This window comes from Spinacia oleracea, chromosome 6 (assembly GCF_020520425.1).
Source record: "Spinacia oleracea cultivar Varoflay chromosome 6, BTI_SOV_V1, whole genome shotgun sequence".
NCBI classification, from domain to species: domain Eukaryota; kingdom Viridiplantae; phylum Streptophyta; class Magnoliopsida; order Caryophyllales; family Amaranthaceae; genus Spinacia; species Spinacia oleracea.
Window position 1 is genome coordinate 96573240 of NC_079492.1, and position 144179 is coordinate 96717418.

A 144179-nucleotide genomic window follows, 5' to 3' on the forward strand; every position below is an offset into this window, starting at 1 on the left:
TGTTATTTCACAATAGAGAGATATGTGTGTGATACACATAGGACCAATTAAGTTTTATGTACTCCCACTAAACTTCTTATATATCTATAAGAATCATGTACATTTTATGAAACTAAAATACTTATTAGTTTCACTAAAATACATTTCTAATTCCCAATTGCTTGCTTAAATCTGTACTTAGATTTTATAAACTAGCTTTTCTTTTCAAGCATTTATTTGGATCCACAAATCCTATGACATACCATGTACATAGTTTATTCCAACATTTGATTGAGGAATACGTTTTGTCATCCAATTGCTATATGTACCAATATGCAATCATTGCTTGAATATAGACTTGAGCATTACGATTATGCATGAGGTTTCAACACAATCCATGTCATGAATTTGCTTGTAACCTTTAGCAACTAATCTAGCTTTGTGTGTGAACACAATTTCATGTTTGATGGTTTTTATCCTTGAAACAAACTTGCAACCAATAGGTGTGAAACTATTCTTGCAAATCAACAAAATTTTAATTTTGTCATCAAAACATTGAGTATGTTTTATGGCCTCTAACCATTAAACATTTGAATCTATATATGGCCTCTAACCATTTTAGGGAATTTGGGTTTCGTCATAGCTTTCTTACAGGTCACAAACTCATTAATTTACATGATAATAGTTTGACTGCAAGTTGTAGGTTTCTTCACTATCTAATAGAAGAATATCATAGTTTCATTGACCAGAACTCTATGTTTCTTTACTATCTAATAGAAGAATCTCATAGTTCCAGTGACTTGAACTCTATGCCTACTTGGGTATAGAACATCAAACAATAGAATATCAACAGGCACTTTGAGAGTCCTTTGAATATTCTATTCTCCTTGAAGCACTTGTAAAGTCTTCTAAGAGATGTCTATTCTTTAAAGCCACTTGTAAAGTCCTTACAGAATAAGTTCGGATTTTCTGAAGCACTTCGAAAAGCCTCCGGAATGTCCGTTTATGTTTGTTGTTCGCCTCGAAGACTTTCGAGGTCTATTTTCTCCCACTTGTCATTTTGGAAACGAATCTCCAAAAAGACATTATTTCGAGCAAACAAACATTATGTTCTCAAAAATTCATGGTAGAAACAATACCCTTGTGTTTCATTTGAATAAATCATAATGAAGCATATATCTATACTTGAGCCTTAGTTTGTCGAATGACAAACACTAAGCTCCCACTGAGTTTTGCAACTCTCTAGATATATTTTATGAAAAGTTATTCTGAAATTACTTTTCAATAGCTTTGACGAATTTGGTTTAGTTTGGTGGTAGTTGAGCATTTTGTTTTAGAAATTATAGGAAAAGTCTTTATGATCCATCATTGATCGAATCAAGTACTAATTGACTTCGGTTATTCCAACTAAGATATGCCATATCTTATGGACCTAGATTGTGAAATTACAACACACAATCATTGATGATCATATTTGGTCTCAAGTAATCATCAACATGATCTAACCTAGATCTTTATGATTTCTTGCCAAGTGGATTTTATACTTCTGAATCTTTGAACTAGCCAAACAGATTCAACTTATATCACATTTGAGTAAATAAACCTATATTCACTCAAATCCATGTGAAATAATAAAGTCATAAAATCTTTCTTTAGCTTTGAACTCTATTGTCTAGGCGTTCTAACAATAGTTCATATCTTTTGTTACTTTCAACAAGTAAGACTAGTTGTCTTAAAATGATCTAGAAATCAATCAACTTTCAAATGTCCATCAAAATAGAGCTTATGAATGTTAACTTGTTGATATGGTCTAAGCAACAATGCCAAAGATTAGTGGAACTCAAATCAAGGGGTTGATTTGAACCTAGTAAAGTTCTTTAAAGAGTTGTTTGTTTTAATCAAGCATATTGACTCAACCTATAATTGACCATTTCATTCAAATAAACAAACAAACATTGTTTTTGTTTTTCTTGAATGTGAGTCTTTCTGTGTTTGAAAACAGAAATTTAGGTATGCTGATTATGGAACAAAATAGCCATTAAGTTCCAGCCTTTGAAAGGACTTATAACAAACTTAGATGACCCTACAATTAATGTAGCAATGCCATGCTTCATTTCCCACTTGTAGGTCATTAGTGTATCCTAGCTTCCATTGTTTGAGTTATTACCGAAGTAAGAACCTCAAGCGGTATATGATACCAAGGAAGTTTGATTGCTAGGTCACTTCTCTTTAAACATAAACTTATAGGTAGAAACGGAATCGTAATTCCTTTCATTTGTTCCTCGTTTTCTATTTCTTGTACCCTTTCTTATAGTCTTAAGAATTGAATTCTTTAGTGTTGACTTTTATACTTTGTTAGACATGTCCAATGTCACCCCAACAAGGTTCTTTACCATTTAATTTATGTTGAACATTCTGTTTCAACTAGATGATCTTACCAGAAGCTTCTAAAGTTCTCTAAGCATCGATCTATTCGAATGTCTAGGGACTAGACTCATTCGAGAATTAAATGGACAAAGATATTAGGTTGTTAACCATTGGTAAAGCTGAGCGTTTTAAGCTTAATGCTTTATGATCTCAAAACTACATTGTATTTTGAATTCACAAGCACCAATTGGTTTGCCATTCGACTTTGATGTTCGAAAACAACCATAAAAGTCGCTATAAGAAACGTACATTTTAAATTGCTCACTTTCTCTCATTTCCGTGAATCGTTCTTGGATTCACTACCAATCGAGGAAATTTACTGTTACCTTTCTAAAAGGATTTACTGCAGTGCAAGATATTTAATTATAAACAATAATTAAAACATACATTGAAGCATGCAAAGTCTAAACATTTATCATGAATAATAACTTGAAAATGAAAGCAATCATGCAATTTAAACAAGTCATTAGCATTTTATTCGAATTATGTGTTCCGGCAGGTGTGAATAAAATGATTCCAAGATCCTAAAATCATTGAAGAACTAAGCACAGTTTGTCGACTTAATCCTAAAACATCTTAGGTAAGCAAAAGCCTTTTGCTAATAGTCTAGAAACTATTCTTGGTTGATAGGTACGTCTAAGAACTTATTAGGTAAACCTATCGATTTTGCCACGACATAAAAGGACTCCTTACTTATATCGTCGAGTTTCACCAAAACTAACATGTACTCACAATTATTTGTGTACCTTGCCCCTTTAGGACCAATAAGTAACACCTCGCTGAGCGAAAACTATTACTAGATTGATGTAAAGGATATCCAAGCAAGTGTATATTTTGGCATGGCACCTTTTAACTCAATTTTTAAGTTTGGAACTTAAGGCTCTTGCTATGTTGGTTAGATTTTAAGTGAACTAAAATCCTTAATCATGCAACATAATCAAGCTTTTGATCTCATGCATTTTAAGACATATTTAAAAGCAATAAATAACTTAAAACATGCATAAGATAAATGTGATCTAGTATGGCCCGACTTCATCTTGAAACTTTAACTTCAAAGTCCGTCTTGAAAATCTCCGTGGGAGGCACCATTTTCTTCAAATAGAATAAGCTATAATTAAAACTAATTACAACTATTTGATGGTACGCAGACCATATTTGAATTGAAAAACGACTTTGGTACTTTAGACCAATTACATTCAAATTAATGGTACGCAGACCATATTTTCTATCCTATTTGGGCCATACTAGTCACTTCATAACCTGCAAAACAGTACATATACAATATATACCATTCACCCATTCATTATCATGAATGGCCCACATAGCTGGTTAGTAAAACACATTATGCATCACGTAAACATTTGCAGCAATTAATCAAGGGCACCAATAATCTACCAATTATTCAGTCCTTATTAATTCTAATCAAGTTGTTTTAACCTTAAGGATTTGTAGACCTAATCAAGAGTTTATGACTAAAAGGGCTCCCACTTAAACCAATAAATTCATATGCTTTACTAATTTTAAACATAAAAATGTATTTCTAGTCTAACCGGAAACATACAAATTTAATTAAAATTTAAAGCTCATATAAATTTATAATTGAATCCAAAAAGTTTAATTTAATTTCAGTCGTATTTAAATTAATTCATGATTTTAATTTTAGTAAAATAATTAGAATAAATAAAATTTATTATAATTACAATATTCAAAATTAAAATCCAAGAAAATAATTTAAATTATTAATTTTAAAATTAATTAAAATTACGTAAACTGAAAATTTCAAATTAAAATTTCAAAACGATCTAATCGCAACGCAAACACCTCACGCATCACACGCCCATGGGCCACACGCACACAGCCATCGCTGGCCATGTGCGCGCAGCCCATGCGCTGCGTCGCATAGCTGCTGCTTCTACCCTTCGCAAGCCATCGCGCGAGCTGGTGCTCGCTGCGCACGCGCCAGCGCTCGATGCACGCGAGCCATCGCTCGCTGCGTTCGCTCGCTAGCGCTCGCTGCACGCGGGCCAGCGCTCGCTTCGTGCACTCGCCAGCGCATGCTGAGCGCGCTCGCTAGCGCTCGCTTGGTGCGAGCCAGCGCTCGCTGCGCGCGGCATCGACGCTGGGCGCAGCACTCGTGGCACGCGAGCTTGAGCTCGCTGCGCGCTCGCTGCGCGCGCTTGCGCGAGGCAGTGCGCGTTGTGGCGCAGCCCGCTTGCTGCCCACACGCGACTGCCGTGCCTTGCCTTCGCCCATGCCCATTCGTCCATTGCTCATAGCCCACGACACAAGGCAGGGCTGCTGCCTTGTGCTCGTGCACCATGCCCTTGCTCATTGCATTCGTGCCGCATGGGCGACGAGCTCCCTTGCTCGTCGTCACATGCCCGCACTATACAACACCCCTTAAGGGTAACACGTAGCGTCCATTGCTTTGTGCGTGCAAGTTATATGAACGAATCGCATAAAATTTAAAAAATTTATATTTAAAATTAAATGACAAATTAATAAATTAATATTAATTTCATAATTTTAGGGCGAAAAATCGAAAATTTATTATTCAATTGATTTCCGATTAACATGGATTCAAGCCTAGGTCATAAAAATTTAAAATTTATCATAAATTTACAATTTTTATGGTGGTTTTTAATCATAGGTATCTAATTAAATTATAATTAATTATGAAAATCAAATTAATTCTAAATTATTCTAATTTTCAACAAATTAATCATAATTACAAATTAGATTGCATAATTAACAAGGCTAGGCATTCAAACTTGTTAAACATATACAGTAGGTCAATCAAAAATTCAAGATTTATCAACAAGAATCGCAAATATTTAATTTAACATCTTAAATTTACGAAATTTTGCATTCGAAAAACTAAAACCTCCGAAAAGTCATAGTTAGGCTTCGAATTTGAGAATTCTGGGTTCGGCAGAAAAATACTTTTTTGTCAAAATTTTAGAATGCCTTTTACATGCGGAATTGACACAAAAATCACTCGATTTGGATGAGTAACGAAGAAACTGCCGAAAAACTGCGTACGTATCATTAAATAAACGCAATTTGCAATTAATTAACAATTACGAAAACTAATCACCCCTTTTAATTCTTGCAAATTTGTAATATTTAACCATGTTCATGCAATTTAGATTATGAAAATAATAAGAGGCTCGTGATACCACTGTTAGGTTATGATACATATGACAATTCATAAATCATGCGGAAAAACCATTTAGCCAGGAATACATATTATTTACACATAATCATATAGCATAATTTAGATGCATACTCTTTGTTGCGTGCCTTCCCTAGCTGCGCCCGAACCGAACAAGAACAAGTCTTTAGGACTCCAAGTGTCGTCCCTCCGTAGATAGTCCACAGCACGTCCGGATCCGCCTTAAGATTGGCCAACTAGAATCGCCCTTAAGGTACTAATAATTTCGGCACTTTTAGGCAAGGTATGTGAATGAATTTTTCTCTCAAAAACTCACTTTGAATACTTGAATAATCTATGTAAATATGTGACCCTAGGCACCTATTTATAGAGTTATGGAAAAGGTTTTGGAATCCTATTAGGATACTAATTTATTTAATTATAATCCTACTAGGACTTTAATTAAATAATCATTATCTAATAGTTTTAGGATTTAATCATATTTCGAATCCCGATTGCTTTAGGATTCCCGCACAAGCATTGCATGAGCACCGTACACCCGCGCAAGCCTTGCGGCCCACGCTAGGCGCACAGCGCTCGACCCACTGATGTGCTCTCGCGCGCGCGCCCCAGGCCTTGGCTGGGCCTGGCCTTGCGCTGGGCCTGGTCGAGGCTTGGCATGCGATGGTGCGTGTTGGCTCGCTGGGCGATGGCCTGGCTTCGTGCTGGGCCTTCGTCTAGCGGGCCTCGTCCGATGCTAATTCGTACGATACGCTTCCGATTAAATTCCCGATTCCGGAATTCATTTCCGATACGAACAATATTTAATATTTCCGATTCCGGAATCAATTTCCGTTTCGAACAAATATTTAATATTTCCGTTTCCGGAATTATTTTCCGATTCCGATAATATTTCCGATTCTGACAATATTTCCGTTTCCGGCAATATTTCCGATTCCGGAAATATTTCCATTTCCGATAATATTTTCCGATACTTACCATGTTTCCGTTTCCGGCAACATCTACGACTTGGATAATATTTATATTTCCGATACGATCCATATTTCCGTTTCCGGCAATATCATCGTTTCCGGAGTATTCATTTCTTGCCTGTGACGATCTCAGCTCCCACTGAAACCAAGATCCGTCGATTCCGAATATCCATAGATGGAGTATTTAATGCCATTAAATACTTGATCCGTTTACGTACTATTTGTGTGACCCTACGGGTTCAGTCAAGAGTAAGTTGTGGATTAATATCATTAATTCCACTTGAACTGAAGCGGCCTCTAGCTAGGCATTCAGCTCACTTGATCTCACTGAATTATTAACTTGTTAATTAATACTGAACCGCATATATTAGACTTATCATTGAATGCATACTTGGACCAAGGGCATTATTTCCTTCAGATCCATGCTGACCCTTGCTCGGATGTTCCGCTGAAACGGATCCCCGAGGAAGTAAGGGAGGCGATGGCTCGGTTTGCTAGGGCTCCGGTTTTGGGAGAGAATCCTCTGGCTCATGTGGGATCTTTAGTGGGTCCCGAAGCTGCTCGGGAGAATCTTCTTCGGGCCAATCCGGCTATGATGGCCCAGTACTACCTGAATGAGGTAAGTGTTGGATTGCTCTTTGATTTGTGCCTTTGGCTTATGTTTTTCCTACTCTTTCTCATCTTTCTTTCGCTCCCAGGCTGTTTTTTGGTCCTCGTTCGCTTCCGAGTGTAGCTCGGTTGAGGAGAGACAATTGAGGAGATATCAGGAGGCTTATGCTCGTGATTTTCCTATCTTGGACCAGAAGGCTGGGCAGCTCCTCTCCGAGCTTGTGGAAGTCAAGCAGTTGTACCTTAAGTACAGTCGCGAGGCTAGAGCTACCGCTGAGCAGATCAAGGCCGAGGTTGGTAAGCTTACCTTCTGAGTCGAAGAGGATGCTGAAAAAATAGCTTCCTTCGACAAGGAGAAGAAGGATATGGCCGCCAAGTTTGCGAGCGAACTTGAAGAAAAAGACAGACTTCTCAAGGAGATGACGTCTAAATTTGAGGCGGCTGGCAAGGAGAGTAAGGATGCGGAGGTGAGGCTTCAGCAGTTCGTCAAGAATCGGGAGATGATTCAGAACCAAGCTGACAAGGTGTCTGTTCTTAAGCTGACGATCCGAGAGAAGGATGAGACCATTCGGAAGTTGGAGCAAGAGCGAGCTGACCTCTATACTGCTGATCAGTGTAGAGAGCAGTATTGGAATGGTATCCTGGGTGCTCGGCGCATGTTTGCGAAGCACATGCCTCATTTCCCTTGGAATGAGAAAGTTGCTCTCTGGATGCGGGCCCAGGATCACTTGGTGGAATGCCAGGCTGACCGAGACGAAGCTGAAGCCGAACGCCAAGCTGCTCTTGCAGTGGCTCTGGCCTAGAAGGCGGATTCCGAAGGTGACACTACTGCCGGGGGTTATTCGAAGGGTGCTCCCCTAGGGGCTGCTCCTGAGACTCCCAAGAGTTAGGGATTCGGGCAGTCGTCTTCTTCAGAGTCGGTCGGTTCCAGTTGAGGACTTCCGAATGTGTGCTTGCCTTTCCCCCTTTTGCCTCGGCGCTGCGTTGTACTTGTTTCTTTTTGCTTTTTAGTACTTCGGTAGGCCGGTATTATCTGTTGATGGCTGCCGATTTTAACTGTTTCATTTTCTTTTCAATTTTTGAGGGTCCTCGGGTGTGTCCCGAGTTGGTTTGATGTATTTGTACTTCCCCCGAATATTGAATAAAAAATGAATGTTCGTTACTTGGCTGTCTCTTTTCAAATTTTTTTGTGCTTTCCGAAGTTTTAAGTTTGCCTTTGAACTTGTAACTCTTCGAGCTTTTCTTTGTGGACTTGCTGAGGGATCCTTTGACCTGTAGATCTACTAAGAGACTCTTCAGTTTTGCGAGTTCTTCAAATCCGTAGATCTGCTAAAAGACTCTTTAATTTTGCGAGTTCTTCAAATCCGTAGATCTGCTAAGAGACTCTTTAATTTTGCGAGTTCTTCAAATCCGTAGATCTGCTAAGAGACTTTTTAATCTTGCGAGTTCTTCAAATCCGTAGATCTGCTAAGAGACTCTTTAATTTTGCGAGTTCTTCAAATCCGTAGATCTGCTAAGAGACTCTTTAATTTTGCGAGTTCTTCAAATCCGTAGATCTGCTAAGAGACTCTTTAATCTTGCGAGTTCTTCAAATCCGTAGATCTGCTAAGAGACTCTTTATTTTCCAGACTCTTCAAATCCGTCGATCTGCTCACAGGTCTGAATTGTTCTTCCGATCTCTTGTGGTTCGGAAACCTGGGCAAGAGATCGCTAGTCTGCCTCTTAGTTATGACTTTGGCGATCCGTGGATCTGAGCCGAAGTTTTATAACTTGATTCGAGTGACTGTTTGTTGCGAACAAGGTTTATCTGGGTATCGCGAATCCGAGGATTCTGGACGATTCCCCGAAGTGTATGATTTGGTCATTTCTTGCATTTTATCAAGGAATGGGCAAAGTCAACCTACTTTTAGTCTCTGATTGATCAGATCTGAGGCTGCATGTATATATAAAAGGACAATGAATTTGAAATATAGAGATAGGTTTAATGAAACACATGGCGCCAAACGGCTTTCCTCTTCTCATTAAACAACTTACTTGGTTTACAGACAGAGATCATACAAAATACTTCTTGAGAACATCGGTATTCCAATGGTTCTTCAAGATTGTTCCATCTAACTGTTTCAGAATAAACGTGCCTGGCCTTTTTTCGGAATGGATGATGTATGGTCCTTCCCAGGTGGCTGAGAGTTTGCCATGGATCCGTCCTTTCTGAACCGAGGCGGCGTTTCTGAGTACTAGATCGCCGACTTTTAGGGGTCTGGCGTTGACTCTTCGATTGTAATGCTTGTTGACCCTCTGCAAATAAGCTGCGTTGAGTGTCCTTGCATCGTTCCGAACTTCATCTAGTAGGTCGAGAGCTTCAGACAGAAGTTGGTTGTTGCTTTCTCCTTGGAGTCCATCATACCTGTTGTACGCCTGGATCCTCAAGCTTTCTGTTCCGATTTCCACAGAGATGACAGCCTCGGATCCGTATACAAGGTGGAACGGTGTTTGCCCAGTAGCTTCTTTCTCGGTGGTCCGAAGGGACCATAACGTTCCGGGTAGCTCTTCCAGCCACTTATTTTTGTCATCCTCGACTCTTTTCTTGAGCGCGTTGAGGATGAGTTTGTTTGCAGCTTCCGCTTGCCCGTTGCTTTGTGGGTGGCAAACTGCCGAGTAAGCTAGGTGTATGCCGAACTGTTTGCACCATTTTTGCAGCGAGGTGTTGTCGAACTGTTTCCCGTGGTCGAAGACCATCAGTCTTGGTATGCCGAACCTTGTGATGATGTTCTACCATATGAACTTGCGGACCTGAGGTTCGGTGATGGAGGAGACAGCTTCGGCTTCGATCCATTTGCTAAAATAGTCTACTCCTACAATCAACCACTTTTTCTGGTTCGTAGCTGAGGGGAAGGGACCAATGATGTCTAACCCCCACTGTGCGAATGGTAAGGGATATAGTGTTGATTGCAAGGTTTGAGCTGGTTGATGGATAGCTGGTGCGAACTTTTGGCATTTCTCGCATTTTCTTGCCATCTGCTTTGCCTCGGAAACCATAGTGGGCCACCAGTATCCAGCCCGAAGGGCTTTGTGTGCCAATGTCCTGCCTCCGATGTGGTTTCCGCATATTCCGAGGTGGATTTCTCTTAGGATATAGTCAGCGTCTGCTGGACCCACACATTTTAGCAGTGGAGCGGAGAATGATTTCCTCATGAGCTCTCCTTCGGCGTCGATGATGAACCACTTGTTGAATCTTTTCAGCTTTCTCGCCTATAGCTTATCTTCGGGAAGTTCTCCCCTTTCTTTGTATGCAATTACTGCGTCCATCCAGCTGGGTTCGGTACGTAAACTGCATACTGTGGGGAGTGGCAAGTCAATGCTTCTCTCTTTGTGAACTTCCACGTGGATCGACCTGTTTAGGTCGATGAGTGTTGAGCTTGCGAGCTTTGACAGTGCGTCTGCTTGCGTGTTTTGTCCTCGGGGGATGAGAATGACTTCAAAGGATCTTAACTTTGACGTTAAGGATTTAATTTTCGCTAAGTAAGCTGTCATGCTGGGCCACTTGGCCTCATACTCCCCTCGGATCTGGTTGGCTACAAGCTGGGAATCAGTTTTGAGGCAAACATGCTTGGCCTCCAGGGATAAGCAAAGCTCTATCCCTGCGATTGCGGCCTCATATTCGGCCTCGTTGTTAGTTTCTTTGAATCCGAACTTCAATGCATACTCTATGCTTTTCCCCGTTGGGGGGATTAATACAACTCCTGCTCCTGAGCCGTTTACTGTGGAAGATCCGTCAGTGAAGACCTCCCAAGTGCTTTTCGTATCATCCAGCATTTCTTGGTATGAGCACTCGGCCAAGAAGTCTGCCAACGCCTGTGCCTTGATGGCGGTCCTCGGCTGATATTTGATGCCGAACTCTGATAGTTCGAAGGCCCAGGCGGCCAATCTTCCTGACCTCTCTATTTTGTCGAGTACTTTCTCGAGTGGTTGGTCGGTCAGTACTGTGATCTGATGGGAGTCGAAGTATGGCCTCAGTTTTCGTGCAGCTACCACCACTGCATAGGCAACTTTCTCGATGAGCGGGTACCGAGTTTCGGCGCCTGTGAGTGTTCGGCTGGTGAAGTAGATTGGCTGTTGCTTCTTCTCTTCTTCCCGAAGAAGCACTGCGCTGACGGCTCCAGGGCTGACTGCGACATATAGATACAGGGTTTCCCCCTCCTTTGGTCTGGCCAGTGTCGGCAGTTGAGCTAGGTGGGCCCTGAGTTGCTGAAAAGCCTCTTTTTGCTCCTGCTCCCATATCAGCTCGGGGTCCACCTTCCTCGGGACCCCCTTTTTTTTGACTGGTTCTGCTTCTCCCCCGGGGAGGCTCTTTGGTTTTAGTGCTTTGAAGAAAGGGGCTCCCTTGTCCGAGGCTTTTGATATGAACCTTGTTAGTGCGGCTAACCTGCCGGTTAGCCTCTGCACGTCTCTCTTGGTCCTCGGCTCGAGTAGATCCAACGCTGCTTGGACTTTGTCCGGGTTCGCATCGATTCCTCTTTCGCTCACCATGAATCCGAGGAACTTCCCTGACTTCACCCCGAAGACACATTTTTTTGGGTTCAGCTTCATGTTGTATTTCCTCAGATTTCCGAAGGTCTCTGCCAAGTCTTTGACATGGTCTTCCTCCTTAATGCTTTTTACGATGGAGTCATCCACATAGACCTCGACGTTCCTCCCTTTCTGGTCGGTGAAGACGTGATCAACTAGCCTCTGGTAGGTAGCGCCGACATTTTTCAAGCCGAAGGGCATCATTTTGTAGTTGAACACTCCTGCGCTCGTGATGAATGTTGTCTTCGCCCTGTCGTCGGGGTGCATGAACACTTGATGGTAACCTGAAAAGGCATCCGTGAAGCTGAGCAGTGCATGGCCGCTGGTGGAGTCAACCAATTGATCTATCCTCGGCAGGGGATAGCAGTCTTTGGGGCAGGCTCGGTTCAGATCTGTGAAATCCACGCACATTCGCCAAGAGCCGTTTGCTTTCTTGACCATCACCACGTTGGCCAACCATTTTGGGTACATGCATGGCTCGATGAATTCGGCTTCCTGCAACTTTTTTACCTCTTCGGCGATGGCTTTGTTTTTCTCCGAGGAGTAATTCCTCTTCTTTTGTTTGATTGGCCGAGCTTCAGCGTTGACGTCCAGCTTGTGACAAATCAGCTTCGGATTTATCCCTGGCATATCTGCTGCTGACCATGCGAAAATGTCTTTGTGATCTCTGAGCAGTTGGATCAAATCGATTCGGAGCCCCGAGCTTAGGCTCTTGCCTATTCGGACGCTCCTGTCTGAACCCTCCTCGAGGAAGATATCCTCCATTTCTTGATCTTGCTCGAGAGATAGGGTTTCGGGACGGGTATCGACCTCTGCGGGAGATAAGCTGCTCGTGCCTGCCTTTCTCCTTTTTGCCTCGTTCTCCTCTCCTGGAGCATCTTTCTCCGCCTCTGAACCGTCTCCTAATTTGGGCTTTCGGACGGCGGTGTGGCAGGTTCTTCTTGCAACCTCTTGATCACCTCTAATTCGTTCGGCGAATCCTGCGTCCGAGACGTATATCATCAGCTGATGGTATGTGGAGGGGACTGCTTGCATCTTGTGAATCATGGTTCTTCCCATGATTACGTTGTATACGGAGTCGCATTCCATCACCAAAAATTCGTCCCGAAAGGGTTTTTGCTGCTTGGCCTTCGCCCACTGTGACTGGTAGTGTGATCTTTCCTCGAGGGATAGCTGCGGATCCGTTGAATCCGATCAGGGGGTAACTGACTTTCGTCAATGCTTCCTCTGACTCCTCGAGGATCAGTTGCTCGAAGCAGTTTCTGAAGATGATGTTGACGGCACTTCCTCCGTCGACCAACACTCGGTGTACGTTGTGGTTATTGAGGTCCATGGAAATGACTAAAGGATCGTCATGTTTGTACTGGACTCCGAAGCAATCATCGGCAGTGAAGGTCATGTTCGGGGGGCGTGGTTGGTTGTCTCCCACTGCGCTGAAGTTGACTCGATGGGTGAGAGCTCTTAGGTGTTTCTTGCTGGCCTGGCCAGACTTCTGTCCCCCGAACATCACTAGGATATCATTCTTCTTGTGCCCTGTTGCTTCGTAGACCCTTTTCTGGGGTTGCTCGTGTTGTTTGCCACTTGCGGCTTTTTCTTTTTCCTCCCTTCGGTCTAGCAAGTATTGCTTCAGATAACCTCGGCGAACGAGGTCCTCAATGTTGTCTTTCAGCGAATTGCATTCTTCGGTGTGGTGACCGAAGTCATCATGAAACTCGCACCATTTGTTCTTGTTTCTCCGAGCTGGGTTGGACTTGAGCTTCCCAGGTAGTTTCCACTTTTCATCATTTCTGTTGAGGCTAAAGATTTCCTTTCGGGGCAGAATTAGTGGAGCGTAGTTAGCGTACTTGGGTTGAAGTTCACCCCTTCTCCCGTCTTTCTTCGGGCTCATTTCTCTAACTCCTACTTTCTCCTTCCCTTTCCTTGAGCTGCCCTCGGGCTTGCTCTGGACATTTTTCGTGTCTCTCGGATCCGACGATCCTTTCAACCTTGCAGCAGCTTTGTTGAACTCTTCGGTTCTGATGAATGCATCAGCCATTTGGAGCACGTCGGCTATTTTGGAGGGGTTTTTCATCGAGAGCTTGTCACGGAATTTCCCTTCCTGGAGCGCGTGCTTCAAGGCGAAGATGGCCACATCTGGCTGCAAGTTTGGTATGTTTGTTGATTCCTTCATGAATCTGGCCATGAATTCTCTTAGACTTTCGTCTCTTTCTTGTTGGATTAAGGTCAGTTCTGCTGTGGTTCGCTCGGGGCGATTGTTGCTCACGAACTGTGTGCAGAATCTCTTTTTCAGCTTCTTCCAGCTTTTGATCGATCCCTTCGGCAGCGATCTAAACCACTCTCCCGCCACTCCGGTTATCGTGGTTGGGAAATATTTACACCAACATGCTTCGGAGTAGGGGCTCAAGAACATTTGATGTTCGTAGGAGATGACATGATCCCTCGGATCTGCGATTCCGCTATATGTCAGGTGTGCTGGCAGCCTCACCTTCGGAATTTCTTCCATGATCAGCTCGTCCGAGAAAGGGGATGACGTGGGAGTCATGATTCTTTTCCCGAGTCTAGCCCTGATGCCTTCGTTCGCCGAGGTTCTGTGATTAGAACGTTCGGGCGTACGATGGGGGCTAGGGGTTCGATCATGCCTCCTGTTTCTTCTTCTTTCTCGGCTACTGACCTCGGGTCGTTCGTCAGATCTGCTTGATTCGCCTACCCCAAGTCTCGTATGGATCGAAGGTCTTAACCTTGAGTGGACCGAGGGCCTCAACCTGCTGAGCACCGAGCTTCGAATCCGAGTGTTATGAGTAGTCGATTCGCTTTGGAGAGCTGTTGGAGTAGGCGATGGTCTTGCAAACCAGTCTGGTTGTTGTTGTGCCCTTTTTTGGGTGTCCCACGTGCTTTCCATCCATCTCGACGTCAGGTGTGTTCCTGTCAAGGGAGGGAGCTCTCGTTCGGGTCTTGACACCTCTACACTGGGCGGTTCGTTCAGCCTTCGCCTGGTCTTCCTCTCCTCTCTGCGGTCTTTTGCAAATCCTTGCTGCTTCTCATTGAAGAGGAAGTTTTGCATGATGGTCATGGCCGCAGCGAGCTCTTCCCTAGTTGGAATCGGAGGTCCTGCGTTTGTGGCGGTCGTAGCTCTGCTTGGCTGTGACCTCGCCACCGATTGAGCGTGCTCCTCTTCGTCAGATTCCGAATCTGACCGCACTATCATATCGACATCATTGTTGTTGACAACATCATTAACCATTTTGCAGAAAGAGGTGGTTAATATCTTTCAAAGGCTTTGAAGTGTTCTTCCCCACAGACGGCGCCAAATTGTTCCGATGTTGTAAAGATGGAAACAATGGGCTTCTAATGAAGGCCCTTTCGTGTGTGTTGAAGATCTTGCTTGATTGAATGAGTTGAGTCCGAATTCACCTGCACAAGAGCAAAGTCACTAGCCTCGGGTGTGTTTCCGAGGAAAGCCCCTCCGATGCCTAAGTAAGAACGATGCTTGGATTCTAGAGAGAAGTTCTCTAGAAGAGTAGTCTTAAGGCGATAAATTGGACGTACCTTGAGGTGTGAGCCTTGGTGGCCTATTTATAGTGTTTGCATAATAAATGCCCATAGGTCATTTATTGCTATTGGGCCTTGGGCCTTAATGGATGGCTGACTAGCCATTGGTAGGTTTGATGCCGTTGTTTAGAGCCATTGGGCTTTGGACTTAGTGGCCCAATTGAGAATCAATTGGGAGCCCAAACATCCAATTTACAAGATATTCTTATGATTAGGCCTTACGGATGCATGCATCATGTTACAGCAGTGGGGCTGTCAAAACTAACCCGAACCGTTGAACCTGTTGGGTTAATCCGAATTGTTAAGAACCTGAACCGTTAATAACTCGTTAGTTGGAACCCGAAAACTAACCGAACCGATAACATTCAACCCGAACCCGAACCGACTCGAAAATATTGAACCGATTAAGACCCGATACCCGATAACAAACCGCCATGCGTCAACCCGAACAGTTTCTACCCGAACCGAGTGGACCCGAAAATCGTTAATGACCCGATCGATTTATTTCAACCCGAACCGTTTCAACTCGGGAAAAACCCGTTCACAGCCCGAACCTTTTACAACCCGAACCGTTTAGAACTCGAACCGTTTACAACCCGTTTAATTCAAACCGTTTATAACCCGCAATATCAAATATGATACTAACATGAGTGTTTCTAGGTTTGACTTTGCAGGTGCTCCATTAAAAAAAGCATCAGGGTTATTCACCCGACCCCTTTCTGATTACTTACAGCAAATGGCTTATTAGCTTATTAGAGTAATAAAATGTAGAATGTTATATTCCTTAATTCTTGACAATGTTATAAAAGTATAAAACTCATTAATTTTTATTGTTTTATTGACTCGTATTCAACTGACTAATCGTCTAATCGATCATTAAACTAAATTGATCTAAATATATAATTACACAATTAAATCGTTATAGATTTAAATTCTTACATAGTTATAATTATTTGGACTTTTAATTTAAACTAATCATGATCATCAATTCATCAGTTATTAGCTTATTAAAATGTAGAATGTTAATATTCCTTAATTCTTGAACATGTTACAAAAGTATTAAACTCATGAATTTGTATTATTTTATTAGCCTTGAACTCTTTTATTGACTCGTATTCAACTGACTAATCGTCTAATCGATCATTAAACTAAATTGATCTAATTCAATACCTTATACGCTTATAACCTAAAAACTAATCGAAAAGCTATGTTGTTTTAATTGAATCGACTTAATTCATTAACAATTGAACTTGTTTGTCTCGTTTCGTTGTTGAACATGTTAGTCTCGTTGCCGTTTAAACTAATATGAATACATGACAAACCTGTATTTACAACCTTTACAAATTCATTACGTATTAATTCATCATTATCGATTATTAATCACTATGTTATTAGTTTTTAGTTCATCAATACATGTGGGGGAGGGCATAGATGATTTTGATTCCATTTGAATAATATGATTGGTAAATAAGCTAAAAGAATACTATATCAAAACATTACCGTTATAATCCTAAATGGTTCGGAAGGAAGGATCCTAGGTGCTTGACTGCTTGTACTTTGTTTAGTATATTTATAAATTATGAATTTCAAATGTTACATCTCTTTAATTTTTGGCATTAATGTGATACTACTAATTACCTTCAACGCTTAGTACTTTTAAATTTCCAATGTGATTCAAATCTTCATTTAAAAATAAAAACATAAAAATATTGACGATTAAGTTAGATTATTTGGTTTTCACATGGTACTGGTTTTTTCTTTTGATATGAGATGTTGGTAATCAAGGATAGAATATTTGGCACAAAATATTTTAGATTGAAAGGTATTTTAAAGATCGCGGAACATTAGGAATATCGGGATGTTTCTTACTCCATATTATATAAAATTAGCTCGATTGTACTATGTGCTTTATTTACTTTCACAAGGGGTCTACCTTCTTATTCACCAATACATTTTGAGTGAGCAAATTTCATATTGGTTGTAATTCGGTATTTTCCAAAGTATTATTTTCACTTTTCTTTTTGAATTTTCTTTAGCAGGTTACCACTAATCATAACCTCAACCATAATTAATGAAGTAAATTTAATAAAAAAAAATTAGATTATATTTGAACGAAATTTATTCAAACAAAAGAAAAGATTGTGAAGTTAAAAATATGAACAAAAACCTTTATTCCATATACATATTATCCTATCCAAACCCTTCTTTTGAATGGACATTAAGGAAAATTTTCAACCCTACTTAACTTAGTTTCATACTCTTAGCTAGCATTTTTATTAGCCGTATATTGCAATTAAACACTTTAAAATAATATTTTTTGTTAAAGAGCACAAAATATAATTTATAGAAGACTACATAATTTATTGAGATGTATATTAGGAAGTGAGGGAGAAACTTAATTTTATACCAAATTTAGGTGTAGTAACCTTTAGGAGACAATTTTTCTACAGCATAGCACTTTATTCTTTGTTTATATTTCTATACTCCCATTCACTAATAAACTTGATATAATAAAGAATTCCTAAAAGTTAAAAAATAATAATTGTATGACATGCTCTTACCAAAGCTGACAAAATGTGTCTATGATAAACAATTCGTTTACAAAATAGTAGAATCTTTGGAGAATCGGAGATTCAAGTTAAACTTTGGAGAATCAATTTTCAAGGAACTTCATGCTGCTGCATTTGAGAAGCTACTCAACAATATTGGATGGATTGCACAAAAGATCTCAATTGATGTATTCATCAGGGGAGAAATACGCGTTGCACTCTTTTTCCCTTATCCAAGGTTTTGTCCCACTGGGTTTTCCTGGTAAGGTTTTTAATGAGGCAATATTTCAAGCGTATTATGTACTCTTTTTCAAGCGTATTATTGAAATTGCTATGTACCAAAATTACAATGCATACTCAAGAAGAATATAAGCTATCTCTCCATAAGTTTTGTTAAATTGTCTTGCCATTACAAATGAGACACCAGTTTGTGTCATTATATCACATCACAATATGTCCAAATTATAGTATTTTATAATTTCAGTGATCACTTTGGGAAGATAACCAGTAGTATCGAATGAAATATTTTATATGATATTATATAGGCATGATGTGATAATCCAGGCCATCCGGGTTTAAGAACACCCGTTATGAGAATTTGAAAATTCTTATCAAATAAAATTTTATGTGCTGACACTCCCTCATATGTTGTATATATTCAAAGGCAGAACAAAATGATGAGGTTGAGTTGTATTTCAATCAAATATTTATAATGAAGATTGAGAAAATAAATACAAGAGATATTAATTACTTTGAAAACTTGTATAATGATATGATAGGTGACTTGAAGTTTACCATGATAGTAAGTGACCCGAAGTTCACCATAATCATAGTAGGTGACTTGAAGATCACCAAGAAGTTTACAAGTGTTTTGTAATTGATTTAAGTATCATAAATCGCTTGATTGGGGCAATCATACGTCAGCACAAAATGAGAAGATATGAAAAAAATAAAAAATACAACTGCACAGTGTATCTACTCCCCATGATCAATGTTAATCTCCAGAAGAGAACGAAAGTATGAAACAATTATCAAAATACACATTGAAAATTGTATTATTAGTTGGTGATAGATTTTACGCCCCAAAATATATTGAAAATATTTTCTCAACTTAGGGGGAGACGAGCTAGAATAAGTTGGCAAAATTGAAAGATAATATATCGATCCCCATATGAGTGTGTGTAAATGCCAACTGTATGTTCTCAAAGTATGTTTGGACATAAATATATATGACTTGATTATGTTAAATTGTTACATGTTCAGATGCATAAATGTGTATAATGGTCATAGTGCTCGATGTTACTATAATGATCTTGCCAATATTTATTTAAATCTTTGCACCTGAAGTGTAGATTATATATACGGTTCCAACATAATGATGAGATATAGATTTATTTATATGAAAAGGGCAAGATAATGCATTTGATGATATTTTTGAAAATAAAGAAAACACTATTAATTATATAGTGTATGGAATACCCTTGAAGTGGTATAGATATCTGAAAAATAATAGATGGCCCGTGAGAAAAGGTGAATGGTACAATTGAATAAGTATTCAGATACCATTGATAAATAGCATGAAAAGTATATGTTGAAGAATTTTGATGATACCGGTAGATGATGGAACCGAAATATAATGCATATGCGAGAAATAATGGATTTTAAATAGGGGATCGTAAATCTATGTCTGTTTCAATGTAGACATAACTATAATGATCAAATGAGCTCATGGACCTGAAGTCCAACAAGTTATGGATTTGATATATCCACACTGTACAGTGTTTTGCATTTGAGTCTTACATTCATATACATGTGTAGTGAATAGGTAAATGCATCATTCATCATACATTGTTTTATATTTTATCAAGTATGATGTAGAATTATTAAGTTATAATTTCATATTACATGCTTCAAAACTATTATGATGTCGTATATAAATATGCATCCAAAGAATGGTATGACAGATTTGCAACTTTATGAATATTATAAGAGGAGTTTCTTACTTCAATGGGCGAATAGTTGCGAAAGAAGTATATATATAATGTTGATTTAATAGCATGTTATGAATCATGCAAATAAGAAAAGTTCTTGAAGAACTTATACATGATGTTCTTAAACATCTAGATCTGTGAGTTTTGCATATGAATATCACAACATTGATGAGATATTGTCAAAACTTTAAAAGAGTGTTTTTGAATTGACAATTCAACCTGAAGTTTGAGTACGTAAGAGTTATGAAATACGCATACTCAATTATTCGAAGAAGAATTCTTGTACAAATATGAATCATTTTAAAATATAAGATAAAAGTATGTCTCATGATGAATTTTATTTTATGGTACAGAAGAACCATAATATAAATAACATTATTAGCTATATTATATCTCCAAGTTGGACGATGATATTGTTATTTATCTTGAATTTTCATGACCAAGGAAAGTTTGATCATTATTGATTGAAAACTACCATGTATGACCTCCAGAAGAAGGTATATATGTCCAATATGTATGGATAAGTTTCATACAAGAAAATGTATCTATCTAAGGTGAAGCTAAAGTATTATGCATCGAGAAACTCGAAAACAAACGTATCGAATGAGATAGAGAAAAACAAATGATCTTACAGGTACTATTTTCAAAGCATTGGTGATAAAGATATTCACTTTATCTGTTCAAGCGGAGAATTGGAGATTCAAGTTAAACTTTGGAGAATCAATTTTCAAGGAACTTCATGCTGCTGCATTTGAGAAGCTACTCAACAATATTGAATGGATTGCACAAAAGATCTCAATTGATGTATTCATCAGGGGGAGAAATACGCGTTGCACTCTTTTTCCCTTATCCAAGGTTTTGTCCCACTGGGTTTTCCTGGTAAGGTTTTTAATGAGGCAATATTTCAAGCGTATTATGTACTCTTTTTCCATCACTAGGTTTTTATCCCACGGGGTTTTCCTAGTAAGGTTTTAACGAGGCATAATCTTCAATAATGGACATCCAAGGGGGAGTGTTATGAATATTATGTGGATGCCCAATATACCCTTAGTATATTTCCAGAATATTCTAGATCTTAGGGTTTATTGTTCCCCAAACAAACCCTATTCTATTGTATGTATATATACCCCATTGTTCATGGAATAAAACACACAGTTGTTCTCTCCCAATTTCTCCCTCTCTTTCTCTATATTTAACAAATATTCTTTTTAATTTTGGAAGGGAAAATATTATCATAAATCAAATATAGAATATAATTATTCTGTTTAATTAGGGCACGATAAAAGAGCGAGAAAATTTTATTTGTGAGAGCGACACGTGTCAATTTTACTTTTAGGAGCTTATCTTTTAGTATAGTTATAGATAGATAGATAATCCCTCCGTCTCATAATTATAGTCCCGTTTGACTAAAAATATTTTAAGAAAAATGGAATATAGAACATGACAAAGTGGAATAAAGTACAAATGATGATTGAATTGTATGGAAAAGTAGAATAAAGTACACGTGAAAGAAAATATAATACATAGAAAAGTGAAATATAGGAAATGGGTGGGGTTTTCAATTCATTTTTAATTAACATAGTACATGGAAAAGTGGAGACCTTAGTAGCCAAAATTAGAAACAGAACTATAAATTTGAGATGCGCGATTTAAAAAACATGACTATAATTTTGGGACGGAGGGAGTATATTATTTAAGGCATGGGATAGCGTGTGATGAGATAAGCTGACTGCTGACCTGACACTTGCCATACGGAGGGATTGATTCAAAGAAAACGTAACAGTTCCAACTTTGTAAGCAGTGGCGGTACCAGGAAATTTGTGTTAAGGGGTTCGAAATTAAAACATAAGTCATCTTTTTTGTCCAGAGCGTACATTAGCATATTTTATTGATTTTTTAGGTGCAAATAACACGTTTTATACATACTGTAGTACATAAGATAAATAATTAAAGTTTTTTTTTTAAAGATAATGAATAAAAACAAAATACAGTTTCTTTTAGAACATTGTTAATTTTCAAATTTAGAAAGACATTTAGTAATAGGAATGTACAAAAACAATTATTTATTAAGAGTATTAAACTATTGCTACTAAGAAAGAAAAGGAAAAAAATTCATGTCGCTGGGAGTCGAACCCACGACCACACACACTAAAATGAATGGGGAAGATTATTTCCGCTCCAACCAATGCTCCAGCTTTTCCTTATTGTCATTTTTGAGCGCTTAATTGTACATAGAGTTGAAATTTCGTAATTTCAGAATCTTGCGAATTTCTTTTTTGTTTTTGCCAGTACGGGTTCAGTTGAACCCGCTGAACCCGTACTGGCGCCGCCACTGTTTGTAAGGGGACTAAGGGTGACGTGGAACTCGTATCCGTTGATCCTTTTAGACTCTCGCGCAACTTCGTTCATGTCACCCATCTTTCCTACTTTTCCTAAATTTCAAAACACATGTGTATTCTATTCGTATCCAATCCGATTTAGCCTTTATTTCTTCACCCGGCCGTTCTGATTTATTTATTTTCTTTTTTGTTCTGATGCGATTGCTTTTTGTTTTTTCTGGTTTCCCATCGACCACCGTGACCATTCCATCCATGATCCATCACGAGCCGACCCCTTGTGGGTTAACTCCTATTTCACTCGTTTATCTAACTTGATGTTCATTTTAAGTAGAGTTGACAGTTTCGATCGTGTCACCACAACACGACTGAAAGATACAACACGACACGAGTACTCGACAATAACATGGAGTTATAAAGAGAAATACAAATTTGATATGATAAGAAACCAACCAACGGCCCATTAAGATTAATCTATCATACGAAGTATTAGACTATTATCATACATTTTCTATAATTTTGATAAATTTTATCGACAACATAAAATTAACATTGGACCAAACACGAACACCAACAGGATCCAACACGACATAGTTGTTACCTCTACCGCTCTACTCCTTGTAAGTTGTATCCCATATTTGTTTGTTTTTTTTTCCATCTAAAACACAACTTTATCCTAACTTACAAATATCCATAAATCCCACTCCAGACGAATTGCGTGGCACTGATTCATTTTAATTTTATGGTCATCCTTATCGTAAAATTAATTTTACATTAAAAGATTCTTTAAAGTTTTGACACAATAATTCATTTCTAAGGTGCTTAAATACTCCCATTTTCTCAATCGTTTATAGCAAAAACATATTTGAAGTAATTAAAAAAAAAAATGACATCATCCATTTCATCTTCTTCCTCATCAATTGAACACACACTTTTACGACCTCAGAAGTTTGGTGATCAGCTCATCAATGGCGTATCATCTGTATCTGTGAAGAAGAGTTGTTTGGTCTCCATACGGTGTCGTTTTAATCTCCCCTATAGAAATTCTGGTTATAGGTAGATGTTTTTCATTGGTGTTAACCAAGCTAGCATTTTACTTTTTTTTAATCAATTGATTCTTAGTTTTTTGCTGTACAATACTACTACCTCTGTTTCGTTACATACGATCTGTTTGTTGCAATTCTATAAGAATTCCAATTGTTTTAGGAAAATTTTGTAATATTAATCCAACCTTTGGCCGGTTTTCTTTTATTAATCCCATCTACGACATATTTTTTAATAATCCCACCTTTACTACCCAACGACTTTTATTGGGCTTAAGTGACCGATAACCGGTGAAAAAATCATCGAGATGGTGATGATTTGATGATGATGACTGAATATATCGAGGGAGAGTACTTCCACGTAGGGACATATTATCGCCTACAATAGGTTTATGACGTTTTAGGCCCAATAAAAGTCGTTGGGTGGTATAGGTGGGATTATTAAAAAATATGTCGTAGGTGGGCTTTATAAAAGAAAATCGGCCAAAGGTTGGATTAATATTACCAAATTTTCCATTGTTTTATGGGTATATCTAATTTGGTTAAGAATTTAATAATGAATATTAATATTAATGTAAGGTTAACTGATAGTAGTAGGTCAAGAAGGGCTGGGGTGAGTAGCAATGCAGAGGTAGTGAGTACAGGAACACCAATATCTGTACCGGTTCGTGTAGCTCATGAACTTGTTCTAGCGGGCCACAACTACTTGGATGTCCGGTAATTATTTTTTCTCTTTGAAAAAATTATAACATGGAAGTAGCTTATCAGTTATCACATTGCATACAGAGTAATTCGGTTTGATGTGTATTAAATTTTGATTATTTGTGTTTTTGCAGGACTCCGGAAGAGTTCACTGCTGGGCGTGCACCCGGGGCTGTAAACATCCCTTACATGTTACGACTTGGTTCAGGTTTGGTTCGCTTAACTTACTACTCCCTCCTCCCTCCGTCCCTTAATATTCGACATTTTTGACTTTTTGTACTAAGGGATACACTTGTCTTTTTCGGCCTGTTATTTTTAATAACTTATCAACCCCACCCTCTAATTAAATAATCTATCTACACCCCACCCCCACCCCTTACCCCCTTAAAATAACATGATCCCCACTTATTTTAATTATTAAAATATCTATCCAACCGCAATTGTTTTATTACTTTATTTCATTCAATTTTTCTTCTTAATACACATACCCGACCAAATGTATCTCTTAAATAAATACGGAGGGAGTACTTAATAATAATATTAAGTATTTCTATTTCAGTATTAAGTAATAGTCCGTATTATATATTAACTGTTATTATTATCACATATGCTTGCTGACTAATTGCAGGGATGACAAAGAACCCCAATTTCCTACAACAAGTGTCATCACTATTTGACAAAGAGGATGAAATCCTTGTTGTAAGTTTCATCCATAAACCTCGCCTTTTTTTTTATTATTGATAAATGATAACATTCTTTTTTGTTTAGGGCTGCCAAAGTGGAAAGAGATCACTTATGGCTGCTAATGACCTTCAATCCGCGGTAACTATTAAAAATCGTTTTAGATATACATGAATTATCTTTCTGAATCATCTTTATTAATCAAGTTGTTCAATTTACAGGGTTACACGGGCATTGTCGACATCGCTGGTGGTTATTCTGCTTGGACCCAAAGTGAACTCACAACCGAAGTTTAATACCAATCATTATGATTATTAACTAATTAATACCACTAAATGTAGTGCACATCGCATGTAAACTACTGTATTAAGTTGTACATTTTCAAACATCTTTCTGTAAGCCTTGAGCTAACAACATAATTCTAATGTCCATACCAATATAGCCTTCAGCTCTACTTTTTTCGCGCTTGACATTTATTTCACATCAATGTCTTCTCTCATTTTGGCTAACCAATTAAGAAATAAGTTTGGCTGATACACTTTGAAATTGGTGTAAAACTAGACTACTTTTGTATGGTGTCTTAAAATTACGATTTGTAGTTGTGTCTCTGCGTAAGCTCTTTTGTATTACACAAGTGTTAGGGGCCGTTTGGTTCACACAGGGTAAAGGAAATGAAATTAAAAAAGGGTATGGAATAGAATGGAAAGCAAATCCCTTAGATTTTAAGAGTTGTTTGTTTAAACATATCCAAACAAACCCCTAAAAATCCCACCACCAATGTCTCCGCGACTCCCTGGCTCTCCCTGACCCGCGACTCCTTGTCTCTCCCCACCCGCGACTCACTCTCGCCCGGAAAGATCTAAAGCCCTACCCGCCGGCAACCCAATTTCACCAGCAACTGCCGGCAACTCGATTTCCACCGCCCGGGAGTTTGCTAGAATATAGAATAAAGATATACACACAAGAACTTGATGTTGAGTAATTTTTTTATATTCAAATAACACTCCGATCTCGCCAGCAACCTTCAAATCTCGTCAACAACTCGTCGGCAACTGAGTTGTGAACTTGCCAGCTACTCGCCAGACACCGTCGGCCTCAAGGTTGGGTCGACAGTTAGGGGGGCGTCGACACCAATCCGTTGCCCAGGACGCTGGCTCAAATGGTGGGGGGTTGGTCTATGGTGGATGTGGTGGTGTGTTGATGGTGGATCAGAGAAATGGAATGTCAATACCTGGCCTAGGGGGGATCAATATAGAGGGTTTTGAGGGAATCAAGGGATAAAGGGAAACAACAACAAAGGGAATTAATCCTTCTAATTTCGTTTTCCTTTCCTGAATACCTCCAACCAAACTGCCCTTAGAATATAAGAGGATTAATGAGGTATCTTTTAAGATTGTTCCGTCAGTAGGAGAGAATTTCACTTTTGTTATGGTTCAACACAACCATACACAAAATAATATAAATTGTGCCTAAAATGTACTATTTGCAAACAAAGTTCAGCAAACAAAGCTCCCCAACTAGTTTCATGCACGCCAAAGACGACAATTGCAGAACGGGCATACCCTGGTGGATGTGGCACATAAATTTTTTCGCTGATGGTCATCGTAAAACTGACATCCTTTTACCTTCTTTGGCCTATAACAGCAGCGAGTGAACAACTAACAAATACTAGAGCTAATCATCATCGCGAGTTGACGAGCTTTAGTACCTCTCATTCAATTGTAGACTTATTTAAGGCTCCCATTTCTTTTCAGACAATTTTTCAACATTCTATACAACTTTTACTTAACCACAGGAATACAGTTTTTATCTAATATGTCAAATTTTGATTCTTATAAAAACTGGTGACACAAGATATGTAAGGTTCCTATAGGCCTACTTTTGATATTTATAGATATTTACAGTTACATAAGCACAGTAATTAACTAATTATGAGACGAAACTGTACATAAGGAAAACACTAAACACTAAACCCAAAACCCTAGACACTAAACACGGTTCTTCCTGTTAGCACACATGCCACATTTCAGACAGATCCAATGCAGTTATCTGCTGATTGCACAAAAATCTGAATGCACTTTTTTCCAATCAATTTCTCCTTCAATTTTCAATTAAGGCAGTTCGGGGATTGGTGTCTCGTGCCAATCTTTTGGCTGTGGTGTTTGAATCCCAGAATTGCAAATTTTCACAAGTCTGTCCCTCCACATTGCTGCACATCATTTTTCAGGCAAAATAAGTGGATTGAAAGTTAATAGCAAAAACTCGTAGAGATATGCTGTTAAATTGATAACCTACTGCATACCTGCGTCTTTGTACCTTTCTTCTTGTACTGCTAACTTCATATTTTGTACAAGATTAAATTCTTCAACCAGCAAATCTGGACCGTCAATGGGGCTGCATATAAAAGTCAACTATTGGTACAGAAACTTTCAGAATTGAAAACGGAATAAACACAAACTATCAGGGCCCCACTGAATCAAAAAGCTCTGTAAACAGCAAGGTTAATACCTGTCCAATAAAACATCATAAATAGGTTTTGTATCACGAACTCTGCCTGTCCCATAACTAATTCTGATAGCATCTGTAAGGACAATTTGCTTATTTACATAAATTGGAGCCTGTGTAACATTATTTCATGATCAAAACAATAGTTAGAGTAGTACCAGAAACAGCAGTTTAAAAGCAGATGAAAGTCAAGGGAAACAACAACGAATTGAAACATGAATGAATCTACATCAAACAGAGGATAACAGGGTTTCAACTTCATAAATTTTGAGTAAACATGAGAGAGCCCATTTCAAAAAGATCTAAAGATCTCCTTCTCCTGCCTAACAATTTTTTCTTTTTAATGAAAAATCCCCGCATAAAGCAAATATTCAGATTAATTAAATTAGTATACATGTCCCATTACCCTTCCCCAAGGCCCCCACATCTCCCAAGTCCGTTAAATGAAAGGGCCCTTCAAACTTTCTAAGGGCACCAATTTTGTAGCACAAAAGCAGAGTAGCAACTAATACTTAAGAACTGAAATAGTTAACAAATCACTAAGTTTGAAAGTTTGGCCATAAATCAACCTCCTAAAACGATATTCCAGAAACAGCCTTGTCGGTTTTTTCCCGATTCTCCAATGGAAAACCTTTTTCTATGATACAAATTACAGTATAAGAAAAACTGATCCCACATACAATCATATCTTGACCAATTCTGCCGAAGAATGTAAAATATGTACCTTACATCTTTGCGCTACGTTGATAGCATCTGATGGTCGTGCATCGATACTAAAAGTTTCCCTCTCTCCTACCTGACATAAACTAGAATCTCCTTAGATAACACAACAAAAACAGTAATTGTGCAGTAACTGGACAGCCAAATTTGGAAATTCAAAAATCTTACTTTGCCTAAATATACGCTGGCAAAATATGTGTTGACCACCCTTTCAGTAATTTTCACCATCCGTACCTAACATTTGAGATGGAACAAAATAATATGAGATGACAGTATGACACACTCAACGAAGAACTATGCCAGTCATACTTGGACATACTAAGCCCTTCTACGAGGGAAACAAGGCGGGGGGAGGAAAAAGAGGACTTACGTACACTGCAGAAAGACGTAAAACTAATATACACAGGAGGGATGGACATGCTAATTTACTCCCCATTTTGTTGCTCATAAACATTTCTATGTTTTACTCTAGAATAAGGCTAGATGGACAGCACATACTATGATGGCCAAGAACAGAGGCTGAAGAATACTGGATGTCTTTTAAAGAACTAAAGAGTCTTTGTCAATGAAGTAATTTTTTTTTTAAATAAAAAAGTGATGAGTGGAATTGAACCATAGAAATAGACTCTTCAGCATCCACTAGAACTACAAAGGCGGATACATGTAAGTATGTAACATGGATGGTTTCCTAAAAAATATTTGGCGACAAATCTACGGTAATAGGAAAGACCAAACTTCACCAGGGTTATGTCTGTGGAACATGTCCCCAACGTTGGTGTCATCAGATGGAGGTCCAACAGTAACTGTTGTCAACCAAAACATATTGACTATGAAATGACCGGACAAACTAAGAATTGCAAAATCAAATCAATTTAGATGGATGAAAGATAAAACAATGATGAGATGAAGTTCAATACATAGGAAGCTAGACTCTAGGCTTATTTCTTATTTACTGTGTAGCTTGCTAACAATTCCTAAGGTCCAACAAGTAGTATCTCTGAATACCACTTAAGATAATAAACTGTGAAGGAGCCCCCAAAATTACATCACACCAGACCATGACAGCATACCGATTCCCCAAAGAAGGTTTCTGCTTATGGCAAGATGGAGCACAGGAGCAGGGTACATATTTATGCGGAATAAACCTTTCAAAGGCAGAAAAATGCATAAGAGGACCTGCTACTTGACAATAAATAAGACGTGAATGATAGTTTACTAGGATATTTAACTTAACCCATTGCAATTCAATGCTCGGTTTACTTTCCCATAAGTAACGACCCTTTTAGTCACGTTTAAAATGAAGAAGAATCTAACAAATGCTAATTTATATTGTTAATAACATTACGACCTCAAGATACTGCAGACGCGATAAGGAAAAAAGAGAAGGAAAAATCTATATCTATATTAAAACTCCAATGTATTCCATAGACATCTCTCCATGTGTCACGATGACTTGGCAAGTGATATGGAATAGTAGTGCCATGTCATACACACATGGCGTTTATTGTGTCCTCATTAAAAAGAAACGTTGTTATCCATCCTTGAACTCATGAAAAGTTTTAACTATCACTCCAATGACATAACTTATGATTCTAAAACAATTAAAAAGGAGAAAATTCATACTTATGAATACATAAACCTTTAATACCCAAAATTTATGTATTTGAATAATAATTTATGGTAACAAAAATTTTCTTAATTTTTATTCATTTACTAATCAAATCATTTATCTTTTCTAAAAATGTATTTAGATTAAACATAAAACCATGAAATTAACAGGGCAAAAAAATAGGAAAAAATAATGTTGCGCTTTCTTTTACTCCCTCTGTATTTATTTAAGGGATACACTTGTCTTTTCCGGCCGTATTTATTTAAGAGATACACTTGCCATTTTTAGTAACTTATCAACCCCACCATCTAATTAAATAATATATCTACACCCCACCCCCACCCCTCACTCCCTAAAATGACATGGTCCCCATTTGTTTTTCTTATTAAAATATCTACTCAACCCCAATTGTTTTAATACTTTATTTCATTCAATTCTTTTTCTTAATACGCGTGCCCGGCCAAGTGTATCTCTTAAAATCTCTTAAATAAATACGGAGGGAGTAACTAATCAAATGTGTTTTTTTCCTCCAAAATGTATTTCGGCTTTGTAACACAATAAACATTTGTAACTTAAAAAATTCTTACAAGTCATAAGCAAAGTGGGTACAAAAAATAAAATTTACACAAATCATGCAAAATTACTCAAAAAATTAGTTTAACGGTAATTGGTTAACCAATTTTAATATTTTATTCTTAAACTGGATATGTAATGAAATTTATATTATGGTCAAACTGCGTATATAAAGAAATTTATAAGTGAATTTGAAATGATTAAAAAAAACTCGAATTACATGCAACACTCCGGAGCATCGCCTGGGCCACAACTAGTTGATTCTAAAAATCCCACATTTTCCAGTCTTCTTAAAGTAGTCCTAACATTCAATTAACGGGTAATAATCCCACGAAAGTTTTCTTCTTGAATTGGTCCTTACCCTGTTACCTGTTTATTATTAAAAAAAATATTTAAAGTAGTTTCATTTTAGGTCATGTGTGTATGGCGTCGAGTTCGTTCTTATAGAGAAATTGGAGGATCACCACATATCACTCGGTTAATCGTTTACCAAATACTCCTCCCGTCCCAATTTAATAGTTGCAATAAGTTTTTCACGAAGTTTTATGCGATAAGTAGATGCTGGCTTATCTATTAATATATTTCAATAGAAAAAGTGGGTGTGATGAGAGATAGTGGAAAAACATTTTAACTAAATGAGAAAAGGAGTGGGACCCTAACTTTTGATAGTGGGAAGAGAGAAATAATAAAATAGTAGTGAGTCCATGCCATAGAAGGAAATATGACAATCAAATTGGAAATTCAAGGCTAGGACAAAAAAGGAAAGTGCGACGATTAAATTGGGACAGAGGGAGTATAATCTATTCATCAAGGACTTTTAGAACGATGGCAGGGTAATTCGAGGCTAGGGCATAATTTCATTGTCTCTCTTGTTCTTTATCTCGGAGTTGATGTATTTAATCCATCCAAAGAATGATTAAGGTTTTCCACCTTAGCTTTCTTTCCTTATCAAGAAAAAAATTATTCCCACCCAATTTCCAAACCCTTTCATCTCTCCTCCCCTTTCCCTTTAGACAACTTCTTCCACCATTCACAACAAACCACCACCACCGTGACTCCATCCACTACGGATCCAACTCTTCCATTCCTCCTTCATATGTCCTTATGCCATGAACTTACCACCCTATCATCCACCCACCTAAGCTTTGAGAAGCCATCCCCACCTTAACCAATTTTGTTTCTCCTCTCTTTTCCACCACAGCAGCCACCCAATTTTAAGAATAGCCATAAAGAAATTCACCGACCACCTTCATATTTGCCATCTTATCAATTATTCCTCCTCTTCTCCATCCACTTCTACTGTCTTCGATTCTCAGACTTTCACGGTATGCGTCACTTTAGATTAATTTCTTTTTTTATTATGTTTGCTATGTCTTAATTCAACCGGTTAATGCCTTAAATGACATTGTAATTTCTATTTCCGTAATTTACTATGGAAGTAATATAAGTTCTAATCTCTTTAAAAAATCATGATTTGATTTAATTGCATATTTGCATTAATTGAAGTTTGTGTTGGCTGAATAAATTATGACATCTTTGATCATTATTTACAAAAATTTATTTCACCAAATTGTGTCTTTAGTGAAACTACATTCACAAGTTGTGTCAACTGATCCATATAAATTCATCTATACAATTGGCTGAGTCATTCACTGAATCATATTTGTGGCTTTTTTATTTGGTGGAAACAAATTCATTAATGTATGTCACAGTAGTGGCAAATTGTCTAATTGATTGAGTGTGGACATTATTCAATAGGCTGAAGTTTGTGCGGATTATCATTGTTTCAATTTTTACAGATTAAATCGGTGCGTATGAATTATGATACCTTATGATGGCCTGAAAACCGGCTCAAGCGATCTCCAGAAGAGGTTTTAGTTAGTTTTGTGTGTCCTGTACGTAAATAGATGACAATACCATAGCATAGGGAGCGGATTTGGAGATGGAGATGGATTTGCAGATGACGGTTTGGGTTTGCAAGGGTGAGGTTGGGAATCAAGTGATGAAGTTCAATGTGACGTGGAAGGGTGGCGGATCATGGGAGGAAAGGGAGGTACGGCTGGTGGCAGCAGGGGTGAGAGGGTGGCGGAAGGTAGGTAACTTATTATTTAAAAAATTACCTGATATTCGAAGTTGTGGGTCACTAGGGACCATTTTAAGAAGACAGCCTTTAAAAGTAGGATTATTCCCAATGAATTGAAAAGTAGGACAAGGGCAGACAAAGGTGGAAGTTTCAGAATCAATTTTACTGAAAAAAAAAGGTTTAAAAGTGGCTGATGATTAAAGACTTTTAGACTTTTAGTATACGGTAATAAATTTAACAATGTACCTCATTTTCAAGTCCTACCACAAGATTTCTCACAAATTGGAACTGATTTGAGTAATCCTGTAGATAAATAGGGGAGAAAATATTAAGTAACAGGATCAAATAACCAACAAAACCATCTTCCTTAGGGGGGGGGGGAATTGAAACAAAATCAATTTAGATTTCAGAAATGGAATTACCCCATGTTCGTCCTCATTTAAGGAATCAATAAGTTTCTCAACAGCCAACTCTCCTGCATTACAATCAGGTTAATGCTAATTAAAAATTACATGTGAATGATGAAACAATCACGCCAAATAAACAGCATCAGAAAAATACAGTAAGACCCATACCTACAACAATGGGAAGCAAAAAATCCCCTTGACAAGATATCTTAAGGAAAATAGTGGGATGCCGAAAACGACGAAGAATGCTTAATCCTATGGATTTGACATTGTTTCCACGATCCTTCAATTGAGTAGAGAAAGGAGGAGACTGCGGAGCAAAGTTTCTCACGTCCTCTTGAAATCCTTGCTTTCGCAAATGGTGATGCTTCACAGTCTCTGCACCAGCCAAGTAGGAACATAAGACAACTAAAATGAATTATGTACAAAAACATCACTCTAACCAATCCATTAGCTAATGCGTGCAATGTATCCATTCAAACTCAGAGGTGCATACAGATTTAAGATTCAAAGATTCCAGTGAAAGTGTTTAAGGAGAAAGCACATCATCAAAAAAATAAACAATAACTAGATTTGTTCCTTTTCCTTATCTCTGCACATACTAACACAACTGATAACATCTTTTTCATAGACCACCATGTACAAACAAGCTTGAAACATCAGAGGAATGTACTGAAACAACTATACGAAGTATTTTGTTTTTTACTGCCCACAACTTTTAAACATTTGGTTCCCCCATAGGAAACAAAGCTACATTCCTGAGCCAAAATTATTCTCATTTTGATCATTCTAAAAGGCTCCCAACAACCCGTTTCCGTTGAACCAAAATTATTTATTCCCTGGCCTTTTCAATGAGACTCTTCTAGTGAACTTCCAAGAGCTAAGGCTGCGTACATCTCAAGCTCTCAACATCCCTGAACCGCCCTACAGGTAAAGATGTAGTATGCTTATTTGACAGGAACTATCCTTTTAAAGAGTAAGCTATATTCCCTTCGTCCAAAAATTATATTCACATCTTAGGATTCCGAGAAAATCTATCACATTTTTTGAAAACTGTTTATGAATGAATAAATAAGGATACCCCTACTTGAAAATGACTGCTGATAAGTCATAACAGCATGGCAATAACATGCCTTTATACAGGGAAATTTAGTATAGCATGCCAAAGACCTTAGTTACATATGACGGATTCGGATTGGAGGGAGTACTCTACACTCAAATTCAATCAATGTGAGCTATCACTGAGTACAATTCATCGGTGTAACAAATCCTACTATTTATGAACATCGCTAAATAACAATCTGGTAAGATTGCGACGCTCTGCAAGACTGCAAGTAACACTCAGTAACTTTAAGCATTTTGATCAAAAAATTCAAAATCAATCAATAAATAGTGTTCAATATGGGATTCACTTGTCTGAACAAATTAACCGATCCCAGCAATCACATTACTAAATTTAGTAATAAACTCAAGTTACTTGAATAGTAAGTGATTTCCCCTAATTATACATACAAAACATAAATTGCTCAACTAAAATCCAATACTAAAGAAATAAACGGAAATTAAATACCTGAAATTAAGAGGGAAGCTTCGACATATTCATCATCGGGTTGATGATGATGTGATTTGGGATGAAATTTACCATGAGAGTGATTTTTACAAGAAATAAAAGCGGATTTATTAAATTTTCTCGGGTTAGAAAGGGTTAAAAATTGTAATGAAAATCGACAAGAATCAGGGAAAACAAAGGAATGAGTAAGAATGTTTGATTGATCTGAAGAAGATGAAGGAGCAAACCCTAGAATTCCGAAACTACGAGCACAAAGCTGAGCTCTGAGCATCATTTGCAGAAAAAGGAGATTAATTTAGGAGAGAGAAAGAGAAGAGAGGAGGAGCAACTACTGTTAGCGTGAAGATTAAGATAATAATGATGATGATGAAGAAGAAGATAATGGGGAATTTTGCAAACTCATGAAACATGAATTGATAATTTTTTATACTTCCAAACTCAAGATATTAATCTCAGAATTGAGAACGTGTAGCTGTCCCTTTCTCCTTTCTCTACCTTGTACGCGCAAAGAGAAACATGACATGTAATTGGACGCCATAACGTTGTCGAATTGGATTTATCGATAAATATTTTACATTGAAGTTAAAGTTAACGTTAAATGCTTAAAAGTTATCCGTAATGTAAAAGTTATCTATTTTTTAATGATAAAGATCAATTTAATAAAAAAATATTTCTTCAAAATTACTAATAATGTAAAAAATTAATCATTTAATCCTTTAAAATGTTTATCTTTCAACTTTTTTTTTAATAATATAAAAGTTAGAGAAAACTGGATAAAAGTTAGAGAAAATTGGATAAAAGTTATGTTGGTGTACAATTGTTTACCTAATGTATACAAGACCTTTTGATCTATTAAATACATTCGAATTATTCTTGTGTAGACCTGGTCTATAATAATATTAGTGTGGAATACGTTTTTTAAGTTCTTCCTATTTGAAGTTTGGGGTAAAATTTAAGAAAATGAAATATTGTAATGATTGGGTGTAAGAGAAAGTAATAAAGAAATGAAGAAAAGTAATAAAGAAATGGAGGAGAGAAAAAATATTTTTAATAAAGTAATAAAAAATCATAAAAGTTAGGTTGAGTGAATGGGGAAATGTAAGGGGTGATGGGGAAATTGATGGTAGAATATGAAAAGATTCTTAGGTATTGTGTGTAATTAAGTTGAAATATAAGGGTATTTTAGACAAAAACATATCTAAAAATAGAAACAGGAAGAACTTTTAGGAACGCCAAAAAAAAAACAGGAAGAACTTTTAGGAATAGAGAGAGTAGTTTTCTCTAGCACATTTTTTACACTCATAAAGACTTTTATTGTTTATATACTCCCTCTGTATTTATTTAAGGGATACAATTGGGGTCATACTATTCGTCGCCCGCATTTATGCAAAACGTCCACCTCTATTTAAGTAAATGTCCCTCTCACCCAACCTAACCCTCACTCACCCCCACTTCCCCACCCACTTACCCCACTTTCTCTCACTAGACCCACCACAAAATTTCGGCAACCACTATTTTTGTCGTCTCCACCTTAGCCACCGCCATAATTGGTTGGGCCACTACCACCACCTCAATTCATATTATTGTCACTCCCTCCACTCAGTGAGCTCAACCACTAGCACCACCACTGTCGTCGTCACCACCACCACCACCGATGTCGTCATCATCGTGATTGTAGTGGAATTTAGGCTGAGAACGTAAATGGACGGCGACCTTCCTTCAACGCCTCTGTCGTCGGCGGCGGCGACAACATCGATCAACTTGGGAGGTGAAATAATTTTTTTTCCAGAAAACAAAGGAATAGGGCTGGGAATCCCATTCCTCCTAGGCAAAGAAGTAGTATTACCAACCCTATTCCATGTGTAAGAGGAAATGAAAAAGCAATCTAATTCAATGGAATGTGATTGTTTTTTCAATTCTTCCTAGACAAGGAATAGGGATGATAATCCCATTCCATAAATATAAAAATTTTTTTCGCTTATTTTCCTTAATTAGTTTTTAATTTAGTTTTGTTAAGTTGTTGACTATAAGTAAATTTATTTGTTTATTTGTTGACTATAACTAAATTTGTTTGTTCATTTGTTGACTATAACTAAGTTAATAATTAGATAAGTAAAAAATGTTCAGTTTTGTTCATTTGGATAAAATTTTTATTGATGATATAATTAATAAAAATAAGGTGGCATATTTTAAGAGATGGTGTGCAAGATGCTCTTACACACCTTGTGTATTTCTATCACCTTCCTCTTACGATTAGTATCTCCTTCCTCGTAAGCCTTGTTCCTTAGAGTTTAACTGATTGAGCTGAATTGAACTGAGCTAGATTGAACTGAAATTAACTAAACTGAACTAAACTGAACTAAACTAAACTAAACTTATCTTAAAATAATAAATAATAAATTGACCTTTATTGCACACAGTTAGAGTAGGTCCAGTTTCATCATACAACTAGGTCTAGATTGACCTTTATTGTATTCTTTAATGATATCTTGACATATCAGATTATTGTGAAGAATGGATATCTTCCGACAACATAAGCACCTTGATTGGGAGAGATCATATCTGAAAGAATCTTCCTAAGCTTATCATACATAAGCTTTAGAGATACATTTATAAGATCACTAAGCAACAAGTTATATGTCTGATATCACCCACAGAGGTAGAAATGATTATTTTAAGGACTAGACAGAACCGTCGTCGAAGAGAGGAAGGAGGTTGGGTGAGAGACGTGTGAGGGAGGAGTGTTTTTGAGATGGTGGGACCTTCTTTCTACTATTAAAGAAATTAAGAGAAGGGAATGATTAAGGGACACCAAGGCAAACACTTGACATTTCGTTGATGAAACATAAGTCTTATCTAAGTTCAAATAAATAGAAATTTAAATCTTAAACATAAGTAGAACCTTGAACTTTTAATTAAAACTAGTTATTGGACCGTGCGCTAGCGCGCACGATCCCCAAGGTATAAAAAAATTGTTTCGTAAAAGGACATCTACAAATTTACGGAGAACTCTAGGAAAACAAAGCTAAAGCTCGATTTGCTCATAATTGAGAATATGTGATTATAAATACGTTTACAAGAGGTTTCATTGATATTTTAACATTCCACGTGCAATATTAAGCTCTCCGAAATTGTTATTATAATATTCCACATGAAACATTAGCAACGTGCTTAGGTTGAAAATGGAAAGAGGAGCATCTCATAGAAAAGCAAAGATAAAAAAGAAGGGTGAAAATAGACATTACACTATTGATAAGAATAAGACAAAAGAAAAACAAAGAAGGAAATTAGGGGTATATAGGTAATTGCACTATTGGGTGAATAGTAATAAAAGTTCAAGGCTTTATAAGTGTTAGGATTTGATTGAAATCAATTTAGCTAATATCTATTTGGGTGAAATCAATAATTGAGACAATATCATGACTCTCACCTTGTAAAGAAAATGAAATTTAAAACTTTAATTTTTAATTAATCTTGAGTTCAAATAAATTTTTAGAATAGCAAAACTTTAAATCTTTAGTCTTTCAAATTTTTAAAGCAATTACATATATATTATTTATTTATTTTTGTAAAACTAGAAGATTATTTTGGGTCTTGTTTAATAGATTATAAATTTAAAATTGTTGACTAAGTCGTACGAATCTAAAACCATAAACCAAAATTAGTTTCAAAGAGATTTAGAAACGAATTTAAGCTAGTGAATCTACTTAATACTTGACTAAGATTTGTTTAAAATTATGGGCTATTACAGTCTATATTCAAGAATCAGCCACTTAGGACCCCACATGGAAAAATCAAAACTTTCTACACTTTCTGGCCGAGCAAGGTTATGCCAAGTAAGGCAAATACAAAATTCAAAATACGAGATTCAAGATTCCAGTTCTAAGTTCCAACAATTCAAGTTCAAGGTGTCTACCAAACAATTTCCAATGCAAGTTCAAATGGCCTAGCACCTACTAACATCAACATTCCGACATTTCAAGAAATAAATATACCATCAACATTTTCAAACATACCAATCCCGTAGGTATGAATGACCTTCCCTCAAAAGTGGTTAAAAGTTCAACATTTTGCAAATCTACACGCAAAATCAAGAGTCTCTCATCATATATATTTACCCAAGGGAGAAACATTTCAAGGCCTCATACAAACAAAAATCAATACAAAGCGGATCGAGTACAAGTAATTCATCCTACACATGATCCTAAGGTAATTTCAAAAGAAAAAGTTTAAATACTTACATGGATTGGAGTAGAGGAGACAAAGAGCAAAGGTTGGAGAGAAAACAACCGAAAATATGAGAGCAAAATGCAAGTATGAACATTCGCCAAACTCCCGGAGGAGTATATATATAAGCTGCACCTGCGCCATGCACAGTTGTTACTGTCATGCGCATGTGAGGGATTCTCTCCGCGCGGTCTTCTGTGATGATTGTACGTACTTTATTGGTATGGTTTTATGCACCAAGCATCAAACGTCAAGTCAAAGAATCTTCCGGTAAATAAAAGTATCCGTCTATTTGGGAAACAAAAGCAGATAAATATCTCTTGCATTCAAACTCTGAAAAATACAAGGAATCGGGCAAAATTCTCCCATCGGACTCAGGCTCCGGGAAAGTCAAGAAAAATGTCAAGCATTTAGAAAATATTCCCCAACGGATATTCAATTCTATTCCCTAGTGGATTAAGACAGGCAAGTCACAAGCGGCATTTCAAGAAAAGTTCAAGAACCCAACGGAATCCACCCAACTCACTCCCAAAACTTTTCCTATAAAACCTTCTTTTTTCCACGAACAAACAGAGACAGAAACACCCAATTCCGAGCAGCGAAGCTCTGCCTATTTCGAAACTCTTCCACATCCAATCTTCAAATATTTCAATATTCAATCACATAAATATCTACAAAATATTCTCATAAAAATCTCTCAAAATAAAATTTCAATGTTCTAATGTCCTAAGCAATTTGGGAGTCTAATCATGGAAATCAATCAACACCTAAGTCTAGGTAAATTTCTGAGGACTCTTCAAATCTTATTTTTCTACCGTTCTTATTTCAAGTTTACTAATCCTATGAAGTTCATGTGATGTCCATACTCACTTGAACTAGGAAATGCTTCCAAGGAGTAATCTTTGATGGGCTTTCATACTTGAAACCCCCCCTCAAATGATCTTCCATAATTCATTTTCTATTTCCAAGTTTCAATCTTTAAGTTTTGTTTTCAACAAAATATGATTAGTAAGTTGAGGCTTTCATTCTTGAAAGTGTTCCTTACAAAAATCATCATACAAATCTTCAAACGAAGTTCTTACTTTACTCAAGTTCAATGATGTTTGAAGAAGTGCAAAACCTTCTTCAAACTAGAACTCATGAACCATTAAGTTTCATGTTCAATATCAATTTCTACATTCAAAGTTCAATGATGTTTAAATGGGAACAATTTCTCTTTAAACTAGAACCAATTTCAAGTCATAGAGCATATTAAAGATGAGCTATTTTAATATGAAAGGTCTTATCTTTAAGAACCAAGCCTCCTAATTACAATATTCAAGTTCAATATTCATTTTCCATATTCAATTTGAAGTTCAATATTCAAGTTCTATTTCAATGTCGAAGTACAAAATCGATGATGCTTTTTAATTAGCAAACTCATTTCAAAGTTAGATTCTTTCCAAGTTGAATCCATGGGAAACCCAGTCATACTTGAACAAGTGTTTCTCGTTTTGATTTCCAACATCATTCATACAAGTTCCATTGTTGCAATTTCTATTCTTTATGCTTTCGCTTACTTTATTTCTTATTTCAATATTTCTTATTTCAATTCCGCAACATTCAATTTTGCACCTTTATTTATGCATTCAATTTAGTTTACACCTAGTCCTTTCTAGGTGGTGATGTATAAATTTACTTATTGCACCCTTTATTTTCTATTGTGCTGCTTTGCTTTATTTGTTATTGCTTTCATCTCCCAACATTCTAAATCAACAATATATAAGTTCTAATCACGCTTAACGAATATAATTTTTGGACAACCGGACTAGTTCCTTTAGTTGGACTTAATTAAAGCGAAGTGATCACGTACAAATTAGGAAATTCGATGTTCTAAAATGCATGTCCACCAACCTAAACGTAGAGTCATGATTAGGATTATGCAAGAAAATGATCCTTATCTTGATTGAACCAAACTTGTCAGACCTTTCAAAATTAGTAGCTCGTTCCCTTTCCAGAGTCTCTATGCGGTTTCAAGTCCTAGACTTATCCCGAGTCATTTGTTCTTTCCAAACTGGACCCATGCATAAACTTGTTTGGTGGCGACTCCGTCGGAATTTAATATTCAATAGCCGTAGGGGATATTTCTAACATATTTTGCGTACTTTGAATTCCGATTTTCGAAATGTTCAAACCAATTAAAGTCACAAATCCGAACTTAGAATTTGGCCCCCCTTGAGGGTGAGGTTGTAAAAAATCAAGTCAAATCTAATGATCGGATTTTTCGAGTTTAGATTCTTGGCGTTTTCCAAATGGGATTCGTCAAGCTACCAAAACTTACATTACAAAAATTCGAACATACAAGTATACAAAATGCGAAAGAAAATACAAATTGTAGCCCCCTACACCAGCGAAACTTGAAGGGATGAATTGGAAGTGACAATAGGATGTTTTCTTAAATTGTATAGCATGAAATCGTTAAGGTTATGTATTTTGATTCTAGAAATGTTGATTTCTCCCGTAAATATGCATATAATTGTGACAAACAATTATATGGGATCATTTAAGTCATGAAAAAGATCAAAATATTGGATGTATTTTTTCACCTTTAATTATGATTTTTTGGCTACTTGTTGTCTTTGTGGAGACTATCAAATAATTACTTCTTCCTTAAAAAAAGGAGTTGGTAGTTGAAATAATAAATTTGGTTTTATTTTTAATTATGTACTATATATTTTTATGAATTCACTAGGCTTACAATCTCAAAAAATAAAAGATAACAGAGAATGTTTATCGATCTCAAAAAGAAATTATTTGTTACCATATGTCTAAGGTAAACTAGTAATGATATTCAAAAATAATAACTATGCACGTTGTAAATAAACTGTTTAGATCATCACTTTCAAGAGTTAGCTTTTAATTCCTAAGCTTGGCTAAGATTACATGGGATCATTAACTTTTGAAAAAAGTTAAATTTAAATAAAACAAAACTCATGTAAAATAGATATGTAACTCCTAATATTTTTATAAATGTTAGTTTCGTACTTGTTATAAATACAAAATTACAACCCACCATCAAGATTAAAAAAGGTAACTAGAACACAATGTGTTATAACTGTATCTACGATTATAATCATTTCCCCTTTAAAGAAATTATATTCAAAATTCTCAAACTTGGTAAAATTAAATTCAAATATTTTTGTTTGTGGTCGCTACTACACTGCTACAACATCTACTCTAACTGCGTGCACCCGTATTCGATTTTTGTCAAGAGCAAAAGTAACTAAAATTTTAATTGTGACAAACCATTTTGAGATTATGTTAGTCATGAAAAGATAAAAATGTTGGTTTTTTCCACCATTAACGATAATGTTTTGGCTACTTGTCGCTTTTTTGGGGAATATACTCGTTGCTCTCACGAAGAATTAAAGATAATTAACTACTTATGGCTGGAAAGATAAAATAATTTAGAAATTCAAACTTAAAATTTCAAACACATTTTAAATTTCAGTTTAAAATTTTCATAGGAGAGCAATCTTTAAAAAAGAAGGTGGCATATTTTAAGAGAGGGTATGCAAGATGCTCTTACACCTTGTGTATTTCTATCACCTTCCTCTTACGATTAGTATCTTCTTCCTCGTAAGCCTTGTTCTTTAGAGTTTAACTGAATTGAGCTGAATTGAACCGAGCTAGACTGAACTGAAATGAACTAAACTGAACTAAACTAAACTTAACCGAACTTATCTTAACAGAATAAATAATAAATAATAAATAATAAATTGACCTTTATTGCACGCAGTTAGAGTAGGTCCAGGGTCATCATACAACTAGGTCTAGATTGACCTTGATTGTAATTCCTCCGATTTTTAATAGTTGCAATATTTGTGATTTCTACACTATTCACATATTATACTTTGATCATTATTGGTGATTTATACGTAAGACAAAATATAGTCACGTGAGATCTTGTTAGATTCGTCTTAATGTGTATTTTCAAAATATTAAATTTTTATAATTTTTGCTTAAAGAGAATTAAAGATATTAATGATCAAAGTTGTACATTGACATGCGTGAAAATGACAAACGTTGCGAGTAAAAATGATCGGAGCCTCGGAGGAAGTATTTTTTAATGATATCTTGACATATGAGATTATTGTGAAGAATGGATATCTTCCAACAACATAAGCACCTTGATTGGGAGAGAATATCTGAAAGAATCTTCCTAAGCTTATCATACATAAGCTTTGGGATACATTTATAAGATCACTAAACAACAAGCTATATGTCTGATATCACCCAGAGAGGCAGAAATGATTGTTTTAAGGACTAGAGAAATATAGCTGACATTCTCAAGATTTCCCCAGTCAAAATGAATTCAGCGATGGCTAGGCATAGATCATCTTTAATAACATGTCAATCTTCTTTATAAAACATGATATTAAACCCGTCTAACCTATGAGGCTTGTTATTTGGCATAACTCCACAATCTTTCACATGAGCATCAAACAAAGGAGGAAGCAAAACAAATTAATTCTGTTCATAACGCTGATGGGGGTGTGGATTCAAACAGATGATGGGGTCCAACAAGTCTTTATTCAGTTTTATTCCTCTCTTTAAAACAAATGTCATTGATCAGGGGCTCAGACTTACTGATAACCCCACATATGTGATTTCCTACTTTTTCGAAGATAGAGATTTTAGGAGAGTACTAGATTTTAGGAGAGTACACATGACCCCATCATCTGTTTGAATCCACACCCCCATCAACGTTATGAATAGAATTAATTTGTTTTGCTTCCTCCTTTGTCTGATGCTCATGTGAAAGATTGTGGAGTTATCATCCCCTAACTCAAGCCACTATATTTTAGTAGTTTATTGGAGGTAGGAAATGTAGTTCTTATGTACCTCTTTTGTACTCAACAGCAGGGGCGGACCCAGGAATTATAAAATGGGGGTCCAAAATTTAATACACGTTCATTGCACAAAAAATTTAAAAGTCACATACCAATTTCAATCGCCAAAATAATAATTCGTTCATAAGATACATGAAATTAACAAATGAAAATTATTACAAAAAATTACAATTGTCCGGGACAATTTTTCATTCCTTGAAACAGCTTCACAATAGATAAATGTCATAAGCTCATATTCATAACCCAATCTTTCTAAGACTAATTTGCAATCCTTGTTGTTCAATGCAAACAAGGGCCGGAAAATCGGAAATGAATCAAATCATTGAGGAAATTTTGGTATTTACTACCTTTAAAATACACCACTTTTGTATTTACTACCTTATGAAATTTTTATTTTAAATTACTACCTTAAACTTCCAATTTTTTTTTATTTACTACCACTTTACAGTTTTCTCATTTTAATATTAAGATATCTCTTTCATTTCTTAATCGTTTAAAGTGATTCAAAGTTCATTATTTTCCTTTTTATATAGGGATTTCATTGAGAACGTCATTTCAAAAAAATTCGTTTGATAATTCATAAATATTTTAAAATTTTACAAATAATATTTATTTTGTTTAAACTTTTACGAAATGTTAAAAAGTAAGATCCCCATGGAATCCTTATAAATAAATGAGAAGAATGGATTTTGAATCACTTAAAATGATTAAGAAACGAAAGAGATATCTCAATTTTAAAATGAGAAAACTGTAAAATGGTAGTGAATACAAAAAAAATAGAACTTTAAGGTAGTAATTTAAAATAAATTTTTCATAAGGTAAATACAAAAGTGGTGTATTTTTAAGGTAGTAAATACCAAAAAATCCAATCATTGATAATGTAATATATAAGTGAAACATAAAACTTTTTAATCCTAAACACTCCTAATAATAGACCACTACTATCTTGCCTAAATTAGTCCATGTGATTACGAGAGAAAACTCCTAGAACAGTAGGAGAAAACCATGTGAACATGTTAATCAACTCATCGACTATCAAAAGAAAAAAAAAGTAATCAACTAATCAAGATCATCCAAACACTAAAAAGTAATTAATTCTATGATTAATCACCAAAAATTTAATTTATAAAAAACTATTAAGATTAAACAATTGAATAATTGAAAAACTAAGAGCAAAGAGGATAATAACGTGAGAATATGAGATGATGATAAAACTCTAGGGACCAATGAAGGAGATTTGCAAGGCAGCGACAAAGAGCATAATCGGCAAGGCGGCGACCGTAAAGGTAGCCGGCAGGCGAGCTACACCATCAGACACTAGGAGAGGGGAGGTTGGAGCCTTAGAGGGTTTGTAGCCCGTTGGTTTTAGAGTTGTGAAAGAGAATAGTAGAGCTTAGAATTTGGGGGGTTTTTGGTTTTATTATTTAGTTTATTATTGAATGAAGAATTAATTACAATTCTTGGAATGCTAAGATTCATCATTCACGTGACTGACATTGGAAAGTGGGAATTGTTGTTCCACTTTTCCACTTTTCCACTTTCCAATAATCTATTGCCTTACTCATTATTGCTTTTCCTATTTGAATATAGATTTTTTTTATTTTTTCCCAAAATGAATATACTTTCTAAATTTTTTTCAAAAATAATGGGGGTCCCTATGGACCCTATGAGGGTACCATAGGTCCGCCCCTGCTCAACAGTGGTTAACTTCTGTAGAGAAGCTAAGGAGCTACAACAAAGATTAACATGGAAGATTGAGCCAAAAGTAGCTCTTGATACTTTTTAATGTATGTAGCTTCAACGTTGTTAAAACCAAACTAGTTAAGACATTTAAATCAGCTTTGATCCATTTCAGTCTCTTCATCACTCTGAACATATAGCACCCATGAACTGGCTTGTCCTAGTTTGTTTGGACAAGAAGAATAAACCCCTTTGAATTGGCCCACATGCTGTAGAATCTAAATGATTTCTTGTGATTCCCGGATCTATAGAAACTCATGACCATGGGACAGTGATCAAAATAACCTTCAGGTAAGAATGCAACTTTGGTATGTCCATTGTGAATTGGCAAGGAACCTATTAACTCTGGTGCAGACTTTATCAATCCCATCTTGTTTATTGGTCCAAGTAAAATGTCATCCCACTGTCTTACGATTTTTGATCCTCTAGAGTTCTAAAATAACTCTACAAGGTAAAGTTTGAGCAATATCGATCATTTGATGAAAAATCAATGGCTCATATATTAACTTTCCAAAATCCCCTTTATTTTTTCTCATTAATATCCACCTACTGATTTTCTCTTCTCATTAATATGAGTCATTGATTATAAAATGTATGGTTTAGATTCAACTCTACCTTGTAGAGTTTTATTAAAACTTTAGAGGATCCGGACTCTTGTTTTACCCTTAGTTAGGTTACATCTAGTCATACAGGTTCTCGTAGCTTGAATTTTTGAATCTCACAGGGGACACAATTTTATCCTCAACTGCCACGATAGCATTGAAATCACCATTATCACCCCATGCCTCATTCATAGTAGAAGAAATCAAATATCATCTCTCTCCCTTTTATCCTGTCATCCTATAAATAAAGGAGCAAAGAAACTCAGATTAGAGTGTTTTTGGGTGACTGAGACAATGAATTAGCTAGGCACACATGAACCTAGTATCAACTTCAAAAGCATAAGGATCCACCCAATCACTATTCTAGCACTTTTGATGTTACTTAGGTTGGTTGTAAAACACTAGGCATGACAAACAATAAGGTATAGAGATCCCGATTTAGGAGCTGTCAGGAAATTGAATAGCTCAATTTGGTGTGAAAACATGAACTTTCTCTCTCCTGTCAGTCCCCTCAAATTCCAGCTGAGAATATTGTGTATTTGGCATAGGGGAAGTCAACCCCTGACCTAATGAACCATACTAGGTCTTCCATCTCATGAAGAGCTTGGAATGTGTTCCTAGTTTGAACTGGCTTTAATTCTTGACATCTCTGTCTACTACTGAACCCAAGCCAGAGGCTCGAACAAACCACTCATCATCATAGGTGCTAGTCACAACAACCCTTGCCCGCGTTATTAGTTGTTGAACGGGTAGGGGGTTGGATCTCTTTAACACTCACACCTTCCTCAACAATGTTTGAGTTTTATCAGAAGAATGTCCAGTTCCCTTACAGAGAGAACAAGTGACTACATGCAACTAGATTGCCCGAACTGGAATGAAAAGTGGAGTTAGTCTTCGTCTTACCAGTTTTGCATGTTGCTGCTGTACAGACTCAGCTGGGGTAATACTATGGATTTAAACTGGAAGTACACAATGAACAAGACTATCAAAATTTTAGTTTAATAATCGGACTGTCATGAAGTAACACCATGTTTGAAAAATGGGATTCATCAAACAGGATCAGCAGCTCAAGTTACAAAATTACAGAAGTACTAATTTCATTATGTATCTCACCAATCCTCTATCAGGTGCTACTATATGAATTATAGCACCCTTGGCCATAGGGCAGCAGCTTTGATACATTAGAATCATGTCTTCTTCACAATATCACGATCTGAGGTTTGTGGATATCTTCAGCAGCAACTCTCCAATGAGCAGCTAATCGTGTAAATTGCTGACTGCCTATATTTGATCTGCTAGTCATGTGTTTCCTATATACAATCAACGATGTTGCCTAGGTAGCTGTTTCAATAGCTTGATCAGCAAAAACGTATTTGTGTCTATACCAGAATAAAGGCAAAGTTCCAAAGGAGCCAGATTGTCCTGAAATACATGGGAAAATATATTGCATGAGTCAAATGTATTACATGATTCATCATGTGCCCTAGAAAGAATAATAAGGACTATATAGGGATGTTTCTATTTCCTTTTCACTGTAGCAGAACCAATACATATACTGATATACCTAAAGGCTTGTTTGGAGTCATTTCCAGTTTTCAGCTTTTTCAAAACTAAAAATATGTTTTTGGATCCATGTGAAATAGTTTCTAGGTTTGTTCTAGTAATTATAACTTATTCAGTATTAGTTATATCATGCAAATTTTTATATCTTGAAACCAAAAACAAAAATTGGCAGTGATACTAAACAAGGAGATGTAACCAAGCAGTATATGTTAAGAAGCGAATGACGTAGGTGAGAATTAGTCCCCCAAACCTCAAGGTTGAAAGAGGTAGTTTACCAACTTATGTAGGTAACCACCCCAGTCTTTTGAAGGCAATTTTTTTGGGGGAAACAAAGCGCTTGTATGAATTTAAGATGACACCGAGTGTCCTCAAGCACATATGTGAACAAACAAATCACCCAGTAGTTCAATCCACTCAAACATTAACGTTTAAATGCATCCGAAACTTGCCTTGTTCTTCAATGTCTTATCTGCTCCTTTCATTAAGAGAAGCCTCACAACATCTGTTCTTCGTGCTTGAACAGCAAGATGCAATGGAGTCCACCCGTCCTTGAAAGAAAAAAGGAATATCATATTCAATTTATTGTTTTAGAACTCGAGTAACAAACCAAGTCATCAACAAGCAAAAATGTTAGCTCATACATTGTCTTGGAGGTTGATGTCGATGTTGTGCAGCAACAGTGTTTTAATAGTCTGACTTGATGCGGCTCGGACAGCATAATGCATCAAAGTTGCCCCATCCTGCAAGAAAGTACCAGAAATCAGCATGCGGTAAACTAATTAGCGATCATCCTTAGCAGAATAACCACAAGAGGGATACTGGTAGATACGAAGTATCAGACAATAGCCACAAGCATATGAAAGTAATCAATCGTTATATCATATGTAAACCCCGAATAAAAAATCTGGAGTTCAGGAAAGCAATCCGAAGTCAAGCTGGATTTGGGGAACCAGTAAACAATCAACAACAGTAAAGAAGAGCACTCTGAAGTGAATTGATCATCTGATCTCTGGCCAACTCTCGTGCTTCTCCTTATCATATTTACTTTCAAAAGTATTTGGATTGATCTAAGCATAGCTGTCTCAGCTTCAATTATTTTGCTCCATACTGGCTTTCACCAATCAGATATGTTAACCGCAAATGCCATTCAGTGGTCTATTTCTAAATATTATAGTTTCTGCTAAAGTTTAATATAAACATGTCTCAAGCACACTTGGGCATGTCAATTTCCATTGTAAGCCCGGGTGTATTGTACACCCTAAGCTATTTTTCACATTTACTCAATTAGCTTCAAAATCATCAAAAAGTGAGGGTGGGTGTATCGCGTCATCGTGTACATGGTACACACGGGTGTATAGTGACATCCTACATGGGAATGTCTCCCATGGAGGCATAGAACTACGAGCCTCAATACACCAAAACAGCCCAAGGGATCAAAATCCCTTCAGTTCTCCTTTTCTTTCTTTGATTCAAGAACGATGAACTCAGTTGGTTGAAGGTAGAAGAAAATCTCGTTTGCTAGCATTTGGTGAATTGGTGAGTAAATATTCTTGCAAAACTTTGGGTCTCAAATCCATGATTCATGTCTCCAACTAATGTCTTGCTTCTCAAAATTCAGGAGCCCTTGTCTTGTGCATTTTAAAGCTAAAATCTAAACTACATGAAGGCACCAATAAAATCAATAAAATTAGTGCCTCCAAACCTTCCCATATACAAGTCATCATATCTGAGAGGCTGCTACAACAATGGCAGTAAAAATATAATTCCTCCATTACAAAATACTTGCAACTTAGTCACTTGACACATAGTTAAAGGACGAGATTAGGAAAAGTAAACAACATAGGTATTATTTATGAAGATAGTAAGGACTAAGGAGTGAATTGGGTTATTAAAGTTAAATTTTTTTTCATTAACTTGTTTAGGTACCTTCTCTAACTTTTTCCTTCAATTGCGTATCAAGAGACTATGTTGCAAGTAAATAGAAATAGAAGAAGTACAATTTGATAGCAAAAATTCAAATCAAAAACTTCAAAGCATCAAGAATGGAGAATGGTTCTACATATTCTTGTGCGCATAAAAGATGGAGAAAAAGAAAACGTTCTTCTCACCTTATCACGAACAACAGGATCAACTGACTCTCTCAGTAAAAAGTTTATAATAGCCTGCTTTTTGCAAATTATTGCTTTATGAAGAGCAGTTAAGCCATCCTAGCAAAAGAGAAGTCACAGAACCACATCACAGTAACTTAGGATAAGTGAGAGGTACCACCATCAAAGCAAGATAGTTAAGAAGGTTGCAGTATTTCTACAGCTGTGAACCAAACCTGATCAGCAGCATTGATATCAACATCATATTTTAACAAAGTGTTCAAAAGGTAAAATTCTCCTGATGCAGCAAGAGTATGCAAAGGCAGCCATTTTTGCTGCAAAAGCAAGAATTCTCATTAAAGGATGGCAACGGTGAGAAAACAGTAAACCTATCAACATCCTCGGACCATCATCAGTTGTTGGCGTGCTTATTGATTAAAAAACGTACTTCACAATCAATAAAAATCAAGCATCATTTTTTAAAACTCTGGCGAAACACACTTGTTCGCTGCCAGATGCAACACTTTATTGTCAAAGTTACAAAAGTAAGCAAAGAACTTACTGAGGTAGCAGCTGCAAGTTTCGGTTTTTTAGCATTCATCAGGTACTTCTCTTCCTTTGTAAACAACATTTGATTTTGACGTCCTACATTTGCATCAAATAAAAATATGAACTTCAGCAGGACTTTCATATGCACTTGCAGCTTACAGAATGAATCACAACCTATAAAGTTGCTATAATACAAGAAACTACCATAATCCTGGATATACATGACAACCCATAACTTCAATGTTATTGACTCTACCATACAATCTTGAATCTTCATTTTATTGTCACAATTTTAAATTCCATAAAAATTCTATAGGATGTTGTCAAAACAAATTCATTTTCCCAGCAACTTCAATTTCCCAGCAACTTCAATTTCATACTTATAGAATTGCAACTAACAAATTAAATAAAGTTCCAAAAAAATAACGGCAAAAACTACATAGAGGGGTGAAGTACTGAAGATGTCGTATACAACACACCGTCGTATACAGTATACACTAACCCGAAATTTAAATTGAAAAGACAAGAGAGGAAAGCTAGTAGTATACCATCAGATTTATTATCACTGGACTCATAACTCCCACTGTTGAAGAAGTCTGTAATATCATCCAATCCACGGCCATAAACAGCCCATCTCGGATTCTTAGGTTCAACCCTCGAACTTACATACTCTCTCCTATTATTTACATCATCATCATCATCATCATCATCATCCTCATCCTCATCACTATCACCATTTCCCTCATCTTTGGCACGAAACGCAGGTGGGTTATCAAGAACAACAGGATTCAATTGAGACAATTTCTCATTTTTCAACCTCAAATACTCCTGCATATTCACATTTATCATCTTCCTCTTCACAATCTTCTGCCCAAACTCCAATTCCTGCGCCATTTTTCGCCTTTCTTTCTTCGTCAAATTGATTTCGTCTACAACTTGGTTCCATTCTTCCGGGATTAAATTCTGGGGTTCAATGATTTCCTCTTGTTTTTGCCTGGATTTAGGTTTCTGGGTAGTTTTAGAAACTGATGAAATCTGTGAGTTTAATTCTTGTTCAATAAATGGGTCCTCGAAAACCCCATCTTCAAAAATTAAACAATCCCCAATAACTTGTTCTTCTTCCTCTTCAAATTCATCTACACCTTCACCTAGTTCGTTGAAATTCGAGGTTGCGAATTGAAAGTTTTGGGAATGAGAAGGAAAAGCAGAGGAGGAGAGAGAGCGGAGGGCTTTAAGAGAGTAGAGGCAGGAAGGTATTATGGAGGAAGGAGGAGAGAGAAAGGAAGGTGGAAGGAGAGATACTGTGTTTGGATAATGGAAAATGCGGAGTGATGGATTTGGTGTTGCTGCTCCAACTACAGCTGCTGCTGGTATATGTGACATTTTTGGTGTAGAATTGAAGCGAAGAGGTGCATGATGTTCATGTGTACCTTCGACAACATCGTATTTATTTGAACTAAGTTCATTAGTCTAAAATAATTAAATTAATTAAGCGGAATTGAATTGAAATGGACTAAAAATTAAGTTTAAAAGAAGTTATAAGTGTTACATCGTATGAAAGAACCATTGTTCGGAAATATTATTGTGTGTTATTGTAGTGTAGAGAAGTCAACAGAATTAGCAAGGCTTCGAAATATTACTAAATTTATTTATGGAGAAGATGAAGGTTTATAGATTTTTATTTGGGTAAATCGGAGAGGCAAGTCTTGATTAAATAAGCGCGATCATGAATAAATTTAGTACGGAATTGATTATGGGAGAGAATACAAGAAACGATTACGGAAACTATCAATTTGATTATTGGTCAAAGAAGAATCTATAGACCAATACATAGCCCCACTTAAGTTCGATTATCAATAAGTGAAAAGTCGAACACATGGTCTCTGAAGAGTCTATAGACCATGTGTTCAACTACCCACCTATTTCAGGAAAAATAAGTTAAGTAAAACTAAAGTCATGTTCTCTACACCTTACTTTTGTTGAACTTAAATTTTTTTTGTTGAACTTATATTAATTTTACTGAACTTAAATTAAATTTGCCTAACTTAAGCTAATGAAATTATTTCTACTGATTTGTTGTTGTGTTGGTTCATGGAAGTTATTGAATTTTACTGATTACAAGTTTTTTGTTGGCAACTACCTAAACAAAAGCTTAACCTAGCATATTTCTAATTTCCGCCAAATCCTCTTTGTGAACTTTTTGACACCTAACAAACTGAAAATGATGGGTGGTTCTTCAACTTTACGGACTCTGGTTTCAACATGTCCCTTGTAAGAACAGGATTCTTCGCCTCTACTTCAATTTTTGTTTGTGATGGACTAGGCATCTCTCTATCCTTTGATGAGATTTAATGCTAATCTAATTAACAAAAGCGGAATACAAATCAGCAAATCCGTAATCTCATGTTAAAGTATTAGTTAAACGTAAACATACTTTCGTAGTATGTACTCTCACTAGCCTCACGAACACGAATGAGAACTCAAATCAAAGTTCCTCTACAATCGTCCACCGAACGTTCAGATCCGCCTTGATTCCTTTACCTTAGAACTTCCACAAGGTTTTTGGCTTTTGGGGAAAATCTCACTTTAGAGGCAAACTGAAGATTAGGGTTCTTAGTCTCCTCTAGGGTTTGATTAGATAATTTGTAGTATGGAAAACGACTTGCATTAGGTTTATGAAATATACCCTTGGGGGTTATATTTGATAACCGGACAAGGCTTGGAAACACAAGGCAGGCTAGCTTCTTTGCACGCAAGTCCATCCACAAGCACATGAGCAAGCACACTAACATTAGGTCGTGGGCCGTGCCCAGGCCACCGCGATGTTGCTTTCCTGCTTGCCGCATATCACACGCGCACACACCAGGAAAAGCGTTGGGCTTGCCACAACCCTCGTGCTTGCTACTGCGCCCATGGGCCTAGCGCTTGGGTTCTTGGGCTCTTGGGCTAGTTGCTTTGCTCGCTCCCCTTTTGTCTTGCGTCTAATGCCTTACGAGTTACGGCTATTACTTATCGTATAGTACTAAAGGAAATGGTCCAAGATTGCATTTAATGCTAAGTCTAATAAATTCGATTCAGTATTAATTAAGCAAGTTAATTATTCAGTGAGATCAAGTGATCTGAATGCCTAGTTAGAGGCTGCTTCAGTTCAAGTGAAATTAATATTATTAATGCCACAACTTACTCTTGACTGAACTCATAGGGTTACACAAATAGTACGTGAACGGATCAAGTATTTAGGTGAATATTATATTCAGTAAATACTCTAATTATGCATATTCGAAAATGATGGATGTTGGTTTCTGTGAGGGGATTCATGTAATCCCCCGTAATTTTATAAATCTTATTAATATATTTTAACGTATAGTTAATTATATTTAAATAGATTTTACGAATTTTAGAAATAAAAAGGTAATTAACGAATATTTATTTTTATACGTTTTAAATATTTCAACGATTTATGAAATTAAAATAATTTTAGAATTTTATGTTGAAAAGAAATCGAATCACGAAACCGATTGAATTTAGAAAACGATCCTAATCGATTTTGGATTGAAATCCTAAAACTGAATCCTAATTCTAGCCCAATTGACAAAGCCTAAATAATAAGACCCAAAACACTTTACTCCTTCCTTCTCTTTCAATATTACGTAAAAACAAAAAAAAAGAAAAGAAAAGAAAGAAACAAACCAACCATCTCCTTCAAACTCACGTAAACCCAAACCCTCAAAACTTGCTCCTCTCTTTGCAGCCGTCGCCGCCAACCACCGCCGGACTAACGTCGCTGCACCACTCTCCCATCACCGCCGGTACACCTCCTCTCTCCTCTCGTCGTTATCTTCTCTTTCGTTTTTATTTTCTTGCGTTTGTTTTATATCCTCCTCATCTCGTTTCTGTTTTCTTGAACCAACGGCAGCCACCGCGTGCACAGCCGCGACCACCAGGCCAACCACAACCATCACCTTCATCGTCGTCGCTGCACCCTCTTCTCTCTCATCCTTCGCGTGGAAATCCTCCCTTTCCCTGCTTGTTCTTGCGTAAGTCAGCCGCGCCACCAGCCGGCCACCGACGTCGCCAACCTGATCTCGCATTGCCACCGTGCCGCCTTGCCGCAACACCACCTCCGGCCAGCCAGCCTTATCTCCCTCACTTTTGGTTATTTCTCAAACCCTTAAAACTATTAATGTTTTAATTTATATTTTTATTAATATAATTCATGTTTTTCTTGAATTAAATTATAGATTTTATGAGTCAATTATGAAATTCAGATTTTATGTTTTGCATAATTAAATTATTAATTTTCAGATTATATAATTGAATTGAAATAAGAATTTTAATTATTAACCATGAATTTTTAAGGTTTTAATAGTTTTAAAATCATAGTAGGATGATTATAAATTATGAAAGTTATTATTTTTATGATTTTAAGCATGTTGGACATATTTTGGAGTAGTTTGAAACTATTTCATATTGCTGAAAATTGTAAATTGCGTGTTATATTGGAATTTGTGATAATTCGTGATCGTTAGTGAAGTAATCACTATGCTAGGAGATTTAGTAGTTAAGTTTGGATGTTGAGGAAAGTTCTGAATATGTTTAGGATGTATTTAGAATGCTTGTTTATGGCTGCGAATTATTAGAAGTTGATTGGGAATCTTTATTGGTTGTTTTAGGCGGAGAATTCTCTGTAGGCGACTTTTGAAATTGTTAAAGTGGTCTATCAGTTTGTTTACACAAGGTACGTACATACCTGTGTGCTTGGAATGTGTGTTATCTGTTGAAACCAAGTTGAAATTTGTTGATGAACTTGATTGTGTCGGAATTTCATGTTTAATATTGTTGGATGGACATGTTAAACATATGTATTTCGTTATGATAATTATAACATGTCAGTAGATGATTGATGCGAACATGTTGGTTGGGAACATTAGATTATTATATATATTGATTCAGATCGATTGTTCTTTGTTCCCTTTTAGCTTTTCACTACTTTATGAGGGCCGAGGACCTTGTTTAGTAAGTTGAAACCTTATACCCATATAGAGGGGTTGATCAGTATTGAAGGAAAGGTTGGGTTTAATTGGAATGAGTCTTGTTTGATACATTTGTGATCACTTACTTAATTCCAAGATAAAAACAGTTGTGAATAAATGTGGATTGTATGCCTTATGTGATTGTTGAGTCATAACAGGGTTTCAATTTGTAAATCATGTAAAGTAAAATTGAGTAGCAATAGCTTTAGACTGTGCACGTCTAAAGTGACGGACAAACAGGAGTTGGGGTTCATGGTGGTAGCCCATGGCCTTTATCTCGGACCGGATTGATCACCGTGTCCTATTTTTATTCAAACGTTCCTCGATATCGCAGGTCACTGAGGTTACGGAGTCGCGCCCGTACCTCGTCTTCCTTAGTGAAGCTTCTAGCTAGAAAACTCGGTCCATTGCCTATTTCAATTAAAATAATATTAATGTTACAAAAGTCTAGTCTAGTCTAGTTAAGTGTGGTTTCAAATTATTATGTTTAGGTTGCCCTTATGTACGTTATTAGAATCATGTTAAGATTGTTCGTTTAATATAATCATGTTAAGATTATTATTGATTTAGTATGTAGTACTCAGCTTTGCTGATTGCGTGCTTTTGCTTGTGCATGTTGATCATGGCTATGCCTTATTGATCCTGTGATGACCCAATCTTTGGTGAGCAGTCTCTAGGGATCAATAAGCATTGTCCATTGCAGGTTTGAAGATGATGCATCACTGGGGTTTGAGATCTGGAGAGATTTGTGTAGTCGTTATTTTATCTCATTTGAATTTGGTTTTGTTGAACTTGTTTAATGGACTTGAATTTGATTTGAACTAATTAGGTCGACTTCGGTTTGTTGGTTTTGGTAGTTGACTTATTTAAATTATTAAAGTTATTTATTATGATTTCCGCTGCAAAATTCTGAATAAGCCGTTACGTTTTTACACGGGCGATAATGCCTTGATAAATCTCTATGTTTTATATTAAAAGAGTATTTTAGAAAAGAGAGAATTGTCGGGGTGTTACAAAGTGGTATCTAGAAGCTAAGGTTTTACTTTAATAAAATTTTTAGGCTCCTAACTATCTAGTTATTTAAAATAAATTTCTTAAAATCGAGCTCCTACGTATTATAGTGTTCAAAAATTGGTACTTTTTTTTGGGGGGTCGATTTCCTGTTATCTTGTTTGAAAGTATATAATATTTCTTATTTAAGTTCGAAACGAAATTATTTATTCAAGTTAAAGTGATACTTTCGACATTTTTATTTTTCTTGTTATTTATTATTCAAAAATAATGAGTACACCTTTTTTAAAAAAGTTCAATTTTTTTATTATTATTATATATTTTTTTTAGCTGTTTCAAGAGTTTGAATTCGTTATTTAGGAAATATAAATATTTTTCGAACTAATAATTTTATTTTCGAATTTATTCGTTACGCATTTCCTTAATTTATTTTACTTTATTTATTTTATATTTTTATTTATATTGTTATTCTATGTTATAATTTTCTTATATTATCGTCCTTTTACTTTGTTATTTAAATTATTCCAATGCTTTAGTTTATGAGAGATGGGTAGTATAAGAAGGGCATATAAGATAGAACTATATGTGCATTAGTAGCTAGTCAAGGTTAGCATAAGAAATTGATTGTTATGTACGTGCGTGTGCTAATTGTTTAAGTGTTGCATTTAAATGTGCATAAAGAATTGTTTGCTTCCACCAAACTTATTGCGTTATTGAACTTTGTTTATGATTTGGTTGGAAAGTCGTTAGTGAGACCTGTAATTGTTTATTTCAGGAATAAAATGTTTCTTTCCAAGTACACCAACATAGGATCCTTCGAGAAACTTGATATAGAAACTCCTGATATTTACGTGAAGAAAGTTGTGTTTGGATGTGAATATGTTGCTAGGATTCAAGAGCAACCTATCTTAATGAGAAAAGATACCGTAGCAGCCACTATTATTAATTGTTTACCTAAAAAATTTCCATACCTAGAACTCAAAGAAAAATTTAAAGACATGTATTTTGATAATGGAACACCAAATTTGGCCAAGTATGAGACTAGGAATGGTAGGTGGAGATACGAGTCAGAGATCATGACCACCATTGTTAACGTAGCAGAAAGTGGGTTCTGATCTAAAGGGAAATGATGTAGCCGTTGAGGATGAGAATATATGAGTTGAGGCAGAAAACCCTAACCTAGAGGCCCATGAGCTTACCATTGAGATCTCTAGTGATTCAGATGTGGAGTTTTGAGGTGATGGTGAGGCGGCAAGTGAGCCTCATCAAGACGAAGACATGAAAGAAGACTCAGACTCGAAAGAAGAATTCGACGAATATTGAAGATCTAGATTTCACTCCACAAGTTTCCAAGGAAAGAACAGATAGGCAAGATGCCTTAAACATTTGAAGTTGTAATAGTTCGTTAGTTCTTTTATGTTTTAAAGAATAAGTGGCATAGCTACAACAGTTTAAAGTTAAAGCAATAAGAGTTTGAGTTATTCTTTATTCTTTTCAAGGATATAATAAAACTTTATAGAGTTAGCAATAGAAGTTAAAGTATTTTTGTTTCCAATTTGGGAATTCCATAATTCGCCAACAACAGTTTATGTTTATATCATAGAACCTTTATTGTATTTTGAGGACAAATGCGTTATTACGGTTTAGAAATTGTTATTAATACTCTTTTGAGGAATAAAAGTTAGATTATTGATTATTCAAAGGATCAAGAGTTTATTTTGGGCACGCAAGGGGAATGTTTTCTTCTTTTATCCTACCTTATTATTCGCGATGATTGAATTTGGTTCCTTGTTCCTCAATTGAATTCCTTTATGTGAATATCGTTCATGAATGATCAAGGAGATTACCTTGGAATAATTGTTGCACCTTCGTAGATGATTGCTGCACATTCGTAAATGATTGTTTGATTTACTTGAATTATGTCTGTTGGGGCGATATTACGTGGTATAGGATAATATTAAGTGATGTTTTATACCTAAAGTAGAATATATATTATTTCCAAGTTGCGCTCTAGGATGACCAACAATAATGACCTAGCTGCTGTTATTCGCCTCTTGGCGGAAAAGCTGACCTTACCTTTTTAGAAAACCGGGTTGGAGAGTTTGAGAAATTGTTTGGGGTTGTGAACTGTCTTGAGAATATGAGAGTGGGTCAAGTTGTCATGTATTTGAAAGATGAAGCCGATTTATGGTGGAGAGAATAGAATTAGGCTTAGCGCTGCTGAGAGATTCAATTAGGATTCAATTGTTACTTCCTTAAGGGAAAGTTTTACCCTACCTTTTATGAGAAAGCAAAAATTTTAGGAATTCATAAACCTTAGTATGGGGAGCATGACCATCGATGAATACTATAGCAGATTTATAGCATGACCACCTTAGGATTAGGTGGGGGAAACCTTTACATCTTTGGATATTGTGTATGGGGAAGCTGCTCATATTTATGGTTTGCAGTCTAGAAGGGACAAGAAAAATATTGTTGTCGGGGAGAAAAGAAAAGAGTTTAATGCTGGGGAAAACCAAGGGAATTTCAAGAGAAATATGGATGAAAATGGGAATGAGAATTGAAACTTTCAAGGAAGGAACAAACAGGGTCACAACAATAGGAACCAATCTGAGAGAGTGTATCACTGTAAGATGTGCAATAACAACCATCGTGGTAGGAATTGTAAGGGAGAATTAATGAACTGTAACTATTGTCAGAAAAAAGGGCATAGGAAGTATGAGTGCTTTACTAAGCAGAAAAGGGAACAAAATGGTAATGGGAGTGGTAACCAGGTGAAGTCAGGATTTAACCAGTCAAGAAATTAGAGTTCGAAGCCTATAGGGTCACAAAACAACCAAGAAAACCTCCATAAGTCTGCTAATTGGAATAACAACCATAACAAGGCCCCGGGTAAACTGTCTGTGATAAGTCGAAATGAAGCGGAACGACCTGTTGACTTAGTTTCCGTTACTTTTCTATTAACTCCGTGCTAGTTAGAAAGTTATTTGATTCAGGGAAAGCTTATTCTTTTATTTCGTCATCTCTTATTAAGAGTCTGAAGTTAGTAGATTTTGAGGTGATTGATTTACCCGTTAGTATTCCTACTGTTGTAACCATAATGTGTACCAAATTGTTTAAGAACTTGCCTTGTGAACTATTTTTCGGTTGTGTGAGCCAGATGTGAGTTACGAAGTCGGAATGAAGATCGAGGATGTTCCAATTGTGAATGAATTCATGGATGTGTTTCCTAGTGAGATTGCAGGTATGCCACTTGCTAAGAGCCGTTATGTCCCCTATAGACTTAGTTTCTAGAATGACGCATATATCTAAAGCACCATATAGAATGACACTTCCTGAAATGAACGAATTGAAGACACAGTTGCAAGAGTTGTTCGATAAGGGTTAATTTAGAGCCTAGTACATCACCGTGGGGAGCTCAGGTGTTGTTTGTTAAGAAAAGATGGAAGTATGGGATTGTGCATCGATTTTTGGGAGCTAAACAATGTAACTATCTATAACAAGTATCCTTTGCCTAAGATAGATGACTTATTTGATCAATTGAATGGGGCAAGTGTGTTCTTGGAGATCGATTTGCATTCGGGGTATCACCAGTTGAGAGTAGCTGAGAAAGACATACATAAGACTGCATTTAGGACTCGTTTTGGTCATTATGGGTTTACAGTAATGCCTTTTGGGTTAACCAATGCACCTGCCATGTTTATGGATTTAATGAATAGGATTTTCCAAGAATTTCTAGATAAGTTTGTTGTTGTATTTATTGATGGTATGCCGAACTATTCAAAGAATGAGAAAGAGCATGACGAACACTTGAGGATTATATTTGAGACGCTTAGAAAGAATCTAGTTTTATTAAATGAAATATACAAATCTTGAAGTCATATGTGTATAAGTGACACAGACGGAAAAGTGAAGGACTAAATTGATTGAGAACTATGTTACGTAAGGGAATAAATTTAAGAGAAGATTCGAGTGGTCCAGGATCGTTAGAAATCATTGTTGTATTGAAAGGACGGGAGGAAACACATGAATTAATGTAAGATCTAAGAGTTAAGCCAAAAGTTATACATCTATTAAAGGCGTAATGAAGTTCGGTAAAAAGGAAAAGTTGAGCAGAAGGAGTTTCTGTAGATCCTGCTAAGATTCAAGATGTGAGTGAGTGACCTACTCCAAAGAATGCGTCTGATATCTGAAGTTTTCTAAACCTAGATGACCATTATAGGAGGTTGTGAAAGAATTTTGGAAGAAAGCAAAACCAATGACCAACCTGTTTGAAAAAGGAATCGAAATTAAAGTGGAGTGAGAAATGGGAGTAAACTTTCCAAGTCTGAAAAGAACATTTAACCTCTGCACATGTTGTCGCGTTAGTTGAAACCCTATGAGACTAATTAACCTACTCATGACCTAAAGCTAGCTACTATTGTGTTATCTGCGAATATTTGGAGACATTACCTTTATAGGGCAACATGTAAGATCCTTACCGAGCACAAAAGTCTAAAATTTTGGCAATAAGGTCCAGTTGAATTTGGGACAACATTGAAAATGAGTATTTCTTTCCACCCTGCAAACGATAGACAGACTAAGATTACTAACGGAATATATGTTGAGAACCTGTGTTATGGATTTTAAGGGTAATTGGGAAGCCAACCTAGGTTCGATTGAATTTTCGTGCATCAATAGTTACCATGCAAGCATTACGATGTCACATGTTGAGGCATTGTATGGAAAGAATTGTAGAAGTCTTACTTGTTGGAATTAGTTTAGTGAGAATACTGTATTGAAGACATAATTCGTTGAGAAATGAAATACCCAAAGTTATTCCCTGAGATGAGTTACGAGGGCGTAACTCGTTTTCTTTAAGAGGGGTAGAATGCGATATAAATTCGCGCTTTTTACCTAATTTTATGGTGTTTTTATGCATTTTTATGCTTATTTTAGCAAATTATACATGTTGATGCAAGTAAATAGATCCTCCACAAGAGTTGAAATATGTTCGTGAATATTGCAACTAACTCTTAGTTGGCAAAAGAATGCACAAGAGTGTCACAAAGTACTTCTCCAGTAAGAATAAGTTGAAAACTTTTGAAAAATGTGTGAATTTTCGTGTCAAGTTTCGGGACGAAACTTCTTTTAAGAGGGGTAGATTGTAATCCCCCGTAATTTTATAAATCTTATTAATATATTTTAACGTATAGTTAATTATATTTAAATAGATTTTACGAATTTTAGAAATAAAAAGGTAATTAACGAATATTTATTTTTATACGTTTTAAATATTTCAACAATTTATGAAATTAAAATAATTTTAGAATTTTATGTTGAAAAGAAATCGAATTACGAAACCGATTGAATTTAGAAAACGATCCTAATCGATTTTGGATTGAAATCCTAAAACTGAATCCTAATTCTAGCCCAATTGACAAAGCCCAAATAATAAGACCCAAAACACTTTACTCCTTCCTTCTCTTTCAATATTACGTAAAAACAAAAAAAAAAGAAAAGAAAAGAAAGAAACAAACCAACCATCTCCTTCAAACTCACGTAAACCCAAACCCTCAAAACTTGCTCCTCTCTTTGCAGCCGTCGCCGCCAACCACCGCCGGACTAACGTCGCTGCACCACTCTCCCATCACCGCCGGTACACCTCCTCTCTCCTCTCGTCGTTATCTTCTCTTTCGTTTTTATTTTCTTGCGTTTGTTTTATATCCTCCTCATCTCGTTTCTGTTTTCTTGAACCAACGGCAGCCACCGCGTGCACAGCCGCGACCACCAGGCCAACCACAACCATCACCTTCATCGTCGTCGCTGCACCCTCTTCTCTCTCATCCTTCGCGTGGAAATCCTCCCTTTCCCTGCTTGTTCTTGTGTAAGTCAGCCGCGCCACCAGCCGGCCACCGACGTCGCCAACCTGATCTCGCATTGCCACCGTGCCGCCTTGCCGCAACACCACCTCCGGCCAGCCAGCCTTATCTCCCTCACTTTTGGTTATTTCTCAAACCCTTAAAACTATTAATGTTTTAATTTATATTTTATTAATATAATTCATGTTTTTCTTGAATTAAATTATAGATTTTATGAGTCAATTATGAAATTCAGATTTTATGTTTTGCATAATTAAATTATTAATTTTCAGATTATATAATTGAATTGAAATAAGAATTTTAATTATTAACCATGAATTTTTAAGGTTTTAATAGTTTTAAAATCATAGTAGGATGATTATAAATTATGAAAGTTATTATTTTTATGATTTTAAGCATGTTGGACATATTTTGGAGTAGTTTGAAACTATTTCATATTGCTGAAAATTGTAAATTGCGTGTTATATTGGAATTTGTGATAATTCGTGATCGTTAGTGAAGTAATCACTATGCTAGGAGATTTAGTAGTTAAGTTTGGATGTTGAGGAAAGTTCTGAATATGTTTAGGATGTATTTAGAATGCTTGTTTATGGCTGCGAATTATTAGAAGTTGATTGGGAATCTTTATTGGTTGTTTTAGGCGGAGAATTCTCTGTAGGCGACTTTTGAAAGTGTTAAAGTGGTCTATCAGTTTGTTTACACAAGGTACGTACATACCTGTGTGCTTGGAATGTGTGTTATCTGTTGAAACCAAGTTGAAATTTGTTGATGAACTTGATTGTGTCGGAATTTCATGTTTAATATTGTTGGATGGACATGTTAAACATATGTATTTCGTTATGATAATTATAACATGTTAGTAGATGATTGATGCGAACATGTTGGTTGGGAACATTAAATTATTATATATATTGATTCAGATCGATTGTTCTTTGTTCCCTTTTAGCTTTTCACTACTTTATGAGGGCCGAGGACCTTGTTTAGTAAGTTGAAACCTTATACCCATATAGAGGGGTTGATCAGTATTAAAGGAAAGGTTGGGTTTAATTGGAATGAGTCTTGTTTGATACATTTGTGATCACTTACTTAATTCCAAGATAAAAACAGTTGTGAATAAATGTGGATTGTATGCCTTATGTGATTGTTGAGTCATAACAGGGTTTCAATTTGTAAATCATGTAAAGTGAAACTGAGTAGCAATAGCTTTAGACTGTGCACGTCTAAAGTGACGGACAAACAGGAGTTGGGGTTCATGGTGGTATCCCATGGCCTTTATCTCGGACCGGATTGATCACCATGTCCTATTTTTATTCAAACGTTCCTCGATATCGCAGGTCACTGAGGTTACAGAGTCGCGCCCGTACCTCGTCTTCCTTAGTGAAGCTTCTAGCTACAAAACTCGGTCCATTGCCTATTTCAATTAAAATAATATTAATGTTACAAAAGTCTAGTCTAGTCTCGTTAAGTGTGGTTTCAAATTATTATGTTTTGGTTGCCCTTATGTACGTTATTAGAATCATGTTAAGATTGTTCGTTTAATAGAATCATGTTAGGATTATTATTGATTTAGTATGTAGTACTCAGCTTTGCTGATTGCGTGCTTTTGCTTGTGCATGTTGATCATGGCTATGCCTTATTGATCCTGTGATGACCCAATCTTTGGTGAGCAGTCTCTAGGGATCAATAAGCATTGTCCATTGCAGGTTTGAAGATGATGCATCACTGGGGTTGGGGATTTGGAGAGATTTGTGTAGTCGTTATTTTATCTCATTTGAATTTGGTTTTGTTGAACTTGTCTAATGGACTTGAATTTGATTTGAACTAATTAGGTCGACTTCGGTTTGTTGGTTTTGGTAGTTGACTTATTTAAATTATTAAAGTTATTTATTATGATTTCCGCTGCAAAATTCTGAATAAGTCGTTACGTTTTTACACGGGCGATAATGCCTTGATAATTCTCTATGTTTTATATTAAAAGAGTATTTGTCGGGGTGTTACAATTCATATATAGGACGGGCGTACCTTTCCTAAGAAAGTGGCCCAAACGACTTTCCCCCCGGGATGTGGCAATCATATTAAGTAAATAGGAACTAATTGTGGTCGTTAGCCTCTTTTTACTAGTCTGTAGGAGTCGCCATTCAGTTTTACAACTACATTGAAGAAAACTGACAAAACTCGGTTATCGTGATATGTCCAAAGGAAAAACATATTTGACTCACAACGACCATAGGTTCCCTTGTGATCCCCATTATGGAGATCTCTCAACGTACATCCAGCGGAGTAGAGATTGAGAGTTCGGGGGACGTTTACTAATACAAGTAGTGCCCAACTTTAGCCCACGCGGCGGTCCTTACTAGTTCAACGTGACGACGAAAGGGACATGCTTTACGCTACATTACTAATATAAGTTGGTTTTAATGCACTTATATTAACTAATCGATCGTCAAAATAGTGATTTAAGTTAATTCAAGGTGCTTAGCAATAATCAGATTTGTCCAGAGATTATCTCATTACGCGTGAATAATATAGCAGATCATGTGAACATATTATTAAGAGTGGTAAAAGCGATTAAATTGTAGATTCATGTAGGCTATACTGCGGTTCTCAGGAACACTAACCACTTGTCTTTACTAGCCTTTCTTTTCTGCTTCGAACTTCCTAGTAACTAACTGACTATAGGGTGGGATTCTTTCGGAGTTTAGGGTTAAGATTTGGCAAGAGCTCCGGTAGGATTCAGGCTGGGATGAGCGATTATGCGGACAGAGTCTGCTTAAAAGTGTGTTAATATGGCAGACAGTTTGCAGATACGGGACAGAGTGTATCTTCGGTCAATACTTAAGCATAAGATACTTTTATGGTAATTGGTTGATATTAATTGATATTTTGTGTTGTTTCCAGGTTTTAGAGGGTAGTATTTATCATGTAACAGGTCGAAATAGGATAGACGTTTGAAGAGATTGAATTTCACTGCAAGTCAAATAGCCGCGCCAGAATATTTCAGCGCACACCTTTTGTGCGCTGGATATTTCTAGCGCATATAAGGTAAGCGCCAGATTTGTTGCTTGCTGAGTCATTAACAGTTGTTTTGAATTCTTATCTTGGCCGTGATTGGGTGAGAACCAAACTATAGCGCCTGAATATTCTGGCGCTGGCTTTGGTGCGTTGGAAATTTGTGGCGCTGGTTGCCATGCGCAAGAAATATTTAACGCTGGTGTTTTACTTCCAATTTTCCAGACTTTCCCGGTTTTATTCTGAATTTCTACCTCATTCACGGTTTTATCTCTTTTAAGAATACTAGCTGGAGGGAAACTCTCGTATTTTCTTTTCAAGGATTAATCGTAATGCAATGCAATCACTTGAAATCTATCTTATACATTTACTATTTTGGGTAGCGGTTAAGCGTGGCAGTTACATATATAATAGTTACTAAAAATGGAAATACGATTTTCGGGATTGTCAGTTAGTCACAAGTCGTTTGTCGCATACTTAGGAAGGCATACACAAGCAGTGTTTGGTTTCATCATTAAACACACCGCTTCGAGCCTAGGGACAAATGTAGCCGTCTACAGTTAGCCCCTACTTTGATTGAGTCTGGTTAAGACGATAATCAAAGTATTGGCAGACGGAGTGCGTCTTAGTCTGGATAAGACCAAATTCTGGCGAGGGTCTCACGAGCCTCGGAGTGAGAACATTTTACTTAAGGGTCATCACTAGAAATGTCAATGGTTTCCCTCACTTGTCATTGGGAACTCATTGACCTGAACTAATACTTCTCACGGAGTCATTGAAGACGTTCAGACATCGAATGACGTTTTCGCAAACAGATACTTAACTAATTTTGGGATAATGCTTGTGACATTTTATTTAGAGAGGGATGTACGAACCTCGAAGCTTAACGGGCTGATGACATTTTATTTAAGAGGAAGGACTAAAACTCGAATCAGGCTGATGACATTTTTGTTGAAGAGAGGAATGAATAAACCTTGAATCGAGCTGGTGTCATTTTTGTTGAAGAGAGAATTGAATAAACCTTGAATCGGGATGATGACATTTTTGTTGAAGAGAGGAATGAATAAACCTTGAATCGGGTCGACGACATATTTCCGCTTTTAGTAACTGCCATTTATAGTATCTGCCATACTTAAACAACTACCAAAAATAGTAACCGTACAAAACGAATATTCAAAGTGATTACATTGCACTACAATTAATCCTTGAGGAAAGATAAAGGTTGCACTCCAACCGATATCCTTAAAAGAGATAAAACCGTGAATGAGATATAAGATTCGGAATAAAACCGGAAAATTCTGGAAAAGTGGAAGTAAAACACCAGAGTTAGATATTTCTAGCGCTAGGCATACATGCGCCACTAATATTCCAGCACACCAAATCCAACGCCAGGAAGTTCTGGCGCTACAGTTTGGTTCTCACCTAATCACGGCAAAGATAAAGTTTTAAACATCTCAGCATGAATAATATCTGGCGCCCATCTAGCTAGCGCCAAGAAATAATAAACGCTCCTGATCAGAGCGCTATAATATTATGGCGCTGCTGGTTGTTTCACGAAAAGCTCAATCTCTTCAAACACCACTCTTATTCGGCCGATTACACCTCAATCCTTATATAAATGTCAAAGAAACTGTCGTTGTTGCCCGTATATAAAGAATGCAGGCGCTGAAAAATTCAAGCACAACAAATGCACGCCCCAGAAAATTCTGGCGCATAATTATTCTCATTCAGAAAATTGTCGGGCCACCTCGCCCTTCGTATATTGCAAATAGCCGTCAGCTTTACTCTATTTTCTTCCCGTAGGAAGAGTAACGGTTTTTCAAATTATTATCTTCAAAAATAGTAAGTTATTCCGTTGGCCCACCAACAGGCAGCGACATTCCGGGAAATCACCGTAACCCATTTAGGTAACGGTATCATTTTCAAAAAATAAATAAATTATATATTCTGTATTCCAAAAATTCTGTATTCTGAAAATTCCGTATTCTGTATTCTGAAAATTCCGTATTTTGTATTCTATATTTTGAAAATTTTGTATTCTATATTCTGGAAATTCTGTATTCCGTATTCTGAAAATTCTCTATTTCGTATTCTGAAAATTATGTATTCTGTATTCTGAAAATTCTGTATTTCGATCCGTGTCCCGAAAATTCTGTATTCCGTATTCTGACAATCCCATATTCCGTTTTCAGTATTCCGTCATTCAGTATTCCGTTTCGAGGTTTATTCATACCTCGTTAATAAAATGTCGATATTCCGTATCCTGTATTCCGTCATTATGTATTCTATTTCGAGGCTTATTCATTCCTCGTTAATAAAAATGTCAATATTCTGTATTCCGTCATTCTATATTCTGTTTAAAGGCTTATTCATTCCTCGTTAATAAAAATGTCAATATTCCGTATTCCGTCATTTCGTATCCCGTATTTTGTCATTCTGTATTCTGTTTCGAGGTTTATTCATTCCTCGTTAATAAAAATGTCAATATTCTGTATTCCGTATTCCATGTTCTGTATTCTGTATTCCGCATTCCGTAATCTGCATTCGGTATTCCGCCTTCGGTATTCCGCATTCTGTATTCCGTATTCTGTATTCCGTATTCTGTTTACATTCCGTATTCTGTATCCTGTTATCGTCCCGCATTCTGTATTCCGTTGTCATTCCATATCTTGTATTCCGTCCTCAAAAAATCAAGTTAAGTATCTGTTTTCGAAAAACTCCATTTCACCATTTGAACGTCTCCAATGACTCTGTGAGAAGTTGATTCAAGTAAATGGATTCCCAATGACTTGTGAGAGAACTATTGGCATTTCTAGTGATGACCCTTAAGTCAAATGTTATCACTCGGGGGCTCGTGAGACCCTCGTTCGGACTTGGTCGTAACCAGACTAAGTCCTAGAAACACTCCGTCTACCAAATACTTTGATCATCGTCTTGCCCGGACTCAATCAAAGTGGGTGATAACTGTAGACACCTACATTTGCGTAAGGGAATACAGTTAAATACATATAACATGTGCGGAAAAATCCCCAAAGCCAGGAAACATGTATAAACCACAGATTAAGCAAACTTACATTCGAAGCGTGTTTTCCCGAGTTTATGATTCACGAACACAAACAAAGAACTCCAATTGTCGTTCCTCTATTTGGTTCACCAACACGTTCAGATCTGTCTTGAGATTGTAGCTTAGACGTCACTCAAGAGTTTGTGCTTTTGGGAAGAACACATCCATGGAGGCTAAGAGAGAATTAGGGTTTCTCTCTCCTCCTTAGGGTTTGATGTGTAAACTTAATTGTGTAGAATTATTAGAAAACAACTTATTTGGAATAATGTTATAACCCTGAGGTTATAACATCAACCGGCCAAGCCACAAAGGCAAGAACCGGACAACAAGCACGCAAGCCCATATGCGCACATCCACATAGGCGATGGGCCTTGGGTCACGCTCTGTACTCTGCTGCTGATACTCCTCTCATGCGCGCGCGTCCAGCCGAGGCATGGGCCTTGTGCACGTTGGCTCGCTGCTGCGCCTAGTGGGCCTTGCGCGCTTGCGCGCCTTGGCTCGTTGGGTCGGCAGCGTTGCCTTCTCGTATTTGCGTGCAATGCCTTACGGCGATTATTTATCGTATAGTACTTGACGATCCAATGTCGAACTATACGATTATTCGTTTCGCCTAGCTTGCGAATATATGCAATACGATATACGATTCCGATCCAACGTCATATTGTATATTTATGTTTTCCAAACTAATTCCCGAAAAGCAATTAAATGAATATCCGATTCATTTAATCCGATGATCTGTTACATGCCAATGGTGTGACCTTATAGGTTCAGTCAAGAGTAAGCCTAATATAGATTAGAATTCACTGAACGGAAGCATTGCTCCAGCTAGTTGTTCCGATCACTTCATCTCACCGAATTAGTTGTTCGTAATTAATCTGAACCTTGGTGTAATACCTCGTATTTTTATAATATTTATAAATATATTTTATTATATTTATAAAGCATTTTACGATTTATTAGCATTTAAATAATATTTAAATAATATTTAAATGTATTTAATGTACTTTAATTAATTAGAATATTTATTATTTTAATTAATTACGAAACGAATTTAATTCTTGAGTCTGGAAATTAAATGAGTTGCAAATGATTTTTAAAGCTTCGGATTTTAAATAAAAATTCCAGTTCGTTGTATTAATCAAGCCCAATCCAAACGGTTTAATTTAAATCCTAAGCTAGCCCAATTCATTTAATTCCTAAGCCCAACTCAAATATCCTAAGCCTAGCCCATCAAGGGATTAGGGAGCCTATAAATAAGACTCCCCATCATTAAATAAACCCCTAAAAATTCATAAAGCCCCTCTTTGATTTCTTGCCCAACACTCCTCTCTCTCTCCTCTTTGGTTCGGTCCGCCCGTACGCACAGCACGAGCACGGTCTTGCCTCGTGTGCTGCTCGTTTGTTGCTCACCCCTTGTTGCTCTCCCCTTGTTGCTCGCACACTCCCTCTCTTCCTCTCTCGTCCCGCTCCCAGCAGTGCTGCACGCTGCTGCGTGCCTCGCATCCTCTCGCCCGCTCCCTCGCGCCAAGCGCGCTGTGCCCTCGCCTTCCCTCGCGCACAGCGCCGAGCACCCCCTCTCGATCACTCGCTCTCTCCCTCGCGCTGCGCCCAGCCCGCGCGCGCGACCCTGCTGTGCCCCCTCTCCTCGCTCGCGCTCGTCGCCCTTGCTGCGCACACGCACGTTTGTGTGTGTGTGTGTGTGTTCGTATTCGATTTCTTTTTCGCCCAATCACAATTAATTCGTGGTTGTTCCGTGCTATAGGCCGGATTGGTATAATTCTCTTCTTCCTTACCTATTCTATTTAAACTCCGTATTTTAAATTATTATATTAATATTGTTTTGAGTAATTAAAATGCTGGGAACCGGTTATGAATACCGTGGTTTGAGGATTTGTGTGTTGTGATTCATTAGGTTTGTTTTAATTATTAAAGAATGAATTTTCAGATTTGTTTATTTAATAAAGCATTGATTTTTACGATATTAAACTAGTGTTATTGGGATTTTCAAGTTAGGGTTTTAACCTAGACCTAATGAGTCAATTGATTAGCATAATTAGGTGATGATTTTAATTATGATAATCAATTATATTTTCAGATTTGAATAAAGGTTTAAAGTGTTGATTTTTATTGATTTTAAATGCGGAAAAAGTATGTTTTCGTACTAGGGATTGATTTTGCAAATTGAGACGACTTTATTATTGAAAAACGATTGAATTCTAAAGTCTAAAGGAAGTTTTAAATTTTATAAAGTTGCTGGAAATTTAATGAACATGGAAATAATTTAAGTTTCATTATTTTGATGATAGGAGGTGATTTCTAGTTGAGTGCTCGTTATTGCAAAGTGGCCCCTACGCTTAGGTATTCAAGGTACGTACAAGTCTAGGGCGACTACACCTTTTGTCAATGACATTACATGATTGTTGATGATGTGAATTACATTATGTGAAATCATGTTTATTTTGGTGAACGAGCATGTGTTTTGTGATGTTGGATTTATTGAATTAATTGTTGAACAAGCATGTTGAAATTATTATGAGTATGGATTTCATTGTCAATCATGTTGTTCAATATTTATGCATATATGGTTCAATTCACATGCAAGGGATGGATTAATTATTTGTATGCTATTGTACGGGATGTCTAGCATACTTTGAGCCATTTATTTGTACCTCGTTGTACTATTTATTTTACCACATGTGAAGGGTTAGCTCACGTAAGACACCGCACATGTAGGGTTCAGTTGGGAATATTATGTATGAAATGAATTAGGATTTGTCGTGCAAGGGCACAACCCTCATGTTAATATGCATGATGTGGAGTCTCACTTTGGTGAGGAGGAACATGGTAGTAATATCACAAGTGTCTTGCTTGGTTGATCACAAGTCTTAAAGCATTAAAATAAGATTGTTTTGGTTGTCGTTTATTAATTGTATGTATGCATGTTGTCAAATCTTGAGTTCGCCTTTATTAAAATATTAATAAACGTAAAGTGCAACCGGAACAAGCTTCAAAACTCTTGGAACGTATATACCTTGAGTATGAACAATGGGGGGAGTCTTGCCGGAAAGCTCGTACTCCTACTAATGATACAAGACGTTGTTTCATTTATATTATGCGCAGGAATTCCGTCGATATGGCCCGACACTCGGTATGGCCCGATTTTATTATTATTATTATATTTGGTGTTTGGTTGGCTCCCATCACCTTTTCCCTTTGTGGATTATTCTTTTGGCCCGTTCGAAGCTTATTCTAATTAAATTGTGAGTCAAGAGTCGAGTCAAGAGTCGAGTCTTGTATCTCATGATTGTTTGATTTGTTATTATATGGCTTTTTCATGTCGATTAGCATTTAGTGAGTGATGCATGCTTTAGTTTCATTACTCTATGCTTGTAAGTACTCAGCTTTTGCTGACTACGTGCTTTGTGTGTTTCCGGTCATGGCCTTTGCCTTAATGACCCTATGATGATCCATCATTTGCACTTGCATTGTTGGGGAGTAGAATAATATAGCAGGTTGGTAGATCAAGTACGATCGAAATCATGTGGCTTGGGATGATTGAAAGAGTTGCATGTTTTCGTTCCTTGAAACTATTTTATTTAACTTTATTTTAATCATGTTTGAAATATTTGAATTACTTATACTTTGGGTTTTGGGCCATTATGGTTCCAAATTGTAGGAGGCCTCGATATTTTATTAATTATGGTTTTTAAAGTTAGTTGACATTTAATTCCGCTGCGTAATTCTGGTAATAGCCTTAACCGTTATCACGGTGGCGGTAATGCTTTAGTAATTCCTTTATTTTAAGTTGGAAAATGGTTTTATAAAAGCAAGGGATTATTAAGGTGTTACAAAGTGGTATTTGCAGAGCTCTAGTTTGAGAGCTGCTTTGCATTAATTAATAGTGCAAAGTGGTAAATCCTTAAACTACGATTGCGGAACTTTAGGATTTTCGAAAATTACTTTTCCTAAAGTCAAAACGTATTATTTTGAGTACTCAATATTTTAAAGGTCAAATACCAATTATTTTGGGTCGTTTGAAATAAGTTGAAAAGTTTGGATTATTATTTAATTTAATTAATCTTTCTGAATCTATTTTTTTTATTTATTCGAAAATTTCGAATTAAATTCGAATTTATTTCTTAATTTCGGAAATTAATTTATTTAATTATCCGAATTATTTTAATTAATTATTATTCTATTTATTTTATTCAATTTTTTTTTCTTTCGAATTTATATTTTAAATTTTTCGGATTTCTTTTATCCGAAAATTATTCATTTATTTATTTAATTAATCGATAATTTGTATTAATTTTCGATTTTAATTTGAATAATTTCAACTAAGTTAGGAGTTATATCTTAATTAATTTCGAAAATTAATATTATTTTCAAGTGAGAAATGGGTAGACTAAGGAGGGCATATTAGTCTAAGAATGCATATTATGTGACAATATGATTATTAAGTGCCATGTATATGTTTTAACCATGTTTTATCTTGCTTTATGTGATTAATTGCATCATATTTCATGTTGAGCATATATTTGTGCATTGAAATTGTATGGCTCCACAAACTATTTATTGTATCCTTTTGGGGTTGGAATTTCTATGGAAACGCGTTAGTAGGACTTTTGAGTTGTGAATTTTCAGGAATTAAGGATGCTACCTTCTAAGTTCACCAGTTTAGGATACTTAGAGAAGATGGATAATGAGACTCCTCGCACGTATGTTCAGAAGATCGTGTTTGCTTGTGACTATTTGGCTTCGACCAAGAACATGCCCCACCTTAGGCACAAAGATATGATGGCTAGTATGATTATACATTGTTTACCCCATAAGAACCCCTACATAGACCTCAAGAATAGGTTCAGTGACATGCATTATAGTGATGGTACCCCTAATAGGTACAAATATGGGACTAGTGATGGTAGGTGGAAGTATGATTCTGAGGTTCTTGCTACTATACTAGAGGTTGCAGAAATTAGCTATGAGGATGGAAAGTATTCTGCGGGTTTAGGTATGGGCTATGGAGGAATAGAAAGTGATGGTGAGGATGATATGATCCATAATGAGCAAGCTAGTGATGTTGAGGAGGATAGTGATGATGATGTGGTAGAGATTGAGAATCCTAACCCTATAGTTCCTGAACCAACCATTGAGATATCCAGTGGATCTAAAGATGAGATTGAAGAGAATAATGTGGTTGATAGTGAGCCACAGCAAAATGATGAGGCTATGGATGAAGACTCGGATCCGGAAGAAGACTTGGATGATCCTAATGATCAAGACTTTACTCCAGAACAATACAAGGAAAGAAATGATCGTCGTGATGACGTTAGTCTCTAGAGAAATGTAATCCTTAGTTTTATTTCTTTTGTTTGTTTCTTTTCGTTGAAGTAATAAAGTGGCAAAGCTACTATTTATGGTTTTAGTCTATTATAGTTGGAGAATAAATGTTATGGCATTAGTGGATGTAAGACTTATTCATTGGAGTTTTAATAAAAGAATAGAATTTCCTTTTCGTTATCCTTTAAGTTTAATTCTCAATTCTAAGTCGTGTGGGTATCGCAAAGGGATTATTTGTTATTTCTTCAATGAAATTTTTATGTGGAAGGTGGTTTAGTAGCAACCATCTAGATTTACTTGCATCGAATAGTGGGGTGAGAAGGCCCGAAAGTGGCGCCAACTCTTCCCCTAGGTGGCGCCTAAGTGTGTGTTCTTATTGTGAGTAGGTTCGTTGTAGAACCAGTACCTTAGTAATGTCGTGTCCAACCAATATTAAAACTAGCCTTTTTATTTATTCAGGAGAAGGGATATGGCTAGCCAAGAGATTTCTGAAGTGGTTAGACAACTAGCTGAGGTAGTTCGTGACCTAGCTCAAACCAGAGCAAACCCAATGCATGACCCGGCTGGGGAAATGTTTAAGAAAATAGCTCAAAGCAAGCCTCCACTCTATAGCGGAGAGATTGAACCAAGTGTGTTGGAGAACTGGTTGAGAGAGTTTGATAAACTCATTGTAGTTGTGAATTGCCCCGAAAACCTTAGGGTGAATAGTGCTGTGTACAACCTAAGAGGTGAAGCTGATCTGTGGTGGCAACGATGTGAAAATACCCTTAGAGCCACACCTAACTTTGGATGGGAAGCATTCAAAACTGCACTAAGGAACAAGTTTTACCCACCCTACCTGAAGAAGCAAAAGGCGCAAGAGTTCATTGAACTCAAAATGGGAGGTCTGTCTGTGACGGAATACTATTCTAAGTTTATAGAGCTGTCTAGGTTTGCACCTGAAGTGGTGGCAACGGAAGAGCTCAGGGCTCAAAGATTTGAGAATGGTTTGACCATGGACTTACAACTGTTGTTGTCTGGAGAGACCTTTACCTCATTAGACACCCTGTACGGAAAAGCTGCTCACCTATATGGGCTACAGCAAAGGAAGAATGGTAGTGCTGAAAAGAGAAAGGATGGTGGAAGCTCGAATCAAGGAAATAACCATTAGAATCAGGGGAATTTTAAGAAGACAAAGGAAATGGGAATTTCCAGTTTAGGGCTAACAATGGTGGTAATCGCAACAACCAAGGTGGTGGAAATCAGTCTGGAAGGAATGGAGTACGGACCTACGAATGTAGGCGCTGTAACATGAATCACCCTTGAAAAGATTGTGATGGGAACTTGGTGACTTGTAGATTCTGTCAGAAGTTAGGCCATAGGGAGTATGAATGCTATTCAAAGAATGGAAAGCCTAACCAAGGTAACCACCAAGGCAATAACCGGAATAATCAGAACCGGAACGGGGGAAATGGAGGTGGAAATCAAAGGAACTACCAAAGTGGTAACAATGGCAATAGCAATGGCAATCACCAGAACCATGGAAAGCCTGGAGGGAACCAACAGCAGAATGGGAATCGAAACACCAATGGGAACACCAATGGAGGTGGCTATAACAAAGGAGTTGCCCAAGGAAAGTTGAATGTGATATCTAGGCAAGAAGCGGAGACTTCCTCTGACGTCATAGCGCGTACTTTTTCTATTAATTCCGTTTCAGTTAAAGTTCTATTTGATTCTGGTGCGACTTATTCTTTTATATCAGTAGATGCTTTGGGGAAATTAGGGTTGAAAGAGCCTGAATCGATTGAAGTACCTATAGTCATACCTACTGGTAGTATAGTGAAGTATACCAAAATCCATAGAGATGTGCCTATGACCATAGCCAAGACCGTATTCTTATCTAACCTAATCGAATTCGAGTTAGGAGAGCTAGATATAATTCTAGGAATGGATTGGTTGGCCAAGTTCAAAGCCAAAATAGATTGTGAGAAGCAGAAGGTTCACGTGAGGTCTAGCCTAGGCAAAGTAGTGTCATATCGTCGTTTTGGTAAGCCTAAGAACATAGGAATCATCACGGCAATGAAACTCGTGAAGCTAGTCAGTAAAGGGAACCCAACCTTCTTATGTAATGTGAGGAACCTAGAGCATGTGATCAAGGATCAGCCTGAGGATATTGCAGTAGTCAAGGAATTCCTTGATGTATTTCCAGAAGAGATCCGGGGATGCCTCCCAATCGACCTATTGACTTTACCATAGATTTAGTGCCTGGAACCGCCCCTATTTCAAAAGCACCTTATAGAATGGCTCCAGCAGAAATGAATGAGTTAAAAGGCCAACTAGAGGATCTATTGGAGAAAGGCTATATTAAGCCAAGTGCATCGCCTTGGGGAGCACCAGTGTTGTTTGGAAGAAAAAGGATGGAAGTATGAGGCTCTGTATAGACTACAGGGAGCTCAATAAGGTCACAATCAAGAACAAATATCCATTACCTAGGATAGAAGACCTATTTGACCAACTAAAAGGAGCAGGAATCTTTTCAAAGATCGATTTGCGTTCGGGTTATCATCAATTGAGGATCACTAACCACGACATACCAAAGACCGCATTCAGAACTAGATACGGACATTATGAGTTCACTGTTATGCCTTTTGGGTTAACCAATGCCCCTGCAATATTTATGGACTTAAGGAACCGTGTATTCCATGCCTATTTGGACAAGTTCGTAGTGGTTTTCATAGATGACATCCTAGTGTATTCGAAGAGTGAAGAAGATCATGCGGAACACTTGAGATCGGTGTTGAGTACCTTGAGAGATAACCAGTTGTATTCCAAATTCTCAAAGTGTGAGTTTTGGTTGGAAAGAGTTGCATTTTTGGGACACTTTGTATCTAAAGAAGGAGTGGCAGTTGACCCTGCTAAGATTAAAGCTGTTAGTGAATGGCCTACACCCAAGAGTGTGACTGACATTCGTAGTTTTCTGGGATTAGCTGGCTATTATAGACGATTTGTTCAAGACTTCTCTAGGATAGCCAAGCCCATGACTACCTTGATGAAGAAGGAAACCAAGTTTGAATGGAGTGACCAGTGTGAGGAAGCATTCCAAGCCTTAAAGACGCGATTGACAACCGCGCCAGTGTTAACCTTACCAGATGAGAGTGGTGCATACGATGTGTATAGTGATGCCTCTAAGAATGGTTTGGGGTGTGTATAGATGCAAAACGGGAAAGTTATTGCGTATGCGTCAAGGCAATTGAAGCCATATGAATCAAATTACCCTACCCATGATTTAGAGCTAGCGGCTATAGTATTTGCATTGAAGATATGGAGACACTATCTGTATGGTGTGAAGTGTAGGATATTTACGGACCACAAGAGTTTGAAGTACATCTTCACACAGAAGGATTTGAATATGCGCCAACGAAAGTGGTTGGAGTTAATTAAGGACTATGATTTGGATATCCAGTACCATGAGGGAAAAGCCAATGTAGTTGCGGATGCCTTGAGTAGGAAATCAAGTCATAGTGTCAATGCGTTAGTAGTTGCTAACGAGCTGTGTAAGGACATGCAGCGTTTGAACCTTCAAATAGTAAGTGGTGAAAGCCTTGTGGGAATAATGAATGCCTTAACCATCCAACCGTCAATATTTGATGAGATTAGAGAGAATCAAGCTGGTGATGTGAAGTTGGAGCGAATAAAGGAAAAGATTTCGCAAGGTAAGGAGGTAGATTTCCGAATCCATGATGATGGAAGCTTGAGGTACAAAGGCAGGTGGTGCGTGCCTCAAAAGTGTGGAGAACTGAAAGAGAGATTGATGAAAGAAGGGCATAATACGCCATATTCTGTGCACCCAGGGGGTGACAAGTTGTATAAGGACTTGAAAAAGGTCTATTGGTGGCCAAGGATGAAGAACGAAGTGGCTGAATTTGTGGCTAGATGTTTGACTTGTCAGAAGGTTAAAATTGAGCATAGGAGACCTCAAGGGAAGGTCCAACCTTCAGAGATTCCAAGCTGGAAATGGGACTGTATTTCTATGGACTTTGTCACTTGTTTACCTAAGTCAAAGACTGGGAATGATACAATTTGGGTTGTGGTAGATAGGTTGACCAAGTCAGCAGTGTTTATACCAATGAAGGAAACTTGGAAAATGGAACAACTTGCTAAAGCCTACATTAAGAATGTGGTGAGGTTACATGGAGTTCCTAAGGATATCGTATCAGATAGAGATTCAAGGTTTCTTTCGAATTTCTGGAAAAGTGTGCAGAAGAGCTTTGGTACGACATTGAAAATGAGTACAGCCTTCCACCCAGCCACGGATGGCCAAACTGAAAGGACTATCCAAACCCTGGAGGACATGCTTCGGGCGTGCGTTATTGATTTCCAAGGAAGTTGGGAAGATAGCCTAGATTTGATTGAGTTTTCCTATAACAATAGCTATCATGCTAGCACTGGAATGGCACCATTTGAGGCTTTGTATGGACGAAAGTGTAGAAGTCCACTTTGTTGGAACGATATTAGTGAAACCGTAGTGTTGGGACCTCAAATGATAGAGGACACCATGAACCAAATCCGAACCATCCAATCAAAGATTCAAGCGGGGCAGGATCGCCAAAAGAGTTATGCAGACTTGAAACGTAGGGATGAAGAGTTCAACATAGGTGATAAAGTGTTGCTCAAAGTGCCACCAATGAAAGGCGTCATGAGATTTGGGAAGAAAGGGAAGTTAAGCCCTAAGTACATAGGCCCATATGAGATCTTAGAAAGAATCGGAAAGGTAGCTTATAGACTAGCCTTGCCTATGGACTTGCATAGAGTGCATAATGTGTTCCACATATCTCAGTTAAGGAAATATATCCCGGATAAATCGCATGTGTTGCAACCGGAGACCATAGAATTAGACCAAAGTCTAACCTTTGAGGAAAGACCTGTCAAAATCCTTGATAGCAAAGTGCGTAGTACGCGTACTAAAGATGTGAAAATTGTCAAAGTGTTGTGGTCTAATCAAGAATCTGAGGAAGCCACTTGGGAAGCGGAGGACGAAATGAGAAAGAAATATCCCAAGCTTTTTCCCGAGGTTAGTTGAGTTACGGGGTCGTAACTCGTGTCTTTTAAGGGGGGTAGAGTGCGATAGAATTTCGCGCTTTTTACCTTATTTTCCCCTATTTTATACTTAATTTAGTGCTTTCTATTGAATTTGCACTTATTATTGTCCTGTTTAATCATGTAAAGAGTACAACAACTTAAAACTTTTGTGAATGAACGTATTAAAAAGTCTCAGAAAGTCTCAAGTTGAGTTGAATTTTGGATTTCCGAACCCAAGTTTCGGGACGAAACTTCTTTTAAGGAGGGTAGACTGTAATACCTCGTATTTTTATAATATTTATAAATACATTTTATTATATTTATAAAGCATTTTACGATTTATTAGCATTTAAATAATATTTAAATGTATTTAATGTACTTTAATTAATTAGAATAGTTATTATTTTAATTAATTACGAAACGAATTTAATTCTTGAGTCGGGAAATTAAATGAGTTGCAAATGATTTTTAAAGCTTCGGGTTTTAAATAAAAAGTCCAGTTCGTTGTATTAATCAAGCCCAATCCAAACGGTTTAATTTAAATCCTAAGCTAGCCCAATTCATTTAATTCCTAAGCCCAACTCAAATATCCTAAGCCTAGCCCATCAAGGGATTAGGGAGCCTATAAATAACACTCCCCATCATTAAATAAACCCCTAAAAGTTCATAAATCCCCTCTTTGATTTCTTGCCCAACACTCCTCTCTCTCTCCTCTTTGGTTCGGTCCGCCCGCACGCACAGCACGAGCACGGTCGTGCCTCGTGTGCTGCTCGTGTGTTGCTCGCCCCTTGTTGCTCGCACACTCCCTCTCTTCCTCTCTCGTCCCGCGCCCAGCAGTGCTGCACGCTGCTGCGTGCCTCGCATCCTCTCGCCCGCTCCCTCGCGCCAAGCGCGCTGTGCCGTCGCCTTCCCTCGCGCACAGCGCCGACCACCCCCTCTCGCTCACTCGCTCTCTCCCTCGCGCTGCGCCCAGCCCGCGCGCGCGCGACCCTGCTGTGCCCCCTCTCCTCGCTCGCGCTCGTCGCCCTTGCTGCGCACACGCACGTTTGTGTGTGTGTGTGTGTGTGTTCGTATTCGATTTCTTTTTCGCCCAATCACAATTAATTCGTGGTTGTTCCGTGCTATAGGCCGGATTAGTATAATTCTCTTCTTCCTTACCTATTCTATTTAAATTCCGTATTTTAAATTATTATATTAATATTGTTTTGAGTAATTAAAATGCTGGGAACCGGTTATGAATACCGTGGTTTGAGGATTTGTGTGTTGTGATTCATTAGGTTTGTTTTAATTATTAAAGAATGAATTTTCAGATTTGTTTATTTTAATAAAGCATTGATTTTTATGATATTAAACTAGTGTTATTGGGATTTTCAAGTTAGGGTTTTAACCTAGACCTAATGAGTCAATTGATTAGCATAATTAGGTGATGATTTTAATTATGATAATCAATTATATTTTCAGATTTGAATAAAGGTTTAAAGTGTTGATTTTTATTGATTTTAAATGCGGAAAACGTATGTTTTCGTACTAGGGATTGATTTTGCAAATTGAGACGACTTTATTATTGAAAAACGATTGAATTCTAAAGTCTAAAGGAAGTTTTAAATTTTATAAAGTTGCTGGAAATTTAATGAACATGGAAATAATTTAAGTTTCATTATTTTGATGATAGGAGGTGATTTCTAGTTGAGTGCTCGTTATTGCAAAGTGGCCCCTACGCTTAGGTATTCAAGGTACGTACAAGTCTAGGGCGACCACACCTTTAGTCAATGACATTACATGATTGTTGATGATGTGAATTACATTATGTGAAATCATGTTTGTTTTGGTGAACGAGCATGTGTTTTGTGATGTTGGATTTATTGAATTAATTGTTGAACAAGCATGTTGAAATTATTATGAGTATGGATTTCATTGTCAATCATGTTGTTCAATATTTATGCATGTATGGTTCAATTCACATGCAAGGGATGGATTAATTATTTGTATGCTATTGTACGGGATGTCTAGCATACTTTGAGCCATTTATTTGTACCTCGTTGTACTATTTATTTTACCACATGTGAAGGGTTAGCTCACGTAAGACACCGCACATGTAGGGTTCAGTTGAGAATATTATGTATGAAATGAATTAGGATTTGTCGTGCAAGGGCACAACCCTCATGTTAATATGCATGATGTGGAGTCTCACTTTGGTGAGGAGGAACATGGTAGTAATATCACAAGTGTCTTGCTTGGTTGATCACAAGTCTTAAAGCATTAAAATAAGATTGTTTTGGTTGTCGTTTATTAATTGTATGTATGCATGTTGTCGAATCTTGAGTTCGCCTTTATTAAAATATTAATAAACGTAAAGTGCAACCGGAACAAGCTTCAAAACTCTTGGAACGTATATACCTTGAGTATGAACAATGGGGGGAGTCTTGCCGGAAAGCTCGTACTCCTACTAATGATACAAGACGTTGTTTCATTTATATTATGCGCAGGAATTCCGTCGGTATGGCCCGACACTCGGTATGGCCCGATTTTATTATTATTATATTTGGTGTTTGGTTGGCTCCCATCACCTTTTCCCTTTGTGGATTATTCTTTTGGCCCGTTCGAAGCTTATTCTAATTAAATTGAGAGTCAAGAGTCGAGTCTTGTATCTCATGATTGTTTGATTTGTTATTATATGGCTTTTGCATGTCGATTAGCATTTAGTGAGTGATGCATGCTTTAGTTTCGTTACTCTATGCTTGTAAGTACTCAGCTTTTGCTGACTACGTGCTTTGTGTGTTTCCGGTCATGGCCTTTGCCCTAATGACCCTACGATGATCCATCATTTGCACTTGCATTGTTGGGGAGTAGAATAATATAGCAGGTTGGTAGATCAAGTACGATCGAAATCATGTGGCTTGGGATGATTGAGAGAGTTGCATGTTTTCGTTCCTTGAAACTATTTTATTTAACTTTATTTTAATCATGTTTGAAATATTTGAATTACTTATACTTTGGGTTTTGGGACATTATGGTTCCAAATTGTAGGAGGCCTCGATATTTTATTAATTATGGTTTTTAAAGTTAGTTGACATTTATTTCCGCTGCGTAATTCTGGTAATAGCCTTAACCGTTATCACGGTGGCGGTAATGCTTTAGTAATTCCTTTATTTTAAGTTGGAAAATGGTTTTATAAAAGCAAGGAATTATTAGGGTGTTACACTTGGTATTAGACTAATGCACCTTGGGTGAAGGGCATATTTCCTTCAGTCTCCCACTTGTCATTCAGACAAGTGTGCATTCCGATTCCTTTGTCTCTTGGTGTTACTTACTGAACATAAGGTAAGATCCAAGCCATCCTTATTAGGTCCATAAGTGTTTCTCGAATTACGGAGTTCAAGTGTTACACTTTTACAGAAGGTTAAGCCATAACCATTCTGAGCACGGCCATGCATTTTCACAGTATCTAACTCTTTGAGAGGCCTTGTACAACAACAACACCATATCCTATCGAAGATAGGAGGACAATCCCTTCTTGTAACTTATAAACAACTTACTTTGATTCATAGTACGCCTGATAGCTGCTTTTATAGCCTCCTTTTACGGTGCGGCGTTTAGCGAGCATTAAAGCGAACTAATTCTCAAACAAGCAGCCATAACTACTCAGGTTCTGAGGAATAGGTTCCAATCACCATTAATGAGAACTACTTATGACATGACTTTAATCTCTTAAAGTGTTCTCATGGTCAATCCGATACAAGATCTAATAAGTATCTATGCAAAAGATTTCTGACATATAATGTCCATCTAGTTCAAGAAACTGAACTATAAATCTACTTGCAATATAATCTTCATTAGTCATTGGTCGTCCGACCTTTCAATGACCTGGATTAGGGATCCTTTTGTGACTTCAATATCCAAGTTCACTTATGGGTGTTTCTTTGTCAAAAAATCCATCTTGACATCCCATTTGAATGTTTTGAATCATTTGGACTTCATCATTTAATACTAAACCAAGATTAAATGATCTATGAAGTATAATTTCATAAATGATAAATCTTTAAACCAAATGCTTACCAATTTGTGGGACTCTAACCCAAAATCAAGCATTTAATGTTTTACTAATATAGGCATTTCACCCAATACTTAAAACATTCATGGAACTCAAACTTGATTCCATTTCTGCATATGAGTGTTGTATCTCATTCGATACAGAGGTTTAGTTTATCATACTTTGCTATTCTTAGAATCTTTTTTATCGAAAGACTTTCGATGTAAGATGGAAAGATCTTTGAATATGTTTATAGAATGATCTAGTCTTTCATTGCTGTTAGAATGATTCTCATATCTAAAATAGAAAATCATCCAGATAGTAGACTTGTGATCAACCTGAGTTCATTAAAGAACTCCCACTAGAAATAATTCCCTTTCATTGCTTCTTAGGCAATAATGAATTCATTTCAAATATGTAGAATTTCAAATGATTCTATCCTTTTGGAATACTGCAAACAGTTCACAGAGATATGGGAGATTCATCATTCAACTGAGAACTTGGAAACTAATCATTGATTCAGTTTCCCATGCATCACATATGGTTTAGAACCTATGTTACCACCTTTTAATCACGACGCCTAATTGCCCGTGTGTGAGGGGGTCGAAAAAGCACGAGGCTAATGCGTGACCTCGTCCCTCGTGGGCGTGACGTTGTCAGATCAAGTGTAATTGGATTTCCTGTGAGTTTACACCCAATCGACTAGTAATATAGGAGTCGCCATTCAGTTTTTAACGACAATGAGAAAAACTGACAAAACCCGGTTATCGTGACATAAAGGGAGTGCAATTATGTTCGACCACGACGGCCATAGGTTCCCTTGGGATCCCTGGTGTGGGGATCGCTCAACGTACACCCGCAGGGCAGAGATTGAGAGTTCGGGGGACTGTAGCTACCGAGAGGAGTGCTCATCGATAATACTCCAGAGGCAGGTTATCCTTACTAGCTCAGCATAAATAATTGAAGGGACATGCGTTAAACTATTAAACTATTCTGAATTGATTTTAGCAATATGCAACACATAATACTAAATCGATCGTGATTATCTTATTTAGATTGATTTATGGTACCTAGCATGATAATTCAATTGTCCAAGGTATTATCTTATTAGGCGTGATAGATCAATCAAATTAATAGTTTGATAATTTTATAAAAGGGTGATGAAAGCAATTAAATCATATGAGGGACACATTACAACGCACCCTTGAGAGGTGCGTTGTGGTTCTCAGAAAACTAACCACTTGGCTTTGCTATTTCTCCTTTTATTTAACGAATCTGGGGTTTCTAAGCAATGTTCCAGTATTTAGGCTTAATTCCTCAAGCTACAAGGAGCAGGACGCGTTCTGTTCGACTTTTGGGTCTATTGCGACAGAACGCCGGATCAATTTCGCAGCGTGAGGCTTAGGCTTAAGGCTAGAGTCAATACTCAGGTTATGCAATTGTGTGTCCTTTTCACGTCGGTTTTGAGGATGTATTTATAGGAAAAGGGTGTGTGGAAATATATATTTTAAGATACGAATCCAAAAAAGAATCCGGATATAAAACGGTCCCAGGCATTTTCAGCGCCCACCTTCGGCGCCCAGATCCAGGCGTCGAAAATGGGATCTAGGCCGAGTTATTTGTCAGATTTTGACTCTCAGAACACGGAGCTTTTGAGATTTATCCGAATCTTTTAGTGCGTATTAACTTATGACGGAATGCGTCTGGGCCCGTTACGAACTCTAGGTTCGTTAGGAATTTAATTAATACGTAACTCTTATTTTCGAATTATACCAAGAATGCAAATTCTATCTCTTTTAGGATTTATGTTGGAGTGCAACACCTAATTCTGACAGGTTTCTATCTTTTATGACTTTGCCACTTTTAACAACTACCTTTTACGGCAGTTACTATTCTTAGCAGGTTTCTATAAATAGCAGCTTTGGCTGAAATGAAAGGGTGATTGAGATTCGTTATTTTATAGGAGATGCGTTGCCAAGTGGAGATTTATGTTCTCATCATCGAACCTTCCCTTTCGGGAATGGGACAAAGTAGGTGTCTACAGTTAGCCCCCACTTTGACTGAGTCTCGAGATGAGACGATGGTCAAAGTACTAGACGGAGTGCGTCATACAAGCCATGGCGTATGTGACCTGTTTTGCGAGGGTCTAACGAGCCCCCGAGTGATAACATTTGACTTAAGGGTCATCACTTGAAGTGTTAACACATTCCTCACGTGTCATTGGAATTTGTTAACTGATAGTTTAGAAACTCCCTCACTTTGTCATTGGAAGTATCTAAAGATGTTTTCGAAATCAAAGCTATAAAGTGTAACTAGGCCTGGCCAAGCCCAATCGCGAGGTAAAACGTTTTAAAGATTTTCATTTTCAGGGTTAGCTAAACGAGAAAACCCCTTTGTTTTTATAGGACGTAAAACGAAGGAAAATCCAGCATATCACTCTTTTTTGGAAAAGCGCAAAACCAATCCTTTGATTTTTGGAAAACGGGAAACCATCCTTTGATTTTTGGAAAAGGGAAATCATCCTTTGATTTTTGGAAAAGGGAAACCATCCTTTGATTTTTGGAAAAGGATAAACCGGGAAAAGTTATCGCTGCAGCGACTAAGGACCTGCGCGGTTAGTGGCGCAGACCCCGCCCGCTGAAGGTGGGCGAGCCTGTCCGCTGAGGGTGGACGCCCCGTCCGACAGAAGTGGACGAATCTGTTTTGATGTTTTGAAAATAAGGACCTACGCGGTTTGTGACGTAGACCCCGCCGGCTGAAGATGGCGAGCCTGTTTTTGAAGAATTTATTTTCTTTTCATTTTCGAAAACTAAGGACCTGCGCGGTTAGTGACGCAGACCTCGCCCGCTGTAGGTGAGCGAACCTGAATTCATCTTTTCGATTTGGGACTCGCGTGATACGTGCCGCGATCTTGCCCGATTGAGGTGGGCAAGTCCCTATTTCATTTGTTCTTGTGATTTTTTTGAGAATTTCTTTTTATTCATTCTTCTAAGAGCGAATTCTTTCGAGGGATGCTCGGATTTAGTTGCAACCTGAATGTGGGTTGACAACGTGCTTAGACGGACCATTGTCTTGTGGTCATCATCTTTCGTGGTTTTGAGCTAATCTTTACGGCTCAATTTTGCCACAACCTGGGTCCTTGATTAGGGGACTATGTATAAGTATCAACTGTGACCTTTGTCTTGAGGTCGTAATCCAGTTTTATCTTTCGAGATTGTCCAAACACGGGACTTCGTACAGCGTAGTCTGAGGATATTGCTTTAACTTTGCATACTCTCTTTTGAAATATATATTTTCTTTCGAGCCCCCAAGCACTCGTTCTTGACGGTCATTTCTTGTCAAAGAGGTCCCTTGGGGATACGCATTTTGTAATGTCCTCGATCGCGTTTGGGATCGTGCTCGTAAGTGCGAGTGATCTTTGTAGTGGTATGCTACTTTGATGAAGTCGTGGAGTGCGACTTCATTTTCCGGGAGACAAAGTTTTGCTTCATTTCAATGATTAGCACACCGAGCGTACTTCGGCCCGGATTGATCTTTTTGACAAATAAACACTTTTTAATTTGAGAAACCAACTACTTGATTTTTTTGTTTTTGTGTTTCGAAGAATGACCTTGATTTTTTTTTTCTATATTGCCTTGAAAAATGTACACATATGTTTTCTTGAGATGAGTCTAAGTTTCGACAAGCTTTAACATTTGTTTTCACTATTCGGGCTCTAAAGGTGCTTTGGGCTTGATCTTGATTACAGCAGGGCCTCGTGTCTATTAACACGGTTTTAAGTCCTTTCCCGCTCCGCGTTTTGAAGGATCCGGGCCTTGGGCTACATTTCCGGTGCCCCAGGCCAGGCGTTAAAAATTTCGGCGCCCAGCCTTGGGCGCTGGAAGTTCTACTTTGGCAGTTCCCGGATTTTTTAGCGCGTTTCCGAATGGGATTGGGATATCACTCGATGCTTTCTTGTATATATAGGGGTTAAGTGCGTCTTTCTTTTTCACCACTCTCAATCTTCCTCTTTTTTGCAATTGCTTAGCTTTTATTCTCCCCTGCTCTTGCCATGTCGATTCCTCCCTTCTCCCTCCAACGAGTTGTTAGGCGCTGGCTAAGAGCCATTAATCCCACAGAAAAGGGTTTGTTAAAAGGATACCACTTAGAGGCATTCTTAGGCTTACAACAAATTAATATTGATTATAATTTTCTGTATGCGGCCCTGGACTTTTGGGATTCTGATCACCATGTTTTTGTCTTTCGGGGCAATGAAGTATGCCCTTTGGCCGATGAATTTGGCGCGATCCTTGGTTATCCTACCAATGCTACTCCTGCTACCCCTGGCACTGTTGAAGAGGTTAAAACAACCATTTGGGCTTTCCTAGGACTAGATGCTAATATGCTCGCTGAGATCGTTGTGGGTGATAAGGTTAATTTGGCAAAGCTTGTAAAACATCACTTTAGACCTAGTAAAAATATGACCGAACAGAAAATGAACATTCGAGCACTTGTATTCTGCCTGTTGAACCACTATTTACTGTCGAATAACAATGGCGAGTTCGGTGACATAAGGTTGATCCCCTTGATCAGCCAGATGGAAAGTTGCTATTCCATTATGCCGTTGGTTGTTGCCGAGACCTTACTGAATGCGGATGAGTTGAAAAAGGATGCCTAGTTGTGAGGGGGTCGAAAAAGCACGAGGCTAATGCGTGACCTTGTCCCTCGTGGGTGTGACGTTTCTTTTTGTCAAATCAAGTGTAATTGGATTTCCTGTGAGTTTACACCCAATTGACTAGTAATATAGGAGTCGCCATTCAGTTTTTAACGACAATGAGAAAAACTGACAAAACCCGGTTATCGTGACATAAAGGGAGTGCAACTATGTTTGACCACGACGGCCGTAGGTTCCCTTGTGATCCCTGGTGTGGGGATCTCTCAACATACACCCGCAAGGTAGAGATTGAGGGTTCGGGGGAGTGTAACTACCGAGAGGAGTAATCGCTCTTCGATAACTCCAGAGGCAGGATATCCTTACTAGCTTAGCATAAATAATTGAAGGGACATGCGTTAACTATTAAACTAATCTGAGTTGATTTTAACAATATGCAACATATAATACTAGATCGAGCGCGATTATCTGATTTAGATTGTTTTAAGGGACCTAGCATGATAATCCAATTTCCCAACATATTATCTTTATTAGGCGTGATAGAACAATCAGATTTAATTAGTTTAACAGTTCATAAAAGGGCGAGGAAAGCAATTAAACCATGGAAAAGGGACACATTACGACGCACCCTTGAGAGGTGCGTCACGGTTCTCAGAAAACTAACCACTTTGACTTTCCTATTTCTCCTTTTATTTAACGAATCTCAAATTATAGGACAGGATACGTTCTGTTCGATGTTTGGATCGATTGCGACAGAATGCGTGATCAATTTCGCAGCGTGAGGCTTAGGCTTAGGCTTAGGGGTTAGAGTCAATACTCAGAATATGAATTGTGTGTTGTCTCCTTTTCACGTCGAACTTAGGGCCGTATTTATAGAAAAGAGTTCTTGGAAAGATAGAATTGTAGAACTCTAATCCACGAGGAATTAGGAAAGAACACGTCCCAGGTATTTTCAGCGCCCAGGCCTAGGCGCCGAAGATTTCGGCGCCCAGAGCCAGGCGTTGAAAATAGGATCTGGGCTGTTTTCTTAGTCAGATTCGGATTCCTAGAATCCGGAGTGTTTGAGACTTAATCGAGTCTTTTAGTGCGTATTAACCTTGTGACGGAATGCGTCTGGGCCCGTTAAGAACTCTAGGCTCGTTAGGATTTTAATTAATACGTGACTCTTATTTTCGAATCATATTAGGAATAGGATTCTCTCGTAATCTCTATCTCATTTAGGATTTATGTTGGAGTGCAACACCAAATTCTGACAGGTTTCTATCTTTTATGACTTGCCACTTTTAACAACTACCTATTATGGCAGTTACTATTTTTAGCAGGTTTCCATAAATAGCAGGTTTCGGGTGAAATGAAAAGGGTGATTGAGATTCGTTATTTTATAGGAGATGCGTTGTCAAGTGGAGATTTATGTTCTCATCATCGAACCTTCCCTTTCGGGAATTTGGACAAAAGTAGCTACAGATGTTTTCGAAATCAAAGCTGTAAAGTGTAATTGGGCCTGGCCAAGCCCAACCACGAGGTAAAAAAATGTTTTTAAAGATTCTCATTTTCAGGGTTAGCTAAATGAGAAAACCCCCTTGTTTTTATGGGATGTAAAACGAAGGAAAATCCAGCACATCGGTCTTTTTTGGAAAAAACGGAAAACCATTCTTTTAAATTTTGGAAAAACGGAAAGCTACTCACATCGTTCTTTTTTGGAAAAAACGGAAAACCAGAAAAAGTTATCTCTGCAGCGACTAAGGATCTGCGCGGTTAGTGACGCAGACCACGCCGGCTAAAGATGGCGAGCCTGTCCACTAACGGTGGACACCCCGTCCGATAGAAGTGGACGAATCTGTTTTTGAAATTTGAAAATAAGGACCTACGCGGTTTGTGACGTAGACCCCGCCGGCTGAAGATGGCGAACCTGTCTGCTAAGGGCGGACGCCCCGTCCGATAGAAGTGGACGAATCTGTTTTGAAATTTGTTTTGTGTTTATTTGAAAATAAGGACCTACGTGGTTTGTGCCGTAGACCCCGCCGGCTGAAGATGGCGAGCCTGTTTCATTTTTTTTTTTTTGAAGACTCTATTTTTCGAAAACTGAGGATATGCGCGGCTAGTGATGCAGACCCCGCCCGCTGAAGGTGGGCGAGCCCTGTCCGCTGAGGGTGGACGTCCCTGAATTCGTTTTTTCTTGATTTGGAACTCGCGTGGTTCGTGGCACGATCTTGCCTGATTGAGGTGGGCAAGTCCCTATTTTTTGTTCATTGTGATTTCTTTTGAGATTTCCTTTTTATTCATTCTTTGTAGGAGCGAATTCTTCCGAGGGATGCTCGGATTTAGTTGTAACCTGAACGTGGGTTGACAATGGGTTTAGACGGACCTTTGTCTCGCGACCGTCTGCTTTCGTGGTTTTGAGCTAGTCTTTACGGCTCGATTTTTGCCACCACCTGGTCTTTGATCAGAGGACCATGTACAAGTGTCAATGACGATCCCTTTTCTGAGGTTGTACATGTTCTTTTGAAATCATCCAAACATGGGACGGCGTATAGCGTAGTCCGGGAATGTGATTTCGATTGCGCACTCTTTGTTGGAGTATACTTTTCGCGAGCCCCCAAGCACTCGGGCTTGTCGGTCATTTTTCGCGTATTTCATAACGTCTCGTAATCATGTTTGGGGTCGTGCTCGTATGTGCGAGCGACCTTTCATAGTGGTGTGCTATTTCGGCGATGCCGTGGGGTGCGACTTCAGTTTTCAGGCGACATCCGGTTTAGCTTGGCCCGGATTAATCTTTTGACAGACAAACATTTTTTTTTATTTGAGAAACCAACGACTTAACAACATTTTTTGGTGTTTCGAAGAATGACCTTGATATTTCATATTTGTTTTAAAAAGTGTACATATATGTTCCTTGAGACAAGTCTAAGTTTCGACCAAGTTTTACCATTCATTTTTGCTATTTGGGAGCTTAAAGGTGCTTTTTGGGCTTGATCTTAATTGCAATAGGGCCTCGTGTCTAGCAACATGGTTTTAAGTCTTTTCCTGTTCCGCGTTTTGTGAAATCTGGGCCTTGGCCTGTATTTTCGGCGCCCAAGGCTAGGCGTTAATTATTTCGGCGCCCAGCATCGGGCGCTGAAAGTCCTTTCCTTGCGAATTTTGACTTTCGGATTTCTTAACGCGTTTCCGAATGGGATCAGGATGTCACTTGATGCGTTCAGCTATATATAGGGGCTAGATACGTCCCTATTTTCCATCACTCTCAATTTCCTTCTTTCTTTGCTGTGTTTTAGTTACTCCTTGCTTTCGTCATGTCGATTCCTACTTTCTCACTCCAACGGGCTGTTAGGCGTTGGCTACGGGCCCTTACTCCTACAGAAAAGGCTTTGTTGAAAGAATACCACTTAGAGGCACTTTTAGGCTTACAACAAATTAATATTGACTATAATTTTCTGCATGCAGCCCTAAGCTTTTGGGATTCCGATCATCATGTTTTTGTCTTTCGGGGCAACGAAATATGTCCTTTGCCAGATGAATTCGCTGCGATCCTTGGTTATCCTACTAATGCTACCCCTGCCACTCCTGTCACTATTGAAGAGGGTAAGACAACCATAGGGGCTTTCCTAGAAATAGATGCTAACATGCTTGCTGAAATTGTTGTAGATGATGAGGTTAATTTGGCAAAACTTGTAAAACATCACTTTAGGCCTAGTAAGAATATGACCGAACAAAAATTGAATATTCGAGCCCTTGTATTTTGCTTGTTGAATCATTATTTGCTGTCGAATAACAACGGTGAGTTCGGTGACATAAGGTTGATCCCCTTGATTAGCCAGATGGAAAGTTGCTATTCTATTATGCCGTTGGTTGACTTTGCTGAGTGCGGATGAGCTGAAGAAGGATGCCAAATCTGAATATTTTAAGGGAAGCCCCCTATTACTGCAGGTAATCGATTTTTTTCTTTGCGCACGTATACGTTTTTTGCATATATTTTTTATTCGTCCTGCCTTGGGGCTGAGTTTCAGCGCCCAGGGCTGGGCGCTAGAATTATCGGCGCCTGGTCCTGGGCGTTGAAACTGCGCCCCAGGAACCGTTTTCTTTTTATTATTATTATTATTATTTTTTGATCGTACCCGTTTTTTGCAGATTTGGCTCGTGGAACGACTTAGGCTCTTGGAAACTCCTGCCGATCCTAAACATTATCGCCCTATAGCTTTGGGTAACCGAAAATATTTGCACCGAGGCCAGGACGAGGCCGAATGGGCCTCCTTTTTTACTCATGGTATCTGTTCTATTAAGTGGGTGGTACCGTGGTGGGGTTTGACTAATATGACGGGGGGTTCTGATGTATCAGTTTATGTTTCCTTGTTGGGGCTATCTCGGCCCATTTATATTTTCCCTTACCGAGTCATGCGTCAATACGGTTTAAGGCAGACTATCCCCTTTTCTGATGCGGTACCACCTAAAGTAGCGGCCTTTTCACAAGCACGGGTTCAAGCGTGGGCTAAGTATTATGATGGTCTCCCGCGTTGGGCCGTAGCTACAAATGGCTTTGTGGGTCTTTCTGAAAACTACAAGTTGTGGATGAGCTCCGATGATAAGGTTGTGAGGACCGAGGCTCGAAATGGGGAGCCGGCTGAGCTTTTGATACCTCGCATTCGGGTCAGATATGAGGGCCGTGATTCTGCCAATCCTCGCACCCATGGTATTAAGACTGTGAAAGCTCGTCCTGATCGAAAGCGAAAGGAAGTTCCTCCCCGTTCCAGTTCTAGGCCTAAAAAGGTGCCTAATATAAAGGGGCCTGCTGTTGTTAATGTATGGGTTAGGAAGGATCAGCCGCCTGTAGAAACAGTAGCTAGTCTAGTTGATGATAATAATTCTTCTCCCACCATTGTCTGTGCCCTTGAGGCTGAGCGGGCTATAACCGAGAATGTTTCTGAAGCCTTGGCATCTTTGGAAGTTAGTGTCCAGGAGCCGGCTCTTATGGAGATTGATATAGGGGCAGCGCAGAAGACTGTGGGGGTGGATCCTGCGAACATTGCCCTCTACAAGACTTTATTTGATGATCCGGAAGAACTAGAGTAGTGTAGTTCTTGCTAGGGTGTAGGTGCCCTTTATTTATTTCAGTTGTATTTGTTTTTTCATTTCTTAGCACTTTGTTTTCCTTCTTATTATTTTTCAATAAAGGCGTATTTTATTTTTCATTTTCATTTTTTGTTTCTCCTCTTTTTTATATTTTTATATGTCTAACACTTTTTGCACAATTTATATATGTTTTTTTTATTGGACCGAATCCTTGGTAAGGATTGCCTACGTATCTTGTCAGAATCAGGTCGCGCGTAGTTCTAGCTAGAATAAATTCTAAGATGCCGGATTTTAATAGATATGCCCTGAGGTGGAAGCATATTACTTAACCGGTCAAATGAGTGAAGTATTATCATTATTTTCGTCTGCCGTTTTTTGCCGTAAGTCGCGTAAAAAAATGAAATTCGACTATTTTTTGTATGGCTATATTTTTTTGGTGAGCCTATTTGGATACGTGCTGTACCCCCCAAGTGTTCGTTATTTTTCCGTTATGTGCGGATAAAATGACGAGCACTTCTAAAAACATTTAGGCAGGCAGAGAGTTTCAACGCCCAGGCTGGGGCGTCAAAGATTTCGGCGCCCAGCCCTGGGCGCTGAAAATGATTTCTGGCGGTCGTTTTTGACGCTTTGCTTCACGTGTTCTTGCATTTATTTCTTTTTCTTCGTTTTAGTGCTTTGCTTTTTACTTGTATTAAAATTGATTTTGAGGCTATTTCGGAGGCTTTTTTGACTGTTAGCGTGAGACGCATTTTTGTCCGGATTAATTTTTTCTATTCGTGACTGGCTTTGAAAATGGAGTTAGGGTGCGGGAGTTATGAAGATCTTTGTGTAGGCTTTTGGGTGGGTTGAGGTGCGTGTCGTTTTTGAAGGGTATGGTGGGGTTACATTTTATTAATTCCCTTTTTAAGCAATATTTGCATTTGTTTTGGAATTTGATTTCCTTTGATTTCTTTGGGTTGCATGGATTGACTTTTATGATGACACTGGTTGACCTTTATGTTTTGGGGATATGAAGGGGATGGTACGGTTTATTTTGTGGATTTCGGGAATTGGTTCCCATGGCATGATTTCAAGACCGAGTGGGCCTCGTTTATTGGGCCTAGAGTGGGCCGCCTCTTTATTTTTGTAATTTGCAAGTACATTTGGTGCTTACTTAGTATTAGAATAAAATTTTAGGAGAAATATTACGCCTTTATTAATTTGGAAAGTAAGGAAAACACACTGAAATAAAATTGACCTATATTCTAAGGGGTCTTAGGACCATCTAAAGTCTTTATTATTTTTTTCTACCAATCTAAAGAACTACTAGGCGCTTTTTTACTAAGGTGCTCTATGTGGCTAAAGCCTTGGGTTTAGTCTCGTAAAACTTTGGTCCTTCACCGGTACTCATCTTGAATTCTATTCCTTTTGCATTGACCCACTGATATGTCTTCACCCATCCGTTCTTGATTTCTTCTAGTGTCGATGCAGGAGCGATTTACCAGGTTGGATCGAAACCTTCATCTTGTAAAGCTAGGGTAGTCATCACAGTCTCGTCCTCCATAGGCCTCGATTCGTTAAACAATGTCCATAGAGCCTGGTTGTCCAATATTTCAGCTGTTTTAGTCTTGGTGTGGTGGGGTGCCTCATCCAAGGTGTGGCAGTCATGGAAGATTTCAAATCCTGGTTTTAACAAGCCATCCTGAACGAAGGGTTCAGGGAAATCACAGCATGGGTGTCCTTCTCCTTCCCGAACGAACATCTCGTTAAGGGTTCTTTGATACGGGGGGAGGAGGGTGGTTTGTTTGGCCTTGTTAAGGCGTAGCCCAGACAGGCGGTCAACAATATCTTCCTCCGTTGGTTCATAGCCTAAGCCAAAGGGAGTAGATTTGTTGGGTAAAGGATGTAATGTGCATTCCTTCTTCCTTATGCCCAATGGGGTTCCAGGGAAATAACCTTGAGCTAACAGCATTCTAGGGATGACTCGGGATGCGTGCGGGTCTAGGAATGCTGGATCATAGTCTTCGATGAACTGGATTGCTTCTTCCATTTGAAACCCATAAAGGTCGTCTGCAGTTTCGGCCGTTCCAACCATAGTACAACTGACGTCGAGAGGAGGGGCACGAATTTCTAGTATTACCCCGTAATGGTTAAGTTTAACCATTTGGTGCAAGGTAGAAGCCACACCTCCTAAGTCATGGAGCCAAGGTCGCCCCAAGAGGAGGTTGAAAGTGGGCTTGATGTCGATTATTTGAAACTCCGTGGTGCGTGCCACAGGCCCGGTTTGTATGGTAAGGTTGATTTTTCCCAACACAGGCCTTCGGGAGTTATCATAAGCTCGTACCCCTTGCGTGGAGGTTTGGAAGTCATCGTTTCCTAGCCCCAAGAAATGGGCGGTTCGCAATGGGCAAACATTAACCGCCGAACCGTTATCTACGAGCGCTAGGGGGATGTTTTGTCCTTTGCATCCAACTACTAGATAGAGGGCTTTATTGTGAGCACCCCCCTCTTTGGGAAAGTCTTTGTCAGTGAAAACTATGGCCTTTTCTCCGGCATCTCTCGTGACGTGGTTAACCAATGAGTCAGGTGTGATATCTGTAGGTACTGAGATGAGGTCGAGTGAGCGAATAAGCTTTTCGCGATGTTCCTTTGAAGTACACATGAGATCCCAGATGGTAATTTCGGCTTTGCTTCTTTTTAGTTGTTTCAAGAGAGGATTTTCAATGACTTCTGCGACGGTGACGTGCCGTCCATTCTCAGGAGTTTGCCTAACTGGGATATCGTCCATAGGAGGTGGGCGAATATCCGGTTGGTATATCCTTCCGGATCGGGTGAGGTTGTCGACCTCGGGCTCCTGAGGGGTGGTGTCAATGTGAGCAAACCCGGGCCAAGTTTCAGTAAAGAGGTCCTGGCCCGACTTTGAGATAGGTAAATATCTTCAGCATCATCATCCCACACACCGCACACTTCTCTCTCGATTCGGTCCATAGGGACCACAGCGAGTGGTGCACCTTGAGGTGTAATGTACACCGTAGGGTCGAAGTTCTCATTTTCTGGTTGGTCGAGAGAGATGTGACAAGAGCCGAGTGGGCTCTTGTTGTTGTTGGGTTTGCCAATGTTAGGGAGAGGTATCATTTCATCCTCTATCATGTCCTGGATTGTATTTTTTAGGTTCCAGCAGTTTTCGGTGTCATGCCCATTTCCTTGATGGAACTTGCAATAAGTACCTTCGACCCAATATTTGCTCTTGACAGGAGGGTCATGGGTGGGGCCTATAGGTCTCAACTTTTCTTGATTGGTTAGTCTTTCGAAGGCTTGTACCAAAGTCGACCCGAGTGGGGCAAACTTTCGGTCTCGGACCCATCTTCCACGACTTCTTCGGGCGGGAGTCTCCTCTACGACATGGACTTCTTGGGCTTGGGATGTGTTGCCCCTGTTGTAGGTGTTGCTTTTGTATGCGGGTTTACTTTGTATTGTTTTTGCGAGATCATCCTCGATCTTTATTCCCACATCATAAACTCTTTTGAAAGTGTCAAGTCCCAGGTACCTAAGGTGTTGTCAATGAATTTTTGGACCATTTCTGTTTCGGGAGGCCTATTGATTAGTTGGGCCGCCTGATCCCTCCATCTAGCAAAGTAGGTTGTGAAACCCTCATTTTTCTTTTGGAAGAGAACTTCCAGCTCGCGCATGGTGACTTGAAAATCCATGTTCGACGAGTATTGCTTGATGAAGACATTGACAAAGTCTTCCCAAGTGTGGAAGAGCTTAGGGTCCTGGTGATAGTACCATTTGAGCGGCACAGGTTCCAAGGACAAAGGAAAGGCAGGTAAATACATTGACTTGTCCACGCCTTTCAAGTTCATGGCATTCACAAATCTCAATAGATGATCACGGGGATTGTCCGTGGCTTTAAACTTTGGTAAGTCAGATGAACTAAACTTTTCTGGTAGTTTGCCAGGAAAAGGTTTAGGATCGAGGGAGAAGTACTTGCTCCCCATGGTTTGCTGTAGGACCATAATTTCAATCCTCTTCTCGTTATCGAGGTCATTTTTGGCTTGTGCAGCCGCTAAGGCTTCGTTTTCCATTTTCAGTTGGCCCATGAGTTAGGTCATTTGAGCCATCTGGTCTCGCAATTCTTCGATGGACATGTTTGAGGGTGCGAATCGAGGTTGGGGAAGCGGAGATCCTTGAAATGAGGGACGACGGACGGAGCTTGGAGTCACTAAACCTGGTGTTGGCGATGTATCTTCGAGACGTACTAACCTTTGATTTCCCGATCGGCACCAAGTGGCAGGACCAGTCCTATGCATAAGATAAGCTAAAGTTTAGGCCCCAAAGTTTCAAGCATTACTTAGTCTAGACTTTGACTCTCTCTATTGGTTTTTCGCTCTTTTTTTTTTGTTGGTACACTTTTAGTTCTTTCTTTTGGTCATTCTGTGGATTTTCGAAACACTTGCCCGTGTGACACTCATAGTTATTAGCATGTTCGGTTTTGGTGCCGAGCATTGTCGTCGTAGGAGGCCTAACAACGACGCAAAGAGTTATTTATTTATTAATTTTTTTTAAGTCGCTTCTAGAATCGAGTGCTTCTTCTTACGCTCTCGTAGCAATTTTTTTTACGAACATTTTTTTTTGTGCTACGTATTTTCCTTTTGCGCGGGCACCGAGGCTGCTGCGCCTGACCAGAAGGCCAAGCAGCAACTTCAGCGCCCAGCTTAGGGCGTGAGAAATTCTGGCGCCCAGCCAGGGGTGCTGAAAATGCGTCCCTGGCTGGTTCTCGTTTTCTGTTTGCGTCTACTTTTGTTTATGCGACTTCGATTTTGCGTGCTTGCCTAATAACGTCCTTTACGCGTCGCGCAACGTTTGTGGGATTCGTTACAGACCATCCCGAGCGTCGCTTATTTTTGTGGCGATCGTTCGGGTTTGCGGAACACGTATTTCGGTATAACTCTTTGGCAAATTGGTTTATGAATTTTTGGGCAATTTTTAAGGTCGTTGGTTTTTCTAGGATAGTTTGTCACACACAATCATATATTTCGCTACACCTAACTTACATTACACCATGAGGCAATAATAATATGTCATGTAGTTTATGATAGGCTTCTATGGGTAGTTTTTGCGCCTGGCTTGGTACCGCTTCTATCGCAGATCCAACACATGCCCCGGTTGAGGTAGTGCCTTCAACAGACGAATTTCGCCTAAGAGGCCAATCACGATGTAAGCCAAGGGGGCATGCACCAATGAGAGGGACCTAATGGGCGAGCGATTGGGTTTGGGACGGGTGTACTACTAGAGAAAGTGCCGAGTGGACAACATTCGAAGCGTATATACCCCCCGGTTGGCGATGGGTATCCTTAGTCCCAACTCCCGAGATGAAACACCAAGGGAACCAAGATTCGTTATGCGGTTCTGTCCGTTCATATTAATATGCTGATTTTCACGTCGTCCCAACTTGATGGGGAAATAAACGCGGGGTAGGATCGTTTCACCCTTCGGCTATTTTGATTACCTACGAGCACGAGTATTTCCTTCACTATCCCCAGTGGAGTCGCCACTGTGAGCGGGTCGAAAAAGCACGAGGCTAATGCGTGACCTTGTCCCTCGTGGGTGTGACGTTTCTTTTTGTCAAATCAAGTGTAATTGGATTTCCTGTGAGTTTACACCCAATTGACTAGTAATATAGGAGTCGCCATTCAGTTTTTAACGACAATGAGAAAAACTGACAAAACCCGGTTATCGTGACATAAAGGGAGTGCAATTATGTTTGACCACGACGGCCGTAGGTTCCCTTGTGATCCCTGGTGTGGGGATCTCTTAACATACACCCGCAAGGTAGAGATTGAGGGTTCGGGGGACTGTAACTACCGAGAGGAGTACTCGCTCTTCGATAACTCCAGAGGCAGGATATCCTTACTAGCTCAGCATAAATAATTGAAGGGACATGCGTTAACTATTAAACTAATCTGAGTTGATTTTAACAATATGCAACATATAATACTAGATCGAGCGCGATTATCTGATTTAGATTGTTTTAAGGGACCTAGCATGATAATCCAATTTCCCAACATATTATCTTTATTAGGCGTGATAGAACAATCAGATTTAATTAGTTTAACAGTTCAAAAAAGGGCGAGGAAAGCAATTAAACCATGGAAAAGGGACACATTACGACGCACCCTTGAGAAGTGCGTCACGGTTCTCAGAAAACTAACCACTTTGACTTTCCTATTTCTCCTTTTATTTAACGAATCTCAAATTATAGGACAGGATACGTTCTGTTCGATGTTTGGATCGATTGCGACAGAACGCGTGATCAATTTCGCAGCGTGAGGCTTAGGCTTAGGCTTAGGGGTTAGAGTCAATACTCAGAATATGAATTGTGTGTTGTCTCCTTTTCACGTCGAACTTAGGGCCCTATTTATAGAAAAAAGTTCGTGGAAAGATAGAATTGTAGAACTCTAATCCACGAGGAATTAGGAAAGTACACGTCCCAGGTATTTTCAGCGCCCAGGCCTGGGCGCCGAAGATTTCGGCGCCCAGAGCCAGGCGTTGAAAATAGGATCTGGGTTGTTTTCTTAGTCAGATTCGGATTCCTAGAATCCGGAGTGTTTGAGACTTAATCGAGTCTTTTAGTGCGTATTAACCTTGTGACGGAATGCGTCTGGGCCCGTTACGTACTCTAGGCTCGTTAGGATTTTAATTAATACGTGACTCTTATTTTCGAATCATATTAGGAATAGGATTCTCTCGTAATCTCTATCTCATTTAGGATTTATGTTGGAGTGCAACACCAAATTCTGACAGGTTTCTATCTTTTATGACTTGCCACTTTTAACAACTACCTATTATGGCAGTTACTATTTTTAGCAGGTTTCCATAAATAGCAGGTTTCGGGTGAAATGAAAAGGGTGATTGAGATTCGTTATTTTATAGGAGATGCATTGTCAAGTGGAGATTTATGTTCTCATCATCGAACCTTCCCTTTCGGGAATGGGGACAAAAGTAGGTGTCTACACCAGTCTGAAATTTTTAAGGGGAGCCCCCTATTGCTGCAGGTAATCGATCGTTTGTTCGCGCAAAGTAATACGCCTATTTTTTCTTTTTCTTTTCTTTTTTCGTTTGCCTCGACAGCCCCCTGCCTGGAGCTGATTTTCAGCGCCCAGAGCTGCGCGTCGGAATTTCTGGTGCCTGGTCCTGGGCGTTGAAAGTGCGCCCCAGGCAGGAGTTTTGTTTATTATTATTTTTCTGATCGTACCCGTTTTTTTGCAGATTTGGCTCATGGAACGACTTAGGATTTTAGAAGCTCCTACGGATCCTAAACATTATCGCCCTATAGCTTTGGGTAACCGAAAGTATTTGCACCAAGGCCAGGACGAGGCCGAGTGGGCCTCTTATTTTACTCATGGCATATGCTCTATTAAGTGGGTGGTACCGTGGTGGGGTTTGACTAATATGACGGGGGGTTCCGAGGCATTAGTTTATGTTTCTTTGTTGGGGCTATCTCGGCCCGTTTACATCTTTCCTTACCGAGTCATGCGACAGTACGGCTTAAGGCAGACTATCCCGTTTTCCGATACGGTACCACCTAAAGTAGTGGTCTTTTCCGAAGCACGGGTTCAAGCGTGGGCTAAGTATTATGGTGGCCTCCCGCGTTGGACCGTGGCTAGAGATGGCTATGAGAACTAAGGCTCGAAATGAAGAGCCGGCTGAGCTTTTAATACCTCGAGGTAGGGCTAAGTATGAGAGCCGTGATACTGCTAATCCTCGCGACCATGGTATTAAGACTGTAAAAGCTCGTCCTGATCGAAAGCGAAAGGAAGTTCCTCCCCGTTCCAGTTCTAGGCCTAAAAAGGTGCCTAACACGAAGGGGCCTGCCATTCACAAAAGAAATGCAAGCTCTCGCGGAGATTGTCGCCGGAATAATGTATGGGTTAGGAAAGTTCAACCCCTAGTGAACCAGTGGCTAATCCAATTGATGTTGATAATCCTTCCCCTACCATTGTTTGTGCCCTTGAGGCTGAGCGGGCCATAGCTGTTCAAACTGAAAATGTTTCTGAGGCCTTGGCATCCTTGGAAGTTAGTGTCAAGGTGCCTGTTCTTATGGAGATTGATATAGGGGCACCGCAGAAGCCTGTGGAGGTGGACCCTGCGAACATTGCCCTCTACAAAACTTTGTTTGATGATCCAAAAGAACTCGAGTAGTGTAGTTCTTGTTAGGGTGTAGGTGCCGTTTATTTATTTCAGTTGTGTTTGTTTTTCATTCCTTAGCACTTTTTGTTTCCCTTCTTATTATTTTTAAATATTAATAAAGGCGTAATTTTATTTTTCTTGTTTTCGTTTTGCTTCTCTCCGTTTTTTTATTTGCTCATTTCCAACACTTATGCACATTATATTTTTTATTTGATTGGACCAAATCCATAAACATGATTGCCTACGTATCCTTGTTAAATAACTTTAACTTAGAATCAGGTCGCGCGTAGTTCTAGCTAGAATGAATTATAGGATGCCGAATTTGATAAGTACGTTCTGAGATGGAAATATATTATTCGAAACGGTAGAATAAGTGAAGTTTATTATTATTTTAATCTGCTGCTTTCCCGTAAGCCAAGAATTTGTTTTATTTTTTGAGTACATGTATTTGCACAAAAATCTTTTCATGTGTTTTTTTGAGTACACGCATTTTTTGAGTACACGCATTTTCGTCTGGATTAATTTTTTCTATTCGTGACTCGAAACGGCTTTGAAAATGGAGTTAGGGTGCGGAAGATATGAAGATCTTTGCCTAGGATTTTTGGGTGGGTTGAGGTGCGTGTTGTTAATGGTGGGGATGATGGGTTCATGTTTTATAATTTTTTTTTGAGCAACATTTGCATTGTTTGGATTTGATTTCTTTGGGTTTCACAGGTTTGACCTTTATGTCTTGGAAATATGAAGGGGATGGTGTGGTTTATTTTGTGGATTTTCAGGAATTGGTTTCGATGTCACGATTCAAGACCGAGTGGGCCTTGCTATTGGGCCTACAGTGGGCTGCTTCCTTGCATTTTTTGATTTTTATATTTGCAAGTATGATTAGTGCCTATTTAGTGTTAAAATAATATTTTAGGAGAAAATTTACGCCTTTATTAATTTGGAAAGTAAGGAAAACACACTGAAATAAATTAATCAATATTCTAAGGGTTCCTAGGACCATATCTAGGGCTTTATTCTTTCTATCATCTAAAGAACTACTAGGCGTTTTGCTAAAGTGCTCTGTACGGCTCAAGCCTTGGGTTTGGTCTCGTAGAACCTTGGTCCTTCGCCTGTACTCATCTTGAACTCTATTCCCTTTGCGTTGACCCACTAACATGTCTTCACCTATCCGTTCTCGGCCTCTTCTAGTGTTGATGTAGGAGCGATTAACTGAGTTGGATCGAAACCTTCATCTTGTAGAGCTAGGGTAGTCATCACAGTCTCGTCCTCCATAGGCCTCGATTCGTTAAAAAATGTCCATAGAGCTTGGTTGTCCAATATTTCAGCTGTTTCAGTCTTGGTGAGGTGGGGTGCCTCATCCAAAGTATGACAGTCATGGAAAATTTCAAATCCGGGTTTTAGCAGGCCATCCTGAACGAAGGGTTCGGGGAAGTCACAGCATGGGCGTTCTTCTCCTTCCCGGACAAACATAACGTTAAGGGTTCTTTGATATGGGGGAAGAAGGGTGGTTTGTTTTGTCTTCACTGGCTTAAGGCGTAGCCTAGACAAGTGGTCAGCAATATCTTCCTCCGTCGGCTCATAGCCTAGGCCAAAGGGAGTAGATTTGTTGGGTAGGGGATGGAACATGTAGTTTTTGTTCCTTATGCCCAATGGAGTTCCCGGGAAATAGCCTTGAGCTAGAAATATATTAGGGATGACCCGGGATGCATGCGGATCTTGAAATGCTAAATTATAGTCCTCAATGACTTGGGTGGCTTCATCCACTTGAAAACCGTAAAGGTCTTCTGCAGTTTCAGCCGTTCCAACCATAGTACAACTGACGTCGAGAGGAGGGGCGCGTATTTCCAAAATTACCCCGTTATGGTTAAGTTTAACCATTTGGTGCAAGGTAGAAGCCACACCTCCTAAGTCATGGAGCCAAGGGCGTCCTAAGAGGAGGTTGAAAGTGGGCTTGATGTCGATTATTTGAAACTCCGTGGTACGTGCCATGGGCCCGGTTTGTATTGTGAGGTTGATTTTTCCCAACACAGGCCTTCGAGAGTTATCATAAGCTCGTACCCCTTGCGTGGAGGTTTGGAAGTCATCGCTTCCTAGCCCCAAGCAATGGGCGGTTCGCAATGGGCAAACATTTACTGCTGAACCGTTATCTACGAGTGCTAGGGGGATGTTTTGTCCTTTGCATCCAACCACTAGATAGAGGGCCTTGTTGTGGGCGCCTCCTTCTTTAGGTAAGTCTTTGTCAGTAAAAACCATTGCTTTTTCCTCAACAATTCTTGTGACGTGGTTAACCAACGAGTCAGGTGTGATATCTGTAGGGACTGAGATGAGATCAAGTGAGCGAATAAGTTTTTCACGATGTTCCTTTGAAGTGCACATGAGATCCTAGATGGTAATCTCGGCTTTAGTTCTTTTTAGTTGCTTCAAGAGAGGATTTTCGATGACTTTTGCGACGGTGGTGTGCCGTGTGTTTTCAGGAGTCTGTCTGACTGGGATGTCGTCCCCGGGGGGTGGGCGAATATCTTGTTGGTATACCCTTCCGGACCGAGTGAGATTGTCAATTTCGGACTCTTGAGGGGTGGTGTCGATGGGAGCATGCCCGGGCCAAGTTTCAGTAAAGAGGTCCTGGCCCGATACTTGAGACAGGTAGACATCCTCAGCATCATCATTCCACACACCGCACACTTCTCTCTCGATTTGATCAATAGGGACCATGGCGAGTGGTGCACCTTGAGGCGTAATATACACCGTAGGGTCAAAGTTTTTATTTTCTGGTTGATCGAGAGAGATGTGACAAGAACCGAGTGGGCTCTTGTTGTTGTTGGGTTTGCCAATGTTAGGGAGAGGTATTACTTCATCCTCTATCATATCCTGGATCGTGTTTTTTAGATTCCAGCAGTTTTCAGTATCGTGCCCATTTCCCTGATGAAATTTGCAATAGGTGCCCTCGACCCAATATTTATTTTTGAATGAAGGGCCGGGTGTGGGGCCTATGGGCCTTAGGTTTCCTTGATTGGTTAGCCTTTGGAAGGCTTGTACCTGAGTCGACCCAAGTGGGGCAAACTTTCGATCTCGGGTCCACCTTCCAGGGCTCCTTCGGGTTGGGGTTTCTTCTACGGCGTGGACCTCTTGGGCTTGAGGCGTGTGGCCCCTGTTGTAGGTGTTACTTTTGTATGCAGGCTTGCTTTGTACTGTTTTTGCGAGGTCATCCTTGATCTTTATTCCTACATCATAAACCCTTTTGAAGGTATCAAGGCCCAAGTACCTAAGGTGTTGTTTATAAGCTGGGTCTAGGTTGTCAATGAATTTTTGGACCAATTCAGTTTCAAGAGGCCTATTGATTAGTTGGGCCGCTTGGTCTCTCCATCTAGTAAAATAGGTCGTGAAACCTTCATTTTTCTTTTGGAAGAGGACTTCCAACTAGCGCATGGTGACTTGAAAATCCATGTTTGACGAGTATTGCTTGACGAAGACATTGACAAAGTCCTCCCAAGTGGGGAAGAGCTTAGGGTCCTGGTGGTAGTACCATTTGAGTGGCACAGGTTCCAAGGACAAAGGAAAGGCAGGCAAATACATGGACTTGTCCACACCTTTCAAAATCATGGCATTCACTAAGCTCAAGAGATGATCACGGGGATTGTCCGTGGCTTTGAACTTTGGTAAGTCAGATGAACTGAACTTTTCCGGTAGTTTACCGGGAAAAGGTTTAGGATCGAGGGAGAAATACTTGCTCCCCACGGTTTTCTGCAGAACCATTTTTTCGATCTTCTTCTCGTTATCGAGGTCATTTTTGGCTTGCGCAGCTGCTAAGGATTCGTTTTCCATTTTCAATTGATTCATAAGTTGGGTCATTTGGACCATTTGGTCTCGTAATTCTTCCATGGACGTGTTTGAGGGTGCGAATCGAGGTTGGAGAAGCGGAGATCCTTGAAATGGGGAATGACGGATGGAGCTTGGAGTTACTATACCTTGTGTTGGTGATGTAGCTTCGAGACACCCTAACCTTTGATTTTCAGATCGACGCCAAGTGGCAGAACCAGCCCTATGCATAAGACAAGCTAAAGTTTAGGCCCAAAGTTAAGCATTACTTAGTCTAGACTTCTGACTCTTTCTATTGGTTTTCTATTCTCGCTTTTGTTGGTACACTTTTGGCTCTTCTTTTGGTCATTCTTTGGATTTTCGAAACATTTGCCCGTGTGACATTGAAAGTTATTTTAATTAGCATGCTCGGTTTTGGTGCCGAACATTGCCATCACAGGAGGCCTAATGACGACACAAGGAGTTATTTATTTCATAAGTCGTTCTTAGAATCGAGTGCCTTTTTTCATACGTCCTCGTAGCAAATTTGTTACGAATTTTTTATTGCTACGTATATTTTATGCGCGGGTACCGAGGCTGCTGTGCCTGACCAAGAGGCCAGGTAGCAACTTCAGCGCCCAGCTCTGGGTGTTGAAAATGATTGGCGCCCAGCCAGGGGCGCTGAAAATGCGTCCCTGACTTGTACTCGTATTCTGTTCGCGTATCCTTTTTTCGTATATACGACTTAATTTTGCGTGTTAGCCTAATAACGTCCTTTACGCGTTGTGCAGCGTTTGTGGGATCCGTTACAGGCTGTCCTGGGCGTCGCTTATTTTTGTGGCGATCGCCCGGGGCAATGGAACACGTATTTTGGTATAACTCTTTGGCCAATTGGTGTTTATGAATGTTCGGGCAATTTTTAGGGTCGTTGATTTTCTAGTATTATTTGTCACACACAATCACATAATTCGCTACACGTAACTATCATTACAACATGAAGCAAAATAATATGTCACGTAGTTTATGATAGGCTTCTATGGGTAATATTTGCGCCGGCTTGGTACCTCTTCTATCGTCGATCCAACACATGCCCCGGTCGAGGTAGTGCATTCACGAGCGAATTTCGTCCCAAGAGGCCAATCACGATGTAAGCCAAGGGGGCATGCACCAATGAGAGGGACCTAGTGGGCGAGCGATTAGGTTTGGGATAGGTGTACTACTAGCGAAAGAGCCGAGTGGACAACATTCGAAGCGTATGCACCCCCCGGGTGGCGATGGGTATCCTTATTCCCAACTCCCGAGATGAAACATGCCAAGGGAACCAAGATTCGTTATGCGGTTCTGTCCGTTCACATTAATATGCTGATTTTCAGGTCGTCCCAACTTGATAGGGAAATAAACGCGGGGTAGGATCGTTTCACCCTTCGGCTATTTTGATTACCTACGAGCACGAGTATTTCATTAACATCCCCAGTGGAGTCGCCACTGTGAGGGGGTCGAAAAAGCACGAGGCTAATGCGTGACCTCGTCCCTCGTGGGCGTGACGTTGTCAGATCAAGTGTAATTGGATTTCCTGTGAGTTTACACCCAATCGACTAGTAATATAGGAGTCGCCATTCAGTTTTTTTAACGATAATGAGAAAAACTGACAAAACCCGGTTATCGTGACATAAAGGGAGTGCAATTATGTTCGACCACGACGGCCATAGGTTCCCTTGTGATCCCTGGTGTGGGGATCGCTCAACGTACACCCGCAGGGCAGAGATTGAGAGTTCGGGGGACTGTAGCTACCGAGAGGAGTGCTCATCGATAATACTCCAGAGGCAGGTTATCCTTACTAGCTCAGCATAAATAATTGAAGGGACATGCGTTAAACTATTAAACTATTCTGAATTGATTTTAGCAATATGCAACACATATTACTAAATCGATCGTGATTATCTTATTTAGATTGATTTAAGGTACCTAGCATGATAATTCAATTTCCCAAGATATTATCTTATTAGGCGTGATAGATCAATCAAATTAATAGTTTGACAATTTTATAAAAGGGTGATGAAAGAGATTAAATCATATGAGGGACACATTACAACGCACCCTTGAGAGGTGCGTTGTGGTTCTCAGAAAACTAACCACTTGGCTTTGCTATTTCTCCTTTTATTTAACGAATCTCGGGTTTCTAAGCAATGTTCCAGTATTTAGGCTTAATTCATTAAGCTACAAGGGGCAGGACGCTATCTGTTCGACTTTTGGGTCGATTGCGACAGAACGCCGGATCAATTTCGCAGCGTGAGGCTTAGGCTTAAGGCTAGAGTCAATACTCAGGTTATGCAATTGTGTGTCCTTTTCACGTCGGTTTTGAGGCTGTATTTATAGGAAAAGGGTGTGTGGAAAGATAGATTTTAAGATACGAATCCAAAAAAGAATCCGGAGATAAAACGGCCCCAGGCATTTTCAGCGCCCAGGGCTGGGCGTCGAAGATTTCGGCACCCAGATCCAGGCGTCGAAAATGGGATCTGGCCCGAGTTCTTTGTCAGATTTGGACTCTTAGAACACGAAGCTTTTGAGATTTATCCGAGTCTTTTAGTGCGTATTAACTTATGACGGAATGCGTCTGGGCCCGTTACGAACTCTAGGTTCGTTAGGAATTTAATTAATACGTAACTCTTATTTTCGAATTATACCAAGAATGCAAATTCTATCTCTTTTACGATTTATGTTGGAGTGCAACACCTAATTCTGACAGGTTTCTATCTTTTATGACTTTGCCACTTTTAACAACTACCTTTTACGGCAGTTACTATTCTTAGCAGGTTTCTATAAATAGCAGCTTTGGCTGAAATGAAAGGGTGATTGAGATTCGTTATTTTATAGGAGATGCGTTGCCAAGTGGAGATTTATGTTCTCATCATCGAACCTTCCCTTTCGGGAATGGGACAAAAGTAGGTGTCTACACCGTGTATGTTTGTGGTTTGCCTAACAACAAGATTAAACTTTTGCTTAGGCAAATGCATGTAGCATCAAAACTTTAGTTCATCTTCACTTCCTCTTATAAAGTGCTCATCGTACATATCCAAATGTATTGGATGTTCTTGATATGGTTTTAATGATCTTTGATCTAGATCAATAGAGATTGGTATAAACTCGTCACGATCCAATGTTCACGAGTTATCTTGGAGATCTATATATCACATCATACACGATTGATTGTAATGCAAAAAACATTCGCATTTTAAAATCTATCCATGTAACTTCTAGCTTTATTCTGTTTCAAGAGATACTAAATCTTTCTAAAATCTTGGCATTGCCATGTGATATAAGGTGAAGGCACCTCTTCAAGGTCCTTCATGTTTAACTTTAGTGATAACAGCCTAGCTTTATACTTTAGTTAAAGCATTCATTACTTAGACTTACTCATATGGGTTGAGAGTCTCTTTTGAGTCTCTCAATTGTGTTTGATTTAGTAATTACTTTTACAGAATCCAAACAACACTTTAGATCCTATCCAATAGATCTTTAACCCAGTATGTTCTAAGTTTCGCCATGGTTCTAATATTGACAAATACTTTCAAATCTATCCATTTAGAATTTTAATGTCATTTTCAATAGAGAGATATGTATCTCATATGTAGAACCGATAAATACGACTCAGCTCCCACTAAACTCCTCATATACAAGATGATCCATATTTTCATAAAGCCATGATTACTCAATAGCCTTGTTGAAAAATATGTTCCAATTCCAACTTGCATGCTTTAATCTACGAATAAATTTCTTAAGCTTGCTCTTTTATCTAGCATCCAAAACTTTTACATTGTGTGATACAAGTCCAATTGAGGAAGGTGTTTCGTTTTCCAATTGTCATATTGCCATATGCAATGATTGCTAGATTTAATTATCCAAAATAGTTCAAGCATTCCAACTTGGTGAAAAAGATTTCAACATTATCAACGCCGTGAAGTTGTTTATAATTTTTAACCACCAATCTAGCTTTTCTTTTGTATGTGTATACAATATCGTATTTGTATATATGTTTTGAAAACATGTTTGCAACCAATGGGAGTGAACCCTTTATGCAAATCAACCAAATCATAGATTTGATTATTTAAGATGAAGATACTTTGGATAAAATGGCCTCAAACCATTTTATATGGCCTCGAACCATAATAATGTTTCTGATGGCCTCAAACCATACTTGGGAATTTTAATTCGTCGTAACTAATATGTAAGTCGTATGTTTTTGAAGCACTTCCAAAGTCTTCATAGTTTTCATTCCTCAAGATATCTATGTATCTATCTTGGTGAATTCTATTCCTTATACGATATACCTAGGTCATGAACATCAAAATTTACAGTCTATAAAGACATTACTTAAGTCCTTTGAGTATTAGGATTCTCTTGAAGCACTTCTAAAGTCTTCCTGAAGCTCTTCCAAAGGCTTTTAAGTACGGAGCTCTTCCAAAGACTCCTAAGTATCCTACATTTGTTTGTTGCTTGACTTGAAGTTCTTTTGCGGTCACTTCAAGGTCATTTTTCTCCCACTTGCCTTTTTGGAAATATGATGGTTTCCTAAAAGACATTATCTAGAGCAACAACCATATGTTCTCAGATTTGTGGTAGAATCAATACCTTATGTTTCTATGAGTCTCTCATAAAGAAACATATATCTATTCTTGAGTTTGCTTGATGTAAACACTAACTCCCATTGGGTTTGACAACCCTAGATATATATGTACTGAAAAGATGTATTGAACCGAAGTTCAATCCTTAGCTTTGATAACTTTGTTTAGTGTGATAGTCACTTGAGAGTATCATTTAGAAACTATATAGGAAAATAGTTGTGATTATCGTTAATCGAATAGATTCCGATTTCTCCATTTGGACATACCATATTCTTATGGAGCTTCGATTGTCACAATACCATATAAAAAATCTAGATAATCTTTCTTGGCTCATGCAAACATCACCTTGACCCAGCCTAGATGTTCCAAAATTCTTGCCAAGTTGATTTTATACCCTTTTGTGAATCGCATTGAAGCATTTCACATATTTCACTTTGAGTAAATATATCCATATTTTCTCAAATTCTTGTGAAATAGGTAAGTCATAAAATCCATCTTTGGCCCATGAACTTTATTGTCTAGAAACTTCTAACAATAGTCAATTTCTATGTCATGTTCAACAAGCAAGACTCACTTGTCTTAAATTAACCAACTTTCAGAAATCCATGCCATGGAATCTTAGAATGTTGTCTTGTTGATATGGTCGTATGACTTTTCCAAAGATATGTGGAACACAAATCATAATATTTGATTTGAACCTTTTGAAGTTTGAGTGTGAAGAGATTTGTTTGTTTATTAATCAATCATATGACTCAACCCATAAACGACCATTTCATTCAAATAAACACTCAACGAATGTTTTTGTTTACTTTAAATGTGAGTCTTTCTGTTGTCCAAACAGAAATTGTTTATGATGATTAATGGAACATAATTCCATTAAGTTCCAGCCTTTAGAAGGACTTTAAAACAAACATGATGACCCTACAACTAATGTAGCAAGACTTTGCTTCATTTCCCACTTGTAGGTCAAGTAACCAGACTTAGCTCTCGGATTTTGAGTTCTTAACTAAAGTTAGAACCTCAAGCGGTAATCTAATACCATAGGAGTTTATTTGCTAAGTAGTTTCTCTTTAACATAAACTTCAAGGTAGAAATAGAATTTCTGAATTCATTTATTTTGTTCCCGTTTCCTATCCTTTCTAGCACGTTTTCTTATAGTCCAAAAGATTGTACTCTTTGCTTGATCTTCTTACTTTGTTATGCATACAAAGTCCTTTTCTTTTATTCACTTTGAATGACAACATTCAATGAGTCTAGTTCATTTATTGAATCAAAAGAAAATTGGTTGTTAACCATTGGTTATACATGAGTCTTTAACTCAATACTTCATTATTCCAAAACTACCCAGTATTCTGAATATATGAGGTCCAATTGATCTACCATTCAAATTTTTGTTTGAAAACAACCATGAAGATCACTTATAAGAAAATAGCATTCAAGATACGCTCTCATTCTCCTTTTCTTTGAGAATCTCTCTCAAAATTAGTTACCAATTGATCGAGGAAATATCGCAGTTCTATTATCCGAACGCAATAAAGTTGAAGATTTACGATTCTACAAAATGAACTAGCAAAGAAAACATTTATCATACTTTAATAACTTGAATAAAATCATTCACGCAATCATTAAAGCTATTAAACATTTCATTCATGCAAAAAATAAAAGATGGTCCATAATGAATGAAACGATTCCAAGACCCTAAAAGTCCTAAATCCTTAAGCAGCTTTGGCATGTCTTAAGTCTTTTAGAATTCTAGGTAAGCAAAACCAATTGCTAGTAATCTCCAAATTACTCTTGGTTAATAAATTAATACCATACTTTATCCCATTGCCACAACATATGCCATTGTTGTTTGAGTTACAACCACAGTCAACGTGTTCCTTTGGGATACCTTATCATCTAAGTCAACTAAAATAGCACCTCGCTTTGGCGGAAACCTACTACCTTAGATCCTTAGATTTTTGTAAGTGCTTGATTTGGAAGGCAATTTTTGAATTCAATATTACTTTGGACCTAGTTGTTTCTATGTTGGTTCGATTATTTAGTGAACTAAATCTAATCGAGCATACAAACAACATCCATGCATAATATATTCATATATTCACAATATATAGTGCATAAATAAACTTGGTGAACTAGTATGGCCCAAAACTTTTGTCTTGATGCATCCAATCTTCTTCACCACCTTGTTAGCTTGGCATCGTCTTGAACTTCATTCAATGCTAACTTAAAGTTCTAAACTAGAAATACTTGAAATAATTAAAATTACATCAAAATTTCAATGTTATGCAGACCATATTTAAAACTTTACATTCAAAGATAAAACGGTTCGCATACCGTATTTAACTATCCTAGATTGGCCATACTAGTCACTTTGAGTACCTGCATTACATAAAATATACATTCATCCATTCGTATCCTAAAACGAATGGCCCAATTAAATTTGCAAGTATTTACGTGATTTATTTAAAAATCACGTTCACATAAACGCGTCCTAAAAGATTAATCAATTCCAAATTATTAATCCTTAGAATTTATTCTTATCAAAATTTAATTTAATTAAAATAAAGTGCCCTACGAAAAAAACGAAAATAATTATTTCATTTAAATTTCATTAAGCGGCTCCGACTCAAACCAATATTTCATTTCGGATAATTTAATATTAAATAATTAGTTAAACTCACGGCCCGACCCAAGTTAAATAAAATAATTAATTAATTATCCCCGTTAGCCATTTTAATGCAAATATTAATTTTAAAGTCCAACGAACAAAAGTTGCCAAATATTGTGCAATGCGGGCTAGGCTTGCGCCTAGCCCAGCAATGCCATGTGCGTTGTGGCCGTACGAGGCCTCGAGGCCCATCGCCCCTGCATCGCAAGCCTCATCGCACACCACGGAGCCATCGTTGCTCGTGGCTCTTGCTGTGCTTGTGCTGCGCGCAAGGCAAGGCAGCGACGCCCCTTGCTTGCTCACAGCTCGCAAGCCAAGGCAGCGCCTGCCTTGCTCGCTCCTTAGGCCAGCGCGCGCGGCACGCCAGCTCGCTTGCTGCCTGCCCGCGTTGCTGCGCCTGTGATGCGGGGAGGCAGCGCACATGGGCTACGCCGAGCCACACGCACCGCACACCCCTTGTCTCGTGCCTTTGGTTCGTGCCATACGAACCAACTAATTAAAAAAAAATTCAATTTCACGAAACCATATTTGCATTAGTTATTTTTCACAAAATTAACAAATTAATCGTTTTTATTTTCGAAAAATAACAACTTTACGATTTAATTAATTTTTACAACAATCAATTTTGCAAAATTTATTAATTCTAGGCTAACTATATTCAAATTTAACGAACGAACAATGTCAACAAAAATTTGAACATTTTTTATAATCGAATCTAATATTTTAAATCGTTCTAGACATTCAAAATTCAGATTTTTACCAATTTGGTTTAAGTGACGATTAAAATTAACGAATCTAATTAAAATTTTAATCCAATAATTTTTAAAAACTACCACTTTGTATGAAATTATATTCCCTTTCCCAATTAACCAAATTTCCAAATCTAAATTATTAAAAAAATCAATTTGCAATCTAAAAGTTACAAATTTGGGAAAAGTGAAATTAGGGTTTATACTTAACATTTATGGCCGAAAATTTTTCTATAATTTTAACATATACCCAAGAACCGTAGGGCGAAATTTCAATCAATTCCGAATAGTTTAGGTCGAACAATTAATTGAAATACTTTCCGAAATTGTTAATTTTAATTCGTTAATTAACAAAAAAGCCCAAAAACTCATACTTAGTGGCCTGGTTTTGCAATTCTGTTCTCCTGAGTTGATCTTAGAAAATCTTTTTCAATCAGATTAGGGTCAGAAAAATCGAAATTTCGAAACGTTTTGAATTCAGAACATATTATACGATTAATCCACAATATTTCGTAAATTCAACAAAAAATCCGAAAAAATTCGACAGCATACAAAAACATATAATTCATGCTAAAAAGTACTTTAATACATAAGGCTCATGATACCACTGTAGGAGAATACAGTTAAATACATATAACATGTGCGGAACAATCCCCAAAGCCAGAAAACATGTATAAAGCACAGATTAAGCAAACTTACATTCGAAGCGTGTTTTCTCGAGTTTATGATTCACGAACATGAACAAAGAACTCCAATTGTCGTTCCTCTATTTGGTTCACCGACACGTTCAGATCCGTCTTGAGATTCGTAGCTTAGACGTCACTCAAGAGTTTGTGCTTTTGGGAAGAACACATCCATGGAGACTAAGAGAGAATTAGGGTTTCTCTCTCCTCCTTAGGGTTTGATGTGTAAACTTAATTGTGTAGAATTATTAGAAAACAACTTATTTGGAATAATGTTATAACCCTGAGGTTATAACATCAACCAGCCAAGCCACAAAGGCAAGAATCGGACAACAAGCACGCAAGCCCATATGCGCACAACCACATAGGCGCTGGCCTTGGGCCGCGCTGTGTGCGCTGCTGCTGCTGCTCCTAGCATGTGCGCGTGTCCCGCCGAGGCATGGGCCTTGTGCACGATGGCTCGCTGCGGCGCCTAGTGGGCCTTGCGCGCTTGTGCGCCTTGGCTCGTTGGGCCGGCAGCGTTGCCTTCTCGTATTTGCGTGCAATGCCTTACCTTATCGTATAGTACTTGACTATCCAATGTCGAACTATATGATTATTCGTTTTGCCTAGCTTACGGATATATGTAATATGATATACGATTCCGATCCAACGTCATATCGTATATTTATGTTTTCCTAACTAATTCCCGAAAAGCTATTAAATGAGTATCCAATTCATTTAATCCGATGATCTGTTACATGCCAATGGTATAGATTAGAACTCACTGATCGGAAGCATTGCTCAAGCATTGCTCAAGCTTATAGGTTCAGTCAAGAGTAAGCTGTGAGCCTGATATAGATTAGAACTCACTGATCGGAAGCATTGCTCAAGCTAGCTGTTCCGATCACTTGACCTCACTGAATTAATTGTTCGTAATTAATCTGAACCTTGATATTAGACTAATGCACCTTGGGTGAAGGACATATTTCCCTTAAGTTGTCCCTAGGCCCGAAGCGGTATGTTCGATGATGAAACTATAACCCGCTCGCTAACAAAGCACTCTGATTAACTTAAGAACGACCCTCGGCTGACTGAAGAGACCATCCGGAGCAGAACTTGTTAAATATAGTAACTTCCATAAATAGAAAGCTTCCTGAAATAGATTGGAGACATATTTAGTCGCATTTGCATCCCGATACGACTTAATATGTGGTTACGTCGATAGAAAGATAGAATATGATTATCCGCATTACAGCACACCTACACGCGCCATAATGTTCTAGTGCCTACCTTCAGGCTCTAGATTAACATAGCTTGAACGATAGCACTTCTCAAACGCATAATTATTGGGCACAATACATGTAAATGTCAACCCAATAACTTACTTAAAAATGCTTACGAGTGCCTAGAATACGCTCGTTATCCCGTTTAGCAAATGATACGTCCTTACGAAGTCAAATTCTATCTTATAAATTAATATTTGGATCAAGCATATCACATTATTGAATAGGCCTTGAAATAAGCTTTCCATAGACTTATCATAAGCCCAAATCCAACTTAAAACGAATAAGTTATAAGACTTTTACTTGGGTTTCGCCAAAACGGACCGACCTCCACTCTTTGGGCCATAACTCGAGATTTACGAAGCCCATTGATGCGATAGAGGCGGCATTGGAAAGTGGGATTCCGTAGTTTTCCAACAAGATAATATTTGCAAGAATCCGAGTTCGTATGAAGAAGTTATGAGCTATTAAAAATCGAATTTTCTGGAAATCCGCGGATCTGCGTGCGCTGGAAATTTCCAACGCTTGGATCAGAAGCGCTGTTATTTTCTAGCACTTTACAAGTCAGCGCCACTTTTTTCTAGTGCTTCATTTTTACTCTCACCAGAACTCAAACTCTTCAAATTCTATCTTATGCACGCTAGAAATTTCTAGCGCTATAGTGGCATGCGCTGGAAATTTCCAGCGCTCACATGGCGAGCGCTACTTTTTTCTGACGCATCCATATTTATGTTATTTCGACTACCTACACTATAAATACAACCCTTCTGCACCCCGTTTTTCATCATCAATTAAGTCTCACTCCTCTGATATTCTGAATTTTCTCTTCCCTCTCTGGTATACTAAAGTTATGTTGACGTCCCGCCCCGTAATCGTAATAGTTCTGTCATATTAACTCTTGTTAAGCAGAACTCTGTCCGTACAAATATTCAAACCATCCCAACTACTACAGAAGTTCTAGCCAATTCATAAGCCAAAACCAAGGAATCTAAGAGGAAACTCTTCCGGAATTGAGGGAAGGATAAGGATCTGAAAGTCAGTATAAAGGTCGTTCTAAAGCTAAAAGGAGGCTCTGCTAAGGCGAGTGGTAGGTGTTCATGAGAACCGCAGTATATCCTATGCTATACTGTAACCTGAAATCTACTTTTTTTATTGCTTTCACCACCTTTATAAATCTGTTCACTTAATCTGTTTATTTAATCATGCCTAATAAGATAATATCTGGACAAATCTGATTATTGTTAAGCACCTTAAATTAACCTAAATCACTATTTTGACGACTGTTTAGTTAATATATGTGCATTAAAATCAACTCAGATTAGTAATGTAGCATAACACATGTCCCATCGTCGTCCCATTGAACTAGTAAGGATCGCCGCGTGGGCTAATGCTGGGCACTCCCCGTATTAGTAAACGTCCCCCGAATTCTCAATCTGAATGGCGTGGGCTAATGGGAACCTATGGCCATTATGAGTCAAATATGTTTGCACTCCAGGCATATCACGATAATCGGGTTTTGTCAGTTTTCTTGAACTGAATGACGACTCTTACAGACTAGTAAAAAGAGGCTAACGCCCGCAATTAGTTCCAATTTACTTAATATGTTTGCTACATCCCGAGGGGAAAATTCGTGCGGTTCGTATACTCTTTTAAAGGCGCCCCGTCGTGTTTTTCGACCCCCTCACACAACAAACCCGTAAATGGTCATCAAACCAAAAAAAAAAAATCAAAAAAAATATTAAAAATGTCACATACCTAGAAATCCAAATCCAAATTCGAGGTTTGAAAGGTCAAATTTGATCACGAAAACTTCAGATGTGGAGTTTTCGTGGTTAATTTTCACCATTTAAAATAAAATCTTGAATTTTGTGGGTGAAATAGGAGAGGGAGGAACGAAGAAGATGAAGGAGAGAAAGTGGAGAGGGAGAAACGAAGAAGATGAAGAAGAGAGAGTGGGTGAAACAAAGAGGGACGAACGAAGAAGATGAAGGAGAGGGAGTTGAGAGAGAATATGAAACAGATCTGTAGTTTAAGGAGAGAGGGTGGAGAGAGAAGATGAAACAGAGAAATGAAGAAGAGAGAGTGGAGGAATGTGAGTTTTGGGGGTTACCCATAAATTCCCTTTTTAAAAAATCAATTTTTTTTATTTTTGGCACATTTTTAATAAAAGGTAATCCATCTGTATTTTAAAAAGAGATACAATTTCCTTAAACGGCCATACTTTAAAAAATGATACATTTTTTTTTTTTTTTTTGACAAGTTTTGGTCTCCACTTTCAATTATATTAATATTTCTCTCTTTTTTGTGGTCTCTATACTTCCTCTCTTCATCCTTTAACTATTATAAATAATTCAATCACTAACCACTTTCATCTTATTTTAATTAATTCAATTCACCCTCCTAAAACTATGTGGAGGTCAATGTGTATCTCTTTTTAAAATACGGAGGAAGTAAGTATATTGTGTAATTAGTTGTAAGTTAAGAGGTAAGATGGTAATGTAAGCATATCCGAAAAAAGAAATAGGACACTTATAAGGGAACGATAGTTTTAGAAACATGACATATATTTAGGAACAAAGAGAAAACTAGGTAACACCAATACGAGTCATTTGCCTTATTGGTACCAGACATACTTTTGGTACTAAAAATGTTACTTCATCTGTATTTTATTATGAGTCACACTTACCATTTCCGTCGTATTTTATTAGGAGTCACACTTCTATTTTTAATAACTTTTCTACCTCACTTTCTAATTATTTAATATAATCTTATTTTCTTTAGGGATCACCGCTACAATAAAAAACCTCTCTACCTTGATTAAAATACTTTCTCATCATTTTTTTCTACTCCGTATGTTCCGGTATCGGAATTGGGTGGTGTGGTCGGATCTTCATATCTTAAGCGTGGAGATGAGTGCCCTGCAAAGTGAATCCGAACCCGGGGAGGCTCCCCGGATAAGGACCTCCGACGCCCAACATTAGTACCATATTGAGATAAAATAGTGAGAGAGCAGAGAGATTGTGTAAGTCCCTTTTACCTTCCCCCATAAATTTGTATTTATAGGGGTTTGAAGAATACTAGGTCATTTGACTTGGGCCTTGGCCCTTTTGCACTTTGGGCCCATATCCTATAATAAGCCATTCTTGTATTTAATTTGGGCCACGGGAGCATCCAGTACAAGTAGCCCCCTCAGAGTGAGTACATCCGTCTAGACTGATGTACTTGCTCTGAAAAAGTAATTACCCCATACAACTAGCCCCCTTATCTGTAGGTTTTCGCTGAATGGGCTGGTCTTCGATTATGTGTTGGTATCTGACTAGCCCCCTCATAATCGACGTAACCTGCACATTAGGCGAGAATATGCAGATAAAATCTGTATACACCTAAATCGTGTCTCCCCATTGGGATAATGACGATACCATTATCCTTGTTAGGTGGTTGGAACAACTCCATGCGGAAGTACCAATTGCTAAGAACACTTTCCAAGATCCAAGAGCCAAAGTCCAATACCCGAGGCCGTTCCCATTCCAGAACTCAGTACAAAATACAAATTCCAAAAATCAATTTCAAAATCCAAGTACAATCTCACCCAATGGACTATCCCATTGGTTTTACAAGGCCTTTTCAAGTCAAAATGACACTAAGCAATCCAAATTGGGGCGCCGACCCACAAAACCGAGCAAGCCGGGCCTCGTCCCGTAAAAACGAATTCAAAAACCCAAAATGGCTTGTTTTTAGACGCAAACCAAGCCTTAATCATCAAGCAAACACTATGTGCCAACTTCGTACAATTCGTACAAAGGTACAACATTACAAGCCAAAAAACAAGGACGGCATATTCGTCCTTGTTTGGCAGCTTCTGCGCCACGTCAGCAGCGCTTGGCGCTGGTAGCTGCGCTGGACGCTGGCGTCAGCTGGTGTTTAGCTACAAATCTTCCTATTTATACCCCCTAATTCTGAGCATTTAGGGAGGGCAAATGGAAAACACAACGTCGTAATACAAAAATTTCCACTCAAATCAAAATACAAACTTCTCTCCAAAAATCTCATACAATTTCCAAAGTTCTAAGCAATTGGGAGCTCTAAAAGGAATTCTAGCCTAAACCTAACTAGTTATTTACGAATCCCAACCTAATATACAATGTTTTCATGATTTTTTATTTCCAAATGATTAGTAAAGTTGACACTTTTATTATTAAAAGTGTCAGTTACACCAATCATAAACTTTTGCAAAATCCTCACTTTATGTGATTCAAGTTTCAAAATTTAAAGATTCAATGATGTTTAAGGTTGTTTGTAATCACTTCCTTAAACTAGAATCATCTTCATAATATGGAGTAATCAAGGTGAGGCCTTTCTAATGTTTAAAGGTTCAGGCTTTGAGATTCAAAAATGAAGGAAATAATGCCCTTGGTCCAAGTATGCATAAAATATTAAGTCTAATAAATGCGGTTCAGTATTAATTAACAAGTTAAATAATCCAGTGAGATCAAGTGAGATGAATGCCTGGCTAGAGGCCGCTTCAGTTCAAGTGGAATTAATAATATTAATCCACAGCTTACTCTTGACTGAACCTGTAGGGTCACACAAATAGTACGTAAACGGATCAAGTATTTAATGGCATTACATACTCCATCTATGGATATTCGGAATCGACGGATCTTGGTTTCAGTGGGAGCTATGATCATCAAAGGCAAGCAAATGAATACTCCGGAAATGATGATATTGCCGGAAACGGAAATATAAATATTATCCAAGTCGTAGATGTTGCCGGAAACGGAAACATGGTACGTATCGGAACATATTAATGGAAATGGAAATATTGCCGGAATCGGAAATATTGCCGGAAACGGAAATATTGTCAGAATCGGAAATATTATGGGAATCGAAAAATAATTATGGAAACGGAAATATTAAATATTTGTTCGAAACGGAAATTAATTCCGGAATCGGAAATATTAAATATTGTTCTTATCGGAAATGAATTCCGGAACCGGGAATTTAATCGGAAGCGCATCGTACGAATTATCATCGGACGAGGCTTGCTAGACGAAGGCCCAGCACGAAGCCAGGCCCGCGCCCAGCAAGCCAAGCGCCCAAACAAGGAGCTGCCACAGCCTCGCCAGGCCCAGCAAGGCCATAGGCGCGCGCGGGCTTATGCTCGTGGGCTGCGAGGCAGCGCCTGCTCGTGTGGGCCGCAAGGCCTGCGCCGATGCGTGTGTTCCTCGTGGTCACGCAACACTCGTGTTCGTAACGAATCCTAATCCTATTGGAATTCGTGCATTGATTAAATCCTAATCCTAAAAGATTAAATTTATTATTTAGAGTTCTAATAGGATTCTAATTAATAAATCCATATCCTAGTAGGATTATAATTCCTTTCCATAAAATCTATAAATAGGTTCCTAGGGTCACATATTTACATCGAGATTTGATGTATTCAAAAGGTAAGATTTTCAAGCAAAAATCAGCCAAACACTTGCAACCCAAATAGCCGAAATTCCTAGTAACCTTAAGGGCGATTCTAGTTGGTCAAGCTTAAGGCGGATCCGGACGTGCTATGGACTATCTACGGAGGGACGACACTTGGAGTCCTAAAGACTTGTTCTTGTTCGGTTCGGGCGCAGCTAGGGAGGGCACGCTACAAAGTGTATGCATCTGAATTATGCTAAATGATTATGTGTAAATAATATGTTTCCTGGCTTTATGGTTTTTCCGCATGATTTATGTTTATTCATATGTATCATAACCTAACAAAAACTCTATTTTTCAATATACAAGTTCAAGTTTTAAAATTTCAAGATTCAATGATGTTTGGGGTTGTTTGTAATCACTTCCTTAAACTAGAATCATCTTCAAAATATGGAGTAATTAAAGATGAAGCCTTTTCATTATTAAAAGGTCCAATCTTTGAGTTTCAAGACTCCATTTTTCAATATACAAGTTCAACATTTCAAGTTCAACATTATAAGTTCAAATATTTCCAAAATTTCGGCATTCGTTCTAGAGGTTTGGGAGCGTCCTTCAAGACTCAAAAATAGACTAACTCCCAACACGAAAATTTGATCAAAAGTGGGCAACAATCCACTGTGAGCCACTATCCTGGATGCAGGCAGCGGCGTTTGGCGTAGGTGGCTGCGCCTGGCGCCAGTGCTGGCACCCAGTACTTAAGCAGATCAATGGCTTGCTGCTCGAAATCTGCTCGCATTTTCGAAATTGAAATTAGAAATTCTCCAGTGGAGTCGCCAGAATTGTAGGGGGGTTTTTTTTGTGTCGGGCTCGAATTACCCTTTTTCCCTACAAGGAGTCGCCATTCAGTTTGAATTTTGAAGGAGTCGCCACCAAACATTATTTTAGGACAAATAGAATTCCTAATTTGTATGGTGGTCACTTTGCTTTAATGTTAATTTAAGGGAACCTAAGATCGGTTTGTCCAAGAAATTATCTTTGTTAAGCGTGATGTAACCTTGTATTTTGTTGTATTTAGCATGTGCGGTGATGAAAACAATAAAGCAAATAAAGCAACATCACAATAGTAAATAAGTGCGGAATTAGTAAATACAAGACCCCCTATAAATGGACTAGGGAGTAGGTCCACATTTCCTAGAAGGACTAGGCAAGTAACATTGTGTGAGGGGGTCGAAAAAGCACGAGGCTAATGCGTGACCTCGTCCCTCGTGGGTGTGACGATTCTTTTTATTCAATCAAGTGTAATTGGATTTCCTCTGAGTTTACACCCAATTGACTAGTAATATAGGAGTCGCCATTCAGTTTTTAACGACAATGAGAAAAACTGACAAAACCCGGTTATCGTGACATAAAGGGAGTGCGATTATGTTTGACCACGACGGCCGTAGGTTCCCTTGTGATCCCTGGTGTGGGGATCTCTCAACATACACCCGCAAGGTAGAGATTGAGGGTTCGGGGGACTGTAACTACCGAGAGGAGTACTTCGCTCTTCGATAACTCCAGAGGCAGGATATCCTTACTAGCTCAGCATAAATAATTGAAGGGACATGCGTTAACTATTAAACTAATCTGAGTTGATTTTAGCAATATGCAACATATAATACTAATTCGATCGTGATTATCTGATTTAAATAGCATTAAGGGACCTAGCATGATAATCCGATTTCCCAAAAATATTATATTTGTTAGGCGTGATAGAACAATCAGATTTAGTTAGTTTAACAGTTCATAAAAAGGGCGAGGAAAGCAGTTAAATCATCGAAAAGGGACACATTACGACGCACCCTTGAGAGGTGCGTCACGGTTCTCAGAAAACTAACCACTTTGACTTTGCTATTTCTCCTTTTTATTTAACGAATCTCAATTATGGGACAGGATAAGTTCTGTTCGATTTATGGATCGATTGCGACAGAACGCGTGAACAATTTTGCAGCGTGAGGCTTAGGCTAAGGGTTGGAGTCAATACTCGGAATATAATTGTGTGTTGTGTGTGTTTTTCATGTCGAATTTAAGGGTCTATTTATAGGGAAGAGTTCGTGGAAAGATAGAATTGCAGAGTTCTAATCCATAAAGAATTAGGAAAAAACACGTACCCAGGTATTTTCAGCGCCCAGGCCTGGGCGCCGAAGATTTCGGCGCCCAGAGCCAGGCGTTGAAAATAGGGTCTGGGCTGTTTTCTTTAGTCAGATTCGGATTCCTGAAATCCGTAGAGTTTGAGACTTAGCCGAGTCTTTTAGCGCGTATCAATTTTATGACGGAATGCGTCTGGGCCCGTTACGAACTCTAGGCTCGTTAGGATTTTAATTAATACGTAACTCTTATTTCCGAATCATATTAGGAATAGGATTCTCGCAGTTTTCTATCTCATTTAGGATTTATGTTGGAATGCAACACCTAATTCTGACAGGTTTCTATCCTTTATGATTTGCCACTTTTAGAAGCTACCTTTTACGGCAGTTACTATTTTTAGCAGGTTTCCATAAATAGCGGGTTTCGGGTGAAATGAAAAGGGGAATTGAGATTCGTTTATTTTAAAGGAGATGCGTTGTCAATTGGAGATTTATGCTTTCATTATCGAACCTTTCCCTTTCGGGAATGGGGACAAAAGTAGGTGTCTATAGTTAGCCCCCACTTTGACTGAGTCTTGGAGTAAGACGATGGTCAAGGTATTAGACGGAGTGCGTCACACAAGCCATGGTGTATTGTGACCTGTTTTGCGAGGGTCGCACGAGCCCCCGAGTGATAACATTTGACTTAAGGGTCATCACTTGAAGTGTCGACATATCCCTCACGTGTCATTGGGATTTGTCAACTGATAGTATAGAAACTTCCTCACTTTGTCATTGGAAGGATCTAAAGGTGCGTAGAAACTCCCTCACTTTGTCATTGGGAGTAGCTACAGAGTTTTTCGAAATCAAAGCTGTAAAGTGTAATTGGGCCTGGCCAAGCCCAATCACGAGGTAAAATGTTTTTTTAAAAATTCTCATTTTCAAGGCTAGTTAAACGAGAAAATCCCCTTGTTTTTATAGGACGTAAAACGAAGGAAAATCGAGCACCCTTGTTTTTATAGGACGTAAAACGAAGGAAAATCCAGCACCCTTGTTTTTATAGGACGTAAAACGAAGGAAAATCCAGCAAAAGTTATCGCTGCAGCGACTAAGGACCTGCGCGGTTTTAATGGCGCAGACCCCGCCGGCTAAAGATGGCGAGCCTGTCCGCTAAGGGTGGACACCCCTTCCGATAGAAGTGGACAAATCTGTTTTTGAAATTTGAAAATAAGGACCTACGCGGTTTGTGTCGTAGACCCCGCCGGCTAAAGATGGCGAACCTTGTCCGCTAAGGGTGGACACCCCGTCCGATAGAAGTGGACGAATCTATTTTGAAATTTGTTTTGCTTTTTTGAAAATAAGGACCTACGCGGTTTGTGACGTAGACCCCGCCGGCTGAAGATGGCGAGCCTGTCTTAATTTTGAAGACTTTATTTTTTCGAAAACTAAGGACCTGCGCGGCTAGTGACGCAGACCCCACCCGCTGAAGGTGGGCGAGCCCTGTCCCCTAAGGGTGGACATCCCTGAATTCGTTTTTTCTTGATTTGGAACTTGCGCGGTTCGTGGCGCAATCTTGCCCGAATTGAGGTGGGCAAGTCCGTATTTTCATTGGTTCTTGTGATTTCTTTGAGAATTTCTTTTCTTATTCATTCTCGCAAGAGCGCGCGAATTCTTTCGAGGGATGCTCGGATTTAGTTGTTAACCTGAATGTGGGTTGACAACGTGCTTAGACGGACCATTGTTTTGTGGTCATCATCTTTCATGGTTTTGAGCTAGTCTTTATGGCTCAATCTTGCCATTACCTGGGTCCTTGATTAGGGGACTATGTATAAGTGTCAATGGCGACCTTTGTCTTGAGGTCGTAAACTGGTTTATTTTTTGAGACATTCTAAACACGGGACTTTGTACAGCGTAGTCTAGGAATATTGTTTTAACTTTGCATACCCCTTTTTTTTGAGATATATTTTTTCTTTCGAGCCACCAAGTACTCGTGCTTGGCGGTCAGTCCTTGTCAAAGAGGTTCTTTGGGAATACGCATTTTGTAATGTCCTTGATTGTGTTTGGGATCGTGCTCATAAGTGCGAGCGATCTTCGTAGTGGTGTGCTACTCTTGACAAAGTCGTGAGGTGCAACTTTCAGTAAGGAAATCGGCAATTTTCGAGTCGAATGGATGCGGAAGGGCTCAATAGAAGTTAGGGCCTTTTTTGATCCTGGGTTCATTTTCGGCGCCTAGGCCTGGGCGTTGAAATAATTCACGCCCAGGTGGGGCGTTGAAAGTGTTGTTTGGGCTGGTCTTTTGATGACACAGTTGGCCTCTTGTTCATTCGTTTATTTCACTTGGAAGTTCTATGTATTCTCTTTTCTTTTGTTTTTTTTTCTTTGTTTTTAGAACGTGATGATTTTCTTGAGAAGCCGTAGCCGATTGGTGGACTACGGTGCTTGTCGTTTTGGGGCGATTATTTTAAGGAACTGTTGCTCTTAAGGCGTACAGTTATTGCGATAGTTGGGCGAGTCTATATGGCCCGAGGAACATACCTTGAGGCGTAAGACTTTGACCGCTCTTGTTGTTGTATATTTTTCCTTTTGAACGCTTTCGTGAATGTTCGATACTTAGAATGATGATATGTATGTGCGAACGAGCGTTCATAGAATGGCCGTTGTGTGCGGTCCATTAATCAGTTTGCTTGAATCATTATTTTTGAGCAATGAATGATTTTGAATAGTTTGCTTAGAAGCTTGCTAGGGTTCAGGCCTATTCATGAAGTGGGCTCAAACATCGTGCCCTTTCGATTGTTCAAACATTTGCTTCGAGAGATTTTTTTTATTTTGCTATGGTTGTTTCGTAGCTTGGAGCCCCCAAGTATGCATGTTGGGATGCTTCCTTTTGGCGTACGATTTTTGTAGGTTCTTTCGAGAAAGATGCCTTGGGATTCCGCTCGTGTAGGTGCGAGCTATCCCTTCCATGGTAGGTAATATTTTGCTACTTTTAATCCTTAATGTAGAAGTCGTGTGGCTTGCATGATAAGTAGTCTTTGCCTCTTTTACACGTGCTCTTGGTCGTGCCTACATTAGCGCAATATGCCTTACTCTTTTTTCTTTTTTTTAGACTTGTACCGTAAGATAGTTGAACTTTGTGTGGCCTAACAGCGTGTCTTAGAACATTCCTCCAGGTGTTGGGATATCATTGTTATTTTTTGCATCGGAGTATTTCATCATGCCTTGTTCAGGTGCTCGAATAAGTGTAGCACCTTCTGCGTGGGTTTGCACGGCTTATTACTTCGTTCGATGCGAGGATTCATAGGTGTTTCTTTCTTGTTTTTATATCAGGGAAAGATTTAGCAAGCATAGATATTCAGCGCCCAGGCTGGGGCGTTAAAGATATCGGCGCCCCGCTCTGGGCGTTGAAAATGATTTCTGGGCAGAACTTTGACAGTTTTTTTTGATTTTTTTTTTCTTTCGCTTTTGCTTTGGAACGAGGTAGACTGTGTAACGGGCGCTTTATAGGGCGAGCGTTATGTGCAGTGGTTTGATCGGAGTTTTGGTGACTCGCGATTTTCAGTTACCCTTGTTAGTGGGGTGACTTTATATATTCTAAGTAGTGCTTTAGAATTTGGGAGGGGTTGTAGCCATTCTAAGGTTCGTTTTGCACGATTAAAGCTTAGGATTGAGCCCCTATGACATATGTATAGCATTAGCGTCGAGAATTTGCGATAAAATCGTCATTTCGAGCATTTTTAGAGTGTTTTTCTCAAGCCCCCAATTGTAGCTACGGGATTGGCTTGGTGCTATGATGCTTTGCATACGTTTTTATGCATTCATGGTGACACGGATCATGAATAGTTTGAACCAGACTCGTTTAGTGCGGGGTATGTTCGAGTAGTGATTTGCTACTTCTCTTGTAAATGTTGTATTGTGTGACATTGCCATGGTCAAGGTAGTCACATGTTGAAGTGTGCCTTGACTAAAAGCTAGGTGCCTTTCTTTACCCATAATCATATTTAAAAATCTTTTTGACTCACTTGCAACGTTGAGATGGACGCACACTAAGCTTAAACCAACGAGACTTTATTTGTCCGAAGAAGTCTTTAAAAATCATTTGAAAATTATTTAAAATCCGAGTCCTACTATGTACAATCCGAGGTGTCCTAAGTAGGTTGACTTATAGAAGGGTTCGTACAGGATTACATGAGTGAATCAAAATACTGTTACGATTTTTGGAATGCTGTCTAAGGATTTGCTGGAAGCCAGGGTGCAGGCGTCAAGATATACTTGTGCCCGTTTGGCATGTGCTTTAGGCTTTTAGGGCCATCTTTTCCAGAATTGCGGGAATATAAACCGTTTTCAAATTGACTTAGATTTACTTGGTGTATGTCTGCACAAAAGGTCAAGGTATACTTAGTTCTTTCCCTAGCTCTTTCATTTCACTTTTTAGCCCCCAGTTGTTGTTATGTCTTCCCATTAATGATGCTTTCAGATTTCGATTTTAGATGCCCATGTCATATTCCTGAGTAGGGTGAGCCTTGGTTAAGTGCCAAGTCCTATTGACATTTTTTTTTTATTTTTTTTCAAAGGGGATTAGCAAGCATTTGAATTACCATGAACGGGTGTCCTGAGTTCGAAGGAACGATGGGGCGATGCCGTAGAACAATCCACTTTATTGCAAGCTTACTGCCCTTACTACTTGTTGGCGATCATGACTGTGTCTAGTGGTGAAAGAAGGTCTTTAAGCGAACGATTATGTCTAGTGGTGAAAGAAAGTCTTTAAGTGAGTTAGTTCGCTTTAGGGAGGGTCAAGTCGAGTACTTTAGAGGTCATGGACGTTTGCGCTAGCCCCCATTCAATTGAGGCAGAGCGATCTTTTGAGTCTTGGCTAAGTGCCTTGGAGTGTGAGTGCTCCCTCTGGCAAGGGTACGTGCCTTTATTATTTTTCGATGTGTGCTCATTAATTTTGGCATCTTGGTGACTTGGATTCATCCTTAGACTTAAATTTTTCTTTCGACTTGGATTGCAAGTAATAAATTTCAATAAGGGACTTCTATTTTTTATTCTTGTTATTCTATAGGCTCTAGCATTTTTGCAAATTGGTTGGACCGAATCATGGATTGCCTACGTACCCGACTTAAATAAATTTAATTTGGAATCAGGTCTTGCGTAGTTCTTAGCCTAGAAAATGGTTTCTTAGAATGCCGATTTTAAACAAGTACGTTCTGAGGTGGAATCATATTATTTGAAACGGTAGAATAAGTGAAGTTTATTATTATTTTAATCTGCTGCTTTGCCGTAAGCCAAAAATTTGTTTTATATTTACATGTATTTTTTGGTGGTACGTATATCTGAATACGTGCTGTACCCCTCCAAGTGTTCGTTATTTTTCCGTGCATGTGCGGATAAAATGACGAGCACTTCTGGACAAATTTTAGCAAGCAGAGAGATTCAGCGCCCAGGCTGGGGTGCTAAAGATTTCGGCGCCCAGCTGTGGGCGCTGAAAAATGGTTTATGGGCGGACCTTTTTTGGTGCGCTAAATGCTTCTTTTCCTTTTTAGACTAACTTTAGAGGCGCTTTGCAAAGTTTGCTTTTTTTTTTTATTATTTATTATATTTTTTTATTTTTACGTTGAGTGTAGAATGTACTTTTCATTTGTCTTTTTTTTATTTGTGACTCAAGACGGTTTGAAAGATGGGTTGAATGAGATAGGGTAATTTGTATGGGTATTGGTCAAGCATGAGGATTATATCTTCTAGGACTCACAATTTGCAGTCTCAAACTAGTGTCATGAGTTTACATTAACCAAGGCCAATGAGTAGCATGGGGACGGCTCACAGGTATATCAGCAGGATGTATCCAAACAAGTTATATGGTCATTATGCTAATGGTGGTGTAAGAGCAGGTTTGGGCTTTGGGAATAATGAGTATGACGCACGTGTCAATGGCCGTGCATGGTTTGCAAGAGTCGAGGTAATGGTTTCTTGGGTTGTGGCAATGAGAACATGGATGGGTTAAATGAGCTGAATAGGGGCCCAAGAGCGAAGGCGTCTAAGAACATAAGGATTGGAAAGGGTAGATATCGTAGAATTTTATGATTTGGATTGGTTGACTCAATTCTTTTCCTTCGTTTACTCGGGTAAATTTAGCACTTTGGGAGGTACGGGCTAAGTATTTCATGGCTCGCTCTTTTCGCTCTCCCTTTTCTCTTTCTATTTTTTCCTTTTTGCATGGGATTTCTCCCCAACATAAATCCTTCAAAATTTTTATTTGGGCTAAAAGGTAGATGGTTGTGGTCTTTGAGTCACGAGACGAGACTGGGTGAGCCTCGTTTGGTAGGCCTATAGTGGACCTCTAATATTAGTAGGCCTAGGGTGGACCTTTAATTTTAGTAGGCTTAGAGTGGACCTTTAAATTGTCTTACTTTGCAAGCGTATTTAGTTGTGTGCAAATAGCGTAGATTCAAAATGTTATTTTTACCTTATTGAAATTTAACGAAAGAATTACATCGAAAATAATTTTTTGCTTCTTTTTCAGATTCCAGTTTCCCGGATTTTAACTGGAAGTTGTGATTTAGACTCAAACATTCATTAATTTTTCTGATTATAACCCGTGTATGAATACAAGGAGGTGGCCTAGGCTCAAAATAATGACGTGGCATAAGCCTATAACACTTAACCAAGCGACTCTCAGACTTAGGCTAATTGGACCATAACTTTCGTTGGTTGACACTTTAGATTTTAACCCTTGGGTGTCCATTTGTCATGCGCCATTTTGCTTAATGTTGGCAAGGTAGTTAATTGGGAGATCGAATTTTTATTTTTGCAAGGCTAGAATCATTAGTGCGACTTCTCTCTTAGTGTGTATTGCTTTTACCCCAATGGTAGCCTTACGGCATGCCGATTTGGGTATTTTCATGGTTGGTCATGTTGCATTCATGGAAAATCTTTTAGTCCGTACTTAGGAATACTCTCAAGGGGCGAGTGGCTCGAGAGGACTATGATAGCCGTGACCCAATGTGATCATAAGCCTTGAGGCCATTAATTTTTTGCCAATGGTATTGACACCTTAGGTTCACTTTGGGGGTTGTGCGACTATGAAGGAATGATTTTCAGAATATGACTGTTTCCATTCGGCAAATACTATAATATATTCTTTTTATTGGTGAGAGAGAGTATTGAGGCCGTGGATTCTTAGCAAGGGATGACAATTACATATGGGTGCTTATTGATATAAATGTTAGGAAGGGAGACTCAATATGGTTTAACCTTTTAACTTGCAGAACGACACCAAGCATTGGGACCGATTCTATGGATAAGACAACTAAGACTTAGGATTTAGATTGTACTTTGGCATAGCCTAGTCTAGACTCGGATTTATGTATTATTTTTTTATTTGAACATTTTTTTTGAAGACTTTATTCGAACATTATTTTTTTTGGAATACTTTTCCCATGTGACATTCAAGGTCGTTTAATTAGCATGCTCGGTTTTGGTGCCGAGCATTGTCGTCGTAGGAGGCCTAACAACGACACAAGGAGTTATTTATTTTTATTTTTTAGTCGCTTTTTAGAATCGAGTGCTTTTTCATACGCCCTCGTAGCAAAATTTTTTCATGAAAGTTTTTTTTTTGCTACGTATTTTCTTCATGCATGGGCACCGAGGCTGCTGTGCCTGACCAAAAGGCCAGGCAGCAACTTCAGCGCCCAGCAGTGGGCGTGAGAAATTTTGGCGCCCAGCCAGGGGCGTTGAAAATGCGTCCCTGGCTGGTTCTCGATTTCTGTTTGCGTATACTTTTGTTTTTGCGACTTTAATTTTGCGTGCTTGCCTTATAACGTCCTTTACGCGTTGTGCAGCGTTTGTGGGATTCGTTACAGGCCACCCCGAGCGTTGCTTATTTTTGTGGCGATCGTTCGGGTTTGTGGAACACGTATTTTGGTATAACTCTTTGGCCAATTGGTTTATGAATGTTTGGGCAATTTTTAAGGTCGTTGGTTTTCTAGCATTATTTGTCTAGCATTATTCGTACGCACAATCATAACATAGTCACATAGTTCGCTACACATAACTACATTACAAACATGGATATGAAAATTAAATATGTCACGTAGTTTAGGATAGGCTTCTATGGGTAGTATTTGCGCCTTGCTTGGTACCGCTTCTATCGTAGATCCAACACATGCCCCGGTCGAGGTAGTGTCTTCAACAGACGAATTTCGCCCAAGAGGCCAACCCGCAAGTGCAAGCCAAGGAGGCATGTAGGCGAGAGGGACCTAATGAGCGAGCGATTGGGTTCGGGATAGGTGTACTACCTGCACAAGTACCGAGTGGGAAACATGCGCGGCGTATGCACCCCCCTATTGGCGAAAAAAGGTATCCTTAGTCCCAACTCCCAAGGGAGCCGATATTCGTTATGCAGTTCTGCCCGTTCACATTAATATGCTGATTTTCAGGTCGGCCCAACTTGATGGGGAAATAAACGCAGGGTAGGATCGTTTCACCCTTCGGCTATTTTGATTACCTACAAGCACGAGTATTTCCTTCACTATCCCCAATGGAGTCGCCACTGTGAGGGGGTCGAAAAAGCACGAGGCTAATGCGTGACCTCGTCCCTCGTGGGTGTGACGATTCTTTTTATTCAATCAAGTGTAATTGGATTTCCTGTGAGTTTACACCCAATTGACTAGTAATATAGGAGTCGCCATTAAGTTTTTAACGACAATGAGAAAAACTGACAAAACCCGGTTATCGTGACATAAAGGGAGTGCGATTATGTTTGACCACGACGGCCGTAGGTTCCCTTGTGATCCCTGGTGTGGGGATCTCTCAACATACACCCGCAAGGTAGAGATTGAGGGTTTGGGGGACTGTAACTACCGAGAGGAGTACTTCGCTCGTCGATAACTCCAGAGGCAGGATATCCTTACTAGCTCAGCATATATAATTGAAGGGACATGCGTTAACTATTAAACTAATCTGAGTTGATTTTAGCAATATGCAACATATAATACTAATTCGATCGTGATTATCTGATTTAAATAGCATTAAGGGACCTAGCATGATAATCCAATTTCCCAAAAATATTATATTTGTTAGGCGTGATAGAACAATCAGATTTAGTTAGTTTAACAGTTCATAAAAAGGGCGATGAAAGCAGTTAAATCATCGAAAAGGGACACATTACGACGCACCCTTGAGAGGTGCGTCACGGTTCTCAGAAAACTAAACACTTTGACTTTGCTATTTCTCCTTTTTATTTAACGAATCTCAATTATGGGACAGGATACGTTCTGTTCGATTTATGGATCGATTGCGACAGAACGCGTGAACAATTTCGCAGCGTGAGGCTTAGGCTAAGGGTTGGAGTCAATACTCAGAATATAATTGTGTGTTGTGTGTGTTTTTCACGTCGAATTTAGGGGTCTATTTATAGGGAAGAGTTCGTGGAAAGATAGAATTGCAGAGTTTTAATCCATAAAGAATTAGGAAAAAACACGTACCCAGGTATTTTCAGCGCCCAGGCTTGGGCGCCGAAGATTTCGGCGCCCAGAGCCAGGCGTGGAAAATAGGGTCTAGGCTGTTTCCTTTAGGCAGATTCGGATTCCTGAAATCCGTAGAGTTTGAGACTTAGCCGAGTCTTTTAGCGCGTATCAATTTTATGATGGAATGCGTCTGGGCCCGTTACGAACTCTAGGCTCGTTAGGATTTTAATTAATACGTAACTCTTATTTCCGAATCATATTAGGAATAGGATTCTCGCAGTTTTCTATCTCATTTAGGATTTATGTTGGAATGCAACACCTAATTCTGACAGGTTTCTATCCTTTATGATTTGCCACTTTTAGAAGCTACCTTTTACGGCAGTTACTATTTTTAGCAGGTTTCCATAAATAGCGGGTTTCGGGTGAAATGAAAAGGGGAATTGAGATTCGTTTATTTTATAGGAGATGCGTTGTCAAGTGGAGATTTATGCTTTCATCATCGAACCTTTCCCTTTCGGGAATGGGGACAAAAGTAGGTGTCTGCACATTGCATAATTGAAAGTGCGGAATTGAAATGCGTTATTGAAAGTGCGGAATTGAATGTGCGGAATTGAAAGGTGCATAATTGAAATTGCAATATTAAAATTTGAACTTGGGCACATGAAATCTTAACGCCAAGCGGCTACTTAAAAATAAGTGCGTTCGACACGAATTCAAAGCCAAAAATCTCAACTTGGGAGAAGTTGCTCACCCCAAAGTATCCTAGATTTTGCACATAGAACTTGAACTTGAAAGCATGAACTTGAAATAATGAACTTGAAATACTCTTGAACATGAAATATTGAACTTGAACTTGAAATATTGAAATTAAGAGAGTTGAATCTCAAAGATCAAGACTTTTAATGTTGAAAAGGTTAGATCTTTGATGTGCTCTTGCTTTGTAAGAATCCTAGTTTAGGGAAGTAGTCATGAGCAACCCTAAACATTGTTGGATCTTGAAATTTGAAAACTTGGACTTGTATATTGAAAAATGGAGTCTTGAATCTCAAAGAATAAACCTTTAAAAATTAGAAAGGCATCATCTTTGATTACTCCATACTTGAAAATGATTCTAGTTCAAAGAAGTGATTACAAACAACTTTGAACATCCTTGAATCTTGAAAGTTTGCATTTTTGTATTTTGAAAAGTTTGGATTTTGAAAAGATGTATGATTGTTGCAAGTGACATTTTTAAGAGTAAAAATGCCAACTTACCAATCATTTTGAAATAGAAAATCAAGACAACATTGAATAGATTAAGGTTGGGATTCGGAATTACCTAGTTAGGTTTAGGCAAGCTTTCCGATTTGAACTCCCAATTGCTTAAAGCTTGAAGATTGTATGGTATTTTTGGAGGATTTTGTATTGATTTTTGTATTGAATACTGAGGTGCAATTTTTGTATTACGACGTTTTGTGTCGATTTTGCCTCCCTAAACTGCTCAGAATTATGGGTATTTATAGGGGGATTTGCTGCTAAACGCCAGCCATTGCCAGCGCAGCACGAGCTGGCAGCGCTGGGCGCTAGTGACGTGGCAGGGATGCTGCCAAAACAAGGACGCGGGCTCCGTCCTTTCCTTGTCTTGTATTGATGTCCCTTCGTACTATTTGTACGAAGTTTGGCGTGTAGTGTTTGCTTGGGGCTCAAGACTTCATTTTGCGTCTAAAAATAAGCCGTTTCGGGTTTTTGAATTTCGGTTTTACGGGACGAGGCTCGGCTTGCTCGGTTTTGTGGGTCGGCGCCCGAATTTGACTTGCCTTATATGATTTTGAGTGGAAAAGGCCTTGTAAAACCAATGGGATAGCCCATTGGGTAAGTTTGTACTTGGATTTTGAAATTGGTTTTGGAATTTGTATTTTGTACCGAGTTCTGGGATGGGAACGACCTCGGGGATTGGACTTTGGCTCTTGGATTTTGGACATGCTTTTAGCAATTGAAATTTCCGCACGGAGTTACTCCAAATACCTAACAAGGATAATGGTATCGTCATCATTCCAATGGGGAGACACAAATTAGGTGTCTACAGAAGCCCCCACTTTGACTAAGCGTTCGGTTAGGAAAGCGCAAGTCAAAGTTTTCGACTTGGGACGGAGAATGATCAAGATGTTCTGCAATCAAGACCACTCTTTGTACACCGGTACCTGCACAAAACAGGCGTTAGAAAAAAGGACAGAGTGTACCTCGGTTTGGCTGCGACGACTCCGGCTTGTACTTGTACCGCACTTCCGTCTTTGAGTTAGGACGGAGCTTGGCATCGAAAATTTTGAATTTTGAATTCTTGAAGTTTGATGTTTGAATTTTTTTTGAATACCCGGAGTTAATCCGTTGGGGATGTGCTTCGCTGGGGACAAGAGCTTTTTGCCGGCCTTTGAGATTTTGAAATTTCGGCTGACTTTCCTGGAGCTTGGGTCCGTTGGGAGTCGAACTCCTAAATTGTTATATTTTTTGGACTTTGTATCCTTGAAATATTCATCTGTTTGTACTTGGAGACACAGGTATATACCTGTATTTTCTGAAAATAGCACGATTTGATGTTTGATGGCTGGTGCAGAAAATCGTAGCAGCAAAGGACGTGTAATCAGCACGGGAGACCGTGCACGCTGAAGATTCTTGCGCATGCAGCAGGCAGCGCTGGGCGCTGAGCTCGGAGCTCGACGCGGGGCTGCGCTATATAAGCGCCCCTTGCCGTGCCATTTGAGGAGCACTCTTCATTCTTTCTTGCTCTCTTTCTCTCTCAAAGGTCGAATTGTCTTCCCTTGGTCTTGTTCTTGCCTTGTCCATGTAAGTATTTCATATTTTGCTTATGAAATAACTCTAGGATTGCATATAGTTTTGAGTTTCTTGTACTTTGAAATGCTTGTTGATATGATGCTAGGCTTCTTGAATCTTGTAGAAAATTGTTTGATAGCCATTCGAACTTTAACTGTTCGAACTTGTAGTCTTGAATTTTTGAAATTTTGAATTTTTTTTTCGAACTTGTATCTGCTTCGGCATGGGTAGCCTACGCGTTGATATAGAACTTGTATACCTGCTTTGGCATGGGTAGCCTAGGCGTTGGTGTAGAACTTTGCATACCTGCTTCGGCATGGATAGCCTAGGCGTTGGTGTAGAATTCTCTTTTGAAGTAGAGGTCCCTGGCTTAAACTTGTACGGCCATTGGGGATTTTTTGAATTTTAACTTCGTACAGGCTAGTATAGGATAGCCCCCAGTTTAGAATCTTGATGTTTTGTATTTTGCATGACTTAGTATGCCTCGTCACACTCGAAGAAAGCTCGCTGAACGCTCGGTGGTTCGAGCTGCTATGGAGGACGCTTCGGATGATGAAGAGGCTGCCACAAATGTGTCGGAAGGGGGCATGATTCCTCGGAGTCTACCCGCTTTCGTTGGCACTGGTTGGAATCCTTCTGATCTGGTGTTCCAACCGGACTTTCATTTGTCTCAACGGCCTCGCGCTGGCTTGGTGAGTCTTGTACTGTTCTTTGAATTTGTATCTTGTACTTGTATAGGCTTTGAGCTGATTCATTCATCTGTAGGCCGATGGAGAGCCGTTTTGCACCTTTTGGTCCTTGGCGGAGCTTCAGAAGGCTTTTCGAGCCATATGTGCTGATGAGGAGGTTATGGAGATCTGGTTGCAGACGGGCCTGCTTGATTTCTGGCGTGCCATGGGAGATACTCCGAGGAGGACGGGGATCAAACCCCGGCTACAGGCTTTGCTGGAGCGATGGTGGGATACCACCAACACTTTTCATATGGCATGGGGGAGATCACCATTAGCCCTTTCGAGTTTGCCATGATTACGGGCCTTCCTTTTTCTGAGAGGAACGTGATTTTTGATTCTGGGATGAGGTGGTTCTCGCACACCGCCAGGGACTTGCTCGGCCCTGTTGCTGATTTGGCGGATGATGACACTCATGCTTCCGTGACGGTGATCATGGATGCTATCCGTAGTGTGTGCATATCTGCAGAGCAGAGGGTTCGGCTCTTCCTCTTGGCTCTAGTGAGTAGAGTGATGGCTCCGAGCAGGAACAGCCGGGTGCACATCGGCTTCCTGTCAGCTTTGCAGGATTTTATGGCTGTTTCGAGCCTTAACTGGGGTGGCATGGCCTACGACCACCTCTTGTATGAGATGAACTGGGCTTCTCGGACTGCGTCGGGGAGCGAGCCGAGCATTGCTGCTTTGTGGAGTGTGCTGGAGGTATATGGGAGTCCTTGTATGCTTGTATCTTGAATTTGACTGATGCTTTGTCTGCTTTTGAAAGATTTGGATGTACGAGCACTTCCCGACTTTGGCGCCGGATCGTACTGGAAATGCGGCTTACCCGTATGATGCCTCTTGGATAGGAGCGGTGTGCAGGAGGGTGCCTCTGCCGGCCTCCCGCAGAGCTTGGCGGGTTCTACCCGTCAGTGAGGTAAACTCTTGTACTGTTTTGTTCTCTTGTATTTGTATTTGTATAGTTGCCTGAACTGTCTGCTCTGTAGGTGGTTTGGCGTCCTTTTGCTGACGCGCCCATACCTGTTTCGGCCGCTCGGGCCCATTTCTTGTCTTCGAGGCGGGTCTTGCTCCCGGGCGTGTATCGCCATATGTGGTACTTGGGGAGCGCGTGTCCCTTCAGCACAGTACGGGGGACAGGCTTGTCCCTAAGGACCCACCGGAGTCCATGTTGGCGCCAGACGATGAACTCACCCAGCTTTATTTGAATGCTGGCGATGCTGTTTGTCGCCATTGGGAGAGCTTTGTAGATAGGAGGGTTCATTATGAGGACCTTCTGAGGAGACTTGCTCCACCTGTACGCTTCGTACTGCTGGTGAGCTTTTGAATCTTGAATCTTGTATTCTTGTATTCTTGTATTCTTGTATGTTTGTATGTTTGTATGTAGGAGGAGGAGGTTGATCCTGAGGACATTCCCCATGCTGATAGGGTCATCCGCTATGAGAACTCGGACGGGGAACAGGTGGAGGTGACCATCCCTGTGGCTTCTCCTCCGCACCGGAGATCGTAAGATGCTGCACCTGAGCATTATGCAGCTGTAAGTACTTGTATTTGCTTGAAATTGATTGTAATCTTGTATCTAGAAATTGATCTTGAATTTTGTATGTAGACGCCTCGGGTGAGAGTGCGTCGCTGGATGCTTCTGATTGATTCTTTGAAGAGGCATTGTGTCAAGCTGACCCAGAAGCTTTCTGGCAGGGACAGAGAGGTGCTTTTCTTGACATTGAAATTTGTATTCTGGAAAACCAAAACTAGGATGTTGATTCTTGAAATTTGTACTTTATATAGGAGCGCCGTCGAGGTCGCAGAGGTTCTGTTGACAGGGAGCCCTAGGCGGAGACTTCGTTGAGGCAGGAAGGTCCGAGCTTGGATCTGGGACAGGGGTCCAGTGCTGGTACTTTTCAGAGGCATTCTGATGCCGAGAGGGGAGATGCCCCTTTTGTATATGCTGATCCCACCAGGCATTCTTTTGGGGGTGCGAGCAGTTCGAGGCCCTTTGTTCCTCCTCCTAGTTGCTACTTCGGAGGGAGCGGTCCTCAGCCTTGCAGTGCGGATGCTTGGGCTTACTGGCAGGATAGGGAGAGGATGCGTCAGACTCAGATGTTTGGGGCGCCGTACCAGTTAATGGCGATGCCGCCGCTTTATCAGTACCCTTCCCCTCAGCAGGGAGTTTTTCCCTCTTCTGGCACTCTTTGTATCTCGGAGCAGGATCCTGGTACACCTGGGACGGAGATGGATCGGGATATGGAGCGCTTTAGAAGACGAAACAGGGACGAGGAGCCTGTAGTGGACATCACGGCTGATGATGACTCGGACTGACCCTGCATGGTAGCGAGTTCGAGCTTGCCTTGGTTTGATTTTGTATAGGTTGGCTTGTATTTGTATGGATTTGTACGGTTTGTGATTTGAATTTTGTATGGTTGTATGGTTTTGAACTTGAATTGGTTTGAAATTTTTGAAGTTTGGTTTTTTGTATGCTTGAAAATTTGAACTTGTATGCGTTGTGTGTGCCTTTGAAATTTGTAGCTATATGCATGCATGAGGAATTTGCAAAACTTTTGAAAAAATTTGCCTGCCCATTTTTTCGGGTGTATATACCCACTATAAGCCCCCACTTTGACTGAGGTTTTTTGGTTAGGAAAAGCGCAAGTCAAAGTATATTCAACTTTTGCTATGCATATGCAGACTCGACTTAGGACGCCGATCTAGGACTAGAATGCTTGAAATTTGAATAAATTGACCCGGAATCTTCCCGAAGCGCTGACTCAGACTGCTTGAATTTGCGCGGCTTGCGACTTTGGAATCTTGAATAATGGAGGTTGTACTCTGCTGTCCGAAACACTAAAGAGTGTGTACTCGGAGTCATAAAGGAGGACGGTGGCCTTGTCCTTTGCTGCAGGCCCCTGCGTTTGGCGCAGGGCTCGGCGCCTCGCGTTAGCGTGCTGTCGTGCAAGCCGACTCTTGTATAAATAGGGAGCTTGTCGGATCATTCTTGTGCAACAATCCTTCCCTGCTATTCTTTGCATACTACTTCCTCACGAAAAAGAAGAGAGAATATGGCTATGTCTTTTGAAAATGCCTTGAACTCATGGCTTGGTTCGCTAGGCAAATTGCAGAAGAGGGAGCTCAATGGCCTGCATCTCGGGGTGCTCGCTTCTTTCCGGTTTGTAAAGCTTGATGTGCACTTCCTTCTTGCTGCTCTGGAGGCTTGGGATCCAAATCATCATGTCTTCCACTTTGGAAATAATGAGGTGTGTCCCCTCCCTGAGGAATTTAGTGCCATATTGGGGTAGCCCATTATGCCGGAGCCATGCATGCCTAGTGTTGAAGAACACTTTTTCTTGGGCTTTGAAAGATATTTGGGCTTGAAGCCCCCACTTTTGAGTGTTGTTGTATATGGTAGAGGGGTGGATTTGTCCCTTCTGGTCACCTACTTTGCTGGGCTTGATGTTCCCAAGGTTTTCCGTTTAAGGGCCTTGAGTTTTTGTATCTTTGCTCGCTTCCTCTTTTCGAAACAGGGGTTTGGCAATGGTGATGCCTCCCTAATCGAGATTGTAGAGCAGTTTGCTAATGGTCGGGACCCAATGCCGCTCGTGATTGGCGAAACATTGATGGGCCTTGATATGTTGAAATCGAACCCCTCTTCCTTGCCGTGAGAAAGTCCGGTATTACTCCAAGTAAGGATCTGGAGCTTTCTTGTATATTGAACTTGTGCTTGTATTTTGAAGGTTGAATATTGAATTGTTTTTCTTGTATACTCCCCAAGGCCTGGCTTATGGAGAGGCTCATGCTGGTCGCACCACCGGAGAACATGGAAAGCTATAATAGAAAGGGATTCACTGTGCGGTCCATGGTGTATGGCCGTCTTTCTTTGGATGAGTGGCAAAGCGCACTTTCTGGAATTGGATCTTGTATAAGGTGGGTAGTTCCTTGGTGGGGAATTGCTTCCATGAGGCATGCCCCTGTTCTACTGCTTTGAGGGTGCCAAGCCTTACAATGCTGGTCTTCTACTCGCCTGCTCGAGTGATGAGACAGTATGGCTTGAGACAGGAGATCCCGGACTGTACTGAAGAGAAACCGAAACCTGTTGCGCTGAAAGCAAATCGACTTGAAGTTTGGAGGCGGTATTGGGTCGCCAAACCATTCTTGAGTGTTCAATACTCGCCCGAGCCTGATACTCTGTCTGCAGGGTACATTGTATGGATGAGAGGCCTAAGCCAGATGGACATTTCTCTCTCCAGACCAGCTAGAGTCCGAGGTTCTAGAGCTAGACATCCTGCATCAACTGACTATGAGGAAGGTGACGGGAGCGTGGCCCGTCCGGTGCTTGACCATTCGGAGTCCAAAGGAGGTTCGTCATCCTCCCGTCTTGGAAGGCTAGCAAGTTCCTTCTCCCGCCGCTTGGGCAAGGGGAAGATTGATGATTGATTGCAGGAAGAGCCAGGGGATAGTACTCAAGGTGCCAAGACTCAAGAGTATAGTCGCCCGACCCTAGATCTTTGTAGGCTAATGTGTTTGAAGTTGTATTGGAAGGAATTGTGTTTTAGAATGTGTTTGGAAGATGTGTTTAGAAAATGTGTATGGGAAGTGAAAAGGCTTTGAACTTTGCTTCACTTGATTATGTCCTTGTATTAGCTTTGAAGGCCTTAGAGCCAAATAAAAAGTTATTGTTAAATTTGTTAGGTTATGATACATATGACAAAACATAAATCATGCGGAAAAACCTTAATGCCAGGAAACATATTATTTACACATAATCATTTAGCATAATTTAGGAGCATACACTTTGTAGCGTGCCCTCCCTAGCTGCGCCCGAACCGAACAAAAACAAGTCTTTAGGACTCCAAATGTCGTCCCTCCGTAGATACTCCACAGTACGTCCGGATCCGCCTCAAGTTAGACCAACTAGAATCGCCCTCAAGGTTACTAGGAAATTCGGTTAAGTGTTTGCAAGTGTTTGGCTTATTTTTCTTTCAAAACTTACCTTTAGAATACTTCAATCCCGTATGCATAAATTATGACCCTAGGCCCTTATTTATAGAGGTTTGGAAAGGGAATTGGAATCCTAGTAGGATACGATTTAATTAAACTTAGAATCCTACAAGGACTCTAATTAATTAAATAATCCTTTTAGGAATAGGAATTTAATCATACACCAAATCCTAATAGATTTAGCAATTGTGCATGGACACAAACACACACACGCACAGAGCCACGAGGGCGCCCGCACGCGTGCGCTCGGCCCACGCAGCCCACGCTGCGCAGCCTTGCCTTGGCGCGCTGGGCCTGCCTTGCGGTGGGCCTGGCGCTGCCTTAGGCTGGGCGTTGGCGCGCGTCTTGTTTGCTGGGCGATGGCCTGGCTTCGTGCTGGGCCTTCGTCCGGCAGGCCTCGTCCGATGCTTATTCGTACGATACGCTTCCGATTAAATTCCTGGTTCCGAAATTCATTTCCGATACGAACAATATTTAATATTTCCGATTCCGGAATTAATTTCCGTTTCGAAAAAATATTTAATATTTCCGTTTCCGGAATTATTTTCCGATTCCGATAATATTTCCGATTCTGACAATATTTCCATTTCCGGCAATATTTCCATTTCCAATAATATTTTCCGATACGTACCATGTTTCCGTTCCCGACAACATCTACGACTTGGATAATATTTATATTTCCGATACGATCCATATTTCCGTTTCCGGCAATATCATCGTTTCCGGAGTATCACTTGCTTGTGACGATCTCAGCTCCCACTGAAACCAAGATCCGTCGATTCTGAATATCCATAGATAGAGTATTTCATGCCATTAAATACTTGATCCGTTTCCGTACTATTTGTGTGACCCTACGGGTTCAGTCAAGAGTAAGCTGTGGATTAATATCATTAATTCCACTTGAACTTAAGCGGCCTCTAGCTAGGCATTCAGCTCACTTGATCTCACTGAATTATTAACTTGTTAATTAATATTGAACCACATTTATTAGACTTAGCATTGAATGCATACTTGGACCAAGGGCATTATTTCCGTCAGTCTCCAACTTGTCCTTAGGGACAAGTCTGCATTTCCTAATTCCTTTGTCGCTCGATGCTTGCTCTTGAACATAAGGTAAGAGTTGTCATCCTTATTATGTCCAGAGATGTTTCTCGGTTTCAGAGTTCAACTGATCAAATAAACAGATAATCATAGCCTATGATTCATCCGAGCACGGCCATGCATTTCACAGTTTCTAGCTCTCCGAGTGGCCTTGTACAACTTTTAAGCATCTCATCCCGATTTATGGGAGGACAATCCCAATCTTGCGATCTTGAGATTAGACTTCGTTTGATAGGTGATTACCTGAGCGCTGCCTTTATAGCCTCCTTTTACGGTGCGATGGTTGGTCAACGTCAAAGTAACCAGTTCTCAAACAAGTAATCTCAAATCACTCAGGTATTGAGGATTTAGTGTCTAATAATTTTAATGAAATTTACTTATGACAGATTTTCATCTCTTACAGTAAAGTTTCATAGGTCTGTCCGATACTAGTCTTCCCAAAGTAAGTATCTATGCAAATGATTATGACATTGCCATGTCCACATAGTTCAAGAAACAGAACTACTAGTCATCTTGCATTCTAGTCGTCTAACATTTTCTATGCGTTCAATTTTATAGAAAACTCCGACCAGGGACCATTTTCAACCTTTGACATTCAAGTTCACTTGATAGAAATTTCTTAGTCACAGGACTGGTCCTTACAGTCTATCTTGAATATATCGTCAAATTGAAGGGACTCATCATTTAATAAACCACAAATTAAATGGAAAAATGAATTCTATTCATTTATTGTGAATGATTAACCAATAATGTTTTAAAAAGATTTAAACTCTAAAACTTTAAAACATTAAATAAGGACATCAAAGCCATTCTCCAATATGCTTGATTCCCATAGCTGCAGTGTGCGAGTTGTGCTTCGCCTGCGGCAGAGGTTTAGTCAATGGATCTGATATGTTGTCATCAGTTCCAATCTTGCTTATCTCGACTTCCTTTCTTTCAACGAACTCTCATAGAAGGTGAAATCTACGAAGTACATGCTTGACTCTTTGGTGGTGCCTAGGCTCCTTTGCCTGTGCAATAGCTCCGTTATTATCGCAATACAGGGCTATTGGTCCTTTAATGGAGGGGACTACACCAAGTTCACCTATGAACTTCCTTAGCCATATAGCTTCCTTTGCTGCTTCATGTGCAGCAATGTACTCCGCTTCAGTTGTAGAATCCGCAATGGTGCTTTGCTTAGCACTTTTCCAGCTTACTGCACCTCCGTTGAGGCAGAAGATAAACCCAGACTGTGATCTGAAATCATCTTTGTCGGTTTGGAAACTTGCGTCCGTATAGCCTTTAACAATTAATTCATCATCTCCACCATAGACCAGGAAGTCATCTTTGTGCCTTTTCAGGTACTTCAGAATATTCTTGGCAGCAGTCCAATGTGCCTCTCCTGGGTCTGACTGGTATCTGCTCGTAGCACTGAGTGCGTACGCAACATCCGGGCGTGTACATATCATAGCATACATTATTGAACCAATCAATGATGCATATGGAATCTCATTCATTCATCTACGCTCATCAAGTGTTTTTGGGCACTGAGTCTTGCTTAGAGTTATTCCATGAGATATGGGTAGGTAGCCTCGCTTGGAGTCTGCCATCTTGAACCTATCAAGCACCTTATTGATATAAGTGCTTTGACTAACTCCAATCATCTTTTTAGATCTATCTCTGTAAATCTTGATGCCCAATATGTATTGTGCTTCTCCTAGATCCTTCATCGAAAAACATTTCCCAAGCCAAATCTTGACAGAGTTCAACATAGGAATGTCGTCGACATATAATACTAGGAAAACAATTTTGCTCCCACTGACCTTCTTGTATACACAAGATTCGTCTGCGTTCTTGATGAAACCAAAGTCACTGACTGCTTCATCAAAACTTATATTCCATCTCCTGGATGCCTGCTTCGATCCGTAGATTGATTTCTTTAGCTTGCATACCTTTTTAGCATTCTTTGGATCCTCAAAACCTTAAGGCTGTGTCATGGACACAGTTTCTGTTAAAACGCCGTTTAAGAAAGCGGTTTTGACATCCATCTGCCATATTTCGTAATCGTAATATGCAGCGATTGCTAACATTATCCGAATAGACTTTAGCATTGCAACTGGTGAAAAGGTTTCATCGTAATCCACACCGTGGACTTGCCTGTAACCTTTTGCAACCAATCTAGCTTTGAAAACTTCAAGTTTCCCATCCTTGTCCTTTTTCAGTTTGAAAACCCACTTGCTTCCAATGGCTTGGTAGCCATCTGGCAAATCGACCAAATCCCATACTTGGTTTTCTGACATGGAGTCTAATTCAGATTGCATGGCTTCTTGCCATTGCTTGGAGTTAGGGCTCGTCACAGCTTGTTTGTAAGTCGCAGGTTCATCACTTTCAAGTAATAAAACCTCATAGCTCTCGTTCGTCAAAATACCTAAGTACCTTTCCGGTTGAGATCTATATCTTTGCGATCTATGCGGGGTTACATCTCTAGGTTGACCATGATTCTCACCAGATTCTTCTAAAGATCTCTGAGTTTCATCCTGAATGTCATCTTGAGCATTCTCTGGAGTTTGTTGTTCGACTCGAATTTCTTCGAGGTCTACTTTTCTCCCACTAGTCATTTTGGAAATGTGATTCTTCTCCAAAAAGACACCATCTCGAACAACAAACACCTTGTTCTCAGATGTATTGTAGAAGTAATACCCCTTTGTTTCCTTTGGGTAGCCCACAAGGATACATTTGTCAGATTTCGGATGAAGTTTGTCTGAAATAAATCGTTTGACGTATACTTCACATCCCCAAATCTTAAGAAAAGACACTTTTGGAGGCTTTCCAAACCATAACTCATATGGAGTCTTTTCGACAACTTTAGACGGAGCTCTATTTATAGTGAGTGCGGCTGTATTTAGTGCATGTCCCCAAAATTCTAATGGAAGTTCGGCCTGACCCATCATTGACCTAACCATGTCTAGCAAGGTTCTGTTCCTCCGTTCCGACACACCGTTCCATTGTGGTGTTCCAGGAGGAGTCAATTCTGATAGAATTCCACATTCTTTCAGATGGTCATCAAATTCATAGCTCAGATATTCACCGCCTCTATCAGACCGCAGTGCCTTAATCTTCTTGCCTAATTGATTCTCTACTTCACTCTGAAATTCCTTGAATTTGTCAAAGGATTCAGACTTATGCTTCATTAGGTAGACATAACCATATCTACTTAAGTCATGAGTGAAAGTGATAAAGTAGCTGAAACCACCCCTAGCATTTGTACTCATTGGTCCACATACATCTGTATGGATTAAACCCAATAGTCCAGTTGCTCTTTCTCCAACTTTAGAGAAAGGTTGCTTTGTCATTTTGCCAAGTAAACATGATTCGCACTTACCATAATCCTCTAAGTCAAATGGTTCTAGAATTCCTTCCTTTTGAAGTCTTTCTAAGCGTTTCAAGTTAATATGGCCTAATCGACAATGCCACAGATAGGTGAGATCTGAATCATCCTTTTTGGCCTTTTTGGTATTTATGTTACAAACTTGTTTGTCGTGATCTAATAAATAAAGTCCATTGACCAATCTAGCAGATCCATAAAACATCTCTTTAAAATAAAACGAACAACTATTGTCTTTTATTAAAAAGGAAAATCCCTTAGAATCTAAGCAAGAAACTGAAATGATGTTTTTAGTAAGGCTTGGAACATGGAAACACTCTTCCAGTTCCAAAACTAGCCCAGAGGGCAACGACAAATAATAAGGTCCTACAGCTAATGCAGCAATCCGTGCTCCATTTCCCACTCGTAGGTCGACTTCACCCTTGCTTAAC

The 144179-nt window shown here is 39.0% G+C and overlaps 3 protein-coding genes across 5 annotated transcripts; 1 reads left to right on the forward strand and 2 right to left on the reverse strand.

Annotated features, from left to right (window-relative positions):
- The first annotated feature begins 22931 nt into the window (after positions 1 to 22931).
- Positions 22932 to 25032, forward strand: LOC110799701 (thiosulfate sulfurtransferase 16, chloroplastic). 3 transcript variants are annotated; one of them, XM_056833225.1, is made up of 6 exons: positions 22932 to 23208; positions 23787 to 23912; positions 24032 to 24105; positions 24526 to 24596; positions 24677 to 24719; positions 24800 to 25032. In XM_056833225.1, the coding sequence occupies exons 1-5, from the start codon at positions 23039 to 23041 to the stop codon at positions 24701 to 24703; spliced, it is 468 nt and encodes a 155-aa protein (XP_056689203.1). In that variant the 5' UTR covers positions 22932 to 23038; the 3' UTR covers positions 24704 to 24719; positions 24800 to 25032. The 3 variants fall into 3 exon arrangements, with proteins under 3 accessions (XP_056689203.1, XP_021860667.1, XP_021860668.1); XM_022004975.2 differs by having other exon boundaries at positions 22948 to 23208; positions 24666 to 24719; XM_022004976.2 differs by having other exon boundaries at positions 22955 to 23208; positions 23790 to 23912; positions 24666 to 24719.
- Positions 25033 to 26381: 1349 nt separating this feature from the next.
- LOC110799699 (bifunctional nuclease 2) lies at positions 26382 to 34499 on the reverse strand. Its single transcript, XM_022004971.2, has 9 exons — positions 34046 to 34499; positions 32644 to 32853; positions 32491 to 32543; positions 32315 to 32371; positions 27972 to 28037; positions 27808 to 27879; positions 27087 to 27196; positions 26881 to 26972; positions 26382 to 26787 (listed from the first exon to the last, which is right to left on the reverse strand). Exons 1-9 carry the CDS (start codon positions 34317 to 34319, stop codon positions 26690 to 26692), a joined length of 1032 nt encoding a protein of 343 aa, XP_021860663.1. The 5' UTR covers positions 34320 to 34499; the 3' UTR covers positions 26382 to 26689.
- Positions 34500 to 46479: 11980 nt separating this feature from the next.
- Positions 46480 to 51140, reverse strand: LOC110799700 (ankyrin repeat domain-containing protein, chloroplastic). The gene is made up of 7 exons (XM_022004974.2): positions 50254 to 51140; positions 49719 to 49801; positions 49393 to 49491; positions 49178 to 49276; positions 47711 to 47809; positions 47519 to 47617; positions 46480 to 46928 (listed from the first exon to the last, which is right to left on the reverse strand). Exons 1-7 carry the CDS (start codon positions 51086 to 51088, stop codon positions 46827 to 46829), a joined length of 1416 nt encoding a protein of 471 aa, XP_021860666.1. The 5' UTR covers positions 51089 to 51140; the 3' UTR covers positions 46480 to 46826.
- Between the last annotated feature and the right edge of the window lie 93039 nt (positions 51141 to 144179).

Excerpts from the sequence above, each read along its gene's own strand:
- LOC110799701 (XM_022004975.2), top strand. The coding sequence starts at position 23,039 with ATGACATCATCCATTTCATCTTCTTCCTCATCAATTGAACACACACTT. Across the intron at positions 23,913-24,031 it reads CACAACTACTTGGATGTCCG|GACTCCGGAAGAGTTCACTG; the intron begins GTAATTATTTTT and ends GTGTTTTTGCAG. Across the intron at positions 24,106-24,525 it reads CATGTTACGACTTGGTTCAG|GGATGACAAAGAACCCCAAT; the intron begins GTTTGGTTCGCT and ends GACTAATTGCAG.
- LOC110799700 (XM_022004974.2), bottom strand. The coding sequence starts at position 51,088 with ATGTCACATATACCAGCAGCAGCTGTAGTTGGAGCAGCAACACCAAAT. Across the intron at positions 49,277-49,392 it reads ATATCAATGCTGCTGATCAG|GATGGCTTAACTGCTCTTCA; the intron begins GTTTGGTTCACA and ends CTCTTTTGCTAG. Across the intron at positions 46,929-47,518 it reads ATAAGACATTGAAGAACAAG|GACAATCTGGCTCCTTTGGA; the intron begins GCAAGTTTCGGA and ends CATGTATTTCAG.
- LOC110799699 (XM_022004971.2), bottom strand. The coding sequence starts at position 34,319 with ATGATGCTCAGAGCTCAGCTTTGTGCTCGTAGTTTCGGAATTCTAGGG. Across the intron at positions 32,854-34,045 it reads AGCTTCCCTCTTAATTTCAG|AGACTGTGAAGCATCACCAT; the intron begins GTATTTAATTTC and ends TGGCTGGTGCAG. Across the intron at positions 32,372-32,490 it reads TAAATGAGGACGAACATGGG|GATTACTCAAATCAGTTCCA; the intron begins GTAATTCCATTT and ends ATTTATCTACAG.